This window comes from Salvelinus fontinalis, chromosome 30 (genome assembly GCF_029448725.1).
Source record: "Salvelinus fontinalis isolate EN_2023a chromosome 30, ASM2944872v1, whole genome shotgun sequence".
Lineage (NCBI taxonomy): Eukaryota > Metazoa > Chordata > Actinopteri > Salmoniformes > Salmonidae > Salvelinus > Salvelinus fontinalis.
Window position 1 is genome coordinate 24,637,583 of NC_074694.1, and position 144,179 is coordinate 24,781,761.

Consider the following 144,179-nt stretch of genomic DNA (forward strand, 5'->3'; position numbering starts at 1 on the left):
TAACTCTTCTACTTGGCTGATTACTGTTTCTAATGATTTGTCTGCTGGGCTATGTTCTCAAATAATCATAAGGTATGCTTTCGGCGTAAAAATCTGACACCGTGGTTGGATTCACAAGAAGTTAATCTTTAAACCTATGTAAAATGTGTTTTGTTTTCTGAATTTTTATAATGAGTATTTCTGTATTTGAATTTGGCACCCAGCAGTTTCACTGCCTGTTGAAGAGGTGGGACGCTAACGTCTCATGTACCCAAGAGAGGTTAACTGTACTCCCTATTTTGTTATACTGCTGTTGGGAGACCAGTCTAAATCTCTACGGGTGCTCATTGACTCTGGGACAGATGAGCGTTTTATGGATGCTACTCTCATTTCTGAATTAGGTATTCCCACTCAACTTCTCTCTGTTCCCAGGGACGCTAGAGCACTGAATGGCCGCTCCATTGGTAGTTACCCACAACACTGTCACAGTGAGGCTATACAGCTGCTTCTCATTGAGTCCCCCCAGGTTCCAGTTGTTTTGGTATTTGGTTGGCTTAAAAAAACACAACCCTGTTATTGATTGGACCACAAGTTCAATCGTGGGTTGGAGTCCGTTTTCCATTCCCATTGCCTCAAAGCAGGTTAGCCTTCCCCGAGACAGCCTCCTCAGGGCTTAAGTCAAGTCTCGAATTTCTTCACCGTCCCCATAGAGTACCACGATCTCCTGGAGGTTTTCAGCAAGGCACGGGCTACTTCTCTTCCAATGCATCGTCCTTATGACTCTGCCATTGATATCCTCCCAGGCACCACACCACCTCGTGATAGGTTATATTCTCTACCTGGGCCAGAGACCAAGGCCATGGAGGAGTACATAGAGGAGTCTCTGGCTACTGGGACTGTCAGTCTGTCTGCTTCTCCTGCCGGCGCAGGGTTTTTCTTTCTGGAGAAGAAGGACAAGACCCTGCCTCCATGTATTGACTACCGGGGTCTTAATGATATTACGATTAAGAATCGTTACCCCCTACCACTCCTCTCCTCGGCTTTTGAACCTCTCTAGGGGGCCACTATTTTTCCCAAGCTAGACCTTCGGAATGCCTACCACCTGGTTCGGATAGGCGAAGGAGAAGAGTGGAAGACAGCATTCAACACAGCCAGCAGACATTATGAGTACCAGGTCATGCCGTTTGTACTCACCAACGGGGGCACTGTCTTCTAGGCTCTGGTAAACGATGTGCTCCGGGACATGCTAAACCAGTTTGTGTTCATATACCTTGATGACATCCTGTTTTTTTCGCGGTCTGCCCAAGAATATGCTCTGCATATCAGACAGGTCCTTAAGCGCCTCCTGGAGAACCAATTGTTTATAAAAGCCGAGAAGCGTGAGTTCCACCGCTCTCCCATCTCCTTTCTGGTATATGTCATTGCTGAAGGAAATGTATAGATGGATCCTGGAAAGGTGAAAGCAGTGGTGGATTGGCCTCAACCCACGTCCAGGGTGCAGTTGCAACGTTTCCCAGGTTTTGCTAACTTCTACCGCCATTTCATTCGTGGTTACAGCACCCTGGCGGCCCCCCTCTCTGCACTGACCTCTCCCAAAGTTCCGTTTACATGGTCTCCAGCTGTCAACAAAGCCTTTGTGGACCTCAAGCATCGGTTCACAACAGAACCCATCCTCATCCATCCGGACCCGTCCCGTCAATTTATGGTTGAGGTTGATGCTTCTGATGTTGGAGTGGGGGCCATCCTGTCCCAGCTATCTGCCCAGGAACAAAACTTTCATCCCTGTGCTTTCCTGTCCCATCGACTCAACTCTGCAGAAAGAAACTATGACGTAGGTAACCGAGAACTCCTGGCGGTCGAGATGGCACTGGAGGAGTGGAGACACTGGTTGTAGGGAACTGAACATTCCTTTGTTGGGGGGGGGCTAACCGTCTGTCCGTGCCTGATGAGGTCCGGTCTAAGGTCCTGGAATGGGCTCACTCCTCCAGGCTTACCGGTCATCCTAGTAATCCTAGTCACACCCTGGCTTTCCTCCGTCAACGCTTCTGGTGGCCTACCATGGTTCCTGACATCTCAGCCTTCATCGCCGCATGCATGGTATGCGCGCAAAGCAAGACTCCGCGGCAAGATTCGTCTGACTTCCTACAGCCACATCCTGTCCTTCATTGCCCCTGGTCCCGTATTTCTCTGGATTTTGTCACTGGGCTTTCTCCATCAGATGGCAAGACCACCATTCTGACAGTGGTGAACAGATTCTCCAAGGCCGCCCATTTCATCCATCTTCCTAAGTTACCTTCAGCCAAGGAGACGTCCCAGCTTATGGTGCAGCACGTCATCTGTATCAATGGACTCACGATTTACGTTGTCTCGGACCGGGGTCCACAGTTCTCGTCCTAATTTTGGAAGGCATTCTGCACTCTTATTGGGTCGTCATCCAGCCTGTCCTCTGGGTTTACTGAACTAACCCCATGGAGCATTCGAAAGGGGAATCAGCCCTCGCTCTTCCAAGAGCAAGATGTTAAGGTCAACGTACCTTCAGCCCAGATGTTCGTCCGCCAGGACTCTGGCTCCTCGCTATCATGTTGGGCAGAGGGTATGGCTGTCCACTGGGGACCTATCCCTCCGGGTAGAATTCCATAAACTTTCCCTCCATTTCATTTGCCTTTCCACATTTCTAGAGTCATTAGTCCCACTGCTGTCCGTCTGCTGTTGCTCCGTACCCTCCGTGTTCACCCTACTTTTCATGTTTCCAGGATTTAACCCTTGTGTCACTGTCCTCTGTCTTCTGCTTCTAGGCCCATCCCTCCCCCCTGTGTCATCGATGGCCAGCCAGCGTATACGGTGAGACGACTCCTGAGGGTTCGACCACGGGGCAGGGGTTTCCAGTATCTGTTTGACTGGGAGGGTTATGGCCCGGAGGAGAGGTGCTGGGTTCCGGCTAAAGACACCCTGGACACAGCCCTCATCTCCGATTTTCGCCACCATCACCCCGGTCAGCCAGTTATGTGCCCAGGTAGGACGGTGGCGTCCCTAGGAGGGGGGGGGGGGGGGGGGGGGGGGGGGGTACTGTCACGCCCTGATCTGTTTCACCTGTCCCTGTGATTGTCTCCACCCCCTCCAGGTGTTGCTTATTTTCCCTGGTGTATTTATCCCTGTGTTTCCTGTCTCTCTGTGCCAGTTCGTCTTGTATGTTCAAGTAAACCAGTGTGTTTATCCCGTGCTCCTGCTTTTCTATTCTCTTAAACTACTCCTCCCGGTTTTGACCTTTGCCTGTTTTTCTGGACTCCATTCCCACCTGACAGACCATTCTGCCTGCCCTGACCTCGAGCCTGCCTGCCATTCTGTACCTCTGTACCTCTGAACTGGTTTTGAACTTTTGCCTGTTCACGACCATTCTCTTGCCTTCCCCTTTTGAATTGTTAATAAACATCTTGGCCTCTAACCATCTGCCTCCTGTGTCTGCATATGGGTCTCGCCTTGTGCCCTTATAAATATGGACTTGGTATTTTACCAAATAGGGTTATCTTCTGTATACCAACCCTTCCTTGTCACAACACAACTGATTGCCTCAAACGCATAAAAAAAAAAAATGATGGTTTGATTTATCACAGGGTGCTGCAGAACTCTCAGCACCCCTACTTCCTGCAGATTTGTGTTCTTCTGGGATATAAAGCAGAATTAAGAGACAAGACACACAAGCACACAGGCACACTTTATCGCTGTGTAAAACAACAGAAGCCCTGTTTGGGAGGTTTCAAATACTTCCTTGCCTCAAAATACTTTGGACAAATGTCGTCATGCCTCCATTTTCCCTCCTCCATAAGATGAAACCAAGACAAGAGACAATCCCAGCCTCGGACTAATTTCATGGCTGATCCCGGTATTCCGGAACGGTGCCATCATCTCCAACACAAGGGAAGGGGGGTGGAGGGTGGGATAGCCGTTCCATTTGACACCCTGTAGTTGACGAGCTCCAGCGGCGCCAGCCGGGAGGCTTGTTAGACAAACTCTGACAACAAGACGTTGCCCTTGAAAATCAATTATAAACAGGGGAGCTTCTCTCCCTCCCTGGCCTGATCTCGCTGCATCTGTTTCTGCTTGGGACTTTAGTAGCAGCCAGTCACTGTCTGTCTGTCTCTGTCTTCTAACCCCTTTTTTAAAGATCAGACTCCACATAACAGCAGTTGAAATGGCCATCCCCAAGGGATTAGTGATGGCACTTAAGCCTGTGGGACAGTGCTTGTAAATCAGGCAGGATGAACTGGGGCGATGACAGGTCCAGGAGGCCAATGTTACTTCACTGGGCCATTTATTAGAGGGTTTTACACACACACAGGGGGGGGGGGGGGGGGGGGGGGGGTCCTCCTCATGATCTGTGCTCAGTGCTTTCTCTGCTGCATTGGACGTGTAAAACAAAAAACACCAACTAAGTTGGACTGTTGGGCGTTGTAGAATGCCATATGGGGTGCTGCTCTGGACTGGAGTTAGACTTAGAGAGGCCCCTAAGTATTGAAGTCTATTAATGGCCCTTCAGCACTTTGCTTACACAACCTGGGGCCAAAGTTACCTTCAATTGATTCAACATGTCACCTTTTCACCGCAGAGCGCCAGGGATCTGTGTTTAAATTAACAAGCTGGGTAAATTCCTCTGCCATTTGAAATTCGCTATAGAGACCCCCTTTTCCCGTTGGCCGCTTGGCCACATCGATTTCCCAGCAACCCAGACAACTGAAGAGACCCTAACAAAGTCCTGGCCCATCAATCTTCCTAATGACTGCTTTCCCATGTTTGTTCACCTTTAATCTCAATGGTGCTGCACATTTGGGCAAGGTTGGTCTCCTGCTAGGGAGAAATTAGTCCCCCCCACAAAATAACTCAAACCAAGATATTAGGCTATAGCCGTCTCAGCAATAGCATGCAGAGTATAGGCCTACGCAGCCCTGCCCAGACATATTACTTTGAATAACTTCTAATAATTTATGACAAACAGAGGTTATCCAATGACCGTTAGAGGATTATTATTTTATTATTTTTTAAAGATTTTCCAAATGTGCTTATAGACCTTGTCCAACACACACTATCTTAGTGTTTCCATTTGTTTTCATAAGAGCTGAGCGGGTAAATATTTCTTTATGAATCTTCTCTGAGAGCTGCAATGTTCCGGTCTTGTTTACCCCGAAGACGCCAACCTGGCAAATTCATCTTGCAAAGAAAATATGTACCACCTGCACCAGATGTATTTTCCACTTTCACTGACATAGCCTACAGTACATCCCCTCAGCAAACTGTTAGATTACGGTGGTCTAACACTGATCCGTCACCACTCCGAAATGTCCAAATTTCAAACATGCTATAACGCTTTACGGGCTACTCTTGTTTCATTGTCTCTCAAAGAGGATGTTTACAGTCTTTTTCAAGATGCGAAAGTGGAGTGATAAAAGAGCTGCACATTGAGACCACCGTCAGCTGTGGATGAAATCATTGTATAGGCCTTTGAGAGGCTCCTTGTGTTGAGCAGACCCTTCCAATTCAACCTATTGTTCTTGGGCCTTGTGGGCATTGTTTTTCCACACGGTGCCCATCTGTTCTTGAGGTCCTGGAACTGCCTCGCTGTCGACCCAACAGCTTGAAGAGAAGAGGAGGAGAATAGGAGACCCCACATCACAGAATAGAGAGGAGGAGAGACCCCACATGACCCTACATCACAGAGAGGAGAAGAGGAAAGGGGAGGAGAGAGGAGGAGGCGAGGAGACCCTACATCACGGAGAGGAGGAAAAGGGAGGAGAGAGTAGGAGGTGAGGAGACCCTACATCACAGAGAAGAGGAGGAAAAGGGAGGAGAGAGGAGGAGGTGAGGAGACCCTACATCACAGAGAGGAGAGAAGAGGAGGAAAGGGGAGGAGAGAGGAGGAGGCGAGGAGACCCTACATCACGGAGAGGAGGAAAAGGGAGGAGAGAGGAGGAGGCGAGGAGACCCTACATCACGGAGAGGAGGAAAAGGGAGGAGAGAGGAGGAGGTGAGGAGACCCTACATCACGGAGAGGAGAGGAGGAAAAGGGAGGAGAGAGGAGGAGGTGAGGAGACCCTACATCACGGAGAGGAGAGGAGGAAAAGGGAGAAGAGAGGAGGAGGTGAGGAGACCCTACATCACAGAGAGGAGGAAAGGGGAGGAGAGAGGAGGAGGCGAGGAGATCCTACATCACAGAGAGGAGGAAAGGGGAGGAGAGAGGAGGAGGCGAAGAGACCCTACATCACGTAGAGGAGGAAAGGGTAGGAGAGAGGAGGCAAGGAGACCCTACATCATGGAGAGGAAGAGGAGACCCCACGTCACAGAGGAGAAGATGAGATGAGGTAGAGAGGGTAGGAGAATATGGTACAGGAGGAAGAGAGGAGACCCCACAACACAGAGAGGAGAGGAGGAAGGGGGGAGAGGAGGAAGTGTCTGGGTTTCTGACCTCTACAGAGCTTCTGTCTTCCCTCTGTCGAGCATCTCAAGCAATTATCCAATCTTTGTTAGACAATTGGAGCCATTACTCTTCAACTGTTATCATGTATAGCTATATAAATCGTCCCTGTGCTCCACATAAGTATGCCATGAAGGCTGACATTATAGCCATAATTTGTCACCAAGGGAAGATATTATCCCCTGAATAAATTAGAATGAAATCTCCACAAAGTACCTTAAATCTAAACCATCCAGGTCAACAACATAGATCACAGTACTACCTCTCCTTTTGCCCTCATGGCCAGCCAGGGAAATGGCGAGATCTGAATGCTGGAAATAATTTCCCTATGGCTCCTCTCCTCTATCCAAGCCTTCGTATTGCATTGGACCAGTATGAATTATTCCTAAATGATAGGCGGAACAGCCAGCTCTGCTCCTCATGGTTATGAATGAGTCTGATTGTTAATGTTAATGTGAGAGGCCCTATAACGTTCTACTGGGGCTGTATGTCACTCATCACATCTGGGGGGCGGCTGCTATACTGGAACTCCAGGGTCTGAGGTAAGGTTACAGCTCAACACACATCCACAGCATCAAGATATGGTTTAAACTTTGGACCCTCCACAACTTTATTCCAGACATCATTAGAAAGGCAATATGAAACAAGACAGGAGCCAATATGAATTCCACTGCAAAAAAAGAAGTGGTGTATAACAATGTAATAAAACATTTTATCACACATCAAAATCACACAAAAAAGGTTGACTGGTTCAGAGCCAAATCAAATCTTGTAGTACAGCACATAATCATTATCTCCTGTAATAAAGGTTCTGTGAAGCTGGGTCTGGGATGTGTTGTGTCCCAAATGGCACCCTATTCCCTAGGTAGTACACTACTTTTGACCAGGTCCCATAGAGCTCTGGTCAAAAGTGCCTGGTCAAACGCGGGAATGGGGTGACATTTGGAATGCAACCCTAGTGTGTATTGTTGGCATTCATCAGTCCCCTGCATCTTGATGGAGCAACCAGATTACACGGTGTAATCTTGCCAGGAAAGAGAAGAGGGGGGGAGGGGCCATGCAGCAGGAAGCTGTAATGAATGAGATGAATCAGGGAAATGGTATGGCTGGATTGGGATGGGATGCCCGGATCTGATTGGATTACAGCACAGTGCCTTTTGTGCTCAATGAAACCACCTACGATCATATAAAAGATCCACTGCATGATGGTGTAAGATACAAGATGGTTGATACTGGACATTTCAGCAAAACAATTTGATAATGAAATAAACAAATAGGATCTATCATACCTAGGTACATGTATACAAAAAGTAGCCTATTTACTGTAGGCCTAGCTATACATTGGCTGAAATAAATACATAATTTAGGATAGATTCCAATGGTAACAACTCTGTAGCAACGGTATGCTCAGTTGGAACATATGAATTATTACAACACTTTTCCTTGAAGACAACTTTCACTGAGTCTACTTTCTGTTATCATAATCATGCTGATAACCCAGCCAAATAGGCTATTTCTCATAACAACACATGGAAACATTGCAACGTCAGCAAAGACTAGCATACACTTTTTATACTAGCCTACACTTTATATACTAGCCTACACTTTATATACTAGCCTACACTTTATATACTAGCCTACACTTTATATACTAGCCTACACTTTTTATACTAGCCTACACTTTTTATACTAGCCTACAATTTTTATACTAGCCTACACTTTATATACTAGCCTACACTTTATATACTAGCCTACACTTTATATACTAGCCTACACTTTATATACTAGCCTACACTTTATATACTAGCCTACACTTTATATACAGTGTGTATCATAAGTATTTACCCTCTTTGGATTTCTTCACATTTTATTGTGTTACAAAGTGGGATTAAAATATATGTAATAATTTACTGATATACCTTGATTAGATAAGTATTTACACCCCTGAGTCAATACATGTTAGAAACACCTTTGGAAGCGATTAAAGCTGTCAGTCTTCTTGGGTAAATCTGTAAGAGCTTTGCAAACATTGATTGTGAAATATTGGCCTATTAATATTTTCTAAATTCTTCAAGCTCTGTCAAGGTGTTGGGGATCTACTCTTGCCATAGATTGTCAAGCAGATTTAAGTTAAAAGTGTAATTTAGCAACTCCAGTGTAGATTTGGCCTTGTGTTGTGGGTTAATGTCCTGCTGAAAGGTGAATTTACCACTAGGATTTTGCCTGTGCTTAGATCCATCTTGTTTCTTTTTATCTTGAAAAGCTCCCCAGTCTTTGTTGATGTCAAGTATAACATACCATGATGCAGCCACCACCATGCTTGAAATAAGGATGTAGTTACTCAGTGATGTGTTGTGTTGGATTTGCCACAAACATAAGGCTTTGCATTTAGGCCAAAAGGTGTATTCCTTTGCAAAGATTTTTTGCAGTATTGCTTTAGTAATACTATTTAACTTTAGAATACATGTTTTGGAATATTTTTTATTCTGTATATTTGTATTCTTCTTTTCACTTTCATTTAGGGCATTATTATGGAGTCACTACAATATTGTTGATCCATCCTCAGTTTTCTCCCGTCAAAGCCATTGAACTGTGTAGCTGTTTTAAAATCCCCAATGTCCTCATGATGACATCTCTGAGCAGTTTCCTTCCTATCCTGCAGCTCAGGTCAGAAGGACAACTGTATATTTTATGTGTCTGAGTGGTTTAATACATCGTCTAAAGGATAATTATTAACTTGACCATGCTTAAAGAGATATTCAATGTTTGATTTGTTCTTGTTGCCCATCCACCAATCACTGCCCTTCTTTAAGAGGCTTCATGAGACAAGTTGGTGCCGAATATGGACGCCCTATTGCTAGCTCCCAGTCAACTTTGCAGTCTTTTGTTTCTTTTAGTGTTATTCTGTACTTTATTTGAGTAGACAGTTTCTACACTCTTAGAAAAAAAGGTGATATCTAGAACCTAAAAGGGTTATTCGACTGTCCATATAGGAGAACCCTTTGAAGAACCTATTTTGGTTCCAGGTAAATCCTTTCCACAGAGAGTTCTACATGTAACCCAAAAGAGTTCTACCTGGAACAAAAAACGGTTTTAGCTGAAACCAAAAAGGGTTATCCTGTGGGGACAGCCGGGGGAACCGTGTAGTATTATTTCCTATGACCTACAAGCTTGTTTCTTTTGTATTTTTTGCTTACATTTTGTTTATTTGTGTGCTTTTTTGACATTTAACTGCATTGTTAGGAGCAGGTAACATACAGATGTATGGGGGACAGAGGAAGGGGCAGCCTTTCAGAAATCATGTCAACCCCTATTATTTCACACAGAGTGAGTCCATGTTATTTATTATGTGATTTGTAAAGCCAAATTTTACTCCTGAACTAATTTAGGCTTGCCTAAACAAAGGGGGTGAATACTTATGGAACAACTTTATCTTAGTTAATTCATTTTTATTAATTTGAAAAAATGTATAGCATTCTCTTTTCACTTTGACATTATGAAGTATTTTGTGTAGACTAATGACCAAAAGAAAATCACGATTACATTTTAATCCCATCTGTGAAAAAAATCTAAGGCGTTTTATGATACCCACTGTATTGGATACCCACTGTATGTTGAGGGAGCTCGCAAATAAGCATTTCATTGCACCATTTTCGCTGTCTCCTGTGCATATGGCGAAGAAACTTGATTTGATTTTCACCTACACAGTATATTAGGCTTTATTGTTATGTTTTCTGCCCGAACCCCTGTGTTACTACAGAAGAACTGAGGCTGCAAAGTCAAGGCAGGAAAGGAGAGAGCTGAGGATATTAATCAGGCAGCCACCATTGGCAGGCCATGCCATCAGGATGATCACACACATAAATAACAGGCCAAGCAGTGGGGCTACACAGAGGACACGCAAGGGCAGGGAGGCAAAAGGCCAGCCATTGAATTAGAAGGCAATTTAGAGTTAAACGAATCCCATCTGCAACTCAGATTTATTGGACAGCGACAGGGTTTGTCTGGTTGGTAAGCCACTGGTTCAGTTCCAACAAAATGAAAAACAAACTGATATATCTAAATAAACATGTGAATTTGCTGCAACAAATATGTTGTTTGATCTGGAACAAACAGTGGATGTGTTACCTTTGATCGGTTGAGTAAATCCATCAAACTCATCAGCCCTCAAACTCAACTCTGGACCCCGAAGCCCGTTACACTGCATTTTTGAATTGTTCCCCTCTAATCAGGGACAGATTTAGTCATGGGACACCAGGAGGGTGCAATGAATTATCAGGTAGAACAGAACACCCTTGTAGAGTAATAGTTGAATACCCCTGATGTACAGTAACGGACGGGAGAAGACTGGAAGTTATCATGACTATAGGAATTTATATGATTGGCTTGATGGCTAAACAAGGGATTCAAGCGATCATGTTCAATAATAATATCTGGAATATTTGTCAAATAAATAGACTGAATTAAAAACTACTGGATCTGACTTTTGAGAGTAAAGAGCAGGGTTCCCAAACTGGCGGCACGTGGACCGAATTTGGCCCACAGGTGGTATTATTTGCCTCTGAGCAAAAAAATGATTAAAAAAAAAATTATATACTTTTTTATTGTTGGACATAGAAGACTTTAGAAACACCAGGAAATCAGCTCTAATTGATTTTAATTTAAGAAATCTGTTCCCAAGTATTCCCACGCATTTTTTTATTTTTATTTAACTAGGCAAGTCAGTTAAGTACAAATTCTTATTTACAATGGTGGCCTACAGTACACCGGCCAAACCCAGAAGACGCTGGGTTGGGAGCCCTATGGGACTCCGAATCACAGCCAGTTGTGATACAACCTGGATTCGAACCAGGGTGTCTGTAGTGATGCCTCAAGCACTGAGATGCAGTGCCTTAGACCGTTGTACCACTCATGAGTGAAATAATAGAGAGACACGTGATAGTATACAAATGTAAGCAAGGTTTGAAATTATTATGTTTTAGTCAAATATTATATTTGTTTGGGCTTCTTGCGGTCAATTTGCAGTCAACAAATAATTTGTAATTATGTTCCGTCCCCCCGACCATTCGCTCAAGAAAAATCAGCACGCGGCTGAATCTAGTTGATGATCCCTGGTATAGAGAAGAAAAAATATATAATAATTTTGAAATAGAGTGCATTTGGAAAGTGTTCAGACCCATTGACTTTTTCCACATTTTGTTACGTCACAGCCTAAAATGTATTAAATCATCCCCCCATCAATCTACACACATTACCCCAGAATGACAAAGCAAAAAAATGTTTTTAGAAATGTTTGCAAAGAATAAAATAACCCAAAAAATATATCACATTTACATAAGTATTCAGACCCTTTAATCAGTACTTTGTTGAAACACTTTTGGCAGCGATTACAGACTCGAGTCTTCTTGGGTATGACGCTACAAGCTTGGCACACCTGTGTTTGGGGAGTTTCTCCCATTCTTCTCTGCAGATCCTCTCAAGCTGTGTCATGTTGGATGGGGAGCCTGGCTGCACAGCTATTTTCAGGTCCCTCTAGAAATGTTTGATCGGGTTCAAGTCTGGGCTCTGGCTGGGCCACTCCAGGACATTCAGAGACTTCTCCCGAAAACACTCCTGCGTTGTCTTGGCTGTGTGCTTAGGGTTGTTGTCCTGTTGGAAGGTGAACCTTCACCCCAGTCTGAGGTCCTGATCACTCTAGAGCAGGTTTTCATTAAGGATCTCTCTGTACTTTGCTCTGTTCATCTTTCCCTCGATCCTGACTAGTCTCCCAGTCCCTGCCACTGAAAAAAATCCCCACAACATGATGCTGCCACCACCATGCTTCACTTTAGGGATGGTGCCAGGTTTCCTCCAGATGTGACTATTAGCATTCAGGCCAAAGAGTTCGATCTTGGATTCATCAGACCAGAGAATCTTGTTTCTCAGAATCTGAGAGTATTTCGGTGCCTTTTGGCAAACTCCAAGCGGGCTGTCATGTGCCTTTTACTGAGAAGTGGCTTCCGTCTGGCCACTCTACCATAAAGGCCTGATTGGTGGAGTGCAGCAGAGATGGTTGTCTTTCTGGAACGTTCTCCCATCTCCACAAAGGAACTCCGGAGCTCTGTCAGAGTGACCATTGGGTTCTTGGTCACCTCCCTGACCAAAGCCCTTCTCCCCCAATTGCTCAGTTTGGCCAGGTGGCAAGCTCTAGGAAAAGTCTTGGTGGTTCCAAACTTTCTCCATTTAAGAATGAGGGAGGCCAGCCACTGTGTTCTTGGGGACCTTCAATGCTGCAGAAATTTATTGGTACCCTTCCCCAGATCTGTGCCTTGACACAATCCTGTCTTGGAGCTCTACGGACAATTCCTTCGACCTCATCACTTGGTGTTTGCTCTGACATGCACTGTCAACTGTGGGCCCTTATAAACACAGGATTGTACTTTTCAAATCATGTCTAAACAATTGAGTTTACCACAGGTGGACTTGAATCAAGTTGTTGTAACGGCGGTCCTCCTCCTCTTCGACCGAAAAGGAGGAGTATTGAGGGAACCAAGGCGCAGCGAAGTTTGAACACATATTTATTTAAACGAAAACACGAACTTGATTAAACTAACAAAACAACAAACGGTGTAGACAGACCTAAACGACGAACTTACATAAAACAAGTAGAACGCATGAAAAGGACAATTAGACTACACAAACCGAAAAAAACGTAACAGTCCCGTATGGTGCAAACAATTACACAGACACGGAAAACAGTCACCCACAACGAACACTGTGACAACGCCTACCTAAATATGACTCCCAATTAGAGGAACGCCAAACACCTGCCTCTAATTAAGAGCCATACCAGGCAACCCTAAACCAACACAGAAACAGAAAACATAGAATGCCCACCCAACTTCACGTCCTGACCAACTAACACACATAACAAACTAACATAAATAGGTCAGGAACGTGACAGTTGTAGAAACATCTCAATGGAAACAGGGTGAACCTGAGCTCAAATTAGAGTGTCATAGCAAAGGGTCTGAATACTTATGTAAATAAGGTATTTATGTTTCTGATTTTTTATCAATTTGCAAAAATGTTAAATAAACTGTTTTCGCTTTGTCATTATGGGGTATTGTGTGTAAATTGATGAGAAAAATATATAAACTCAGCAATAAAAGAAACATCCTCTCCCTGTCAACTGCATTTATTTTCAGCAAACCTAACATGTGTAAATATTTGTATGAACATAACAAGATTCAACAACTGAGACATAAACTGAACAAGTTCCACAGACATGTGACTAACATAAATGGGATAATGTGTCCCTAAACAAAGTGGGGTCAAAATCAAAAGTAACAGTCAGTATCTGGTGTGGCCACCAGCTGCATTAAGTACTGCAGTGCATCGCCTCCTCATGGACTGCACCAGATTTGCCAGTTCTTGCTGTGAAATGTTAACCCACTCTTCCACCAAGGCACCTGCAAGTTCCCAGACATTTCTGGGGGGAATGGCCCTAGCCCTCACCCTCCGATCCAACAGGTCCCAATCGTGCTCAATGGGATTGAGACCCGTGCTCTTCGCTGGCCATGGCACAACACTGACATTCCTGTCTTGCAGGAAATCACACACAGAACGAGCAGTATGGCTGGTGGCATTGTCATGCTGGAGGGTCATGTCAGGATGAGCCTGCAGGAAGGGTACCACATGAGGGAGGAGGATGTCTTCCCTGAAACGCACAGCGTTCAGATTGCCTGCAATGACAACAAGCTCAGTCCGATGATGCTGTAACACACCGTCCCAGACCATGATGGACCCTCCACCTCCAAGTCAATCTCACTCCAGAGTACAGGCCTCGGTGTAACGCTCATTCCTTTGACGATAAACGTAAATCCGACCATCACCCCTGGTGAGACAAAACCCCGAATTGTCAGTGTGGAGCACTTTTTGCCAGTCCTGTCTGGTCTAGTGACGTGGGTTTGTGCCCATAGGCGACGTTGTTGCCGGTGATGTCTGGTGACATCACCTAACAACAGGCCAACAAGCCCTCAGTCCAGCATCTCTCAGCCTATTGCGGACAGTCTGAGCACTGATGGAGGGATTGTGCGTTCCTGGTGTAATGTTCGGATGTACCAATCCTGTGCAGGTGTTGTTACACGTGATCTGCCACTGCGAGGACGATCAGTTGTCCGTCCTGTCTCCCTGTAGAGCTGTCTTAGGCGTCATTGCAATTTATTACCCTGGCCACATTTGCAGTCCTCATGCCTCCTTGCAGCATGCCTAAGGCACATTCACACAGATGAGCAGGGACCCTGGGCATCTTTCTTTTGGTGTTTTTCAGAGTCAGTAGATAGGCATCTTTAGTGTCCTAAGTTTTCATAACTGTGACCTTAATTGCCTACCGTCTGTAAGCTGATAGTGTCTTAACAACCGTTCCACAGGTGCATGTTCATTAATTGTTTATGGTTCATTGAACAAGCATGGGAAACAGTGTTTAAACCCTTTACAATGAAGACCTGTGAAGTTATATGGATTACGAATTATCCTTGAAAGAAAGGGTCCTGAAAAAGGGACGTTTCTTTTTTGCTGAGTTTTATATTTAAGCAAGTTTAGAATAAGGCTGTAATTTAACAAAATGTGGAAAAAGTCAAGGGGTCTGAGTACTTTCCGAATGCACTGTATTAAGAAAAGTAAAGTGTATCGTTATTAATTTAGAACCTAAAAATAGAGCAGAAAATAGGCTTATCAATATGTGACAGGTCTGCAATCTGCTTCGTTGAAAGCAAAATCTAAAGTAAAGAAATATTTTTACTATAAGTTTATGGCAGTGTTCTCCAAGTAGATACAGCGAAAGTATTCACCCCCCTTGCCATTTTTTATATTTTGTTGCCTTACAACAGGGGTGTCAAACTCATTCCACGGAGGGCCTAGTGTCTGCAGGTTTTTGGTTTTTCCTTTCAATAAAGCCCTAGACAACCAGGTGTGGGGAGTTCCTAACTAATTAGTGATGTTAATTCATCAATCAAGTACAAGGGAGGAGCGAAAACCCGCAGACACTCGGCCCCCCGTGGAATGAGTTTGACACCTGTGCCTTACAACCTGGATTTAAAATAGATTTTTGTTCGGTTTATATCATTTGATTTACACAACATGCCTACCACTTTGAAGTTGCAAAATATTTTTCATTGTGAAACAGACAAGAAATAAGACAAAAAAACAGAAAACTTGAGCGTGCATAACTATTCACCCCCCCAATGTCAATAATTTGTAGAGCCACCTTTTGCTGCAATTACAGCAGCAAGTCTCTTTTGGACTATGTCTCTATACACTTGGCACATCTAGCCACTGGGATTGTTGCCCATTCTTCAAGGAAAAACTGCTCCAGCTCCTACAACTTGGATGGGTTGTACAGCAATCTTTAAGTCATACCACAGATTATCAATTGGATTGAGGTCTGGGCTTTGACTAGGCCATTCCAAAACATTTAAATGTTTCCCCTTAAACCACTCGAGTGTTGCTTTAGCAGTATGCTTAGGGTCATTGTTCTGCTGGAAGGTGAACCTTTGTCCGAGTTTCAAATCTCTGGATGACTGAAACAGGTTTCCCTCAAGAATTTCCCTGTATTTTTCGCCATCCATCATTCCTTCAATTCTGACAAGTTTCCCAGTCTCTGCTGATGAAAAATGTCCCCACGCCATGATGCTGCCACCACCATGCTTCACTATGGGGATGGTGTTCTCGTGGTGATGAGAGGTGTTGGCTTTGTGCCAGACATAGCGTTTTCCTTGATAGCCAAAAAGCTTAATTTGAGTCTCATCTGACCAGAGTACCTTCTTCCATATGTTTGGGGAGGCTCCCACATGCCTTTTGGGCGAACACCAAACGTGTTTGCTTATTTATTTCTTTAAGCAATGGCTTTTTTTCTGGACACTCTTCTGTAAAGCCCATCTCTGTGGAGTGTACGGCTTAAAGTGGTCCGATGGACAGATACTCAAAACTCCGCTGTGGAGCTTTGCAGCTCCTTCCGGGTTATCTTTGATCTCTTTGTTGCCTCTCTGATTAATGCCCTCCTTGCCTGGTCTGTGAGTTTTGTTGAGTGGCCCTGTCTTGGCAGGTTTGTTGTGGTGCCATATTCTTTCCATTATTTAATAATGGATTTAATGGTGCTCTGTGGGATGTTCAAAGTTTCTGATATTTTTTCATCACCCAACCCTGATTTGTACTTCTCCACAACTTTGTCCCTGACCTGTTTGGAGAACTCCTTGGTCTTCATGGTGCCGCTTGCTTGGTGGTGCCCCTTGCTTAGTGGTGTTGCAGACTCTGGGGCCTTTCAGAACAGGTGTATATATACTGAAATCATGTGACAGATCATGTGACACTTAGATTGCACACAGGTGGACTTTATTTAATTAGTTATGTGACTTCTGAAGGTAATTGGTGGCACCAGATCTTATTTAGGGGCTTCATAGCAAAGTGGGTGAATACATATGCACGCCCCACTTTTCAGTTTTTAATTTTTTCAATTTTTTGAAACAAGTTATTTTTTTCATTTCACTTCACCAATTTGGACAATTTTTTGTATGTCCATTTCATGAAATCCAAATAAAAATCAAGTTAATATACAGGTTGTAATACAACAAAAAGGAAAAACCCTAAGGGGGTGAATATTTTTGCAAGGCACTGTATAAGGAGGAGTTGGCAAAAGAGCAGAAACAAACAACAGTAGACTTCATTGAAATCAGGACCATCAAGTTTCATATGAATTAAAGGGATACCGCAAGATTCTGGCAATTAAGTTGATCTACTTACCCAGAGTCAGATGAACTCGTGGATACCATTTTTATGTTTCTGCATGGAGTATGAAGGAAGTTAGAGGTAGTTTCACAAGCCAATGCTAACTTGGAATTAGCACAATGATTGGAAGTCTACAGGTGCGCTTTTTTGTTTTCTTCTAGGACATCAGGCATGTGATCTACATTGGTGTGTATTCATGGATGCCAAGGCAAGCCAGGCTTCCCCAAAATGTATTGGGAATAAGTTATCTTTCATCTCTCTGTGTTTCATAATTATCCTTCAATTCGTAAGAGGCTGAATGTATCTCACTGGAGAAAGCATCCCAGCGAGCAAAACAGAGCCCATCTGTCTCTGTATGTACAGCCCATCTATCTGATGCTGTCTGGTCAAAAAGAGTATTGCATTGTTCCCGCCGTAGTATTGAATGCAAGGGAAGCCAGCGAGCATTTGGCCTCCCTTGATAAAAAATTATACAATAAAACGTGTCAAGCAAAGCCAGTTTGGATTTGGCTTCACACCAATCACATCACATCAAAAGCCAATATCATTGACAGAAAAAATGTGCATTGTTGCATCTCCTTGTGTTGTTGTCCTCCGGTGGCTAGCTAGCTAAAATTGGCCCTTTCCTGAATTAGCCATGGAGATAGGGATTTAGACTTGTGGTTTTACTTAATAATCTGTACTGGACAATGATTATAATGGTGATTCTAATCCAACCATAAATTCATACATTGTGCCTCTGGCCTGAGAGGATAGAAGTTCAATATGTAGCTAGATGTAGTAGGCTAATGTTAGCTGGCTAATCGTTGGCCATGAATGGAAGTTAGGCAAGCAAGCATTTTAGCCAGGTAGCCTAGAATGACAAAAAGTTAAAGCTTGTACTGTATAATAGAGTCATAGCCCAATTCGGCAACATGAGAGAGATTAGGATGGCATTGGCATTTCTCTACAAGCAAGGTGAGTCAACATGTTTTTGTCTACCTATATGCTGACCACACTGCTAGCGTCATGTGTGCGAGTGTTGCAAAATAAATGTACACATGCATTTTATTCAATCATTGCACCCACACTGCTCGCGAGCGTCTGCGTAGCCATTCGCTAAAATAGACCTTGGTTCTATTTGTGATGCTTGACACAATGCAAGTCCTGCCTCTCCCATCTCCTTATTGGTTTTTAGGATCATATACCCAGGTGCCATCTCCTCATTGGTTTTTAGGAGCATATACCCACGTGGGTGATTGAAAGATGAACTGAGGTCCATGCTCCAGTTGGTAGTGGTAATGCACCTTAAAGTTGGTTGCCAACCACCATATCAAGTCCAAAGAAGAAGAATTATCCTGAAGGAGGAGAGATTACTAGAAACAAACTCGGTTTACCCTTTTATCAGTGGATTAATTGTCGGAGTAGAGGACCTTGTGCATCTCAGGTAAAATAACAACCCGATGTTTATATCCCAGGACAAATTAGCTAGAAACAGCAAGCTAGCTAGCTAAATTGCCATAAATGTTTAATGCATGTGGTCTGTCCCCAAATGTCCCCAAATTAATATAGTTGGTTCAGAGTTGGTTTTGATATTATTCATGCAACCTTTTTTATATCCATCCAACCTTTTTATGCGAGTAAAGTACATGTCAAATTAAAAATGTCATGACAGGCCTGATGGAAACAGAACATTTTTCGTTAAACTCTCCAAAACAAAATCAACTACACAAGGTGGGATATTTTTGTGTTGATAAAATTAATTATGCTAGAAATGTCAGTGGAAACACTTTTGCGGAAATATTGATATAATAATCATCGTATCTATGTAAACTTGGAGTCACACAATGTGAATGTTGTGTGGTCCTCCCACTACAACTTGTCAGGAAAGCATGCAGTGTATTAAGCTACAGATTAAATAAATTATGCTGAACTTCACAGGGCGGTGAAGTGCAAGGTGATGAGGTTGATGCTCCTTTCCAATAAATATAATTTATTCGACATTATATTTGACGCTTGGCTGCCGTTTAACAAATAAAATTAATATCGCTCTAGTGTCCACAATAATAATAGTAATAATAATAATAACAGTAGTAAAGAACAAGAAGGCCGCACACTGTTAAAGCTCCCAATTCACAGCTTTATTGACAACATTACAATAAAGCGGTGAATTGGGTGCTTTAACAGTGTGTGGGCCTTCTCGTTCTTTACTAGTATTCTTTATTATGACCACATACTTTTCATAATAATTATAATAATCTCCTCATGTAGGCTATATATGCACTCTAGCGCTGAGAGATAGCGCTGTTGGCTAGAGCACACGTGACAATACTAAAGTGGGCACACTCATTGTATTACGCATCACTTTTTGTGAGAAAACCATCAGTAGAGTTGAAAATTCAATGGAAACCCATGGGGATTTAAGTGCAAAAGGTATTTTTAGGTGCACTACGTCACGACGCACAGCCTTTTATCAGCAACAGGTCAATTTGATGGAAACATCTCTGGTGGGAAAATGTGCATAATGTTTTCATGCAGATTTTTGAATATTTGCATGAAAATCTGTGGCCAATTGGATGGAAACCTAGCTACTGTGTCTTCTTATTGTCTCGGCCTTAGGCCTATATCCCGGTGGCAAGGCATATGAACTAACAGGATTTGTAGTGCAAACAATGCAATAAGGCTTTTTTTTCTGGCTCGGCTTCCACAGTGATTTTACCCATGCACCGCTACCGGATGCCAGGGCCGGAAGATTTTAAAACTTTAAACAAACTAAACTTTAGGTCTCCCCTTTTACTTGTGTTAGAATTCCTGTTTCTTGTTGTCAATGGTGTGCTCCTTTTTAAAGGCAAGGCCCATGTAACCTAGTGGGCACATAATTTCAACCTGAGATAGGCTACATCATGGGCTGTCACTACTTACTAATAAAAAAGAAAAGGACTAGATGTGCTACATGAGGACCATGTTTGTCTCTGTTGAAGTGTCCCGTCAGTGTCAGTGTCACATACTTGTGCTGTGTGTTTTAAGGTGCACGTATGACTTTAAATGATTATGCATTCAAACGAGGCATCTGAAATGCGCTTGCGCAGGCTCTTTTACCGGAAGTGATTCCCACGCTCAGACGAGGTCAAAATGGCGACTTGCTACATGTGAAGAGGACATAAGGGAGCCGGCTTTATGCTACAAAAACATGTACAAATCGACATGTAGCAGATTCACAGGTGAACACATAGATAATGTGCTTATCGTTCTGATGCACCTGAATAAAATGTTAATTACTGTGCTTTTGCTGGTCGAAAATACCAACGGTTAGGTAAGCTTGCCAACATAACTGTTAGCTATGTACCGGTATGTTATGTATATGTCTGTCAGTTAGCAATGCTGTATGACCTTCGATTTAATCCAGCCAATGTGTGCCAATCTACTCTCGATTCATCTAGTCATTTGACACATCGCTATACATATCGTGTGGTGTTGCAGTTCCAGCAACAAACCCGTCAATTATACTTTGCGTTGAAGAGTTATCTAGCTGCCTAGCTAACTAATGCTAGAACCATAAGTTGCTGATGATAGCTAGGCTGTCTGTAACTCGATACCCCATTAACGATAATATTTGTTAAGCGCCCCGACGCTTGGTCTAAACATTAACACGCATCGTTTGCGGTACGGTTTGGGGAACATAAGGAGCGTATCTTTAATATCAGCGAGAAATAATAATAAAAAGTAACATTACTACACACCTTTTTATAATGTTAGTGTTCCCACACGGCATATTTCCATTTTACAGTGTTTGTTTAGGAAACAAAGACGGTAGACTGAGTGTTCTACACTACCTGTGCTAATTACAGTGCCTTTGGAAAGTTTTCAGACCTCTTGACTTTCTCCACATTTTGTTTAGTTACAGCCTTCTAATATAACTGATTAAATCAAGTACAACTCATCAATCTGCACACAATACCCCATAATGACAAAGCAAAAACAGGTTTTTAGAAATGTTTGCTGATTTTGTTAAATAAAAAACAGATAGATACTGAAACAGATACTGAAGTATTCAGACCCTTTGCTATGAGACTCGAAATGGAGCTCAGGTGCATCCTGTTTTCATTGATCATCCTTGATGTTTCTACAACTTGACTGGATTCCACCTTTGGTAAATTCAATTGATTGGACATGCTTTGGAAAGGCACACACCTGTCTATATAAAGGTCCCACAGTTGACAGTGCATGTCAGAGCAACAACCAAGCCATGAGGTCAGGGAGGTGACCAAAAACCTGAGGTAAACTCTGACAGAGCTCTAGAGTTTTTCTGTGGAGATGGGAGAACCTTCCAGAAGGGCAACCAACTCTGCAGCACTCCACCAATCAGGCCTTTATGGTAGTGTGGGCAGACGGAAGCCACTCCTCAATAAAAGGCACATGACCGCCTGCTTGGAGTTTGCCAAAAAGCACCGAAAGACACTGACCTTGCAAAACAAGATTCTGTGGTCTGATGAAACCAAGATCGATCTCTTTGGCCTGAATGCAAAGCGTTATGTCTGGAGGAAACCTGGCACCATCTCTACGGTGACGCATGGTGGCAGTATCATGCTGTGGGGATGTTTTTCAGCAGCAGGGATTGGGAGACTATTTAGGATCGATGGAAAGATGAACGGAGCAAAGTACAGTGAGATCCTTGATGAAAACCTGCTCAGGACCTCAGACTGGGGTGAAGGTTCAACTTCCAACAGGACAACGACCTATATCCATCCTGCCCTGCCTATCTAAAGTCTTCGAAAACCAAGTTAATAAACAGATCACTGACCATTTTGAATCCCACCGTACCTTCTCCGCTGTGCAATCTGGTTTCCGAGCCGGTCACGGGTGCACCTCAGCCACGCTCAAGGTACTAAACGATATCATAACCGCCATCGATAAAAGACAGTACTGTGCAGCCGTCTTCATCGACCTGGTCAAGGCTTTCGACTCTACCGATAAGAATACAGTGATTGACAGACTCAATATCCTTGGTTTTTCTAATGATTGCCTCGCCTGGTTCAACAACTACTTTGCAGACAGAGTTCAGTGTGTCAAATCGGAGGGCATGTTGTCCGGACCTCTGGCAGTCTCTATGGGGGTGCCACAGGGTTCAATTCTAGGGCCGACTCTTTTCTCTGTATATATCAATGATATCGCTCTTGCTGCATGCGATTCCCTGATCCACCTCTACGCAGACGACACCATTCTGTGTACTTCTGGCCCTTCCTTGGACACTGTGCTAACTAACCTCCAAACGAGCTTCAATGCCATAACACTCCTTCCGTGGCCTCCAACTGCTCTGAAACGCTAGTAAAACCAAATGCATGCTTTTCAACCGTTCGCTGCCCGTACCCGCCCGCCCGACTAGCATCACCACCCGTGACGGTTCTGACCTAGAATATGTGGACAACTATAAATACCTAGGTGTCTGGTTAGACTGTAAACTCTCCTTCCAGACTCATATTAAACATCTCCAATCCAAAGTCAAATCTATAATCGGCTTTCAATTTCACAGTAAAGCCTCCTTCACTCACGCCGCCAAACTTACCCTAGTAAAACTGACTATCCTACCGATCCTCGACTTCGGCGATGTCATCTACAAAATAGCTTCCAATACTCTACTCAGCAAACTGGATGCAGTCTATCACAGTGCCATCCGTTTTGTTACCAAGTCACCTTATACCACCCACCACTGCGACCTGTATGCTCTAATCGGCTGGCCCTCGCTACATATTCGTCGCCAGACCCACTGGCTCCAGGTCATCTATAAGTCTATGCTAGGTAAAGCTCCGCCGTATCTGAGTTCACTGGTCACGATAACAACACCCACCTGTAGCACACGTTCCAGCAGGTATATCTCACTGATCATCCCAAAAGCCAACACCTCATTTGGCCGCCTTTCCTTCCAGTGCTCTGCTGCCAGTGACTGGAACGAATTGCAAAAAATCGCTGTAGTTAGATACTTTTATTTTCCTCACCAACTTTAAACATCAGCTAACCGATCGCTGCAGCTGTACATAGTCCATCTATAAATAGCCCATCCAATCTACCTCATCCCCATACTGTTTTTATTTTATTTACTTTTCTGCTCTCTTGCACATCATCACCTGCTCATTTATCACTCCAGTGTTAATCTGCTAAATTGTAATTATTCGCTCCTATGGCCTATTTATTGCCTACCTCATGCCTTCTGCACACACTGTATATAGACTTTCCTTTTTTTTCTACTGTATAATTTACTTTGTGTTATTGGCTTGTTTATTGTTTACTCCATGTGTAACTCTGTGTTGTTGTCTGTGTCACACTGCTTTGCTTTATCTTGGCCAGGTCGCAGTTGTAAATAAGAACTTGTTCTCAACAAGTCTACCTGGTTAATTAAAGGTGAAAAAAAAACGACCCTAAGCACACAGGCAAGACAACAAGAGACCGAGAGGCACCTTTTCATTATAATGTTGAAGAAAATGCGTTCCTAGCGTGTGAGGAATGTGTTTGCTGGCCTAATAAATCCGAGCCAGCTAGCAAATGTTTCGAATTATAATAATATTTTTTTGGGCTACACTTATGCTAACCCAGTTGCGGTCCTTTTAGGGTTGCTTGCTGGCTAGTTAGCTACAGTATTTGGCTACTGCCGTCAGTGTGTATCATATTTTGCCTATTCCACCATTTGTTGAATGCATACTGGCATTTGAAAATAGTGCGGGAAAAAGGAATCTGGACACGGTAGACACATTTTAAATGTAGGTGTAGAGGCATTACTCGTTAGGAATTCTATGATCAGAACTCTGTGATCAGAATACTCAAGCTGCATGAACTGTTAAGTCTAGACATGGCTTGAGGTGTGGTCCAGGGCAGGGTTCTGGAATTATTTCAGCATCCTGAGTTTGAAGAGGTGCTGTTGCGCCGTCATCACACTATTTGTAAAGGGACCATTTCAGGTGGTCAGTGATGTGCACACCAAGGAACTTTAATCTTCTGACCCACTCCTCTGCGGCCCCATCGATGTGGATGTGTCGTGCTCTGTCTGCAGTCTCCTGTAGTCCATGATCAGCCACTTCGTTTTGGCACTCACATCCTCCCTGTCATCAGCAAACTTGATTGAGTCGGAGACGTGCTTGGTCACGCAGTCGTGGGCGAACATGGAGTGAAGGAGGGGGCAGAGCACGTACCCCAGGAGGCGCCCGTTAGAGAATGACCGAGAATATATTGGGCCGATATTATACTTTTTCTGGTCTATAGTCCCTTTATATAGCAAAACTGCTGCTATGCCAGCCGCCACTCACCGCCTGTGCCACGTGTACCTCAATGCCTAGGAATGTCTAGCTGGGAAAATCAGCGTCAAGCTAACTCATTGTCCAACAGAGATGTGATGTATTGAGAAGTGGATGAATTGGCACAGTGACCACAATCCAACTCCTGTTGCAAATTATTAGTTTAGTTATTTCACTAAAAGTAAAGCTTGTGTCGAACAGGTCCGGATATGCACACAATAAGAAAGCTAGCTAGCTAATGAAATAGCCATGTGACCTGTTAGCAAAGATTACGATAACTATCCCTTTCATCTGTGGCGTTAACTAGCTAGCGTTATTAGCTACTATGCTAGCTAGCTGGTTAGGTGAATGTGGTGCTAAGATATCAGATATGATCTAATAGCTAGCTAATGTTAGCTGGTTATTATTTTGAACATGCACCATTTTCGGCAACGAGCCATCTGACTTGCGGTGTAACTTTAGCTATTTAATGGTGTACTGATCTGACCAGTAGCAATTGTATCCGTAAATTGACAGTTGATAGTCGGATTGGATTGTCGTAATAGGGAAGAAGTGTCTTAAAATGCAGAAATAAATACTGATTTGGTTCCCCCTTTGCTGCTATAACAGCCTCTACTCTTCTGGTAAGGCTTTCCGCTAGGTGTTGGAACATTGCTGCAGGGATTTGCTTCCATTCAGACACGTGCATTAGTGAGGTCGAGCACTGATGTTGTGTGATTAGGCCTAGCTCGCAGTTAGGGTTCCAATTCATCCCAAAGGTGTTCATTCTGTCAGGGTTCTGTGCAGACCCGTCAAGTTCTTCCACACCGATCTCAACAAACCATTTCTGTATGGACCTTGCTTTGTACACAGGGCCATTGTCATACTGAAACAGGAAAGGGCCTTCCCTAAACTGTTGCCACAAAGTTGGAAGCACAGAATCATCTAGAATGTCATTGTATGCTGTAGCGTTAAGATTTCCCTTCACCGGAACTAAGGGGTGTAGGCCGAACCATGGAAAAACAGCCCCAGACTATTATTCATCCACCAAACTTTACAGTTGGCACTGTGCATTGGGGCAGCTAGTGTTCTCCTGGCATTTGCCAAAACCAGATCTATCCGTCAGACTGCCAGATGGTGAAGCAGGATTCATCAACCCAGAGAACGTGTTTCCACTGCTCCGGAGTCCAATGGCGGCGAGTTTTACATCACTCCAGCCAACGCTTGCCATTGTTCTTAGGCTTGTGTGTGGCTGCTCGGCCATGGAATCCCATTTCATGAAGTTCCTGACAAAATAATTATTGTGCTGACGTTGCTTCCAGAGGCAGTTTGGAAGTCTGTAGTGAGTGTTGCGACCATGGACAGACAATTTTTAAACGCTTCAGCACTCGGTAGTCCCGTTTTGTGAGTTTGTGTGGTCGATTTACAAATTCATACACTTTTCAGCAACTGGTTTGGCTCATATAGCCAAATCCAGAAATTAAGCGGTGTCCACATACTTTTGTATGTATAGTACCAGTCAAAAGTTTGGACACCTACTCATTCCAGGGTTTTTCTTTATTTTTATTATTTTCTACATTGTAGAATAATAATGAAGACATCAAAACTATGAAATAACACATGGAATCATGTAAGTAACTAAAAAAGTGTTAAACAAATCAAAACATTTGAGATTTGAGATTCTTCAAAGTAGCCACCCTTTGCCTTGCCAGCTTTGCAAACTCTTGGCATTCTCTCAACCAGCTTCATGAGGTAGTCACCTGGAATGCATTTCAATTAACAGGTGTGCCATAAATTGTGGAATTTATTTTGTTTCTAATGTGTTTTGAGCCAATCAGTTGTGAAGATAGCACTATTTGGTACAAGACCAAGTCCATGTTATGGCAAGAACAGCTCAAATAACCAAAGAGAAACAACAGTCCATCATTACTTTTAGACATGAATGTCAGTCAATCCGGACAATTTCAAGAACTTTCAATTTTTCTTCAAGTGCAGTTGCAAAAACAATCAAGCACTATGATGAAACTGGCTCACATGAGGACCGCCACTGGAAAGGAAGACTCAGAGTTACCTCTGCTGCAGAGAACAAGTTCATGAGTTACCAGCCTCAGCTTACATCCCAAATAAATGCTTCAGCTCAAGTAACAGACACATCTCAACTTCAACTTTTCAGAGGAGACTGCGTGAATCAGGTCTTCGTGGTCAAATTGCTGCCAAGAAACCACTTCTAGGACACCAATAAGAAGAGACTTGGTTGGGCCAAGAAACACAAGCAATGGACATTAGACCGGTGGAAATCTGTCCTTTGGTCTGATGAGTGCAAATTTTAGATTTTTGGTTCCAACTGCCATGTCTTTGTGAGATGCAGAGTAGGTGAACGGATGATCTCCGTATTTGTGGTTCCCACCGTGAAGCATGGAGGAGGTGGTGTGGGGGTGCTTTGCTGATAACACTGTCAGTGATTTATTTAGAATTCAAGGCATGTTACATGTAGCCATGTAACCAGCATGGCTACCACAGCATCTGCAGCTATATACCATCCCATCTGGTTTGGGCTTAGTGGGAATATAATTTGTTTTTCAACAGGACAATGACCCAAAACACACCTCCCCAGGCGGTGTAAGGGATATTTGACCAAGGAGAGTGATGGAGTGCTGCATCAGATGACCTGGCCTCCACAATCCCCCGACCTCAACCCAATTGAGATGGTTTGGAATGAGTTGGACTGCAGAGTGAAGGAAAAGCAGCCAACAACTGCTCAGCATATGTGGGAACTCCTTCAAGACTGTTGGAAAAGCATTCCTCATAAAGCTGGTTGAGAGGATGCCAAGAGTTTGCAAAGCTGTCAAGGCAAAGGGTGGCTACTTTGAAGAATCTCCTATATATCGATTTTGACACTTTCTTTTACTACATTATTTCATAGTTTTGATGTCTTCTCTATTCTACAATGTAAAATAAAGAAAAACCCTTGTATGAGTAGGTGTTTCCAAACTTTTGACACGTGTGTGTGTAGATAGATCTCTCTCACATGTAAAGTTTTGGTTTCATGAGCTGCACAAAAAGCTTATTATGCTCAAATTTTGTGCACAAATTTGTTCACATCCCTATTAGTGAGCATGTCTCCTTTGCCAAGATAATCCATCCACTTGACAGGTGTGGAATATCAAGAAGCTGATTAAGGAGCACGTGCAGTTTTGTCACACAACACAATGCCACAGATGTCTCAAGTTTTGAGGGAGCTTGCATTTGGCATGCTAGCTGCAGAAATGTCCTCCAGCACTGTTACCAGAGAACTGAATGTTCATCTCTACCATAAGCCGCTTCCAATGTCGCTTTAGAGAATTTGGCAGTACGTCCAACCGGCATCTCAACTGCATGCCGTTGGATGGGTGAGCTGTTTGCTGGTTTTCAACATTGTGAACAGAGTGCCCCATCGTGGCGTTGGGGTATGAGATGGAATAAGCTATCAATGGCAAATTTCATTCATAGAAGTACCGTGACGAGATCCCGAGGCCCATTTCTTTTAAGGTGTCTGTGACCAACAGATGCATATCTGTATTCCCAGTCATGTGAAATCCATAGATTAGGGCCTAATGAATTCATTTAAATTGACTGGTTTCCTCATATGAACTGTAAGTCAGTAAAATCTTTATTGTAGCAGGTTGTGTTTTTGTTCAGTTATTCTATTTATTTACTACATCTTTGGGGAAGGTTCACTGTATTCGGTCCATGTGATCCATGTTAAACTATCGGCATATTTGAGTTTGCAAAGCTCCTATACTCCTATTGAATATGCATTCACATGTATTGGGAGTAAGCCTATGCCATCTAAATGTCCCTAGTTTATCAAGAGATTTACGATTCAAACAAAATTATTACCGTTACGTAATTTTGGTAAAAACAAAGTAAAATGTATTGTTTAATTTGAAAATGTATGTAATGCATACATGGCTGTCTGGAAAATGTTTGTCTTCAACATTGTCAAATGTAATATTGAATTTGGTCGTAAAATATTGTCCATCGGTTTCCTAGACCCCCGAGGATCAGCGTGGCGGAGATGTTGTTGCCTACGTTCACCACATGGGCTTGGCCTGTCAGGAAGTCCAGGATCCAGTTGCACAGGGAGGGGTTTGGGCCCTGAGCTTAGTGATGGGCTTGGAGGGCACTATGGTGTTGAAGGTTGAACTGCATTATTACATGGGTATTCCTCTTGTCCAGGTGGGTTAGGACATTGTGTAGTGCACAGTTGCGTTGTACATGGACCTGTTGGGGCAGTATGCAAATTGTAGTGGATCTAGGGTGTCAGGTAAGATGGAGGTGATATGGTCCTTAACTAGCCTTTCAAAGCACTTCATGATTACAGAAGTGAGTCCTACAGGGTTAGTTAATTTACCTTCGCTTTCTTGGGTACAGGAACGATTGTGGACATCTTGAAGTGGGGACAACGGACTGAGAGATTGAAAGTCCCTAAACATTCCAGCCAGCTGGTCTGCACATGCTCTGAGGACAACGCTTGGGATGCCTTCTGGGCCGACAGCCTTGTGAGGGTTAACACTCTTAAATGTCTGACTTACTGTACATCGCCTACGGAGATCGGGAGCACACAATCCTCGTGAGTGGCGTACCACGTCAGCGGCTTAGTGTTTAACTCGAAGCGGGCTAAGGAGTTTTGCTTGTCCGGAAGCGAGGCTTTGGTGTTCCACGTGGCTGGTTTTCCCTTTGTAATCCGTGATTGTCTGGAGTCCCTGCCACATACGTCTCGTGTTTGAGCTGTTGAATTGTGACTCCACTTTGTCTCTATACTGACGTTTTGCCTCTTTGATTGCCTTAGTCATAGGTCATAGTTCTTCCAGAGCCAATTTGCTTTTAAACAAAACCATGTAAGGTCCTTGGACTATAAGGAGTAATGTTAGGCTCCTTTAGTCCATTGTTGGGCTTGCCTCTGTTATAGCAGAGAAGCATAAATGACTTTTCTAGCAAGTCCTCAACAGTCGACATTTTGATGATGCATATGATGCATATTCATGTCATGAACAGGTTTGTTTTGTGTTTTTAGGTCTGGTTGGTGTGAGTGTGAACCAGAAACTATTAGGTAGAAATGCCATTAGAAATCACAAGAGTGCTCGCAGCCTCATCCAGATGTCCAGGAGAGACCCATCACAATGGATCACGTTTCAGCACCTCAACTTCTTGAAGCGCCAGGTAAGTCACATGCCGCCCATTTTAGCAGGCAATAACAACACTGTTTTGTAAGTGATAGGGCACAATCTAAGGACAGAATGTTGTCTATCATACCAATTGACTTCTCAGTCCATGCTCATGTAACCTAGTTGGCATATATGTACCAGGTAATGTCAGGGCATGTACACAGGATTAGCTGTATTATAATTGCAGCTGTATAGGCTATGTCATGGGCAGCCGCCACGTATTGATCATAAAATAAGAGAACGACTAGCTCGATGTGTTCCATGTTTTTGTCAGCTGCGTGTTATGCCAGTGCCACCTAACCATGTTGTGTCCCAATGTACAAGTATGACTTTCACTGCTTGTACTTTCGAAGGAGGAATATCTGCCATAATGTGCGAATGACAGAGCACCTTTATCTTCACACACACTATCTGCTCTACCTCCCTCTTCCCAGTATGTGATGAGGAGTAACAATGCCCTCTATCAGAGAGCTAAACCTAAGCAGACAGCCATCTTGACCGTCCTCGAGGACCATCGGGATGACGGCATGGACAGTCAGATCCAGCAGGTCCCGACCATCGACCATGTGCCTATGGTCACCGATGTCACACCACAGCCAGAGACCACAACCACAAATATGACTGCAACACCTGTCTCAAGTCCTGTCTCGACTGTGGCAGCACAGGAGAAACTTGCTGTGTTGAAACCTCCCTCCAGCAAGACTGTGTCAACACCACAGACAAAGGCTGTGTCCAGTGCACCTGAGTCTGGGACTGAGATGTTAGAGGTGCCCCATGTGCAGGTGGAGTCTGATGAAGCCAGGGATGCTCGGCTGGACAGGCAGTGGAAGGAGCTCAAGGTGGACCTGGCTGAGCTTCCTGATGTGTACGCCAAACTTTCCAAAATCAAACTCACAGGTATGTTAAGGACTAGGCTAAGCACGCCAGACTACTTGGTAACCAAAATCAATTCTTAATTGCTTAGTGATCAAATTTTAGCAAGCATTGACAGTGTTATGATTTGAGGCTTTAAAAAAATTGTCCGTAAAACCGAAGGAACATGTATGAAAGCATTTCTTATTTTTAATCAAGCATATGCACAATTTGGTCTAGGGTATTGCTTCACCTTTCACAAAGACGGGAACTTGTAGCATTCGCATATACTCGGGGATGCAAACTCCTCACTTTCCAGCGATATCCATCATTTTGAATCCAAAATGGGTTGTCCACATGAATCGTGTAGATCCTAAGAAAAACAGTTTGGTGTGGGGGGTATGTTTCTCCTATTGAAACGATTGACTGAGCACAGAATGAATCCTCACGCGTCCTTCAATGAGAATATCAAACAAAGTTCAGAGCGGGATGTCCTATCAGAATGAGTGCTTTATCCAATATCTTCAAATTTAGGATGCAGTTGCCTAATCAATGTAATTATATCTATTTTTCAGGTGTTCCTTAAATTCGGTTTGGTGCATAACTTTTGGGAGCTGTGTGTGAGACGGGGGGGGGGGTGTGTGAATGTGTAAAGTTGTCTGAAGAGTAGGCTAGTAATGGGGGGGGTCGATACAGTTACGTAACAGATATGATTCTTTATTTTTTATTTCAATTTTATCCCATTTTATCCCCAATTTTCGTGGTATCCAATCGCTAGTAATTACTATCTTGTCTCATCGCTACAACTCCCGTACGGGCTCGGGAGAGACGAAGGTCGAAAGCCATGCGTCCTCCGAAGCACAACCCAACCAAGCCGCACTGCTTCTTAACACAGCGCACCTCCAACCCGGAAGCCAGCCGCAATGTGTCGGAGGAAACACCGTGTACCTGGCCCCCTTGGTTAGCGCGCACTGCGCCCGGCCCGCCACAGGAGTCGCTGGAGCGCGATGAGACAAGGATATCCCTACCGGCCAAACCCTCCCTAACCCGGACGACGCTATGCCAATTGTGCGTCGCCCCACGGAACTCCCGGTCGTGGCCGGCTGCGACAGAGCCTTGGCGCGAACCCAGAGACTCTGGTGGCGCAGCTAGCACTGCGATGCAGTGCCCTAGACCACTGCGCCACCCGGGAGGCCTTAACAGATATGATTTTTGACGATGTATCGTTTTGACTATCGCAATATAATTTTCCCGCTAGTTAGCTGTACCTGCACCAAAACTCCATTATTTTTCCTTCATAGATTGTTCTCCATCTTCTTTTTAAATAGGAGCCGATTTTTGTTTTCAGCACTTTTATTTCCGTAACTTTTTTTTCTCATGACTCTTTCTTAAACCTCTGCAGCAGACATATGGTGAGCAATATGTTTGGAACATCGAATCGCAATTCATATCGCATCGGCAGCCAAGTATCGTGATAATATCGTATCGTGAGGTTCCTGGCAATTCCGGGCCCTACTAAATATGGTTTCATATAGTGTTTTCTCCCCCTTACTGCCACAATGAAAATGCAGATCAATATGTGTTTATATTTTTTGATTACATTCTTCCTGCCAAATCACAAGTAGGCCGTTGGATATGAGCAAATCGGCCATTTTCTGCAGTAGCCCATTCAATGTGTTGTATTGAGTAGAGGTGTGAATATCAGGGACCGGTTTTTGTGTAGCACAGGTGCAGAATGTATAGAAAACTCTCTCGTGATACTTGACCTTGTATCACATCGTTAGTAAAATGTTGTTATTGTGACAACCCCACTCCGAAATTAACCAGACTTTCTAGCAGTTTACACAGAATGTTCTTGTGTTTCCGTGTCACCTTTTTCTGGCACTCACCAGTTTGCGTTCCTGATCCTGTTCTGCCAGTAATTTCCCAAAGCTGTAGTCCTATAATTGATATGGAAATGATGGTGGGTATTCAAGTATGATAAGCGTGCATGTTGCTTGTGTGTGTGTAGGTATGATGTTGATATTGTTGTCTGGTTGTTTCAGCATTAGTAGTGTGGACGGCAGCAGCTGGTTTTGCCATGGCTCCAGTGCCCTTTGACCCTGCCACCTTCTTCCTGGCATCCCTCGGGACAGGGCTCGCCTCCTGCACCGCCAACTCCATCAACCAGGTCAGTTGCGTCACAGCTGTGTGCGCGTGTGTCAAAATGATCATGCAGAGTAGCCTGCCTGGGCATTCTTGGTTTGGTTTCAGACATTGTCTTGTTATTGCAGTGAGATATGACCATCGGTAAAGGACTGTGAAGAAAAGCACAATTAGCTGTGTATATAGGCCTGCAGTATTATTAATGCATGTATTATTGCGGACTATATCCCCTCCCCGTGATGAACTTTGTTTTACATGGAGAACAAAAGCCAAATCTTTGGTTTCTGGCACTGTATGGGTGGTTAATAGCTCAAAACTTTAATGATTCTGCATTTAACATCTTCCCCTGGTCAACCCCAGACTTACAAAACATTAAAATCACTGTAATCGGTCCCGAGTGGTCAATTTTTTTATTTTTTTTTCTCCCTCTTAAGTTGTTTCTCTGAAAGATGGATGAGGTCTCATTTCAACGGCTGGCAAGATTACAGTTGGGTTCTGAAACGCGTAATAGATTTTCATTGCACTTTACACAAACATGAACTCACTGGCTGACAGACATGCACACACACAGTACTGTCCCCTCGTCGTGCACTTCTTGTTGTTCTACAAAACATTGCGGGAGCCATTGACAGCACCTTTGAACTTTAGTTAAATTCCTCTCTCGCTGCGTATCTAAAAAATGCATTAACAGGCGACTCAAACTGGAAAACTGTTATTATTTGCCTGCTGAAAGCTTTTTTGTCCCAAAAAATAAAGTGACCGCTGCGCCTGGACACTTAAAATGCCTGAAATAATCAGACCTCGCTGAGTGTTGACGCTGTGCGCTGGAATGCGCTCCATGACTTAAGAATATTAGTTTAATGGACAACCTCTCCCTCAGCCCTGAGTTGAACCCCAATTAGCTGCGGCCTTCTGCCTGTAATTTGTCCAGGGCCCTGATTACACTGCAGGTTCCTGCCCTAGGGGGCAGACAGCAGGGTTACGTTCACTAGGTATGCTCCAAACTGAAGAAAACCGACTAAAACTGGGCGGGACTAACCTGAGCTAGTCCAATGAGAAATGCTTGTTTTTGTTGCAAAATGTGTTTGGTTGTAAAGCCCTCCCTTAGCCTTAACACTAGCCCAGCCTTCAACAGCCAAGTTCCAGGCAGTGTCCTCCTCTCTCTCCTTTAGAGCTGGAATTAGGTTATTTTCTCAACCGGGTCACAATGAACGGAACTTATTTGTCCCAACAATCCAAAGCTCTTGGACTTGACCTTTCCGTGCAGGCATGTAGTATTTCCTCTAGTCTAGCGTGTCATTGTCAGGGTGACATCTGTAGAAATTTGAATAGTGTCAATCCATCAAACAAAAAAAATGTCATTAACTTCTTGTAATCAACTCTGCCTGCCTTTTCCCCTTCAATTTACCTCTTCACCCATCTACCTTACACTGGAGCAGGAGTGTAAAATATCCTATAGGTGTGACAGTTATGTCTCCTTCTCTAAAAGCAGGGGCAGGTTGGTAGTCTCTAATCCCCAGCTGTAGGGCTCCAGGGCCCCAGCCCCGAGGAGTTCAGTGCTGAGAGATGGGAGAGGCGGTAGCCACATCATGTCCATCCCTGTATATCTGTCCCTATCTGTATCAAGTCAGCGGCTGTCATTCTTAATTTTCTCTATAGGAATTTGTTCGGAGCAAGGAAGGACATGATGATTCATCTTTCATTTAGAGTACTAGATCTTTCTCCTTTTATCATCTCCTCTCAGCACAGCAGTCACCAGCCTAGTCAGAACAGAAGCCTCGGGCTTGGGTGAAGGTGAAGTCCAGGGAGCCACCCACTAAGACTGGGTTTAGGTGATGGGTCTGAGGCCCTGCAAAATCAGTTAAATTAGTCTGATTTGGTTTTATTTTCCAGGTTTCTGTTTTTCGCTCTAAAAATCATTAGACCGATGTTAGCAATGTTTCTGTAGTGCTCATCTGATTGCAGTGTTTAATGGCCACTGGATTGATGCAAATAATCATGAGATCATTCTAGTGGTAGACCAACACACACGCATAGACGTGGGCATTCCTGTGCCATTTCAAGGAAAATACAAATCACTGATGCATTTTGTGCATGTCTTATGATAATCTTGGGCAAATTAATGCATCTTCTAATAAGTTCAAAACATTTTAGTTGATTTCCTACTAAGTTCAATCCATTTTTTTATTTTGTTTTAATGTCTAGATTCTTTGATTCCGTCCGCCTTCTCCGCAACTCAGTTTTTATCGGATCCTAGAGGGGAGTGTGTGGCTGTGGGTTGGCTGCTGTTCTGAAGTGGGCAGTGTGGAACATGTGGACTACCTTCAACCGGACATGAAGGGTAGTAGTCTAAGTTGTAGAGTTGGTAGGTAGTATTACAGTAGAGCAGGACAAATGGAATTCATGTTGATTTGTTTTGTTTGATGTGTCTCCGCTTTGAAGTCTTAATGGGCCCGCCAGCCAGGCCAGTGCATTATGGGTGGGTGGTGGCGGCGTGCACTTGGCCAACTGACAGTCATTATTCACGCTGGCAAAGAGACACACAGGAAGAAAATTGTGGGTGAGGTAAAAATGCCATTGTCATTGGATCGCAGTAAATTGTCTTTGAAAGTAAATACAGAGCTCTTGTAGGACTGTCTTACCTCAACATGTTTTCCTCCCTTTTTTTTATGTGGATGGCCTTGTTTTTCTCAGACCTTATGTAAGCAGAGCCCGAGTCTCCTCACGGTTCTGTCTGGAATCTGAGGGCATTAAATCTTTAGGCCAGGGCTTCTCTTTCTTGTGGCCAGCACCAGTTGTCAGACAGACCAGGGCTTCACTCCACACAAGGCAGCCCCTGTCTGCCTCCATGTTTCTTGTCTTTCTCAATGTCCCTCTGTGGTGACAGATCCCTGTGATGTCATCCGTTTTAATTGGCAAGATTGAGGGATTGACTTAAATGTAGTTTAAAGGGAAAAGAGCCACCTGGTTCAAGGAGGCCATTTCCTCCAGTTGGTGTCCCAAATGGGGACTTGTTACCCTACATAATGCTCTACTTTTGACTATATAAGGAATAGGGTGCCATTTGGGATGCAGACCTAACCTTACCTATGCTGGTAGTATGCCTGCTCAATGATACCGGCTGGCCAGCGATACTTTCCTTCAAAAAAGATCCAATGAGCCCATAGAGAGATTAGGGTTTTACAGTATTAGTATTTGTTTCTCTAATAGGGTAACACAATTCTTAGACAAAAGCCAGTTAAGTTGGTAGTTGCTCCCCTTTTTAAAATATTTATACTGTACGTATGTCTATGCACGCGACTGCCAAGTAGTTGTTGTTTTTGCTTTGTTTGGAAAATAATGTAATTTTCTTTTGTGTAATTACACACACACACACACACACACACACACACACAAAGGCCTAGGGGTTGTCGTGTGACACGTAACACTGCGGTGCGTTGCCCCACACACTTTGCTTCCGTGGAGACTCTCTGATCCTCCGCTGTGTCGGCTTGACACACCGGATCATCTGTCAAGGTTTTGTCTCGTAAAAAGAAACACACCCTCACCTGGGCGTAATTGATCTAAACACTTTGGTCGTCCATTTGGTTTTCATAATAATTCCAAAAGAAAGGGAGGGGTACGAAGAAAATATGACACTTCAATTTTTTCATATTTTTAGATGTGGTGCCAAGTGTTTTTTTTCTTGAAGTAGTGCTACAGCCTCAGTGCTGTGGTTGGGCTTGATCAAAGCACACACTTATTTTCTTGATTTGACAAATAAAACTACAGCTTCAAATCAAAGTAAGCAGAGGGTAGATCCCCCACTAAAGATCCACTTCCTATGAATTCCCCCGCCGCCCTTTAATCCTTTAATGTTTTGGGCCCTGAAGACTGAATTGTCGGCAGCGGACGGAGTGTGTGTGTGCTCCTGTGTGTGTGTGTGTGTGAGACCACATAAAACAACTGTGGTTGAATTACCTTCAGGAAAGGGAGAAAAGAAAATGTCTTTGGGGAAGAAGAATGCCTGACTTGGGTTTGTATCCCAAATAGCACCATATTCCCTGTATAGTACTACATTTGACCAGAGTTCTATGTGTCCTGGTCAAAAGTAGTGCACTATATAGGGAATGGGGTGTAATTTGGGATTTAACCTGTCTATGAAGCCAGCAAAGGGAAGCCAGACCTTCAGTAGTGCAGCTATCAAAGCCAAGGCTGCTGTTCCTCCCATGGGGGAAGTGCCCGAAGGCAGGCGCTCTCTCAGACAGAAATGTTGTGCTTTCTTTTCTTAAACATCCCCATTTCGGGAAACTGACGCAAGGGTGTAAGCGCCTGGAGTCACGTAACAATGGCATGGCACCGTCTGGAGTTTCTCACTGCACTAAAAAGACACAATGACAGTCATATGATTTGACCCCGAGTCAGCGAGCCAGAGAATGATAGTGGGCTTTTGCTGTTTTTTTTCTCTTCCGCAAGAGTTCCCAACAAAACTTAAACAGCTGGCTTGGCAGTTGGATCACCAGCTTTGCTAAACTGGGTATCCAAGTTTGTTTGTCTGTGTGCTTTTCTTGCGGACACAATTTGACGTGGTTCACGACAAACTTTCTGACTACCTCACCAGATGAAATGTGCCCAATTGATTTCACAGACAGGGTGGTAGTCAGAGTTGAATAGCGGGAATTTGGTTACCGAGATTTCCCGCCCAAACACACTCCCTTTTCCTAGGATAAAATAACTGCAAGAAACCGGTAAATTATAATAAATTATTTCTACAAGCAGCATTACGTGAAATGGAACTGTTAAATTGTATGCAATGTCTGAATCTGGCTTCTCTACGGCTTTCTCTCTGTATGATCAATCATCAACGCTCAGGGTGGGGACAGACAGCGCATCTCGGTATGGACCGCACTTCACAATGCATGGACCCTCATGGTAGCTTTTTTTCTTGTGACGGGAAGGCCTACATTTGCTGCAGCTTAGCATATACCATAGCAGTATAAGGACTGAATGTGTGTCTAATTTACACATCAGTCTGGCTTTCGGGGGACACTGTTTTTCCATATTTTTATTGTGAAGATGATTTTCTTTTAATTTCAGCTGCAGAGTTCTAAAACAGCCTATCACTCGAATATCGTTGCTTTAAATCAGTGAGCAGTCTTTCCATCCGTTACATTCAAATGTCATCAGTAGATAATCCTGTTCAAGATAATACAGTGTACATATATAGATGTCCTACCCTACCTCTTTCAGGTAATACATTCTATGCAGTATTAGCCTTATATTTAGCTAATGAATGATGGGTTATGCATACGCTTCTAACTTATAGCCTCTGTTTCTTGTGCAATATGCACCTGCACTTCGCTGGTCCCTCTCATTAAAAAACACTTCTTAGCTCTTGGAGTCCCAGGAAAGGCTAGATGAGAATAGCTAGATGGACACATATTTTTTGCATTTCTTATACTAATAAACTATTCAATGATTCGTCATTCATCATTCATTCATCTTGTTTGGTGAATGTTAAATACAGCAGCCTGTAGGAGTTTGAAAGAAGAGGACAGGCTATGGCGGTAGACTATAGCAGTTATTTATTCAGACTCATAACCATTCCATCTGCATCTTATTCTAGTCCAACTATTATTCAAGCATGACATGACATGACAGGAATGAAGCAACACTAGAGAACGTAATAAACACAACATTAGGGTAAATATTATGATATCAAGGTATATATCCGTCAGCTTACTAAATGTAAAATGGGTCCTATTATAGTCAAACTTGCTAGCCCATAATTGTAACTTTGTAGGCCGCATGTCCTGCACCAGAATTGCATGTGTTCTCCTAGCTTCATGGTTGGAACGTGGTGTATAATTCCAGTATATAATACAGTTCACGCTCAAAGATTAGCCTACTGGAGCATGTTTCATTTATTTACCCAGGAGATATAGCTACATCTATTTGTTTCTGTAGTTGAAATGTGCTATCCATGTGCTGGATAACAGCACAATCATTTGGGCTGTCATCAGGCTCATGTAGCATCGGGCTTGAATTTTCATGCCGATCAAAACTCTAATCCAAACATTTATATGCTTTAGAATGATACTTCCGGTTTTTGGTGGGAAATACCGTGAAAAACCGGGTTACCTGGGGAAAGTGTTTTATTTTCGGGGTGAAACATTTTGTGAAAACCGGAGAATATTCAAACCTAGTGGTAGTGTAAGTTGCTCGCTCGCAATTTGTAAGTCGCTCTGGATAAGAGCATCTGCTAAATGACTTAAATGTAAATGTAGTGTTTTGTAGTATTGGAACCTGCTTGTGGGATGAGGTGGTGATGGCCTTGTCTGAGGGCTGAGCTTGTGGTTTTCCCTCAGAGCTCCCTGTGTCCTTGCAAACCTTCCAGATGGTTGAACAGCTCTGTAATGGGTTTGGAGACAGGGCCTTGAGTGTTGGAGTGACCTGGAGGTGGTCTGGCCTTCCAAGCCCCTGGGGGTCACAGCAGGGAAGGACTCCCCGGGTGTTCCAGCCATCAGAAGGCCACTCGGGCCCATCTCCCTCCATCACTGACTCCCCACTCTCCGGCCCTAATTTAAGCTAATTGAGTAATTGGGACTGAAGACTGTTTCAAGCTGGGTCTGGTGGTCCTAAAGACCCTGGTTGTAACCTGAGGTCCTCAGCTAAACAAACAGGACCTGGCCTGTACTGTCAAATCAGGAGGAAAAGTGCAGTCTAGTAGTGAACTGTTCTGTCCCAAATGGAACCCTCTTCCCTGTATAGTGCCCTACTACAGCTGGTGCACAATATCTAATTTTAAGCAAGTCTTGAGGTTTTGCTCGCCTGAGGTAGAGTACCTTTCAAGCTGTAGACCACACTATCTACCAATAGTTTTCATCTATATTTTTCGTAGCTGTCTATTTACTACCACAAACCGATGCTGGCATTAAGGGCGCACTCAACGAGCTGTATGAGGCCATAAGCAAACAGGAAAATGCTCCTCCAGTAGGGGCATCGATGTCGCATCGATGTCGTCCCCACAGTGACCGTGCGTACGTATCCCAACCAGAAGCCATGGATTACAGGCAACATCTGCTCTGAGCTAAAGGCTAAAGCTGCCGCTTTCAAGGAGTGGGACACTAATCCAGACACTTTTATAAGAAATCCCGCTATGCCCTCAGACGAACGATCAAACAAGGCAAAGCATCAATACAGGACTAAGAAGGAACCCTTCAAAACCGGCTCTGACACTTGTCGGATGTGGCAGTGTTTGCAAACTATTACGGATTAGGAAGGGAAACCCATCCTAGTAACGCGAGCCTACCAGAAGGCCTAAATGCCTTTTTTATGCTTGATTCGAGGCAAGCAACACTGAAGCATGCACGAGAGCACCAGCTGTTCCGGACGGCTGTGTGATCATGCTCTCCGTAGCTGATGTGAGCAAGACCTTTTTAAACGGGTCAACATTCTCAACGCCGTGGGTTGTGAATTGATTACCAGGATGTGTACCCAGGATAACAATCTCTCTCTCCACATTAGCAAGACAAAGGAGATGATTGTGGACTACAGGAAAAGGAGGACCGAGCATGCCCTCATTCACATCAATGGGGCTGTAGTGGAGCGGGTCGAGTTTCAAGTTTGTTGGATGTCCACATCACCAACGAACTATCATTGTTCAAACACACCAAGACAGTCGGGAAGAGGGCACGACAACTCCTATTCCCCCTCAGGAGACTGAAAATATTTGGCATAGGTCCCCAGATCCTCAAAGTTCTACAGCTGCACCATTGAGAACATCCTGACAAGTTGCATCACCACCTGGTTTGGCAACTGCTCAGCATCCCACCATAAGGCACTACAGAGGGTAGTGTGTACAGCCCATTACATAACTGGGGCCAGTTTTCTACTATCCAGGACCTCTATACTTGGTGGTGTAATGCCCAAAATATTATCAGACTCCAGCCACCCAAGTCATAGACTGTTCTCTCTGATACTGCACGGCTAGCGGGAACCGGAGCGCTAAGTCTAGGTCCAAAAGGCTCCTTAACAAGCTTCTACCCCGAAACCATTGGACTGCTGAACAATTAATAAAATGGCTACCTGGACTTTTTTTTCCTGCTGCTGCTACTCTGTTTATCTATGCATAGTCCCTTTCCCCCTACCTACATGTACGGTACGCATTACCTCGACTAATCTGTACCCCTGCACATTGACTCGGTACCGGTACCCCCTGTATATAGGGGGGTACCGGTACCGTTCTTTTTTTGGGGGGAGGTGGTAAATATTTTGTAAATGTTTATTTAAACTGCCTTGTTGGTTAAGGGCTTATAAGTAAGCATTTCACTGTAAGGTCTACACCTGTTGTATTCGGCACGTGTCAAACAATTAGATTTTGACCAGGGCCCATAGCTATCTGGTCAAAAGTGGTGCTCTACATAGGGAATGGGGTACCATTTGGGACTCAGCCTTCTAGCGTGTGAGTGAAGTGTCTCAGTCTAGTATGTGTCATTCTTCACACACACACCAAGGGCTTCCGAGTGGCGCAGCAGTCTAAGGCTCTGCATCTCAGTGCAAGAGGCGTCACTGCAGTCCCCGGGGCGAATTTGGGTTTGGCTGGGGTAGGCCGTCATTGTAAATAAGAATTTGTTCTTAACTGACTTGCCTAGTTAAATAAAAGTGTGACTGAGTCTTAAAGATTGTGTGATTTTTGTTTTTTGTTGTGGAAAAACGTTGTCTTTTGTGGCTGTCTGGCATGTAATTTTCCCTGTAGTGTTGAAGGGCGACTGAGTGCTCTTTTATGCCTGCCTGTCTGTCTAGTTTGTGTCTTTGTCTCCTGCAAAGTGCTGTCTAAGGATGGTGGCACGCGAGCGGCGAGCCCCCACTAGCCCCCCGGCCCGTCCGCTATTACCGCCACTGTGAGCGACGCCCTTCGCTCTTGTCTTGTGGAGGCATGTATTATTAACCCTCCTACAGTATCTCTTCTACCTCCTCTTAGTGGGCTCCTTCAAGCTTTATTGTAATGGTGAGAGGTTAGCATGTCTTGGGGGTATGATATTTGTGTGTATGTGACAGTCGGACTATGATGCAATGTATCATTTCAATACCAAAGTGCTGGATTACAGAAACCCTCAAAAAAATATTGTCACTGTCTCAATACTTTTGGAGCTGTGTGTGTGTGTGTGTGTGTATATAGATAGATATATCCTTATATGAGAGCGAGAGAGAATGTGTTTGTGATATACACTACCGTTCAAAAGTTTAGGGTCACTTAGAAATGTCCTTGTTTTTGAAAGAAAACCACATTTGTTTTGTCCATTAAAATAACATCCAATTTATCAGAAATACAGTGTAGACGTTTTAATGACTATTGTAGCTGGAAATAGCTGTTTTAAATTTTTTATGGAATGTCTACATACGCTCGTCAGTCTATTCGTGTTCTGAAGGCTATTCCATGCAAGAAATTGCCAAGAAACTGAAGATCTCGTACGGCGCTGTGTACTACTCCCTTCACAGAACTGTGCAAACGGGCTCTAACCAGAATAGAAAGAGGAGTGGGAGGCCCCGGTGCACAACTGAGCAAGAGAACAAGTACATTAGAGTGTCTAGTTTGAGAAACAGTTGCCTCACAAGATCTCAGCTGGCAGCTCCAATAAATAGTACCCGCAAAACACCAGTCTCGACGTCAACAGTGAAGAGGTGACTCTGGGATGCTGGCCTTCTAGGCAGAGTTGCGAAGAAAAATCCATATCTCAGACTGGCCAATAAAATAAATTAAAAGATTAAGATGGGCAAAATAACAGACACTGGACAGAGGAAGATTGGGAAAATTGTTATTGATCAATGGAAACCGAATGCATTTGACCTCAATTTCAAGTCTCATAGCAAACCAGACTTTGCAGAAATGTAAAAAAACTTGTTTTCACTTTGTCGTTATGGGGTGTTGTGTGTAGATTTGATAAAATACATAATACAGCCTTGTTCTAAAATGTAATGTAAAATGTGGTGGGAAAAGTCAAGGGGTCTGAATACTTTCCGAATGCTGTCTGTCTATTCCGGATTATGACATTGCTCGTTGTGATATTTCTTAATTTCTCTCTTTTGGATTATGTGTTCACTGCACCTGCGATAACATCTGTGTACGCGATGAACAAACTTTGATTTTAGAGCGAGATTACACAAGCAGCCGGAACAACGGGCGTTCACGCAAGACAGTGTTGTGTTCCTCGACGCGAGCATTTAGCTCGTTTGGGAGTTCTGCATCACTGTTTATCTCATGGCTGAGTTTCCTTTGTAATCTGTTATCGTCTGCAAACCCTGCCACATGCAACGAGCGTCGGAGCCGGTGTAATAGGATGCCACCTTCTCCTATGAAGAGGATATGCTTTACATGTAATTGGGGCTGAAAGTGACTGGTTGCAGGAATAGTAAATACTTATGTTAACATACTAATGGTTATACATGCAATCAGGAGTAATAGTGACCAGTAGCAGGATACATACTAATAGTAATCAATGGACAGTAGTGTATAGGAGTAATACATCAAATCTATAGTAATTTTAGCAGCAGCCTAAGTTGTGAGAGTGGGTTGAGACTTGTGGATTGGTATATAATCAATATGGATACTCTGGGAGCGGGAGAGCAGTAGTTATTTGCCATTTAAGTCTTATGGCCAATGGGAAAGAAGCTGTTTTAGGAGTTTGTTTGTCTTAGCCTTGATGCCTGGTACCGCTTGCCGGACGCCATCAATCATCTGTTTTAATTATATTTATCCAAACGCTTGGAGGTCAGATTGAGGTGCTAGCTAGTTGGAATGACTGGGCCCTGAAATGAGTCAGAAAATTCCCCACTGGGATACAATGTCTTGAACCCTCATTTGGGCACCCCACCTCTAACTTGTGAGGCTGGAAGGGCATATAAAGAGCTATAGTGATGCAAATGTTCAATCTTGTCCGAAGGAAAGCCATTTCAAATCACACTTTAGTAATTTGCTTTAACCACAAACCAAAAATAAATCATTATAGGATAAATGATTGTGATAATAATTTTTTATTTGTCTGGTTATGCCCTACTTCAAAATTGCATTTTTGAAGAAATCCCTCTACGTGCAAGAGCCTACATTTTGTCTTTGTTTTTCTGGTTATATTCCCCTCGTTTGAACTGAGCAGATCATTGTTTAATTTAGACTTGACTTGTCTGGCATGGGGGTCCTAATCATGCTATTGAGCTTGAGATGCAATAATGAAGCATGCTAATAAGGCTTGCATTTTTTATGTGTCCCGTTACCTCAATTTCTCTCGTTCCAAAAGCTTGAAAATCAGCATGATGCTGGTTCTAGAACACCTGTGGATCTGATAATGAGCTGATTGGTGATTAGACTACAGTGACTAATTTACTTATGACGTTTCCAATGGTAACATAGACGGGGATAGGCACCCTCTGTCTCCACAGGCGATTTCTCCACACACTTTGTGTTGCCTGTCATTTGTTTGGAGAATGAGTGGCTCATGCATGCATCCCCATAGCTTCTCATGCATTTTTTAAATCCACATTTGCATGCATAGGGAGCATTATCAGAGGCAATGTGCTGTGACTCAGAGATATGGCGTGTGTGAGAGATGGCAGAAACAGTCTAGTTGTGTACTAGAAATTGAGATCTTATAAATAGATGGAGTCATTTATTTTGCTTTATTTTAATTACTACATTACATTTAGGTCTTTTAGCATCATACACTCTTATCCAGAGCAACTTATACAGTCAAATGTTCATACTTTCATTTAAAAATGTGCTTTTTTCTGACGTTTTCTAAATGCATAGCCTAATGCTTTATATAATGGTGGAAATAACATCCACATAGCAGGCGTATTCTATGCATGTTATCATTCATCTTTAAAGGTGGTGGAGCATTAGTTTATTCTCCATTGTAATATCCACCATCAATTTCAAATGACTTCCTGAGTGCTTTTCAATTGTTGCTGCTATTTGCTTTTCCTTAAGGCACTGTATTGACACAGAATGGTAGATAAGGTTAGGTGATTGAAGGTCATATCAGGCACTGAATAGCCTACAGTTTGTGTTCACTGAAGTTGGATACCTTGCTGTCATATCTTCTGAGATACAATCAGTTGGATGTCACCACAGTTCTAAATCTCAACTGTCAATACTAGGTGTCCTCTTCCGGTATTGGTGCCAGCCACATACTGGGCATTCTACCCTCCCTGGGGTAGGCCTACTCAACTTCCCAGTGGGTTCCAACTGTCAAGTCCTCTCCCAGCGTTGCCCAAACCCTCCAAGGTTTTAATGTGTTTTGGGGTACCTGTTGGGACATTCTACCTCCAGAAGAGGAACCATTAGTAGTAACAGAACCTCTCAACCTCTCCAACAAGAACACTCCTCTTCAAAGACCATGAAAATGCTCTGCTCTAAGAGTTTTATCTGTCCCCTGGTGAGCAATAGTGACAGAAGATATGCTTTCAAACAGAGCATGAATACTACTAGCATGACAACATCCCCACACACCAGGGTTTCTGTTAGGGAAAGTTGGTGCCGGACATTTGACTGGCAGCATTTTAATTTAACGGAGATTTTGATACATTTACTGGACCCATATGCATTGGGTGTGTAAGCCAATTAGGGCGTTCACCCACGGTGCTCAGAATGACAGCATTACAGTTAGATTATGGTTATTCTTAAACAGAACATGCAACGACATGCGACTTTGACGATTTCAGATGCACACTTTGAAGATGTTAGAATAACTGCCACATTTATTACTCATCTTGTTGCTGAGGAGTAGCAAACGGCAATCTAATATCCCCATAGCAGAAAAGTGTACCTATTCAATTGGTCAGCTTGTCATTCTGTGCAAGAAAGAAATGGCCTATTCCAAATGGATTCTGGGACAGTTGTTGAATGATGGATCCCAAATTCATATAACCCAGTAGCCCTAGGCTGACAAAAAATATAAGGCTGATGCAACAGATCAGAACGTTTATCTTAAAATGTTAAACTTTTTATTTCTTCACATAAGCAAGGCAGTAGGCTACGTGCACATGTTCGTTCCATAATACAGTTAGCGGGAAAACACCATTGTTTAAAGCCCACCGCTCATGTGAGTGGTTTCATGTGACTAAGATTAAAATATCTATTAGAAATTTAGAGAGATAGGAAATCCTAAAGATGCAACAACTAGCACGGGTTGCTAATATGACTAGGAGTGACTGCTGGCTGCTGAAAAATGAAAGAAATTTGATTTGAAACCCAATAGAACATTAAAGAAAATAGGCTACTGGTTTCAATGATTGCTTCAACGTTTCTATGGTCGGATTTTACTTTGAAGCAAGGTAAGACATGCCTCATAATATGAAGTAAAATGTTCAGGTTTCAAACAATTAAGTGTGTGTGTTCAAAATGTGTCCTGCCTCCAGCTCATAGCAAAGTCAGTGGTGTGTGACTCGCTGAAGCCTGCCTAAAGTTGCCTATATGCACTTGAATGGCAAATGTGAAGCGCTCTTGAATGACCAGTTGAGAAATAAAAATAGTAGCTCTTTTTAATCTTGGCCATCAGAACTGCTTTTAACACACGATTGCATTTAGAATTGCTACGCAATGATTGGCCTTATAAAAACACATTTCACTCCAGCAACGAATGAGCTGTTTGAGAAGCTGTAGCAGCAGCTCTCGTCCTGTCTGGGGGATTTTCCGCTCATAAGCTCTGTATCTGTATGCTGCGCGGGTTGATAAACATAACTATGAAAATACACACGGCAATTTAATTCCCCTAAATTATGCAAATTAACATAGACCGATAAGCATGACCGGTTAAATATATTTCCATCAATGAAGAGACAAAAATAACATTTTGCAAGGGGATTTTTTTCTTATCCTGGACAATTGTCCGGCGGCAATTTTTTATTTATCGGCAAAAGAATAGAGGCCAAAAGCCAGCTATTACCATCTAACAGAAACCATGACACACACACACACACACACTCCCTCTACACTCCCTCTAAACATGAAGCTACTTTGAGATGGACTAAAACATTTAAACACCCCATGCCTCCACTCCACCACTTGGAAGAATTGCAACAGACTGTTTCAAAATAACCTCTATGCTGAGGTCAAATTGTTTATGTTTAACTAATCGTTTGTGTGGTGGGCTTCAAAGAAAGCATGAGAAAGACCGATGGACTGCTAGCTCTAGTAATCAATCCATCATTTGGTCATCATATTAGTTCCGCTCTGACTGTGTAATGACGGAGGATTTTGTCTGCATCACATGTTTTTTTGGGTGGTTATTTTTCTCGGTTTTTGATGGTAAAGGTCAGATACATCAGTAGGCTGCCTAAGGAGAGGTTTAACACCACCCTGATCCCTTTGCACAGACGCTGCTGCTGTGTGTGAGAGCTCTTGTTTTCCACCAGCTTTGTTAAAACAATAGAGCTAACTGACCTTTGCCACTTTTTTAGATTTTTGTATTCTCTCTCCTTTTCCACCAAGCTGTGAAGTGAATTCACCGGGGAGCCTTATTATGAGGATGGAAAGTCCCTTGTTTAATCGCTTGGTCGGATCAGGATGGCACGAGAGCAGCCCCGATGGGTTTCATTCATTCTGCGTTGGATTCAAATGAATATTTAACTAGGTGACACTGTTTAATAGTTAATTTCCTTCAATTCTGCCTGTGTGAGCTGCGGGGTGCCAATCCATGTCAAACTGTACACGACTGGATCTTATGCAGCTTGCGAGAGGCCGGAGGAGACCGACGCTTGCCTTTGATAATGCTGTAAAGGAGACCATAGATCTGTGTCCTCAAGAGAAACGCCTGGGGAAAAGAGGGGCCTTGGCTAGATATTGGGCTAGTTAAATTATTAGCTTTGTAATCACTGGTGTGGAGGGCTGCAATATTATGAGATCCACTGATATTTCCTTTATTTTTGTTTTTATGATGAAAACCCGAAGTAAATGGCCTATATAGGCTAACTGTTTCGACCTCCCCACCTCACAGTTGAAATTAATACACCTACATTCATGACTGTTCTAGAACAAACACAGTAAACCAGCCAATCCAATGACGCAAAATGTTCTAGGAATAACAGATTATTTTTTCAAAACACGCACATTAATAAAATATATGTACAGAAACCGTTGAGTTGCTGGTGGCAGTGAATCACATGCACATTGGAGCAATCATAGGGTAAGTAGGGTAAAACTAACCTGTCTCACGACGGTCTAAATACAGCATGCATCACGTCTGGCCAATCTGAGTGTGAACCACCAGGAAGAAATCTTGAGTTGCAATGCAAGTGTGCTCACTGATTTTCAAATCATTACAAAGTAGTTTAGGAGGCAGGTGGTTAGGAAAATGACCCTAAACAAATGTGTGGTCGGACCACGGTCGTTTCTGGTATCCATTGACTTGCTCCTTTTAATGTAAGTCCATAGTCCAGGCCTTCTTTGGGAGAAGCTGAACTGATGAAGCTTCATATCCTCACAAGTGGCGCAGCTGTCTAAGGCACCATCTCCGTGCTAGAGGTGTCACTACAGACACCCTGGTTCAAATCCAGGCTGTATCACCACCGGCCGTGATTGGGAGTCCCATAGGGCAACGCACAATTGGCCCAGTGTCGTCCGGGTTTGGCCGGTATAGGCCGTCATTGTAAATAAGAAATTGTTCTTAACTGACTTGCCTAGTTAAATAAAGGTTAAATATATATCTTTTAAACCCTGAACTACCCCTGATATTTTCACTCATGCCACTTGACTTCCTCCTTTGCCCTATTCACCTCAGTCCAGCCTATTGGTCTTTTTTCAGCTCTATGTTGCAAGCCACACTACAGCGCCAGAGTGGTGTTTTTGACAACTGTTTAAACGTTTTTGATGTCAAAATTGGCTTGTTTTGTTGTGAAGACAAGGGGATGATTAGTGGTTTCAAGTAAATCAGCTTTTCAGGCAGCCTGAAGCACTGTAACCTTAACATGGGTCAAGGGTTTGTGGTTTTCCCTCAATTGACCAATTGGACCATTTCAAGAGGTCTTGTTGCATTAGTTTGCCCTTTAACCTCATGAGCTCTTGTAGTCATACAGTAGCATAATCTAACCTATATTACAGTAGCCTAGCCTATACGATTACAGTAGCCTAGCCTATACGATATGACCAAAAGTATATGGACACCTGCTCGTTGAACATCTCATACCAAAATCATGGACATTAATATGGAGGTGGGTGTCACCCCTTTGCTGCTATGACAGCATCTACTCTTCCATTTAGCCATAAAAGCATTAGTGAGGTCAGGCACTGATGTTGGGCGATTAGGTCTGGCTTTTACAGTCGGCGTTCCAATTCATCCCAAAGGTGTTTGGTGGGGTTGTGGTCAGGGCTCTGTGCAGGCCGGTGAAGTTCTTCCATGAAACAGGAGATGGTCTCCCCAAAACTTTTGCCACAAAGTTGGAAGCACAGAATTGTCTAGAATGTCATTGTACGCTGTAACGTTTAAGATTTCCCTTCACTGGGCCTAAGGGGCCTAGCCCAAACCATGAAAAAAGTCCCCATACCATTATTCCTCCTCCACCAAACTTTACAGTTTGGTAGAAGTGACCTGCAGTATTAAAGTATGGGCATCTTTGTGTTGCAAGTGCCAGAAAAAAATTGGCTATCCAGGTACATTTTACAACTGTGAGTCAGACCGCTGAGAATCCTTTCATGGGAATTGCCCCAGGAGGATCCACGACGAGTCATCAGCTTCTTTGATCAAAGGCGTGTGTTTGCAGCGACACACACTTCTCCCTCGCACGCAAGGTGTCTCTCTGCTCTCTCATCGCCCTGGTCTGTTTATTGTACACACACTTGTCTACAATAGAACCAGCCGTCACCCAGAGAGGAAGACTTCATGACTTACTCGCTGAATGACTGGGCAGGCAGCTCTCTGTCTCAACTCAGCCTTACAGGTTCTGACAAAGTGCTGTGATTATGGGCTTCAGTGACCAGCGAGACATGCAGCAGGCCACCAGCTACGGACCTGAGTCAGAGATGAAACGAACCACCACCCTGTACCGGTCTGTCACCAGAGCGAGTTATTTTCTTCCCCTCAGCGATTTCGACCAAGAAATGGCACGCGAGGCAATGCAAACGCAGTTACAGCTTTGAGTGCAATCATTTCTCTTTTTCCTCTTTTTCATTTCTTACATATTCCCTTCTTCCACAGCGGTTTTATTTTGAGCAGATTGAAACAGCTGTCAATATAATTACAAATGGTCGAATAGAGAAGGACAGCAAACAATTCTTTCTTCCTAATTTAAGTCTATAATGACGAGACCGACCCCATAATGTCAAATACCATACCTCATGTCTGAGTTCTCTTACACATGGAAATGGATATGACTGGTCAGCACCTTGGTGGTCCTCTCTAGAGGTGCCTGCTTGTGCAGCCAGTGTGGTGAAGTGGCCCCTTTCTAGTCTGAAGGACACACTGGCCCTACCGTCACTCAGCACCTGAGTGTGTGGATAATGGGCTACTGCTGAGTATGCACTCCTTTTAGAAGTGTTCCTCTGACTCTCCTCATTGCACTAAGATGCACTCTCAGTCCGCAGCACTAACACGCTGAGGCCATAAGTTCACATCATGCATGTTTTAATGGGCAGCCCCTTCGCGGACCCCTTTGTGCGTTATCGGAGGAGGTTCCTTTACTGCCCTTTGTTACATTTGAGTCATTTAGCAGACGCTCTTATCCGGAGCGACTTACAGGAGCAATTAGGGTTAAGTGCCTTGCTCAGGTAGACTTGTACAAACCATCCTGATCTCTCAAGCTCACATTCTGTTGCCCAGGGGCACATAGACAGATTTTTCACCTAATAGGCTCGGGGATTCGAAGCGGCGACCTTTCGGTTACTGACCCAATACTCTTAACCGCTAGGCTACCTGCTGCCTCGTGGAAGGTTGTGTTACTGAAGTACTGCTGTTAAACCTTTCCACTCTGATGGAAAGAAGGTTTTTACCATTGTATTTCCCACAAACTACAGCACAGAAAACTACAGTAATTTCATCCATGAGGGAGCCGTTTCCTGAACAACACATGTGTTGCATATTTGATCTAGCAAGTCTGCATCCAAGGACGGCTCTTTGTTATTATTGAGTAGTCAGAAATTGCCGAGTTTTTACAATGAAATTACAAAATAATAACTTAAGCACTGGTGCAGAACTTTCAATTACCATGCTAGGATGGCCAATCTGAGAACATGCGTATCTTCTGTGTGATACTATGTTACAAGGATCAGTGAAAGTAAAATAGGATAGGACATTAATGATATCACTTGCTAGTTCTGTCATCGTTGAAAGATTACAATTAAGCCATTTTCCCCTTTGGTCTGCTTCTAAGGTTGGTTTACCTTATTGGATCAGATTAGATGAATATCTAGCCTTGTCAGGCGCATCAGGGTAGTTGTTGCTTGTCTGTTCTAATTAACAACATTTGTGCATAGTTAAATGTGCACCAGAGTGGAAATTCAGACTAGGTGAGTGCTCACAAACAAAGCTTACGTGGGCCAAAATTTGAATCTCAAGACTCAAGCATTGTTATATGCCTAGGGATTTCTATCTAGGCCTAAATCTTGATTTTTTTTCACCTTTTATTTAACCCGGTAGGCAAATTGAGAACACGTTCTCATTTACAATTGCGACCTGGCCAAGATAAAGCAAAGCAGTTCGACACATACAACAACACATAGTTACACATGGAGTAAAACAAACATACAGTCAATAATACAGTGAAAAATAAGTCTGTATACAATGTGAGCAAATGAGGTGAGATAAGGGAGGTGAAGGCAAACAAAATTTATATATATAAATAAATAAAAATATAAAAAAGGCCATGGTGGCGAAGTAAATACAATATAGCAAGTAAAAAAACACTGGAATGGTTGGTTTGCAGTGGAAGAAAGTGCAAAGTAGAGAGAAATAATGGAGTGCAAAGGAGCAAAATAAATAAATACAGTAGGTAAAGAGGTAGTTGTTTGGGCTAAATTATAGATCGGCTATGTACAGGTGCAGTAATCTATGAGCTGCTCTGACAGGTGGTGCTTAAAGCTAGTGAGGGAGATAAGTGTTTCCAGTTTCAGAGATTTTTGTAGTTCGTTCCAGTCATTGGCAGCAGAGAACTGGAAGGAGAGGCGGCCAAAGGAAGAATTGGTTTTGGGGGTGACCAGAGAGATATACCTGCTGGAGCGCGTGCTACAGGTAGGTGCTGCTATGGTGACCAGCGAGCTGAGATAAGGGGGGACTTTACCTAGCAGGGTTTTGTAGATGACCTGGAGCCAGTGGGTTTGGCGACGAGTATGAAGCGAGGGCCAGCCAACGACAGTGTACAGGTTGCAGTGGTGGGTAGTATATGGGGCTTTGGTGACAAAACGGATGGCACTGTGATAGACTGCATCCAATTTATTGAGTAGGGTTTTGGAGGCTATTTTGTAAATGACATCACCGAAGTCGAGGATTGGTAGGATGGTCAGTTTTACAAGGGTATGTTTGGCAGCATGAGTGAAGGATGCTTTGTTGCGGAATAGGAAGCCAATTCTAGATTTAACTTTGGATTGGAGATGTTTGATGTGAGTCTGGAAGGAGAGTTTACAGTCTAACCAGACACCTAGGTATTTGTAGTTGTCCACATATTCTAAGTCAGAGCCGTCCAGAGTAGTGTTGTTGGACAGGCGGGCAGGAGCAGGCGGCGATCGGTTGAAGAGCATGCATTTAGTTTTACTTGTATTTAAGAGCAATTGGAGGCCACGGAAGGAGAGTTGTATAGCATTGAAGCTCGCCTGGAGGGTTGTTAACACAGTGTCAAAAGAAGGCCCAGAAGTATACAGAATAGTGTCGTCTGCGTTGAGGTGGATCAGAGACTCACCAGCAGCAAAAGCGACATCATTGATGTATACAGAGAAGAGAGTCGGTCCAAAAATTGAACCCTGTGGCACCCCCATGGAGACTGCCAGAGGTCCGGACAACAGACCTTCCGATTTGACACACTGAACTCGATCAGAGAAGTAGTTGGTGAACCAGGCGAGGCAATCATTAGAGAAACCAAGGCTGTCGAGTCTGCCGATGAGGATGTGGTGATTGACAGAGTCAAAAGTCTTGGCTAGGTCAATGAATACGGCTGCACAGTATTGTTTCCTATCGATGGCGGTTAAGATATCGTTTATGACCTTGAGCGTGGCTGAGGTGCACCCATGACCAGCTCTGAAACCAGATTGCATAGCGGAGAAGGTATGGTGGGATTCGAAATGGTCGGTAATCTGTTTGTTGACTTGGCTTTCGAAGACCTTAGAAAGGCAGGGTAGGATAGATATAGGTCTGTAGCTGTTTGGGTCAAGAGTGTCCCCCCCCTTTGAAGAGGGGGATAACCGCAGCTGCTTTCCAATCTTTGGGAATCTCAGACGACACGAAAGAGAGGTTGAAAAGGCTAGTAATAGGGGTGGCAACAATTTCAGCAGATAGTTTTAGAAAGAAAGGGTCCAGATTATCTAGCCCGGCTGATTTGTAAGGGTCCAGATTTTGCAGCTCTTTCAGAACATCAGCTGACTGTATTTGGCAGAAAGAGAGATGGGGAAGGTGTGGGCGAGTAGCCTAGGGGAGGGCAGTGCTGTTGTCCGGGGTGGGGGTAGCCAGGTGGAAAGCATGGCCAGCCGTAGAAAAATGCTTATTAAAATTCTCAATTATAGTGGATTTGTCGGTGGTGACAGTGTTTCCTATCTTCAGTGCAGTTGGAAGCTGGGAGGAGGTGTTCTTATTCTCCATGGACTTTACAGTGTCCCAGAACTTTTTTGAGTTTGTGTTGCAGGAAGCAAATTTCTCCTTGTATATTGGTTTCTAGCTTCCCTGAAAAGTTGCATATCAAGGGGGCTGTTCGATGCTAATGCAGAACGCCATAGGATGTTTTTCTGTTGGTTAAGGGCAGTCAGGTCAGGAGAGAACCAAGAGCTATATCTGTTCCTGGTTCTAAATTTCTTGAATGGGGCATGCTTATTCAAGATGGTGAGGAAGGCATTTAAAAAAAATATCCAGGCATCCTCTACTGACAGGATGAGATCAATATCCTTCCAGGATACCTCGGCCAGGTCGATTAGAAAGGCCTGCTCGCTGAAGTGTTTCAGGGGGCGTTTGACAGTGATGAGTGGAGGTTGTTTGACCGCTGACCCATTACGGATGCAGGCAATGAGGCAGTGATCGCTGAGATCTTGGTTGAAAACACCAGAGGTATATTTGGAGGGCAAGTTGGTTAGGATGATATCTATGAGGGTACCCGTGTTTACGGAATTGGGGTGGTACCTGGTAGGTTCCTTGATAATTTGTGTGAGATTGAGGGCATCAAGCTTAGATTGTAGGATGGCTGGGGTGTTAAGCATGTTCCAATTTAGGTCGCCTAGCAGCACGAGCTCTGAAGATAGATGGGGGGAAATCAGCTCACATATGGTGTCCAGAGCACAGCTGGGGGCAGAGGGTGGTCTATAGCAGGCGGCGACGGTGAGAGACTTGTTTTTAGAGGTGGATTTTTAAAAGTAGAAGTTCAAATTGTTTGGGAACAGACCTGGATAGTAAAACAGAACTCTGCAGGCAATCTTTGCAGTAGATTGCAACACCGCCCCCTTTGGCCGTTCTATCTTGTCTGAAAATCTTGTAGTTAGGGATGAAAATGTCAGAATTTTTGGTGGTCTTCCTAAGCCAGGATTCAGACACGGCTAAAACATCTGGGTTGGCAGAGTGTGCTAAAGCAGTGAACAAAACAAACTTGGGGAGGAGGCTTCTAATGTTAACATGCATGAAACCAAGGCTATTACGGTTACAGAAGTCATCAAAAGAGAGCGCCTGGGGAATAGGAGTGGAGCTAGGTACTGCAGGGCCTGGATTCACCTCTACATCACCAGAGGAACAGAGGAGGAGTAGGATAAGGGTACGGCTAAAAGCTATGAGAATTGGTCGTCTAGAACAGAGAGTAAAAGGAAGTTTCTGGGGGCGATAAAATAGCTTCAAGGAATAATGTACAGACAAAGCTATGGTAGGATGTGAATACAGTGGAGGTAAACCTAGGTATTGAGTGATGATGAGAGTGATATTGTCTCTAGAAACATCATTGAAACCAGGTGATGTCATCGCATATGTGGGTGGTGGAACTGAAAGGTTGGATATGGTATAGTGAGCAGGGCTAGAGGTTCTACAGTGAAATAAGCCAATAAACACTAACCAGAACAGCAATGGACAAGGCATATTTACATTAAGGAGAGGCATGCTTAATCGAGTGATCATAAGGGTCCAGTGAGTAGAGGTTGGTTGGGGTCACGGCGATCCAGACAGCTGGCCGGGTAGCTGGCTATCGGTAGCAAGATAGCATAGGATGGAGGTCTACTTTTAGTCACCTTGTGCGTTTCCGTCGGTAGATTAGTGGGGTTCCGTGTGGTAGAGGGGATCAATCCAATTGGCAAAATAGATATAGTGACCCAAGAAAAATTGTCCGATATACTTATTCAGATAGCAGCCGATAAGACAGCTAACGATTAGCGGGTCCCAGATGAGCGTTCAGGTAACGTCGCGACGGAGGTGCCAGTTGGATAACTCCCTCGGGCAGATAACGTCGGTAGTCAGTCGTGAAGGCCCGGTGGGGCTCCGCATTTGTAGTAAAAAAAAATGGGTCCGGATAGGTGATTGTAGCCCAGGAATGGCTGATGGAACTCTTCAGCTGGCTAGCTCCGGAATAATTTAAGTTTGCTCCAGGATCGACGTAAGCCAATAGTCACACGGTTTGCAGCTAGCTAGCTGCGAAATCAAGGTGTAAATGTCCAGAGCTTGTGGTTGAAATCCGGGGATATTGAGAAAAATAGGTCCGGTATGTTCTGGTCTGAGTAGCGTTGTACATTATCGAGCTAAAGGAATAGCTGATGACCACAAAACGTGGGTAGCTGAAATACTAACGTTAGCCAGTAAACCGGCTAACTTCTGGGTAGTTTCAGGTTAGCTTCTGGGTAGTTTCAGGTTAGCTTCTGGCTAGCTTCTGGCTAGCTTCTGGTTAGCTTCTGGCTAGCTTCTGGCTAGCTTCTGGTTAGCTTCTGGCTAGCTTCTGGTTAGCTTCTGGCTGGCTTCTGGCTAGCTTCTGGCTAGCTTCTGGCTGGCTTCTGGCTGGCTTCTGGCTAGCTTCTGGCTAGCTTCTGGTTAGCTTCTGGCTTGCTTCAATTGTGAATTTTCAGATTTCAGGTAAATAATACTTTTTTTTCTGTAATTGGTGAGGCGGGTTGCAGGAAAGCTTTTTGTAGTTGAGTTCTTGGATAATAAAATATATAAAAGATATGCGAAGAAAGGTGTAAATATATATATATATATATATACAGGACACGACAATACGAGGGCAAAATGATGTCTGAACTGCTATGCCATCTTGGAAGAACGATTGCAGTAGCATCCTCTGTGCTTCTGTATTGATGAATCTCAAACCTTCCATTCAGCTCCGCCCTCTTGTTTTCCGCTTGAGAAATATTTTATAAAGCATAGGCGTAATTGTTTACATGCTCTTATGTTTGGAAAGGATGAGGATTGGTTCCATTGAAACTTCTCATGTACCTTAGCCAAGGCATTGATGGTGAACTAGGCTACTAGTGACACAGTTTTAAGGAATGACCAGGTAGTGGTTGCCATAAAAACACAGAGACCCAATGTTCCCAAATCTAGGTCATTTATTAAGCATCTACCACTTTAAGATCTGTTTTGCTACTTCCTTAGTCGTCGTCTTCTACCCATGGTTGATTTTTACCCCCATAGGGTCTAATGTAGTGCACTATACAGGGAATAGGGTACCATTTGGGGGTTACCACTTGTTTGTTCTCAAACTCCCCTCTCCCCTCTCGAAGGTAGCTAACACAGCCAACGGCAAACAGGACCCCTCCATTTAATGTTGAGATGCGTGGATAATTAACAAAAGCAGCACTGTTTTATGGTGTTGCCCGCCAGCCAACAGTTCATGCTAATTTTACCTCAGTCAAGCAGCTTATGGGGCAAGGGCATCGCTGCTGCCTGGAAAACCAAGATGGCTGCCTGGCAGCATTGACCAAGAACTGTCCTCATGCCTTGGGCCTTGTCTGGGACTGTCCTCGAGCTTTGGTTGCACCTGATGCCATATGAACCTTGGCTTCGTTTAGTCAGATGTGGCATAGTCAGGATTGTTTTGGCGGGAGGCTTAATGTATTAATGACCAAGTTGTTCTGATGTGCTAATGATGGAGCTGTAACACTTCTAGATAGCACAAAGGAGATTTAAAGTGATTTTGCGGTACAGCAGATGGTGAGAGTGGTTTAGCAACAACAAAAAATAATCTAGGGTATTTTAGCATAAAGATGTGCCTTGTCAAACCGTCCCAATGCTTCAAGGCATCTACTGACCTGTGAGGTATTAGGGCTTTGTGGTTTGGAAATATCATTGTCTGGGTGTTGCTAGATATATTTCTGGACAGATTTGGACATGTCACTTTTTGGAACACCCTCTACCTCTAAGAATTTCCTACAAAGCACAGTCTGCGCAGTAATGCAAGGTCCTGTTCTAGACAGGCCAGCATTATGTTGCGCTTAATCTGAACCAGTGTTAATTTAGTCAACAATAACTATCATGAAAAATACTCGGCAGCTACCTATTTTTCCCGACTAAAACTATGGGGGAAAAAATATTATTACAGATAACTTTCCATTTTAGTCTACAAAAATGTGACGAGTGGGCATTTGACTTAAAGCTCCTTTTCATCTGTTTTGTCCAATCATATGCATGCATGCAGAATCTTTCAGTTGGCTGTCTCATTGAGCAGATCTGCCCAGCTATCCCACGCAGCTATCAGGCGGTCACTTCAATCACTCATCAATCTTTTGAACTGATGCGAAGCCAGGACACTTGACTTGTAAATAACTCAAAATCTCTCTTACTTTCATGTAGGCTATTTTGCTTTGATCACATCAGAAGCTCTATTTTCCCATGCGTGCTGTTATTCATTCATTTGTGTTGACGCGGTCCGCAAAATTCGAGTTGCAGTTGCTTTTTTCCTATGGGGAAAAACAAATGCTATTTGGTGACTATTAGGAGTACAGTAATACTTCTTGCATTTTTGTATAGCTCAAATTCCCCCCTCTTCAAGGAAAGCAGTAGTGATGGGGGTGAAATCGATAGTTAAATATCGGCATATTATTTGTGACGATTATATTGTATAGTGTTGACAATATTGCAATATTTGTTATTTTGAGCTAGTTGGCTGTACCTGCACAAACTCAAATTTTTCCTTCATAATTTGTTCTCAATCTTCTTTTTGAAATAAGGAGCCAATTTTGTTTTCAGCGCTTTTATTTCCATGACTGAGCAAAACTTGTTTTCTCATGGCTCTCTCTTGTCTCTCTGCAGCAGACACATGGTGAGCAATATGTTTGGAACATCGAATTGCAATAAAATCATAGGATCGAGTTGCAGTACATACAGTGCCTTCAGAAAGTAGTCATACCTCTTTTTCCCAATTTTGTTATGTTACAGCCTGAATTTAAAATAGTTTAAATTGCTATTTTTGGGTCACTGGGCAAGGCACAATACCCCCATAATTTCAAAGTGGAATTACATATTTAGAAATGTTTATAAATTACTAAATTTAAAGCTGTAATGTCTTTAGTTATTTAGTATTCAACCCTGTTTGTTGAGCCTAGATACATTCAGGAGTAAAAATGTGCTTAAGTCACATAATAACTTGCATGGACTCACTCTGTGTGCAATAATATTGTTTAACCTGGTTCAGTCTTTCCACCAGACACTGGGAGATGAATTCACCTTTCAGCAGGACAATAACTTAAAATACAAGGCCAAATCTACCCTGGAGTTGCTTACCAAGAAGACGGTGAATGTTCCTGAATGGCTGAGTTAGTTTTGACTTAACCATTTTCAGGTTTTGCAAAAGATGTGTCTATCAACAATAAATTTGACAGAGCTTGAAGAATTTTGAAAATAATAATGGGCAAATGTTGCACGATCTTGTGGAAAGCTCTTAGATACTTTCCCAGAAAAACACATAGCTGTCATCGCTGCTAAAGGTTCTTCTACAAAGTATTGACTTTGGGGTGTAAATACATATAATACATATTTTTCTGGATTTCATTTTCAATCAATTTGCAAACATTTCTCAAAACATGTTTTCACTGTCATTATGGGATGTTGTGTGTGTAGATGGCTGATGAAAACATCTATTCAATCAGTTATGAATTCAGGCTGTTACACAACTAAATGTGGAATAAGTCCAGGGGTATGAATACTTTCTGAAGGCACTGTATAGAATCATGACAATCACAATATATCGTATCGGCACCGAAATATCATGATAATATGATATTGTGATTTCCCTGGCAATTCCCAGCCCTAGAAACCACTGTTATTTACCCCCTTAACTGTTATGATGGGGAGAAAATCCGAGCCGGAAATTGTTTACCAAGGCTTTATAGTCTGTATATTATAGCCACAATACCAATGTTGCCGGCTAAGGTATATGAGATGATAGTAGGCCTAGTTGGAGAAGGCTTTCTGAATGTGCACATGATGGAAGGTAGACTAAATATGAATTATTTAATAGAAAATAAATAGGCAGACTGTGAATAACACTAGACATACATTTTCAAGAGTGTTTTATTTGACTGACAACTAAAAGCAGGAAATGATACAGTCTGAATTGCTACCTTAAATACATAGATTGCAATAACTAACGTGCTGTGTCTGACATTTTTGAAGACATATGATCTGTGTGTGCAATGCAGACCAAAAAATGTAGTGAAACGACTGGGATGGTGTCACACAAACTAGCTCCCATCTGCTTTCTAAACAAATGTGAGATGCTTGCATACATGTGACAATACATGAGATGCTACCACAGTCTACCATTAATCTGTCTAGTCTTCTTGTTCTCTGATCCCAGCTGCGCTCCTCTCCCAGTCAGCTGGCTCTCACCTGGGGCAGACTTGCCTGCCAGGCTGGGGCCCTGGGTGCGGCGATGTAGGGCTGGGAGGTGTGGCGGCGAGAGAGGCCCTGTCTTTCTGGCTGGCCCATGTGGGGTGTCTCTGTGTAGACTGCAGGTGGTCTGGAGGAATGTCCACATGACAGGTAGTAGTGTGTGTAGAAGTTCCCTCTTTAATCCTTCTACTCATTACAGTTCTCCCCATCTCGGGCACACAGCGTCTGTAATACCACACTTTTGTTTTTGAAATGCAACTTTGTTTTTGCGTTACTTAATCTTTCCCCCTTCCAACAGCGTGAAATGACATTAGTTCTCCCTACACTGACGCTTAATAACCGTTTTCCGGATTCTCCATGGCTCACCTGCTAGCTCGCCTCCTCTTAAATCTCCCTGTCTCTGTCAACCAAGAACAAAAGAAACCTGAAAGCCTTTGGAGTGTGGCAGGCAGGCACCACTATTTTCTGTTTCTTTATCTAAAGGAGCTGCTGCCATTATGTCTGTGGTGTTTTCTCTAGCTTCACTAAACCAATAGCTAAACACAGTTAGTTGGTGTCATCTTTTTCATGATCCTTTGTTTTGTTGGCACGCGATGAAAGGGTAGGTTTATAATCAAACAGGGCCTGATCCAGTAGCGCCTTTCGTTGGATCCTCTTGTCTTCGAACTCGATCTGCCTACCTGTTCCTCGTCGCTCAATACAGAAACGTGATACTCCCACAAAGAAAAATACGACTCCTGAACTTAAACACACACCACCACCACATTTAGCTAGAGATGAAAGGTTCTGTAGCCAGTCATTCAGGTAGGGCAGAGTCTTTTTGCCCATTCATTTCTTACCCTCATGTTGGTAGTTGCAGGGACTCTGTGATCAGCTGTATTTTCCCCTCCTAGTAGGTGTCTGTGTATGAGAGAGAGACACGTTTTGTAATGGAGAGGATAGAACTTGAAACTGCCTTTGTTTCTCCTATCCAAATCCTGGGGATTAACTGTTTCCGCTATGTCTGTCTGAAAGTGTCTAATAAAGTGGGTCTCTATCTTCTTACTCTGGCTTTTTGATGCCTAGAGGCCTTTTATCTGATAGCCTACTTCCTCTTTCTAGTAAATGCTTCCTGACTGATAGAGGGTAGGTAGTAGAAAAGCAGCTCCAGTTTCATCAGCCAACACTATCCTCAGTACATTATAGCTGTAAAATCACACATGTCAGCAAGCCTGTCCTCAGCCATTTAGATGTCCCAGTCCTGAAGTCATGGACCCTGGCTACAGTCCTCTGGGGTCTTCTCTGACTGACTGCTCTCTCTCACTGTCCACACACACACACACACACACACACACACACACACACACACACACACACACACACACACACACACACACACACACACACACACACACACACACACACACACACACACCACAGAGACCCAGACAGACACACACCACAGAGACCCAGACAGACAGAGAGAGCCCACTCAACCTCCCCAAGGCTCTCTCTCTTGCACCATGTCTGTCAAAAACCATGTTGTGGCTTTACAGGGACAGACTGTTGACAACTCCGTCTCAGGAGCCATCCAAGGAGCTAACTGGAGTAGATGATGGACAGAGAGAGAGCCTAGGTCTCTGGGGTGTCGCTCATGAAGTGGACACGGGGAGGCTATGACAGGGACTCACCATTCAGTTTGTCTATTCATGGAGGGACTTCCCATCTGCTTTTGCAAATATCATTGTACAATATTATTTATCCTCACTAGTTTTACCCCCTCAGTTCAAACTCCTGTTTCCTGTTTTACCAGTTAATATGCTGCCACCCCCATTGCCAGCATTAAATTAACCTTTAACTCATTCCATTTCCTGTCAAGCAAATGCATGTTGAACTAATAGCGGGTTAGTAGGGGGCATCGGATCAATGCAATCTTTCAACCCCCTCATATAGAGAGTGGGGGGGAACCACAAATACATCCTGGTTCATAATTAGAGATTATAAAGATGGTGGGAGGACGTTTATTTTCTTCAACTCTCCAGCCCCAGTCTCCATGTGATGGTTGAAGGAATCTCTCTCTCCCTCCCACTCCCTCCCTATGTTGGCCATGTTCAGACACAGCCCTGATATTAACCATGTGCTCTCTGGCAGGCTGGCTCTGTGCTTTACAACACTATATCCTCTTGTTTTCTCTCCCATCAGCATCAAAGCTGCTCTGCTATACTGGAGGATGTGACCTATAGTATGTTGAGGAGGACACATCCAAAATCCAGGGATGCATCACAAAAAGACTTGGGGCTTCTGTACTGTTCTGTACCGTGTTGGACTTGGGGCTTCTGTTTCGTGTGTTATCAGCTGTTTAGTTTACAGAACATGCAGGCAGAGGGAAAGGGAGGGAGAAAGAGGACAAATAAAGGAAGAGCGGGAGGCAGAAGAAAGGCAGACCTGATTGAGGAATGTGATGGAAGGCAGCGTTAGCTGGGTCTCATTGTGTGAGCGGCAGGGCTGTATGGCTGTTTTCAGAAAGAGCCCTGAGACAAGGCAGAACACTGGAGGCCTGTGACCCATGTCTCAGCATGCCAGAGCGCTTACCACAATACCCTGATGAAGAAAAAAAATGGAAAAAATAAACCCAGAAGAATTGAATAGGTTTTTCTATGAGGGATGTAGGATGTGTGCATGTGTGCCGATGTGTTTGTGTGTCAGAGACTAAGCCTAAGACTATAGGCTGTGTATTTCTATTGTAGATCACTCAAAAAGATCCAATTAACTAAATAGCCTAATATGTCTGTAAGCCTGTCAGTTTGACATTTTTACCACAAACTCACCAACTTGTCCTGACAGGCACCTAAGAATGATAGATTTTGTTTGTTTTCTCCATTGCCTCATTGGATTTGTATGAATTTGTCCTTTTTCTTAGCCCTGTATCCAACCAAACCAAATATCATTTCCAAAGTCTGATGTCTAAAACCTTAAATGGACAGGCATTTGTGCTGCCCCCCCCCCCAGGTTAGCTGTGTTATAATAGAAATTGGGTAGTGCATCATCAGTTTTCCTTTGCTGGGAGGGGGCCCTGAGTGACAAAGATTAGGGAACACTGTTAGTTCTCCCTGTGTTCTTCGCTGAGAGTTCCATGATGTTCCATCAGCTTGATGAATGACCCTGTCCAGGTGAATGACTGGAAATAACTGTGGGTCGCTGGTGTCCATGGCTTCAACACAAACCTGCCAGAGGTGCTGATGGGCCCCGTCATGTTTAGAGAGATCAGGCCAGGGAGGCCCTCGTTCAGATGTTTGACACGTGTCGCCTCAGACTGAATTGGTAGAACTCCCAAGAGGAGCGCCCCACCTCCCTAGACCACCAAGGGCCCACCATATCTGGGTTGTATTCATTAGGGCACACCGTAGCAAAATGTTTTGTAACAGAAAACGAAATAGTTTTTCTAATTGGGCAAGTTCAATTGGTTCCTAGTTTTTTTTCTCCATCTGGTTCCGAATGAATACGACCGAGTGCAGGATTCAGGCTGAACCCTTCCTAGGAACCTCTTACTGTTCCACACAGCTGGAGGAGAAGGAGGTACTCTAAACACTCTCATTCTCTCCCCCTATACACAGTCATGCACATGCCTGTTCTCTAACCAAACTGTTGAGACGTACTATTACAAAATTGCGAAACATGTCATCTCACTCACACACCTTCACAGTTATTGTCAAGTGATAGTAAAATCCTAGAAAGTAGTATATATTTCCCTTCAAAACATGTGAAGTGTTTGGAACATTGGAACGTGCGAGTGTGCACGCATACAACACACACACACCAAGTCTGGGTAAAGACTAATCTAGTGTGGAGAGTTAATGATTAACAGGAGCCTCAGTGGAATGCTCTTGTTATTAAGTATGTGTGTGTGTTATCAGTCTGAGACAGAGATGGATATGGCCGGCCAGCCAGTGCTCCAGAGAAAGGGGTTTGTCCTATTAGCACAATTGATGTTTACAGTGGAGTGAGAATAATGGCAGGCCTATCACCTAGCTAATCTGGTTCTATACTGTGTTGTTAACTTTGCCATGGTGTTTGGCTGCAGTGAGTCTGATTGGGAGGGAACTGGGAAGGGATTCATTGTTTTCCATGTAGGGACATCGTACCAAATCAGGTCAGGAGGACCAAGGCACTAGCCAAGACAGAGGTTTACACCTGTGACAATGCTTGAAATTGGAACTCGTATTGTGATCATGGATTTGCTCATACAGTGCATTCGGAAAGTATTCAGACCCCTTGACTTTTACCACATTTTGTTACGTTACAGCCTTATTCTAAAATTGATTAAATCGTTTTAGCCCCTCATCAATTTACACACAATACCCCATTATGACAAAGCAAAAACAGTTTTTTTGAAATTTTTGTAAATGTATTTAAAAAATAATAAATCAAATTGACATAAGTATTCACACCCTTTACTCAGTACTTTAATGAAGCACCTTTTGCCGCTATTACAGCCTCGAGTCTTCTTGGGTATGACACTGCAAGCTTAGCAACCTGTATTTGGGGAGTTTCTCCCGTTCTTCTCTGCAGATCCTCTCAAGCTCTGTCAGGTTGGATGGGGAGCATTGCATCCAGCGTCGCTGCACAGCTATTTTCAGGTCTCCAGACATGTTCGATCGGGTTCCTGGCTCTAGCTGGGTCACTCAAGGACATTCAGAGACTTGTCCTAAAGCCACTCCTGCATTGTCCTGGATGTGTGCTTAGGGTTGTTGTCTTGTTGGAAGGTGAACCTTTGCCCCAGTTTGAGGTCCTGAGTGCTCTGGAGCAGGTTTTCATTAAGGATCTCTCGGTACTTTGCTCTGTTCATCTTTTCCTCAATCCTGACTAGTCTCCCAGTCCCTGCCTCTGGAAAAACATCCCCACAGCATGATGCTGCCACCACGTGCTTCACTTTATGGATGGTGCCAGGTTTCCTCCAGATGTGACGCTTGGCATTCAGGCCAAAGAGTTCAATCTTGGTTTCATCAGACCAGAGAATCTTCTTTCTCATGGTCTGAGAGTCCTTTAGGTGCCTTTTTGGCAAACTCCAAGTGGGCTGTCATGTGCCTTTTACTGAGGAGTGGCTTCTGTCTGGCCACTCTACCATAAAGGCCTGATTGGTGGAGTGTTGCAAAGATGGTTGTCTTTCTGGAAGGTCCGCCCATCTCCACAGAGGAACGCTGGAGCTCTGTCAGAGTGACCATCCATTTCTTGGTCACCTCCCTGACCAAGGCCCTTCTCCCCCAATTGCTCATTTTGTCCCGGGCGGCCAGCTCTAGATAGAGTCTTGGTGGTTTCAAACTTCTTCCATTTAAGAATGAGGGCACTGTTCTCGGAGACCTTCAATGCTGCAGAAATGTTTTGGTACCCCTCCACAGATCTGTGCCTCGATACAATGCTTATGTAGACAGGTGTGTGCCTTTCCAAATCATGTCCAATTAATTGAATTTACCACAGGTGCACTCCAAATCATGTTGTAGAAACATCTCAACGATGATCAATGGAAACAGGATGCACCTGAGCTCAATTTCGAGACTCATAGCAAAGGGTCTGAATTCTAATGTAAATGCTTTGTCATTATGGGGTATTGTGTGTAGATTGAAAATGTTTTATTAATCCATTTTAGAATAAGTTTTTAACGTAACAATGTTTAAAAAGGGAAGGGGTCTGAATATGCACTGTACATTCAGACCTGTTCTCTCTGATGCCACTCAGAGCCATGAACTGCCTCCCAAATCGCACCCTATTCCAGATTAGCCCTGGTCAAAAGTAGTGCACTTTATAGCACCCATAACTTCATGGTGGGAAGCACATTTGACTGTTTTGGGTAGTTTATTTACAGATGGCTTGAAATATGCAGTGAGGTCAAAACAGGAAGGTATGTCTACCTGCTGCGTGAGACCCTATAAACATGACCTGTAATAGAATACCTCCCTGTGGGTGTTCTATAGCCATAGCTAACCTAATCACCATCTCATCATCCCCACTGCTATCCACTGAGAGCTCAGTGGGTGAGACATGACACACACACACACACACACACTACCCTCTCACACTTACGCTCTCACACAATAGACATGATACACACACTCACACTGTAGACTGTAACCGGAGCCCTTCCTCTCAGTAGGAGGCGCTGTAGCCGGGTCGTGGTGTTTCCCTAAACGCTGAGCGTAGTGATGCGATATGACATCCTGTTGCTTGTATGGTGAACTAGGTCTCCACCTCAACACGGGACCCTTTTCTCCCCATCCTGCCCCAGGACCCCTGCCACAGAGGTTAAAGACCCTCTTCTCCCCATCCTACCCCAGGACCCTTGCCACAGAGGTTAAAGACCCTCTTCTCCCCATCCTGCCCCAGGACCCCTGCCACAGAGGTTAAAGACCCTCTTCTCCCCATCCTGCCCCAGGACCCCTGCCAGAGAGGTTAAAGACCCTCTTCTCCCCATCCTACCCCAGGACCCCTGCCAGAGAGGTTAAAGACCCTTTTCTCCCCATCCTACCCCAGGACCCCTGCCAGAGAGGTTAAAGACCCTTTTCTCCCCATCCTACCCCAGGACCCCTGCCACAGAGGTTAAAGACCCTTTTCTCCTCATCCTACCCCAGGACCCCTGCCAGAGAGGTTAAAGACCCTTTTCTCCCCATCCTACCCCAGGACCCCTGCCAGAGAGGTTAAAGACCCTTTTCTCCCCATCCTACCCCAGGACCCCTGCCACAGAGGTTAAAGACCCTTTTCTCCTCATCCTACCCCAGGACCCCTGCCGTCTCCAACTGCCTCCAACATCCAACCAGAATAGGCAACACTCGTCCATCGTGAGACACCAGTGATGGAGTAGAGGACTTAGGAAATGTCCTTTTATGTTTTCTTAACAACGGGAGCGACAGCCGTAAAAACAGTCTGTGATCGGGTCAGTGAGGCTGGATGAAAAACAGCAGTATGCCAGGGGAAAAAAAGAATTGCAATTGTAGTAGGAATTTGGGGACTTGTCCTGACCTCCGTTTTCCACATCCCAATGTTACCCCCCTCCTCCTCGTCCTCCTCCTCCTCCTAGCCTGTATCTCTTCCTCCTCATCCCTGTCCCCTCCACATATTTATCCTCATTAATCAACCAATTAATTGAGATGGGCTGTGCCAACTCACAGCCAACTGAACCTCTGCCAACACAGTGTTACACTACGGAGAGGGAGAGAGAGGGGGAGGAAGGGATAGAGAGAGAGAGCGTGCGCACAAGTGACATGATGTAGCCTAGCACTAGGAACCCCAAAATATGATTCGTACAGCTAATCTATACCTCCATGGTTGAGGGATTTAGTAGGCGGAGAGGTGTAACCCTTACCAGCTCCATATGTCTGGTTTTAGTCCGTCTCTACAGTGGCCTATGTCATGCACATGGTGCCATGCGGACCTCAGAGAGAGAGAGATCTGTTTCAAATGTTTCAGTGTGTGTCTGAACTCTGCGCCTTTTGTTAATGTCCCCCATAACCTCCACACACATGGGCCAGAGTGCGATACACACACCCCCCCCCCCTTAGATTCCACTCTGATCCCAGTCATGTCAGCACGCCTCAGGATCAGAGGACTATGGAAATGGCTGGCTGTAGAACCTCAGGAACATCTGCCAGCCGTCCGGTCTGTCTGCCGTTTTATCCCTGACCCCACGGCCGCCGCTAACGGCATTGCCATCAGCCGTTGAGGAAATGCTTTCTTTGAAATCAATGACAGCTGCTTCATTGCCGCGTTGCGTCACGTCCAATGAGAAATAAAGTTGATTTTGATTGCATATGACCTCGACTAGTAACAATTTAAAGAGTAGGCTACTTGCGGAAAACTGTACCAAAGCTATTGTGTTTACGCATAATCAATGAATATGCTACAGTACATGAGGCAAAAATCCTCTCTGATCTCTCAACAACGTGCTCTGTGTAGCAGGTAAATCATCACATTGACGCCACGCTGATGGCAAGGCAACTTGACGAGTATAGTGGAGCTGAATAAATATTGTCCTTTGCACAGCCTCTCTCTCTCTCGTTCTCTCGCTCAATGCCAGACAGTCCTCTTGTTAACCCCCTGCTGCGTGTTCACAGTTTAATAAGCACTCTGGAAGACTGTAATCTGGTAAACAGGTTATTCAGGCCCTAGTGAGAAACCACAGCATTGCTCACATAGCTCCAACACTATACTGAGTATACAAAACATTATGTACACCTGCTCTTTCCATGACATAAACTGACAAGGTGAAAGCTATGATCCCTTATTTTCTCTTGGTACATCTACTTCAATCTATGTAGATGAAGGGGAGACAGAAGACAAAGCATTTAAGTGCCTTTGAACGGGGTATGGTAAAAGGTGACAGGCGCACCAGTTTAAGTGTGTCAAGAACTGCAACGCTACTGGATTTTTCACACTCAACAGTATGTATCAAGAATGGTCCACGACCCAAAGGGGATATCCAGCCAACTTGACACAACTGTGGGAAGTGTTGGAGTCGACATGGGCCAAGCATCCCTGTGGATTTTGCAGGCGAAAACCTAAGGAAATCCAACCCGGAAGTGACTCTTATTTTGAAAAATCACTGTTCCATTGCCTGCCTTTCGTCCATTTTTAAAGGGATATCAACCAGATTCATTTTCCAAAGGCTTCCTCATTGTTCATTTTTATCAAAACTCGTCAGTGGATAGACTGATGTCCTTCCATTAGTTCATGCGCGCGACACTGGTTGCTCGACATTTTATTTCTCTCCTGTATTGAATAGTTTACAGTCCGGTTGAAATATTATTGATGTAAAAAACAACCTGAGGATTGATTATTAAAAACGTTTGACATGTTTCTACGAACTTTACGGATACTATTTGGAATTTTCATCAAGCCTTGATGACCTGCCGAAGGCTGTGGAATACTGAACATAACGCACCAAACAAATGAAGTTTTTTTTATATAAAAATAATCTTTATCGACAAAAGAAACATTTATTGTCTAACTGGGAGTCTCGTGAGTGCAAACATCCGAAGATCATCAAAGGTAAGCGATTAACTTTATTGCTTTTCTGGCTTTCGTGACCAATCTACATTGCTGCTAGGTGTTCTTAATGTTTTGTCTAGTGAGCGATAAACTCACACAAACGCTTGGATTGCTTTCGCTGTAAAGCATATTTTCAAAATCTGACACAACCGGTTAGACAACAGCTAAGCTGTGTTTTGCTATATTGCACTTGTGATTTAATGAATATAATTTTTTAAAGCAATTTTCTTTGAATTTGGCACTGCAATTCAGCGGTTGTTGATGAAAATGATCCCGCTAAAGGGATCCGTGCGTCAAGAAGTTAAGCAACTTGGGATGTGTCCGAAATGGCACCCTGTTCCCTGTGTAGTGCACTAGTTTTGACTAGGGCCCATAGGTGTATATATATGTTAGCAAGTGTTGGCTCGTGCTAGGTATTCTAAATCATTGGGTGATTGGGTTTGTCCAAACAGTATATTGGAGAGAGTTCACCCTACAGGTTTAGAGGGGTTTGTGGAGAGCTATCAGGTGCTGTTTTAAAGAGGGCTGGCGTATACAAGAAGCTAGAAACCCCCTCCCCCCACGGATGTTTGTAGTTGGAACAGTCTCCATTTCCATTGAGCTCCAGTGTACACTACAGTACAAACAGGTGACAGCCCCAACACGTGATGACTTGGTGTTTTTGTTGAGTTTACCGTATGTACACAGTGCACCTGGGTTTCCCTCAGTACAAAGATTTTTTTTTAAAGAGAGAGGGGTTGATATTGTACAGCTGCGTGTGTGTGTGTAATGTTAGCAGATCTCTTCTCTTTCCCCAACCTCTGTCGCACTCCTGTTTTGTGTGGCCTGGCTGGTGGGGTGTTTGTCATGTGGGAGGTTGGTAGGGCAACCCCTCTCGCTGCGGGAGTGAGCGGTGCACAATGGGTGCGGGCCTCAGACACAGGTATGCGGTTAATGTTTAAACACTGTAGCACCGTGGTTATGATTGACGCCTGAGGGAGGCAGCTGCTTTGAGGTGTGTGTTGTAATAGTGTCCATTCTGACAAGACTGAATGGGTAGAGTGGGGCCCACACAGTTCACATTCACAAACAGCTTCGCGCTCGTTGCCCTTGAGGGTGTATGTGTGTGGGACTGATAGCTTTGGCATCCACATGGTTTATCTCCTAAGTGACAGGTATGTTCCATCTAGCCTTTTATTAAGCCATTATATACTCCGGCCAAGCGGCATCCTCCAGACTCACCCACTTAGACACAATGGCACTGCAAAGTCTCTGTTCATCTCGCCAGACATGAAAGTTCTAGAAGACCCGCTGTGTTTTTACCATCACTATAAATCAGTGTGAAAAAAAAGCATATCTTTTTTCCTCTAAGTCGACCACAGGAAGAGGAATTGCCACACACGCACACATACTTCACAAGGCCTGTTGTCAATTGAGACTTGGTGGTGGTTGGAGGATCACGTTTTGTCTTTGATTCCCCCAGGATCTGGCAGCTATAGTGTCTGTATGCTACCCCATTCCCCCGCACCCTCCATCTCTCCCGCTCTCCATGGTCTCGCCTCTGTTTTCCGCCCTCGTCATCTGGTGGATAATTGTCCCTGCAGCAGTGGTAGGGTGTGTGTGTGTGTGTAATCAAAAGCAGCACAACCCCTCCCTAGCTTCCGGTGCAGCTCCCCTCTGGACCCCCTTTCAGTTTTACACCATGTCCATCAATCAAACCACGCCGAGCGTTGTCTTCTTTCTGTGAAACCTCGGAGGATGTGAATACTACAGTCTAGAGACTGACTCTGTATCATATCACAATGACAGGCTAGACATAAAACTTACAGCTTTAGCTGGGAGCCTCTTAATGACTGCGTCCCAAATGGAACCCTATTCCCTTTTACACTACAGTACTTTTGACACACACTCTATGGTAACTGATCAAAATTAGTGCACTATAAATGGAATGGTGTCATTTGGGATGCAGACTTTTTACAGAGCACTTTATGGAGTGGTCAAAAGCCACCCACGGACTCCCCCACCTTACGCCAATCCCACCCCAACAACCAGCATACAGTATCCGTTCTCTATGTTGACAAGTAGTATGAAGCTGTGGCTTGGAGTATTGCTTCTTCAGCATTTGTAATATAATCTCTGTGAATCTGTTGCTGTTTTTTTCCCCATTTAGAGAAATTTTCCATTTGAAGTTGTTTGCCATATTTACTGTAAATTAGTGTGACTGCACCAGGTTTTGCCCACTAGATGCCACTGTTCCTGCAACTGCAACCTTACACTTTTATTCAATTTGTCCTAGTTTATTAAATTAATCACAAGATTTTCTTAGCAACTTTGGGTAGAAAACCAATAGCTTTTTCTCATTATCAAAATAAATAAATTGTGTGGTCAAGCCAGTCCTCCATGAGAGCAATTCAGTTTGTCATTCTCTTAGCAACATAATGCTTCAACCCAACTCTTTGAATAGTCCAACAAATGGCAGCTCTCTGAGGGCTACCTACATGGTGCAATTCTCATATGAAGACTTTTCCTACAAGCCCAAAACTTTGATGGAGAAATGGTCTCGTGAATAAAATGTGACAACCCTAATAAAATTAAAAACCATTGCATGGCAGTCAGGTTTTTCAATAAAATAATTAGAGAACATCTCTATATGTAGTGTGATTTTGTGAAATTTACCATTAAACCCAATACCATTACCATTGCAAAACACTATGCAGTGTGTGTGTGTTTTGGGACTTTTACCATTAAAGACTATAAGCAGAGATGGGACCAAGTCGAAACTTTTTTTTAGTCTTGAGTCAAGTCCCACATTTCACAGCTCAGGTGGAGTCAAGTCACGAGTCCATCATTTTGGGTTTTGAGTACTCAAGTCAATGGTAAAGTGTTTATTGCTAATTTCATTGCAATGCATCAGTGATTTTGGACCCACAAGTTTTACAAACTGCATCCCTTTTTCACCCACATAGTCTTTGAATGCATTGATTTTTGGGACCAATGCAAAGGTGGCACCATAGGTCCCAGATTGGTGGGGCAAATTGTTTTCCCTGGGACCCAGAACTTTTCCTAATCTGGTAACAGACACAATGACTGCAATTGGACAATAGAACTCACAGGGCTGAGCCTGCTTTATGCAGGCTTGCATCATATAGGCCTATGCAACTGCATTTAAAAAGTACACAGTCGATTTGTGTAATTGAGTTTTGTTTGATTAATTTCAGTTAATAATTTTGGATTGTAAAGGTGGCCTAGCCAGCCAGCCCAAGTTTGAATGTAGCCCAAACCAAATTTGATCACATTCACATTTTCTCCAAACACAAATAAATGGGCTATAAATAGGGCACATAACATTACCACTTTGTTTACTCTGTCCTCTGGCCGAGAGGGGACATGGCGCATTGGCTGTAGCTGTGGGCTGCGGTTATAAGTAGCCTAGTTGATCAGACTGAGAAATCGTCTCCTTTTCTTCCCATACAGTTTAGGTGTTGTCTGCTACAACATATCTGTTAAGAGTTTTTGTTTGTGAATGTCGGTAGTGATGTGTTATCAAGTTTGCTAAATAATACCGAAGGACCGTGTAGCGGCGACCACTTTGCTAGATGACGTGCTTTGTGCCCGGCCTGCGCAACCTGGGATTACTGTGAATCTGATTGGAAAAGACACAACCGAATGTGCAGAACCTGCAGCACTCTGAAATAAAGGACAGATAGGCTTACATACTGTAGTGCTTACATACTGTAGTGCGCGAGATGACAAGTCTCAAGTCATACTGCTCAAGTCCAAGTTAAGTCACGAGTCATAGATGCTCAAGTTGAAGTCAAGTGGAAAGTGTTTTTTCTCTTTGTCAAGTCTCAAGTCACAAAATTTGCAACTCGAGTGATACTCGAGTCCAAGTCACGTGACTCGAGTCCACATCTCTGACCAATAGAGACCATGGCTGCATTCAAAACACTTAAAAGACACACCCTATTCCCTCAGCCCTCAAATTCAGTGGACACGACTGATGTCGTCTGATGAGTATACACTTGCAGGGCAAGGGGAGAGGGAGGAAGGAATTATTTTTAAATGGAACGCCCTTACCCGGAAAGTTGTTACTCGTTCATCGCGCAATGATCGTGTTTTCAGCCACCGGTAGCTTGTGGGTTCTTTATATCCGCTACTATATAATTATTAATATACACCTACTGTATGATAGCTAGCAAATTAATTAGTTAACTAACATTAGCCTGCCTAGCTACTTCTGAAGAAGGAAAATGTGTTTGTGCATTAGTAGCACAATTTCTAACTTATTTACATTTGTTCTTACTTACACTTGTATGTTGACTCCATATTGAGGTTTTAAGTTTTGGCTGACTTTTCTTAGGGGATGTACAATCATCGCAAATTGAATTATGGGGTGTTTCAGGCCCTGAAGTGAACATAACTGTACACTCGCAAACTCCATTAAAAACAAAGGCTGAGGGGCTTACGTTGCAAACTTCCCTTGCTTGGCTAATCATTTGGACCGATGACAAATATGGCCGCAGGGATTCCGCCAAGGGCTGAGGGTTTAGGGCCGAGGGCTGTCTGCTTTGAGTTTGAAACGCAGCCCATAACATTGAAACCATTAGAACTGCTGTTGCCATGTGGTTTGCTTGTTCACCAGGAATGGTATAACTAATTGTAAAAAAATAAAAAAATAAAATTGTAGGGGATAAATCATACACAGAGGACCGTTTCCTGGACACAAATTAAGCCTAAGAGAATGACAAACTAAATTGCTTTCATGGAGGGCTGGATGGAATTGTGAGGATGACCATACAATCTGTTTTCATCATGAGCAAAAGGTATTGGTTTTCTACCCAAAGTTGCAAAGAAAATGATGTGATCCATTTTTTATGAACACAAGAAACTGCAATATTGATGAAAGTAACAGGAAGAGCGACATCTAGTGGGCACATTACACACAAATTTATGGTAAATATTGCAAGCGGCTAATTTCTCTGAATAGGGAGAGAAAAAAAACATCACCAGATCCACAGGGAATACGTTAAAAAGATGAAGAAACAATACTCCAAGCAGCAGCTTCATAGTACTTGTCAACATGGAGAACCGATACTATATACTGGTTGCTGGGTTGGGATTGGCGTGGGGGTCCATGGGTGGCTTTTGATAATTTTTTTGGGATTCCTTGTGTCTTATTGTTAGGAAGAATGAAGGTCCAAATCGAATGTTATGTACTATTATTTATTGTAGATTATATGAATCCTATAAATTAAAAGGGCCAATTTGGGTGCAATCAATGGGACTTAATTTCTCAGAAATCAAATTATATTTCACGAAATGTTTTCAGGAATGCTAATCTTATTTTTTTTATGTACAAACATTTATTTGGAATAATCTGAGATGGTGGGTGTCAATTCTCTTGTACTTTTTGAGTTGGAATGACTTGTTCATTATGATATCAGTTTGACATTTATGTCACTGGTGATGTGATTGGTTGTGATTTATCCCTCTGAGCATTCTGTTTTACAGGAAGAGACTAGGAGAACAGGAAGTGATTAAGTTGTCATGTTTTTGTGCCAATCAGATTTAAAGAGCTGATTTGATACTCCATTACTTTAAACAGATTTGAACCGCTCCGGCCCTCTTTACCTGCACCTACACAAACGCGTGTGATCGCACACACAGTAGAATGGATTGGCATAATTGTTTAAAGCCGTGGACCCATGTTTGTAGCATATGGGACTGTGTGGTTGTAGGGAAGTAATGACAAGGGGCTGAGAGGAGAGGGCTGGTAGTGATGTGATCCAGATGAGCCAACTTAAAAGGCAGAGAGGAGGAAGGCTAATAGAGGGGGGACACTGTGAAATGATGACACACACTGTCAGCACACAGGCTCACTGAGTAGCTAGAATATGACACCCACATCAAACCAGGGCTCCACGGAGGACTAGCACACAGTCAAACCAGTCAGCTCATTCAGAAATCAATTGAGAATACCTCATCTATTTCAATTTTAGAATTTGAATTTAAATAGTAAACAGGATATAGAATTGCAATTAGTTTTAATGAAAGGAAATATAGTTGCATTCAATGAAATTCAAATGCCTCTTCTAATCTATATTAGGTGTAGTCATACTATTGGTCATGTAGTGTACAGTTGAAGTCGGAGGTTTACATACAACTTAGCCAAATACATTTAAAATCAGTTTTTCACAATTCCTGACATTTAAACCTAGTAAAAATTACCTGTCTTAGGTCAGTTAGGATCACCACTTTATTTTAAGAATGTGAAAATAATAGTAGAGATTTATTTTAGCTTTATTTCTTTCATCACATTCCCACTGGGTCAGAAGTTTACATACACTCAATTGGTATTTGGTAGCATTACCTTTAAATTGTTTAACTTGGGTCAAATGTTTCGAGTAGCCTTCCACAAGCTTCCCACAATAAGTTGGGTGAATTTTGGCCCATTCCTCCTGACAGAGCTGATGTAACTGAGTCAGTTTTGTAGGCCTCCTCACTTGCACACACTTTTTCAGTTCTTACCACACATTTTCTATAGGATTGAGGTCAGGGCTTTGTGATAGCCACTCCAATACCTTGACTTTGTTGTCCTTAACTTCTTATAGGCAGGTGGGATGGTAGCGTCCCACCTGGCCAACATCCAGTGAAGTTGCAGAGCGCGGAATTCAAACGACAGTATTATAAATATTTAACTTTCATATAATCACACGTGTAATACTTCAAAATAAAGCTTAACTTCCTGTTAATCCAGCCGCTGTGTCAGATTTCAAAAAGGCTTTACGGTGAAAGCAACCCATGCGATTATCTGAGGACAGCGCACCACATACAAACACATGAAAAACATATTTCAACCAGGCAGGTGCGACACGAAAGTCAGAAATAGCGATATAAAAAATGTCTTACCTTTGATCTTCTTCTTCTGTTGGCACTCCAAAGGGTCTGTTACATCACAAATGGTCCTTTTGTTCGGTAATGTCCTTCTTTATATCCATAAAAACTGTTTAGCTGGTGCGCTTCAGTCAATAATCCATCCCGTTTCCATCCATCAAAATGCATACAAAATGAATCCCAAATGTGACTAAACTTTTCCAAACAAGTCAAACAACGTTTATAATCAAACCTTAGGTACCCTAATACGTAAATAAACTATAACATTTAAGACGGAGAATCGTTACTGTCTTTACCGGGGAAAAATACCAAAGAACGCACTCTCTTTCACGCACTTGGAAACACTACAGACAAAATGGTAGCCACCTAGAAAGACTACAGTTTCTGGCTCATTTTTTCAAAAACCAGCCTGAAACTCTTTCTAAAGACACATCTAGTGGAAGCCCTAGGAACTGCAATCTGGGAGGACTCGGCCTTATAATAAAAGTGGTAGCCATTGAAATTTTTGGTAGGCTGAATTTACATTTTTTTTTTTATATATATATTTGTCCTCGGGGTTTTGCCTGCCATATCAGTTCTGTTATACTCACAGACATAATTTTAACAGTTCTAGAAACTTTTGTGTGTTCTATCCAAATCTACCAATTATATGCATATCCTAGCTTCTGGGCCTGAGTAACAGGCAGTTTACTTTGGGTATGCTTTTCATACGGACGTCAAAATACTGCCTCCTACCCCAGAGAGGTTAAGCCATTTTGCCACAACTTTGGAAGTATGCTTGGGGTCATTGTCCATTTGGAAGAGCCATTTGCGACCAAGCTTTAACTGTCTGAATGATGTCTTGAGATGTTGCTTCAATATATCAACATACATTTTCTTTGCTCATGATGCCATCTATTTTGTGAAGTACACCAGTCCCTCCTGCAGTAAAGCATCCCCACAACATGATGCTGCCACCCTTGAGCTTCACGGTTGGGATGGTGTTCTTCGGGTTGCAAGCTTCCCCCTTTTTCCTCCAAACATAACGATGGTCGTTATGGCCAAACGGTTCTATTTTTGTTTCATCAATTCAGAGGATATTTCTCCAAAACGTACGATCTTTCTCCCCATGTGCAGTTGCAAACCGTAGTCTGAATTTTTTATGGCGGTGTTGGACCAGTGGCTTCTTCCTTGCTGAGCGGCCTTTCAGGTTGTCAGTATAGGACTTGTTTTACTGTGGATATAGATACTTTTGGCCATGTTTCTTCCAGCATCTTCAAAGTCTTTTGCTGTTCTGGGATTGATTTGCATTTTTCGCACCAATGTACATTCATCTCTAGGAGACAGAATGCGTTACCTTCCTGAGCGGTATGACGGCTGCATGGTCCCATGGTGTTTATACTTGCGTACTATTGTTTGTACAGATGAACGTGGTACCTTACATTTACATTTTTACATTTAAGTCATTTAGCAGACGCTCTTATCCAGAGCGACTTACAAATTGGGCGTTTGGAAATTTCTCCCAAGGATGAACCAGACTTGTGGAGGTCTACCATTTTTTTTCTGAGGTCTTGGCTGATTTCTTTTGATTTTCCCATGATGTCAAGCAAAGAGGCACTGAGTTTGAAGGTAGGCCTTGAAATATATCCACAGGTACACCGCCAATAGGCCAATTGACATCATTCGGGTCCATCAGAAGCTTCTAAAGCCATGACATCATTTTCTGGAATTTTCCAAGCTGTTTAAAGGCACAGTCAACTTAGTGTATGTGAACTTCTGACCCACTGGAATTGTGATTATGTGAAATAATCTCTGTAAACAATTGCTGGAAAAATGACTTGTCATGCACAAAGTAGATGTCCTAACCGACTTGCCAAAACTATAATTTGTTAACAAGAAATTTGTGGAGTGGTTGAAAAACTAGTTTTAATGACTCCAACCTAAGTGAATGTAAACTTCTGACTTCAACTGTATATGTGGACACTTGCTCGTCGAACGTCTAATTCCAATATCATGGACGTTACTATAGTTTTTCCCCCCCATTTGCTGCTATTACTGCCTACATTTTTCTGGGAAGGCTTTCCACTAGATGTTGGAACATTGCTGCTGGGACTTGCTTCCATTCAGCCACGAGCATTAGTGAGGTCTGGCACTGATGTTGGGAGATGAGGCCCGGGCTCGCAGTCGACGTTCCAATTCATCCCAAAGGTGTTTGATGGGGTTGAGGTCAGGGCTCTGTGCAGGCCAGTCAAGTTCTTCAACACCAATCTCGACAAACCATTTCTGTATGGACCTCGCTTTGTGCACGGGGGCATTGTCATGCTGAAACAGGAAAGGGCATTCCCCAAACTGTTGCCACAAATTTGGAAGCACAGAATCATCTAGAATGTCATTGTATGCTGTAGCGTTAAGATTTCCCTTCACTGGAACTAAGGGGTCTAGCCCTAGCCATAGAAAAACAGCCCCAGGCCATTATTCCTCCTCCACCAAACGTTACAGTTGGCACTATGCATTTGGGCAGGTAGCGTTCTCCTGCTATGCGCCAAATTCAGATTCGTCCATCGGACTGCCAGATGGTGAAGCATGATTCATCATTCCACACAACGCCTTTCCACTGCTCCAGAGTCCAATGGCGGCGAGCTTTACACCACTCCAGCTGACGCTTGGCATTGCGTATGATGATCTTAGGCTTGTGTGTGGCTGCCCAGCCATGGAAACCCTTTTCATGAAGCTCCCGACTGACTGTTCTTGTGCTGACGTTGCTTCCAGAGGCAGTTTAGAACACTGTAGTGAGTGTTGCAACCGAGGACAGACGATTTTTACACCATACACGCTTCAGCACTCTGTTCCCGTTTTGTCCGCTTTTATGGCCTACCACTTCGTGACTGAGCTGTTGTTGATCCTAGACGTTTCCACTTCACAGTAACAGCACTTACAGTTGACGGGGCTGCTCTAGCAGGGCATAAATTTGACAAACTGACTTGATGGAAAGGTGGCATCCTATGAAGGTGCCATGTTGAAAGTCACTGACCTCTTCAGTAAGGCCATTCTACTGCCAATGTTTGTGTATGGAGATTGCATGGCTGTGTGCTTGATTTTATACACCTGTTTGCATCGGGTGTGGCTGAAATATAAACTTTTTAATATATAGTGTATATCTTGTATATAATACATCAAACATGTCGCTATATATAAACTCAGCAAAAAAAAGAAATGTCCTCTCACTGTCAACTGTTTGTTTTCAGCAAAAGTAACGTGTAAATATTTGTATGAACATAAGATTCAACAACTGAGACATAAACTGAACAAGTTCAGTTTGTCTAACGTGACTAACAGAAATGGAATAACGTGTCCCTGAACAAAGGGGGGGTCAAAATTAACAGTTTGTTTCTGGTGTGGCCGCCAGCTGCATTAAGTACGGCAGTGTGTCTCCTCCTCATGGACTGCACCAGATTTGGCAGTTCTTGCTGTGAGATGTTACCCCACTATTCCACCAAGGCAACTGCAAGTTCCCGGACATTTCTGGGGGGAATGGCCCTAGCCCTCACCCTCCGATCCAACAGGTCCCAGACGTGCTCAATGGGATTGAGAGCCGGGCTCTTTGCTGGCCATGGCAGAACACTGACATTCCTGTCTTGCAGGAAATCACGCACAGAAAGAGCAGTATGGCTGGTGGTATTGTCATGCTGGAGGGTCATGTCAGGATGAGCCTGCAGGAAGGGTACCACATGAGGGAGGAGAATGTCTTCCCTGTAACGCACAGTATTGAGATTGCTTGCAATGACAAGCTCAGTCTCATGATGCTGTGACACATCACCCCTGGTGAGACAAAACCTCGACTCATCAGTGAAGAGCACTTTTTGCCAGTCCTGTCTGGTCCAGCGATGGTGGGTTTGTGCCCGTAGGCGACGTTGTTGCCGTTGATGTCTGGTGAGTACCTGCCTTACAACAGGCCTACAAGCCCTCAGTCCAGCCTCTCTCAGCATATTGCGCACAGTTTGAGCACAGTTTGAGCACTGATGGAAGGATTGTGCGTTCCTGGTGTGATTCGGGCAGTTGTTGTTGCCATCCTGTACCTGTCCCGCAGGTATGATGTTCGGATGTACCGATCCTGTGCAGGTGTTACACGTGATCTGCCGCTGCGGGAATGATCAGCTGTCCGTCCTGTCTCCGTGTTGCGCTGTCTTAGGTGTCTCACATTACGACGGTGCAATTTTTTGCCCTGGCCACATCTGCGGTCTTCATGTCTCCTTGCAGCATGCCTAAGGCACGTTCACGCAGATGAGCAGGGACCCTGGGCATCTTTCTTTTGGTGTTTTTCAGAGTCAGTAGAAAGGCCTCTTTAGTGTCCTAAGTGTTCATATCTGTGACCTTAATTGCCTACCGTCTGTAAGCTGTTCGTGTCTTAACGACCGTTCCACAGGTGCATGTTCATTAATTGTTTATGGTTCATTGAACAAGCATGGAAAACAGTGTTTAAACCCTTTACAATGAAGATCTGTGAAGTTATTTGGATTTTTACGAATTATCTTTGAAAGACAGTGTCCTGAAAAAAGATTGTTTCTTTTTTTGCTGAGTTCATGTAGAGGTCCTGGGCTGGTGTGGGTACACGTGGTTTGCGTTTCTGAGGCCGATTGGACATGCTGCTAAAATATCTAAAACGAAGTTGGAGGCGGCTTATTGTAGAGAAATAAACATTAAATTATCTGGCAACAGCTCTGGTGGACATTCATGCAGTCAGCATGCCAATTGCACGCTCCCTCAACACTTGAAGCATCTGTGGCATTGTGTTGTGACAAAACTGCACATTTTAGTCGCCTTTTTATTGTCCTCAGCACAAGGTGCACCTTTGTAATGATCAAGCTGTTTAATCAGCTTCTTGATATGCCACACCTGTAAGGTGGATGGATTAAAGGAGAAATGCAGAATTTGAGAGAGATAAGCTTTTTGGGCGTATGGAAAATTTATGGAATCTTTTCTTTCAGCTCATGAAACATGGGACCAACACTTTACGTGTTGCGTTTATATTTTTGTTCAGTGTATATCCTCTATAAATACGACAGTCAATACAAAACTTGTTTAGTTTGCCTTAGACACATATTTAAGTTGTACCTGTCTTTGGCAGTGGATAAGCAGTATGTAGAAGTGTTTGTGCTAAACCACCACAAGGGGTGGCTGGTTGAAGGAATTTAACAAGTTCACAAATTAGCATTGAAATGCAATAACATGCTTTTCATAATGTCACTAGATGTCGGTATCAGCATTTGTCTTGAGTAGATTTACAACAGTGTTTACAACAAAGGACATGTAAACAAACACTTTATGGCAACCATTCAATGAGAGTAAGTTATAACAGAGTGGAGGAGAGGCCCAACTCAGCGGAAAATCTGTGTCCCCCTCCAGCAGGTGACGTTTTTTTGTTTCACCCACCACGCAAGGAGTTTTTGTATGGAGGTCAATGAGAGAGTGTTGAATTTGATCAAAAAATGAATGGCTTATTTGCTACGTAAGGTTGATTTGATCAAATAGAAGTTTTGTTACGCTTAAGTTGTTACGAGTGTACTGATATAACTAGGGTACGTGACATCCCGGCAAAATAAATTATATTGTTGTCTCGATGGCTATGCATGTTATTGGCATGAGGCTAGTAGCATACCATCTCTCTCTCCATTGAATACAGGCGTTTGACGTCCACAACCTTCATCAAATATTCAAAAAATGATAACAATAATGAGATGTATCCACCAATCCAAAGAAAAGATAGGTGGGAGCTAGACAGCCCACCGTACTGCTTTGTGGACAGCAACACCCATTGTTAGGGCAGAGAGACAAATATCTTGTCAGTCTATCCATAATCTTTGGTTATAACAAGCAAAAGCTAGCTGGTCTTTACAACATTTTTTTTTTTTACAGAAACCATATCTATTTTACACTGTTATTCAATACAAAAGGTATTGGCTATACATTTCAATTGCAAATGGAATGTGTTGATGACAGAACTTTTATGCAGGCAAATACTTGCCGCACTGGTTTGTCACACATTCTGATTAAGCTAGCTAGCCTACGTTAGCTACTTATCTCATCATGAATGCAAGCGCATGGCCTGAAGGATAGATCTGCGCCAACTGTCTTGCTTTTTGATTATTTCGTATTTCGGAAAACTAACAAAATAAGGCCCACTAGCTTACATATTAGGCCCAGACACTGACAGTTTTCACTTTGGCGCCTGTCCAGTTTTGGCACATAAGTAGCACAGATTGCTAACTAGCTAAGCTAACTACCTTGCTAGCTAGCTAGCCAGCTAATGTTAACTAAGTGAGAATGTGATAAGGACAGGGCTGCTTGCTTCGTGATGTGTACTTTTGATTATTTACTTATTTTAATGTGTTGGCTGTGGCAAGCTACTCACCATCAAATCACCATGCCTACGCTCTCTCACGTTGTGACCTAGGGCTGAATGATGTTCAATGAACAGCTCGTAGCTCGTGCCTTCTTCAGGCTACCATTTGAAAATGTCAAAAATTGACCGTAATTTGTTTATTCTATGTGTATAATATAGGCGCTTTATCTGTGGAATAAAGGCCGATACAAGTGTGTCTGTAAAAGGATCAACCGATTTTTATCGGTCGGGCTCTAAACGTGATTTATTCTTTGGTAACTAGAAGTCATAGAAACTCATGTTCTATGACTGAGTGGAATGTCTTTGAATTGCACTGAATTAAATTCTACTTCCTGTCAAACACAAATTACAATTCTACATCCTGTGGGGTGTGGCCAATTTTGAATTTCAATGAATGAGTTGAATGGGAGTGAATAAAAAAAAAAAATCTGGATTGAGCCCAACCCTGCTCCAAACACTGTATTCCGGGGCTGTATTCCGTGATACACCCCTCTCTTCTGCACCCCTGGTATTTTTGCACACAGGCCTGTAGGGAATGAGGGAGCAAAGCAGAGGTACAGTTATGTGGGTGTCAGAGTTTTATGTGCAGGTCAGAATGATGTCGTTATTGGAAACTGAAACAATTGTGATTTTATGTGACCAACGAGCAGTCCTGCATGTGAGCTCTTGGTCTGCCTGAGGGACAGTTCTGCTCTCGCCCTGGCTGCTGCTCCAACTGCAGTACAGAGCTCTCTTCTCCCTCTCTCTCGCGGCCCCTGACCCCCTGACGCGTTTCCTGACCCAGGAAATAGAATTAACACCTCAGCCTGAGTCCTGGGTCCCATAGCCGCAGCCACAGCTGTTCCCAACCCAGGCCAGCCCGTCATCAGCCCCAGCACAGCAGACTTCAGCTCAAGAGGGAAGGGGAAGACTGACTTTATATGGAGCTTAGCTTATCCCACCACTAACTTTATCCCTTTGGGTGGCTGTGAGCTTATGTTACACAACCTGCCACTGAAACAAAATGAAATGCATCAATTATCAACCCCACACTCTGTATGAAGCCTAGGCCTGACCAGTTGCTCACCTGTTTCAAGCGTATATCGTAGTCCAGACACAGAGACGTGATAGTCCAGCGTCCCATTGTGACATAGCTACGCGGCTCTGAGAACACCATCCACGGGGGCTGAGGACACGAAGTCTGACCGTGCACCTCGCCACAATTCCCAACCAACGCTGCTCCGGTACGCGTCTATTTATTTGAATGTGTTAACAGTTGGAGAAATTGCTATAGCTGCATGGAGAATTCAAAAAGTATGAAAGCCAACGGTCCAGTATTCTAGAACACTGCTATGCGTACGCTACGTGTTGAGGGCCTCGTTAGTCCTACCTGCTAGACTGGTCATGAAGTAGTCAGGAAGGTTTTAGTCATCTCTGTAGTACTAGTGATTCTTTTGAGGAACAATTCAGTGTGCCTTCCCCTTTTATAACGCATTTCGTAGGCAGACACAGAACACGGGTGAATCCTGCAAGTTGCTATGGAACCCCTCATCTATCCAAAAAGGTTTTCCTTTCCTGAGAAAGCAGCATATCAGGTCAAGGCGATCCATTCCTTTAGGTCTCCAGAGGGGACACACCGACAGGCCAAGCTGACAGACGTCCCTGTCATAGTTAATGCAAAGAAGTCCCCCCGCTGTGCAACTAAAGTGGTATGACCCAACTCTCCAAAGGCCTCTAGCGAAATATAAATGTACTCTATATGAAATGTATTACCCACCACGGGTGTTTTTAAATATAGAGGCTTTTCTATGTCAAAAGGACCGTAAATTAAGGAAGGGGGAGATGGAGGAGAGAAGTGTATTATCTGTTTATTATATATTTTATTCCAGCCATATTTCAGAAGTAATGGATCTTAATATTCTCTGGTTGTCTGGACTCTAGTCTGAGTGCTCTGTCTGTTTTCATCATTAGGGTGCTGGCTCAGAGATTTAGCTACACACACACGTAGGCCTACACACACGTACACATACTAGCTGGTTCCTGCATTTAAGCGCCCCATGTGTTTGCGTTTTAGTCACACATAGCTGATCTCTTGGGGCCACTTTGAAGCAGGCTCTCCCAGAGTAGATCATAAAACAGAAAAATATGTTGTTTTTCACATAATCCTCCCCCTATGTACCCTAGACCCCAGCAACCTCCTCCTAACCACATCCCACCTCAGTCCTCATTCTGCGACGTGAAGGGCCGCTGTTCTGCTCAGAGATTTGTCTTGAGCTGCTTCCCTCACTTTCTCTCACTGCAGATGTTCGACGAAGGCCTGCATTGCTGTGTATTTTCCCCTGTATGTTTACCACAATTTCGCCTAATTTTGGTCATGAAAAATATCAGAAAAGCTTTTCCCTAAGTTTTGTAGCAAAGCTTCTCATGCTCCCATAGAAGATGATATTGGTTAAGACCACAACTATGCCAGAGAGATTGTGTTATGAAAGTGCCACTGATCAGGTGTATGTGGTGATGGGTGACATAGCCAGGCAGTTTAGGGAATGGTGGGTTGACAGGATGAATGGTTACAAAGAAGAACTTGAAAGGCCTCTGAATATGAGTTGTATGTTTGTCCTTCCTTCCTTCCTTCCTTCCTTCCTTCCTTCCTTCCTTCCTTGACTCCTCCATTAACCCATACTCTGTTCTCTCTCTCTCTTTCTCTCTCCACAGTACTTTGAGGTGCCCTTTGACTCCAACATGAACCGCACAAAGAACCGGCCCCTTGTCAGGGGACAGATAAGGTAAACTAACAATTGTAATCTCTATCCCAAATGGCACCTTATTCCCTATATAGTGTCCTTCTTTTGGCCAGAGTTCAATGGGCCATTGTCAAAAGGTAGTGCATTACATATGGAATAGGGTGCTATTTGGGAGATCCCCTCTGTTTTTGTGTGTCTAGTTCTGTTTCTGTCTCACAACAATTTTGCATAAAATATATTTTTCACAATCATTCATCTGTTATTTCACACGGATAAAATCCCTTGGCTTTGAAAACCTTCTCTTTTGAGTGAGACCTTGATACCATCACCAAATACATTGCCACTTCCCTTATCATGCCGTCTCCGTATTGAGTAGGTCATCTGATCTAGTGAAGTGTATTACCAGTGGAGAAACTGGATCCTGCCACTTGGCGTAATAACAGCTCTGTGTTATTGCGTGTCTCGTGATAACGAGGGGAGGCATGGAGCACTGTGGGTACACCTTCAATTAAACAATAGTGCTGCAGAGCACAGCAACACCACCCACATCACAGATCCTTTTACACTCTTTTCCCAATCAGTTATGCTGCCATGCCTGGGACAGGCTACAGGCTGTCTATACAGAGTTGCAGAGTACAGCCAGGAGCCAGGAAGGTTGCTGCCAATATCAGATCAGAAATAGTATGCCTGCAGCACCAACCAGTCCTCCCCTTCCACACCTGCCAGGTGGAACCTGATACTATTTATTGGCAGGCTGGGAGGATGGTGTAGGCTACCTGTACCTGCTCTCTCTTTCTTTCTCTTTCTCGCTCACTCTTGCTCTAGCCAGCAAAATAAATACAACCATTTTTTCTTTGTTGTGGACATAAGACTGTAAAAACACCAGCAAATCATCTCCCGTTGATTTTAATTTTGAAAATCTGTTTTGAAATATTCCCACTCATAATAGAGATATGTGATCGTATACAAATCGAAGCAAGTTTTGAAATGACTATGTTTTAGTCAAATATATATGTTTGGGCTTCTTGCAGTCAATGTGTGGTATAAAATTATTTCTAATTATGTTCCGGCCCCCTGACCATCCACTCACGACAAAAAGGTCCCGGGGCTGAATCTAGTTGATGATCCCTGGCATAGGGAACTCCAGGGTAAATGAGAAGACTCCTACCATAACAACTGTGAGATGCTGAAGCGCTGGTGTTGAACCCTGACCTGGCCCCATCTCCTCATGTCCACCGTGGAATCCTCATGGGATGTGTTGTTTAAAGGGACACTCCTCTTGTTGAGTTGGAGATTTAGGATGTAAACTGTTCTCCAAACAGACCCAGGGTGCTGCCGCTGCCTGGCTTTGTCCGTATATCCTGGTGTTGACGTGACTGAGGACTGTGTGTGACACACACACAACCTGTGGCCCGATGTGGACCAGCTGGATGGCTACAGCAGCATCCCAAATGGCACCCCATTTCCTACATAGGGAATATGACCATAGCCTATGTAGTGCACTATATAGGGAATGAGGTCCCATTTGTGACGCAGACAACGCTTACAGTCCCTGTCAAGCAAGCCCTCAGCATCTCACATTCTCACCCTCCATCCTCTCTCTCCATCCTCTCTCTCTCGCTCCATCCTCGCTCCACCCTCTCCATGAGGCTCCCTGAACCCAGCTCAAGTCTAGTTTAGGTCACAAAGTATGTCCAATGAAGAAATGTTGATTGAAAGGGATTTTTAGTCTAGCTTAATCTGGGTCTTCTAGAAGACCGTCCCTAGACAGCTACCGTCTCCTCTAGCACATCACACTCTTGTGTGGATCTTATTTCAATTGAACACTGAGCCATTCCTTCGTGTAGCCCGCTTCATTGGTCTAATTGGAGAAACCATGACACTCTCTTCCAGACCCTTTCTTCTTGCCTGCCTGCCACCAACCACCCTCTCATCACGCTGAAGACACCCCTTCAACCCCCCAACTTATGCTCTTGTCTAAGTCCTCATTCTCTCACTCGAGCTTGAAGAACTTTTAGAGCACATGTCAAACTCATTCCACGGAGGGCCGAGTGTCTGTGGGTTTTCACTCCTTCCACGGAGGGCCGAGTGTCTGTGGGTTTTCACTCCTTCCACGGAGGGCCGAGTGTCTGTGGGTTTTCACTCCTTCCACGGAGGGCCCAGTGTCTGTGGGTTTTCACTCCTTCCACGGAGGGCCCAGTGTCTGTGGGTTTTCACTCCTTCCACGGAGGGCCCAGTGTCTGTGGGTTTTCACTCCTTCCACGGAGGGCCCAGTGTCTGGGTTTTCACTCCTTTCACGGAGGGCCCAGTGTCTGTGGGTTTTCACTCCTTCCACGGAGGGCCCAGTGTCTGTGGGTTTTCACTCCTTCCACGGAGGGCCCAGTGTCTGTGGGTTTTCACTCCTTCCACGGAGGGCCCAGTGTCTGTGGGTTTTCACTCCTTCCACGGAGGGCCCAGTGTCTGTGGGTTTTCACTCCTTCCACGGAGGGCCCAGTGTCTGTGGGTTTTCACTCCTTCCACGGAGGGCCCAGTGTCTGTGGGTTTTCACTCCTTCCACGGAGGGCCGTGTGTCTGTGGGTTTTCACTCCTTCCACGGAGGGCCGTGTGTCTGTGGGTTTTCACTCCTTCCACGGAGGGCCCAGTGTCTGTGGGTTTTCACTCCTTCCACGGAGGGCCCAGTGTCTGTGGGTTTTCACTCCTTCCACGGAGGGCCCAGTGTCTGTGGGTTTTCACTCCTTCCACGGAGGGCCGAGTGTCTGTGGGTTTTCACTCCTTCCACGGAGGGCCGAGTGTCTGTGGGTTTTCACTCCTTCCACGGAGGGCCGTGTGTCTGTGGGTTTTCACTCCTTCCACGGAGGGCCGTGTGTCTGTGGGTTTTCACTCCTTCCACGGAGGGCCGAGTGTCTGTGGGTTTTCACTCCTTCCTTGTACTTGATTGATGAATTAAGGTCACTAATTAAAGAATTTCCCTCACCTGGTTGTTTTAGGTCTTAATTGAAAGGAAAACCAAAAATGTCCTAGACACTAAGCCTTCCATGAAATGAGTTCAATACCCCTGTTTTAGATCTGGGTGAAGAACTTGTAAACCTGGGTGAAGAACTTGTAAACCTGGGTGAAGAACTTGTAAACCTGGGTGAAGAACTTGTAAACCTGGGTGAAGAACTTGTAAACCTGGGTGAAGAACTTGTAAACCTGGGTGAAGAACTTGTAAACCTGGGTGAAGAACTTGTAAACCTGGGTGAAGAACTTGTAAACCTGGGTGAAGAACTTGTAAACCTGGGTGAAGAACTTGTAAACCTGGGTGAAGAACTTGTAAACCTGGGTGAAGAACTTGTAAACCTGGGTGAAGAACTTGTAAACCTGGGTGAAGAACTTGTAAACCTGGGTGAAGAACTTGTAAACCTGGGTGAAGAACTTGTAAACCTGGGTGAAGAACTTGTAAACCTGGGTGAAGAACTTGTAAACCTGGGTGAAGAACTTGTAAACCTGGGTGAAGAACTTGTAAACCTGGGTGAAGAACTTGTAAACCTGGGTGAAGAACTTGTAAACCTGGGTGAAGAACTTGTAAACCTGGGTGAAGAACTTGTAAACCTGGGTGAAGAACTTGTAAACCTGGGTGAAGAACTTGTAAACCTGGGTGAAGAACTTTTTGAACTGGGTGAAGAACTTGTCTTACTTTCCACAACTGGGGGCTAAGTTCCCTCTTATAGCCAGCCAGCCAGCTACATGGGCTTAGTGCTGACTTTATTTATCCCCCCCCCCACCCCGGCTGACAGCGATATGACTGGGACAGTGTCGAACTGTAAACTAAGGCCAGATAACCCCCCCCCCCCCCCCCCCCCCCACAGGCCGGGTGACGCAGTCCTCACTTCGACCCCCACAGAGATTACCCAAACTCAGCGAGCACACACACACACACACACTTACACACACCACTGCCACATAAAACAGACATAACACACTAATCACATTAATACCCTATCTCCCAAAATAAAAGCCCCTTTTCGCTTCAGAAGGCCTGCTGCGTTTGTTCAAGATTTTAATCTCCAAATCTCCTCCTTCTAATTTACAGCATATTTACTTGAACCAGCCCTGGAGTCAGTCGCTAGCTAGCTGCTTTTAATAAAAGACAGGGGGAGGAGGTCTTCATCCGGTTAAAAGCGGGAGCCTCTGTGGTTAGGGCTGAGGATGGTTTGATCTCTGGGCGTGCGTAATGCGTACAGCCTCATAGCCACACGCTCATTGTCTTGCAGGGCCACTTTTATCCCTGACAAACGCTGATCACATGAGCTCTCCTCTAAGCCCATGTTTTCAGACTGAGTGCCGGACCGCCACTAACTGTCTCCAAATGTGTGGCCCGGCCGTGTGGCACATGCTGTGTGTGTGTTTACATGGGGCTATTGTCATCTTCTCCTATAATCTCCACAAGTCCACATATCTCAATCAGAGCATGAGAGCAATTGTTGTTCTCTTCTGTCTTTCTGTGTCTTTAAGCCAGGTGTTCATTATTCTGTGTCTTTAAGCCAGGTGTTCAGTATTCTGTGTCTTTAAGCCAGGTGTTCAGTATTTTGAAGGAAGCTTAGCTCTCTATTGTATGCTGAATTTGTTGTTGGTGAAATACAGTGTGGGGAAGTTGTATTAAGAGATTTCTCTATCTCCCTCCTGATCTCTCCCTCCTTATCCTCTCTCCCTCTCCTTCCCTCCCTTTCTTCCTCCGTCGCACAGTCCTCTCCATGCGGTGGGCTTTGCCCTAGCCTGTGGTGTCCCTGGTATCACTGTGTTGACCCTGGCTGTGAACCCTCTAACAGGGGCCTTGGGGGCCCTCAACATCTTCCTCTACACCTGCTGTTACACACCCCTGAAGAGGCTCAGCATCATCAACACCTGGGTGGGGGCGGTGGTGGGGGCCATTCCCCCCATCATGGGCTGGACGGCCGCTACAGGTGCCCTGGACCCAGGTACTGAACTGGAGGACACACACTCACTGTACGCCTCTCTCTGCTGGGTCCTAGTGTCCTCTCCCACACACACACAGTCATGATACTTGGTCCTATGGGTCTCCCTCACACACACACACACACACACACACACACACACACACACACACACAGTAATGATACACCCCATCTTATGTTTCACGATGAAGCAGCCGGTGTATGACGAGCTGTTCAAACTGAATATGTTGGTAAATGGGAGATTGAGGAGAGAAAAGGATACACCCATACTTGTTCTTCCAACATTGGGTCAAAGAGCAGCTGTGGTGTGTTAAAGTTCATATGTACATATTAGACTCTGTGTAGACTCATGATAATACATTGGTGTTCGTTCCTACAGTTACGTATGTTAAACTCTGATAAAGTGGTTCAAATTTGACACTTCAGAGCGATTTTATTATTTTCCAAACTAGATATCCAGCTAGTGGGAAATACACGGTTTATCACAGCCTGTGTGGTCACTCCCAGGAGAGTTAGGAGCTAGGCTGTAGTGTAGACTAGACGGCCTTTCTGCATGTTGTATATCCATGTCTCCACTGAATTGCAGCTATTCTATAGGTTCAATTCTATTTCTACAGTTTGTCTTGTCATTCCAACACAGTTAGTCTCTGCTTGACTCCGTGAGGCCTCTTTCACAACTGACATTCAACACAACAGAGTTTGTGTGTATTTCACTGGGTTGACGAGGACCTCTGTGACCAGGCCTGACCCCCCCCATTACGGCCAGCCTTTTATTTACATACTCCTCAACCCAGAGTCCCACGTTGCTAACACACACAGTATTGTGTGTTTATGTTCGGCTAGCTGTGTGTGTGCGCGCGTGCGTGCACTTCTCTAGTGGATGAGGAAGGCAGAGCAGAGGGGGGTCTCCTCTCTCCTCTCCAGATTGTTTGGCAGACATGTTAAGTGTTCTGTTATGGCAACTGTCAACTGTGTTGCAGCTTGTCACCGGGGTCTCTCCGTAGGGTACACACACTAGTTTACACTCACCAAGCCAAGATCTTGGGACTTGCTCTCAACAAAATGTTAATCATGAATCTATGGGGCTTTTCACGTGGGAGTGAATGTGTTTTATTCCCATTGAACTTCCGCTGGGGGTTTTCTCTTCCCTTGGTGGCCCTCTTGATTCAATGACTGCTCTCATGCTATACAATGACATTCATGCCCTTTATGTAAGAAGGACCCCCTCAGTTTGGGCTATAAGTATGACTTGGACATTGGCATTTTAACCAGGTCAATTGGGGGTCATTTAAACGTTAATAAAATAAAGTAATAAAATAATAGAACAGAAGTAAGTCTAAAGTGACCATAGTTACCATCATCTGTCCTGTTAGTTGCTACTATAGGCTGCACTATAGTCCTGTTTGATCACTGTGTTTGGTGAGACCGGAGAGGTTTGCAGTAGAGATGCCTTAAGGCCCTGTTTTCCTTGGGGATTTAGGCTTCTTTTGTGTTTACAAAACGCAAGAACAGCGGAGTGAAACAAAAGGAAACCCTGTATGTAACGCTCGGGTGCTTCTGCAGCGCTGCCGAGTGAGTCTTTGTACCTCGGCGGCCGGGGCGGGTCTCCTGTTTCTCTCTCTGCTGCTACTTGCTCTCTGGTGGAACGTTTACAACGCCACACCGTACACGTGGCCCCGGGCTGTTTGTTGCCCCCACACACACACAGGATGTGCAAGGCGAGCTGATGAATGGGTCTCTTTCTCTCTGTTCAACCACAGGTCTGAGAGGAACAGAACAGACAGAATGACTAGGGGATTCCTCCTCTCTGACTAGTGTCTACAACATCCATGTTCTCGTATTCAGTTACCCATTCACTCTCTCACCTCACAACGTCTCCTGTATAGTGTACGGAGGCTGTATGATAAGGGTCAGGGCAGTGAAATGTCCAAGTTGATTGAAAAAAGACGTAGATTCAGTCAAAGGGGCAATCAGTCCCTCCAGGATTCTGCGTTGGGAAAAAAACAAATGTGCAAAGTCAACAATTTCCTGCATATTATGCAACGCACTATTTTACGTCAAATCATCCCTATTTTATCGCATACAACTGACCCATCACCGCTGCACAAAAAGAGGGTAATATGGTTCAATTAAGCCACATGTCAACAAACTTTTTCCCCCATCGCATTTTTGTGACAAATTGGACAGAATCATTGCATATTGCTGTCCAAAATATCAGAATTGCAGTAGCAAAATCAAGCAATTTTGCCCACAAATCACCATAAATCCCTGCGAGAGGGACTGGGAAATGCAACACCAAGAGATTTGTGAATTCTCTATCTAGTCATTGTCAATATCTTCTCTTCTCCCTCCCCCTCTCTAGGTGCTCTGCTGCTGGGTGGCTTCCTGTACTGCTGGCAGTTCCCCCACTTCAACGCTTTGAGCTGGAACCTGCGTGAGGACTACTCCCGGGGAGGCTACCGTATGATGTCCGTCACCCACCCGGGCATGTGTAAGAGGGTGGCCCTGCGCCACAGCCTGGGTCTGATCGGTCTCTCGGCCCTGGGCCCTGTGCTGGACGTCACCACTTGGACCTTTCCTCTAGTTTCCCTGCCCATTAACCTCTACATCAGTTATCTGGCCTTCCGCTTCTACCAGAAGGGAGACCGCAGCTCCGCCCGCAAGCTCTTCTTCTGCAGTCTGTGGCACCTGCCTATGTTGTTGCTGCTGGCGCTCACCTGTAAGAAGTCCCGGACCGACAAAGAGGGCGTGGCGAAGACCTCGAGCCTAGCCCCAGCAACCCTGCCCCTCGCCATGCAGAACTAGGATAGCCCGTTAGACCCCACCACATCCAACCTCCAACACACTGGCCATTACTTCTCCACCCACCCTTCGTACAAATGGAGGTATTACCTTATGATGTCTTTCTGCCTCTGTATCCTGAGAGAGGGGAGTACTAGGGACACACTCCATTTGATCTGTGTATGTATGTCTGTGGACTTGTGGTGCTCACCGACTGCACTCTCCATGCCCTCAAGGCAAAGGGACGGGGTGGAAGCAACATGGCTGAAATGGTTGATCAACGAAAACCACACATTGTGAATTCCTGAAATAACTTCAGGGTGTAATGAATCATTTCAGTGTGTGTGTATATATGTATTTATAAAGGAAGGCTGCCCTCTAGTCCCTGTCCATGTTGTATATGACTGTTGTTAATGAGAACGTTGTACAGTGTAAATTGCTCCTATGGATTCGCAATTGGGCCCCGATCTTGAAAGAAACCATGCATTGTATCAACACAAGATGACGTCAAGAAAGAATCAAGAGTCAACTGTGATGGTCATGAAGCCTTGTAAGATAAGTGAGACAACAGTACATTGAGTTACGTAAATATTTCTGCATCAATTTTTTTAATAATCGATTAAGGAAATAGGTTTTAAATCAACCTAGCCACTGCACTGAAATGCAGTGATAAGTTATTACTTGCCTATATGTTACTTGACTGTAACGATTGCCTATGCCTCTTGGTTTTAGCTGTTCAGCAATCTCAGTGGAGGGTATTCTTCTGTCTGCAACACACTGCTTTAACTCTACACGGTTCACCTGCACCAAAAGAGAAGTTAACTTGTAAGCCATTTTTGTAAGACACAAAAATCATTACAAATATTCTCTTACAATAAACGTCTTATGATTTAATCAATTTATTTGATTTACTTTTGAGTCAGTTGATTGTCTAATTATTTCATTATACTGTGTCAAGTGTTGTTTCCCATTCAAGCATAGAAATCTTTGTTATCCATATTAAAGCAAATTTAGAGGGTTTCATTAGTGACACCAAGTCCTTCCCACAGGGGGCGTATTCCTATCAGTGCAGATGACGTCATCGTGCTATCTGACATAAAAGGGATGAGTCTTACACATTTGTGTAGATATTCATCACCCACACGTACACTACCACTACATGCCAGCTAGATAATTGTGTTGGCATGGGCATAAACTTTTGTAATGTCAAGATTCAGGTTAATTGTAGCCTCAGTAGACACATGTCCTGTTAGTCACATGAATATCAATATCACCAACACCTATTTAGCCAAAATCAACCCACTGCTGTACCTGTCACTTAGTCCATCACATGCTCCCCTTCCACTCTTTACTCTTAGATTGTTTACGTTAAACATCACCCACCTCCATTAAACAATGCTGGTGTCCCAAATGGCACCCTTTTCCCTACACAGGGCCCTAGGGCTTTGGCCAAAAGTAGTGCACTATTTAGGGAATGGTGTGCAATTTGGGACACCCATTCCTTTACCTCCCCTTCCTTAGTTAAAGGGGGCTGTGGGATTTGTCCCAAGCATGCTGCAGAGGAACAGAACTGTTTAATATCCTCCGAAAGGGCTCAGAATGGATACAGTGTTCTATATCAGCACAGCTGTTACTGTATAGGCTGAAAAAACACCACCGCAACCTATGTGTGTCTGTGTGTTTCTCTGTGTCTCACTCTCTGTGTGTAGATGAAATGTCAGTTGCCAACCTTCTGAGGGCTCAGTCAGTGTGATTGCCTGCCTGTCACATTTACAACATCCGCTCAGAGGAGGTTGTGAAAGCAGTGTGATAGACTGGACCTCACTCGATTCCATCCACGGGGAGGCAAGGGGGTCTGCCTTGCCCCTGCGGCTCCCTCTCTTCTTTCCCCTGCTGGGGTTTCCTCTCGCCACTCGGTTCCTTCCGAATGGCACCCTATTCCTTAAATAGTGGACAACTGTTGACCAGAACCCTATGGGCCCTGGTCAAAAGTAGTGCACCATGTAGGGAATATGGTGCCATTTAGGACGTAGCCACAGACCTCTACTTTGCTCTCCCTTCCTATCTCAGATGCTGTACAAACTTCATAGGCATTTAATACAGCTCTCACCTGTTGCCTCTATGACAAGTGTATAGCGACTATGACTCGTATTACCAGGCCTCCACTCTGAGATTTCTACAGTCCTGGAGCTCCCTTCGCTGATGGACCTGGTCAACCAGAAGCCTTGATTCTTCACCTGCTGTCTTGTTGACAGGTAAATGATATCCTCCTATGAAGATGGCAGTTGTTCCATCTTTAATAAAGTAGCCTTGTTTTATATTTCAGTAATAGTCTTAAACATTAAAGTTCTTATTTTCCTCGTGCGTGTTTTATTTCATATAAATATTTCAGCGCTATTCCCTTTATTTGAAATAAGGCGGGGGAATGTTTCAAAATGTGGTTTTGGTATGATTTCATGAATTAGAAGTATTTAATCGTAAGAATAATTCCTATATTTTATCCCAAAGTTATGCATTTATAATCATTAATTTAAAGGAAGTATCTTCTAAGGGCGTCCCAAATGCACCCTATTTAATGCACTGCATAGGGAGTTGTCTGCCATTTGGAACTTAAAACCTCTATTCAGCGCAGTGACATGCACCCTTTAAATCGCCGTCAACTGAAGGCACCAGAGTGTCAGGCAGCAGGGCCTTTGCCAGAGTCAACAACAAAGAGTGAAATATTGATAAACACGCGGAAGGAACTTTCCATCCAGACATCCACTGTGAACGCATGCTGGCTTTTATGTCCATAGTGACCCGACATCTGGGCTCTGATCTCAGAATTAAACGAGAAAATGGCTCACATTCCACGACAACCTAGTTGATGGATCGTATAAAGACTTTGCCTAATAGTAAAGTGGAAAACAAAAGGCTACTATCAGAGGAGCTCGAGGCTCTTCGTGTTCTGTACATTTCTAACTTGGATGGGGTCGATCCCTCAATGTTATTTGGTCGATCAAGTTCACTAGCCTACCGTCGGTTGTTAGGCCTGTAGTAGCGTAGTCTAAACAGGATGTAGTGGTTCCGCATGATTTAGGGGCTCTGGAATTATTCGACTTTTTAGAATTGTACAGCCTAAATAAAAATGTGCACGTTCAAAAATATTTAAAAGATTTCTTGATTTGAATATTGTCTAGTAGTGCTAGTCTATATGGCCCAATGTTAAACACATAAGAAAGAATGAACCCGAGTCAATTTGGCGTCTATAGGCTACCATTAACAGAAGATACAGCCCGACAGAGATGCACTCCCGACTCCCGAAGGAGGACCGACTTGATTCTTGACCGTAACATCTGGCCGACTCCCCCCGCGCTGCCTTAGTGTGACTGGTCAGTCGTGTAAAGTGGCCTAACCCTGGTGTCGTGGATTTACCTCCAATGCCTCGGTAATGTAGCATAGTTTTGAAGTAACTTGGGGCCTTTTAACAGATCCTGAGCACATTACTTGATCTTCTACGAAATGTTTTTGGGCTTGTGAGATAGTCTCAAGACACAAAAACACTAAGTGTTGCAAAGATTTCAGTGACTCGAATGTATGGAATTGTATAGCTAGGCCTATGCCTATGTATGTTTATAGTGGCCTGTAAATTATCTAGCATACTCATCTCTGAAACCTTTGCAATGTGATGTGTCTTTGACAAAATTGTTCAGGCTAATGTAGGCTAGGTTTATCAGTTATTTTTCAGACTAAGAAATATAACTTATACAATAAGGTTTCCAGTACCTTCGGTGCTCGGACCTCTAATTAATGTGATTTTGGATCGAATGTAGATGTCCTTTGAAGTTAAACTGATCAATTTTAGGGTTGTCATTGACTTGATATCTGACGTGCAAAGTTGTTAAAATATTGCTGTAATTTAGACCTGTTAAGCTCTTTTTCAAGTTTATCCTTTTTGATAGTTTTAAAATATATTTTTTTACAAAGAACATGAAAAAAGCCTGATATAGAATAGCCTAAAGTAGTTTATTGTCCTCGGAGAATGGGTTTAGTTTTCATGTACCATGCATCACAGAATGTGTAGGCTGTTGGGCGGTGGCGGCAGTCTGTGGGTTACTAGGCTACACTAGTTGCCCTTGCAATTAACGAAAAAAGACTTGATTGATTGACCAAATATTTGTCTAATTGACTTATTTATGAAGAAAATGTTCTCAAGTTCATGAGGTAGCCATATGAGTTCATATTCATTAAGAAATAACACATTATACACATAACATTCATATCCATGTGAGAGTGAAAACGTTCTGAACTATACACATGCGTTTATTTCCTCATGAATAGTCAGCCACCTTCAGCGCGAACACACCGTTTGGGGACTTGTTGTCAAACTGGTTCGAAAGTTCCAGCACACACTGTTTTCGTTTGAAGTCGACATTTTTCTGCATTTTTACATTGCATTTAGGACAACGTGGTCATTTCCGATGGCATACAATTAGTTTAATATTAACAAATAATAATATTAACAAATAATAAACTGATAGGCCAAAGTCCTCTTCAATTGAATGAAGACATGTTTTTTCTTGCAAGAATTGCATAACTCAAAATTCTAATTAGCATCATTTTGTTGTTTTCGATGATAATAATAATAATGATAGGCTAGTAATAATAATAATAATCATCTTGTCGTTTTTGTAATACAACTGCTAATAATTAATGTGTTATTATCAATAATAAAGGTATGAATCATTATTATTATTTAATGACTACTTACGTTCACTGTAAAAAAATGAAGTGGCGAAGTCTACTATTCCTTTGATAACAACCGCTCATTTCTCCATCTAAAATTGACTTGAAGTTGATTTCACCAACGGTTCAACTTCATTATTGTCAAGTATATAGCTAATATCTTCTCCAAGTTCTCTGCCAAAACAATTGGGAAACGACATTGTTATAACTGTTTTTTGTTATGAATACTAATTTGTAGCCTATATCTCCATGTAGCTTTCTTGAAAAAGCAAAATCATCGAAAATATTTTTCTCCTTGAAAATATGGAATAAAATGTTTAACTTCTAATGCAGCCTATATACCGTGCTTGGCACAATCGATGGCCCCTTATGTTTGGCAACGCAGAAGATCTCTAACAGCAAAAATTCTATTTGGTCATAAAGAGTTTGAGATGACCAGAAAGGTTATACATAGGCCTATAACTTCAGAGATATGCGCTTCAGTGATATGCATAATAAATCATTTATTCTCGTAGGCCTATAGGCTATATGACACAGAAGCAGAAAATAGTCCTCTACCCAATCCATTGTGTTAGTATACACATTAAATAATGCTCAAAGATAAAAAGGGAATAGCACAGCAGGTGGACTTCGCAGCTGCCTCACCAAAAATACAGTTTTAACTATAGAATTTCCCTAGTGATTATATAGAATACCGTTCGTCTCTTCATCCAATAAGAGCGTTTCATCTCTATGGCGAGAATCCCAACGCGAGCGCCCTCCCACACTCTCCTGTGATAGGTCCGTTTCTACCAACAAACAACTGATTATTTAGCTTGCGTGAGTCAATTGGCCATGGTGATTGTCAATCAGATGTATCGGTACGCCCCCTCGTGCTGTAAAAGGTCTAGTCCTCGAGAGAAGGCTTAAAACTAGCAGTTGTTCGAAGGTTTGGCAACGGCGATGCGAGTGAAGAGAGACGGCTAGGGTGTGGAGTAGCACCACTGAAGTGCACCAGTCGTTCGTATCATTTTCCGAATTCTTTACTGTGGCTCTGGTGAATGACGATTATAGCATGCAATGACTTTGCACCAGTGGATACATCATCCGCTTTAGTTTATTTGCTTGCTTTATTATTTTTTTCCGTTTGAAATGAATGGCATGTGCATTTTGCGAGGTTACTTGATGTGCCATCGGGAGTGAGTGGTTTTGGCAATATGTGTCGCTGGAATATGGTATGCACTCGCAAGGCTTATGGAATATAGCCTGGTTTGTCACAATCTGTATGCGCTCTCATTCAGCCCGGTGAAAAATAAAGTATTTCTGCTCGGCATTATGTTTTTACTCTGGGTATACATGCTCTACTCCTGCGTGGGCTACTGTGCCACCATGCCAAGTTTGGTCGTGGACAATTACCGGGGAAAGGAGACAGGGTCTGTGGTCGGTAAAAGGATAGAGAATAACGGCAGAGTGGACCTCATGTCCAGACTGCTCCCTAGACCCCAACCCTGGGTGGATATAGAATCCGATTACGACGAACCCTCTGTCCGGACCTCCTCCAGAGACTTGCTCAATAACGATATAGACGCGTACAGAGGAGCAGACGACTGGGACGAGATGAGGGGCGAGGGGCAGAGAGCTCCTGAGCCTGGTGCGATGTCAAGTTTCTCCAACGGATCAGGGAGCAAGAAGCTTCCCCAGGCGATCATCATCGGTGTAAAGAAAGGAGGGACGCGCGCGCTGCTCGAGTTCCTCCGCGTGCATCCAGACATCCGAGCTGTGGGAGCCGAACCGCACTTCTTCGACCGAAACTACGAGAATGGACTGGAGTGGTACAGGTAAATTAATCTATATTATATGCTCTCACATTCAATGTGCATTAAATATGATAGGTTCTCAGACATACATCAATGATTCCCATAGATGAACCAGCACTATACAAGAAACGGTGAGAGAATATGCATGACAGTCAAAGCTTCTCATCCAGTTACTAGAGCTGACGTTCCAATAGTTGTCCATAGCAGCCTATTCCTGTCGTTTCGTTGCCTATATCTTCCACAAACATTATATTGGATTGCAAACGGTGGAGGGTTTCTTTGCATTATAACAGTCTAAAATGCACTTAGACTAGCATAGTTGATAATATTAAAATGACAGGAAAAGTTGTATAATCTAATATATCATAAAGCTATAACCAGTATATAATTAAACAATGCAGTGTTTGTAAAATGATTCGATAGTATAATTCAGGATAATTATATATGTACGTTTTTACAATACGATTTGTATGAATAATTTATCAAATGAAACGAAATATGTTCAGAAGGTTATTTTAGTTAGCTCCATAATGCATAATAATAGGCCTAGATCATATCCTATTCGCTATTTGCAACATAAGTTTATTCTGCATAAATGTTGAGAGATAACGTCAGTGACCATATTTAGGGTAAGGTCAATAGAAAATATAATATCTATAATCTACAGTACAGACTATTATTCCAATAGACTTTTAGTTTTGTATATTGGTATGGTGCTTTTCCAAACTCCAAGCAGTTTTGGCGTCAACGTGGACATATAATCGAGTATTCCAACATGAGTAAAACTGTAGGGTCATTGGATAGCATTAAGAGATAACAAATGCATACGTTTGTATTTTTATTTCTTCAGTTTATGATCCGGTAGTAGGCTAGACTATGCCTGAATGAACATGTCCTGTCTCAGTATCGCTTGGGCTGAGCCGTTTCCACGTCGTACAGTGGTCTCTGTTGGACACAGTGTAATACTGCAAGTTAACGGGTTACTTTTCAGCGCTGTTAAACTGAGTTTAACTTTTAAATATAAATAAATAATTAGTTGATTATAAACTGAATATAAGTTACTAATAGGTCTATTATACTACAGTCTGAAAAGGTCAGGCAATGTGCAAGTTGTGAATTCGAGATCGATTCATTATTATTAGGCTATTATTGGATGCTATATAGGCCTAATATATTAGAAATAAGATGTGCTTGATTACTTTAATTATCAATTACATTTTTTGTATATTTCAAACTTTCAATGGAAATAAATATGCAACGTAAGGCCATACTTACTATTATAGTTCGGCCTATTTGAGTTGGAAAAAATTATGTTAAGCTTAAATAAATTCTAAGCTAAGCGGATTTGTCCTAGCACTCTCCTTCAAAATGTATACATAATACATGCACTCGAAAGTAACAGTAATCTACAACACAATAGCGCTGGGCTACTCGGAGAACAACAGTAAAAGAAAAAAACGATTCAAACGTTTCTTAAGAGGGTATACAACCAACTAACCTTTATACCAGTCATTTACATTTTGAACGGATAATGAGTGGAAGGAGGACTAATATACTAGGCTAAGTAGGCTACTGTAGGATAATGAAAGAAAAACGTACCCCAGAATTAATTAAGTAAGAAATCAAACCAAATCCCACCAACAGTATATGACCTATTCCTTGGTCAATATTTGTAAATACATGACAAACCCCCTCCTATATTAGTCATACATCATTAAACGTTATAAACAACGTGCTCTACCTCACGCTGGATTATTTTAACTTAGCCTATAAAAGTAGTAGGGCCTATTAACGTAATTTAGATGTCATATTCAGTATCATATTCAGCAGGCCACTAGTCAACGACGACTGAGCAATGGCAACTCATATCGAATTAATACGAGTGGAACATTATGTAGCCTAATCCGTTTACCTGAACGAATTAGTCAAATTAAAACTTTAAAATAATGAAGTCGGTGCATTAAATGCAGACAGCCTATGTGCGTTTTTAATTTCAGTGTAATATCGCAGTAAAATGCCGAATATAGCGTAGCTGTTGAAGGTCTTTGCAGGAAAACCAGGGACCATGCATAGTGGTTGGTTTCCTCCTTGCTTAAACCCCGGGGACATTGCTTTAGTTTAAGGAGAGTTTCTCCATCTCTTGTCCATGGACGGCGAGCAGAACTAATAGCTCATCTGACAAGTTGATAAAAACAATTGCATGCCCCTCTGAATAATCGGATTTGGTGCTGTGTGTAAAGAGCCGGGCTGTTAAATATGCGAGGCAGTTGAGGGCCCCCAACTAAAGTAGAGCAGTGAAATGAAAGAAAAGCGGAATGAGAAACGTGTGTGTATGGAGGGGGTGTCCGGCTATATGGATTTGATTCAAAATAAAGACACTGTCTTTATGCCGAATTTATTATTCAGAGATCCAAATTGAGGTTTTGAATTGGCTTTGATAGCCTACAATTATTTATTAAACTTTGCACACTTTGAAATAAGTTATCCAAATGGTAAGCGCTAATTCTAGCTAATTTTATTTAGATTTCCCATTAACCCAATTTCCTCTAAATCATTTTATACTTTTAGAAAGAACAAACACGAGCAAAACGGAACATTGAGCAGTTAATGATAATGGCAATGAGGAGAATAGCTGCGGTGGATTCCTTTGGGTCGATGTTTCAACCCTCTCTCTGGCCGCTGTTTACAGAGAAAACATGACGCGACGGTTGCCTGCTGGCGGGCACCGTGTGAGGAACGGATAGAATAAACACACATGCACCAGCGTTTTATCTGCGGTTCTGGCTGTGTGGCCCATAAACCCGTATCTGTACCTAGAATGGGGCTGGGTCTTTATTTAGTATTCTCCAGGCTTTTCTTAGGCCTCCGGTTATCCCTCAAATCTGCTCAAGAAATCATACCCTCCAGCCAAGCCTCTCTTTTGGCTTATCATTTGATGGGACAAGAGTAACAATATTGGAACACAGTGTAGTTTGATCTGTTGACAAATGTATGTTTAAAATATAGGCCAACACACACACACACACACACACACACACACACACACACACACACACACACACACACACACACACACACACACACACACACACACACACACACAGTTCAACTGACTGAAAAGTTAAGCTGAGCTTTTCCATCTAACCCAGTTTGTCAGAAAGCATCTCATGTTTTAGTAAGCTGTACTGACTTCCCCTCTCATGCAATTACACATGTTGTGTGTCAGACACACCATGCCACGCTGAAATTCTATAACTGGGCACTGGTGTTTTTGCCCGAGACACAAACGCCACACAAACAAAGTGAAGCGTTGTTTTCTTGCATTCCCTCTGTCTGTCCTGCTCTTACATAACTTGATGGTGTGAAACTCACAGTCTGGATGCTTTAACAGTAAGATAAGCAGGGTCAATAAAACGGACCCAACCCCTACTGAAGTAAAGGAGAGTGTGTGTCAGAGCGAACCAGCTGGCTGTAGTTCTGAATGTAGTTCTCCCTGCATGCTGCTCATGGAACGTTTTGATAAGCTTTCTTTTTTGTCTTCAAGGAGAAGATAAACTAAATAGATGAAATCATACTTCATGATTAATACTCCTAACTTTCCCAATAGTGTCACATACTGGACTTTCCGTACGAGAGAGAGATCATACCGGATCTATTTTGAAAGTTATATATCTTGAAAACCTGATTGCTGACATATATCAACAATGGACTAATGAAACAAATACCAAAAAAATGTTTTTGGGTGGAGTTTTCCGTTAAATCATAGTTTATTGTTGCATTATGTGTGGGCCATTTATGAAGTCTTTTGCAATAGTGTAAAGCGATCTTCTGATGCCATGATGTTTATTTGCACAATACTACTGTGCCTTCCACTCTTCTTCTCTGGCTAGTTTGCACCATCTTTGTCTCCGCGGCCCAATGGTCACACAAACCTAGCCTTGGAATTCACTAACTAAATGCAGCCCGAGAGAGAATAGAAAAGAAAAGAGAGAGGGAAGGAGAGGCCGCTGCAAAAGTGAAAGAGAATAGAGCAGTGATAACAGGATTATTGTGATTCTCTGATGTACTTTGACAGTTTTTATTTGGTGTCAAAGACAAACACAAGACTTGTGCACGGGGGCGCTTTGTATCAGGAGGTACACATTTCCACTGTGAGGTCATGCATGAACAGCCCCTAAGGAGTGAGAGAGGGAGAGCGAGTCAGGGCAGTCTGTGCTGTGTGGACCAACCAGTTCAATTGAGAAGGAAGTTACTGTATGCCCTGTCAGTTGAAAGTATCAATGTTGTACTTTCTGGAATAGAACATGGATCAGTCATTGTTGTTCTACCCATAGATATCCTTCATTCCTAATTCTATGGTTCTGCCTTATTAGTTCCAAAGGTACTGTTAGCACCTGCCACAGTGTGATCGGAATGCCGATGAGTTGGCTGGTCCTTTCAGTTGGACTGTTTTCATTAGCTGCTCAATGAATTCTTCACACTTTTTCAGTCTCTATTTCTTGCCATTTTACTGCACTGAACTCCCTGTTGCTTCTGTCATGTCAACGCTTTTACATCCTTTGTTATTTACAACTTAGCCTTTTTGTCGAGTTGATTTTAAATCTCCGTCATTCTGACAGTTTACGGTGGTGTTACCTCTCTTTCTGTGTTCATATTCCATATAGATGTATTGGTCATGAAGGGGCTCTGATATATAATTTATGGTTCTGTGGTTTGCTGATGGGTCATGGGCTCTCGTCTCAGCTGCCAGTCAGATCCATGCAGTGCTGTACTGTGCTCGTTCACTGCTCCTCCCTAAGAGTGTTTTTATGGTTTAAGAAGTAGTTCTGAACACTTATGGTCGCAAGGCTCCTAACTTTCATGCTCTATATTAGGAGTCTGTCACTCTTGTGTGAATAACTGAGGAATGATCGATCTGTGCTTGTTCACTACATAATCATCATTCTCCCCAGAATCTCCCTATGAGAAAGATAATTGTTGAGCTTTGTTTGAACAAGATTTTCTCTTGAGTTTCTGGCAGTCCAACTTTTTGCCATGAAAAAATATTGAGTCTTGCCTTGAACTGAAGTGCTTGGGGAAAGTTCAACACTCCTTTGTTGACATGTACTATATTTGGTTAATGATTGTGCTTATGATACACTACATGGTCAAAAGTATGTGAACGCCCCTTCAAATTAGTGGATTCGGCTATTTCAGCCACACCCATTGCTGACAGGTGTATACATTTGAGCACACGCCCATGCAATCTCCATGGACAAACATTGGTAGTAGAATGGCCTGCAATGAAGAGCTCAGTGACTTTCAACATGGCACCTTCATAGGATGCCACCTTTCCATCAAGTCAGTTTGTCAAATTTATGCCCTGCTCGAGCTGCCCCGGTCAACTGTAGGTGCTGTTATTGTGAAGTGGGAATGACTAGGAGCAACAACCGTTCAGCCGCGAAGTGGTGGGCCATAAAAGCGGACAAAACGGGAACAGAGTGCTGAAGCGTGTATGGTGTAAAAATCGTCTGTCCTCGGTTGCAACACTCACTACAGTGTTCCAAACTGCCTCTGGAAGCAATGTCAGCACAAGAAAAGTCAGTCGGGAGCTTCATGAAAAGGGTTTTCATGGCTGAGCAGCCACACACAAGCCTAAGATCATCATACGCAATGCCAAGCGTCAGCTGGAGTGGTGTAAAGCTCGCCGCCATTGGACTCTGGAGCAGTGGAAATGCACTGGAGTGATGAATCAAGCTTCACCATCTGGCAGTCCGACGGACAAATCTGGGTTTGGCGGATGCCAGGAGAACGCTACCTGCCCCAATGCATAGTGCCCACTGTAAAGTTTGGTGGAGGAGGAATAATGGTCTGGGGCTGTTTTTCATGGTTCGGGCTAGGCCCCTTAGTTCCAGTGAAGGGAAATCTTACTGCTACAGCATACAATGACATTCTACATGATTATGTGCTTCCATCTTTGTGGCAACAGTTTGGGGAAGGACCTGTCCTGTTTCAGTGTTACAATGATGCCGTGCACAAAGCGAGGTCTATACAGAAATAGTTTGTCAAGATCAGTGTGGAAGAACTTGACTGGCTTGAACAGAGCCTTGACCTCAACATCATTGAACACCTTTGGGATGAATTGGAATGCCGACTGCGAGCCAGGCCTAATATCCTAACATCAGTGCCCGACCTCACTAAGGCTCTTGTGGCTGAATGGAAGCAAGTCCCTGCACCAATGTTCCAACTAGTGGAATGCCTTCCCAGAAGAGTGGAGGCTGTTATCGCAGCAAAGGGGGGACCAACTCCATATTAATGCCCATGGTTTTGGAAAAAGATGTTCGACGAACAGGTGTCCACATACTTTTGGCTATGTAGTGTGCTTGTAAATTGTCACTTTTATTATTCCACATTAGGGAATTAGGGATGTTTAATGTGATATATAAGCTGAAATAGTTGATCCTTGAGACCGCAAAAGATCCCCAACATGGATGGGCTTTCTCAGCCATGCCAAGTTAATCTGGCTGCTGTTTAGTTTGCAGTGGTTGATCAAAGGTTATGCTTCAGTCTTCTGTTAAAGGAGTAGTTGGACTGAAATGGCGCCATCCCTGAGTGGGGTGTCTTTGTGGGCCGGTGAACCTTTGTATCCCTCCACCCCGTGATAAAGAACCAAAGAAAAAAACGCACTTAATGGCAGCTAGTGTCGGTTAGCTAGCTAGGGCCTGCTTAGAAGCTCCACCACAACAAAGGGACAAGTGGAGCATTGTTCAAAAGGGGAGTTTCAGAGTGGGTAAAAAAATCCTGTTGCGCTATCAAACTGGAGATGGTTGCGAAAGGAAGCCAGTCAGTGTAAAGTTGTTATCTATGGGCCTGCCGGTCCACCCCCCAGCTCCCTGCTTCCAGAGACCAGACAGGGGCTTCTGTCCGTGTCAAGGACAGTTCTGGTTGGATGCCTCTTCTTTTTAACTCCTCACCCCAGGAGCACTCCTGTTTCCATATAGGTGACGTGACCCTACACATCTGCTCTCCACTGACCTCTCCCTCCTTCCTCTCACTGGCAGGCAGAATGTCAGAAACGCCACCTGGTTGTAGTGCCACACTGGCAAAGTTCAAACTAACATCATCATCAACAACAAAATGTCAATTGAATGTGTGCTGTCCAAAAAATAGAGACTAAATGGAGAATGAAGGAGTCAGTGAACCAGTTTCACAAAGTCTTCTCCTGTAATGACTTACAGTAGGGCTTTTATATTCAGCTGTGAAACACAATAATTTTCTTCTCAAGTCAAAAGAATGCTCAACACGCACAGAGATGGACACCATACACACACAGAGGACACAGAGCCTTGTCCCTGGGTCCTTAGGGAGTGGTGTGTATTGATTAGTCAGGCCTGATTGGAGGTAAAGCGTGTGGAAGGGTTAGATGGGTTAAGGGCCTTTGACTGGGGGTCAGTGTGGCTGTGTGCTGACTGAAAGGGTCTGTGTGCTGACCATCTGCAGAGCAGGAAAATGCTTCTGGACCCTACAGGGCTGCTGGACCCTACAGGGCTACTGGAACCTACAGGGCTGCTGGAACCTACAGGGCTGCTGAACCCTACAGGGCTACTGGAAGCTACAGGGCTTCTGGACCCTACATGGCTGCTGGACCCTACAGGGCTTCTGGACCCTACAGGGCTTCTGGACCCTACAGGGCTGCTGGACCCTACAGGGCTGCTGGACCCTACAGGGCTTCTGGACCCTACAGGGCTACTGGAAGCTACAGGGCTACTGGACCCTACAGGACTGCTGGACCCTACAGGGCTTCTGGACCCTACAGGGCTTCTGGACCCTACATGGCTGCTGGACCCTACAGGGCTGCTGGACCCTACAGGGCTTCTGGACCCTATAGGGCTTCTGGACCCTACATGGCTGCTGGACCCTACAGGGCTTCTGGACCCTACAGGGCTGCTGGACCCTACATGGCTGCTGGACACCAAGGTCCCATTGGGTATTCTTGTTTCACTCCCCCAGTCCAAACATGGAAATACAGTAAGTTATGTTGATTTAGAGACTAACCTGCTGAGAGCATCCCCTGTCAACACAGGAAAACATGATTTGTTATGTCGATATATAAACCAACATGCTGAATTAAGGAGCCCGACTTTTAAACTGTCCAACTGTAAGATAGGAAATATATTCACTATAAGAGTTTTGTCTGATAAAGTCATTGACAGGCTGTACAATATCTGAAATCTTCTGTGAAACTCCTCAACTTGAGATGGATGCTATTATGTTGTAGTTATAGCTAGAGAGGAATGTTGACTCTTCGGCGATCTGATACTTTGACGCTGTGATAGCTTCCTGTATCCTTGCCCTGGCCTTCCCTCCCTCCACAGCTCCCCTCTTCAGGGGCCAACATGGCCGACCAGCCAACCGTACCGCTGACAGCAGGTTGACATCCCCTCCTCAAAGAGCGGGAGCCGCAAACATAAAAACAAGTCGCTCGAAACCATTCCTCTGTGTTGGGTAAGCTTCCCCAGCGGTCCCAAATGAGAGCGGATTATTTTCTTTGGTCAGGCTTCAACCCTTAGCCCTGGCTTCCCCCCCCCCCCCCGTTCTTCCCCCCACCACCCCAAAACAACCTCTTTTATGAACCTCCTTTCTCCATTCTTCAGCTGTGCGCTCCGCCTATTGGCAAATAAGAATAGTGTCACATGTCGTGCTCTGTTCGCCCGATCCTGGGCGGGTCTCCCTGCAGGCCTCAGTGACCACGAGTGGTCAGCACGGAAGGGGAGAAGAGGCCCTCGCTCCCCGCTGCCTAAGCTGGCATGGCCCTACCGAATGGAGGGGAGAATAGGGAGAGACTGGGGGTGGATGAGGTGAAGGTGGGGGCTGGATGCTGGAGAAAGGCAGCTTTGAGCATTCATCCCCAAATTACCACCAGCTAATTGTGAAAGGGGTGACCTGTGGAAAGGGGAGTGGCAGCTAGCTAGCGCAGCACTGTGGTGGCCTGGTGGCCCATGTGAGTGGCCCATTCAGCACTACCCACAACAGTGGGGGGAAGATGGCCGCCACAGCAGGAACCTACTGCTAAAACTATGGATACAGGAACTCAGTTTCACACACACACACACACACACACACACACACACACACACACACACACACACACACACACACACACACACACACACACACACACACACACACACACACACACACAAAATTAAGTTTGAAAAACTCTGACTATTCATTCACTGGCGGAGGAGAGGATACACTTGTGTGTCTGTCTGTTGTTGCCATTTTTGTTCTCCCTTTTGAGAAATAATTTATGTATTCCCCCCAGAGCTGGAGTCAAAGCAAGACAAGGAAGGCAATGATGAAAAGAGTTGGGAGAAGAAGAAATAATCGAAAAAGAAGAAGAAAAGAAGCTATGTTCTTCTGAGATAGTGATGTTTTCCCCCCCTCTCTTTCTCTCTCCTATAGGCCCTTGTGTACTGACCCTCCTTCTGTGCCACTAGTGAATTGGGTCCTATTTAACGAGGTGATAATTTGGATGTGGGAACACATGTCAGAGCAATACCAGACCTCCCTCCTGAGTTAACGCTCATTCATTGCTGCTAAATAAACACTGTTTGGCACATTAAAAGAGCCCAGGGGCTTGGAATTAGAGAAAAAACACACACAAGCGTTCCTATGCGTTGTTAATCATTAGCCTCCTTCTTACTCAATTTTCCTTCCAACACCATGGTCAGTCAGGGTTCTGTTGGCATCGCTCCCCCAGATATTGAGAGATGAGAGAGCGGTAGGTGAGAAAGAGGTGGGCGGAAAAGTGGAGGAGGGTGAGGAGGAGGAGAAAGCGATGACATTAGACCTGGACATGTCCCAGGTATTAAGTCTCGGAGGTCCCCATTAGGGTGTGGGTAGGTGTGGCAGTGGATGGGGCTGTGCCTGGTGCTCGAACCAGGGCTGGGGCTGTGAGAGGGAAAGTAAGAGTTAGGTAGTGGAGACTAGGAGGCCCCCTGAGGTGTTCTATTAACCCTTGGCCATAAAAGAGCACAGCTCATTAGGAGCCCTGAGTGGTCTCTCTCTCTCTCACTCTCTCACACTCTCACTCTCTCTGTGTGTGAATGGGCCTCAGAGGAGAACAGTGAGAACAGCTCAGCTCCAAGGCAACCCAGCAAGCCCAACCCAGGGGACAAACTCCCTCTGGCTCTCTCTCATTCTTTTTCACTCTGTCTATTTTGTCTCTATCTTGTCTTTCCTACTGATCAAAAGTACTGGGTGTTTGGATCTTGTACTCTTCACTTGTGAAATTCTAAAGCTATACAATAGCAGTTGTCCAAACTGAACATTTAACGTAAAAAGTTCAGAGAAATCATTTTACGCTGCAGCAAGGTGTGCACCTTTTCCTCCGCAAATCTCCACCAGAACAATTTGATTATGTCAGGTATGCGTAAATGGTTGTAAAGGAGTCAGGTGCAGGAGAACAGATATGGTGTAGCCAACGGAGCCTTTTATTTTGGCGAAACAAAAACACACGGCAAAGTGAACACGAAATAACAATACGGGTTAACATATCCCAGCGCAACAGAGTAATGTGCACAATACATGAAACAGAATAAACAATACCACACAAAGACATGGGGGAAACAGAGGGTTAAATACACAACACATAATGAGGGAAATGAGAACCAGGTGTGTGGGAAAACAAGACAAGACAAATGGAAAATGAAAAATGGATCGGCGATGGCTAGAAGACCGGCGACGTCGACCGCCGAGCACCGCCCGAACAAGGAGAGGCATCGACTTCGGTAGAAGTCGTGACAGATTATGTGTTAAAGAAATACACAAATAAGATACAGCAGGGGTATAAAACCGGGGGTCTGCTTAGATATTGCAGGGGGTCCGCAATTTATATATATATACAGTACCGGTTAAATGTTTGGACACACCTACTTATTCCAGGGTTTTTCTTTATTTTTACTTTTTTTTTACGAAAGAACACAAATGGAATCATGTTGTAACCAAAAAAGTGTTAAATAAAAATATATTTTATATCTGAGATTCTTCAAAGTAGCCACCCTTTGCCTTGATGACAGCTTTGCACACTCTTGGCATTTTCTCAACCAGCTTCATGAGGTAGTCACCTGGAATGCATTTCAATTAACAGGGGTGCCTTCTTAAAAGTTCATTTGTGGAATTTCTTTCCTTCTTGACGCGTTTGAGACAATCAGTTTGGTTGTGACAAGGTAGGGTTGGTATACATAAGATAGCCCTATTTGGTAAAAGACCAAGTCCGTATTATGGCAAGAACAGCTCAAATAAGCAAAGAGAAACGACAATCCATCATTACTTTAGGACATGAAGGTCAGTCAATCTGAGAAATTTCAAGAACTTTGAACATTTCTTCAAGTGCAGTCAAGCGCTATGATAAAACTGTCTCTCATGAGGACTGCCACAGGAAAGGAAGACCTAGAGTTACCTCTGCTGCAGAGGATAAGTTCATTAGAGTTAACTGCACCTCAGATTGCAGCCCATATAAATGCTTCACAGAGTTCAAGTAACAGACACGCCTTAACATCAACTGTTCAGAGGAGACTGTGTGAATTAGGCCTTCATGGTCGAATTGCTGCAAAGAAACCACTACTAAAGGACACCATAAGAAGAAGAGACATGCTTGGGCCAAGAAACAGGAGCAATGGACATTAGGCCGATGGAACTGTCTGTCGTTTGGTCTGATGAGTCCAAATTTAACCTGTTAAAGCTGGGGGCGCTGTTGTCACTATTTATGGTAATCGTGTAATTTTTGAAACGGCTTCCTACAAAATTCTTGATCGTACAATATGCATATTAATATTATTATCGGATAGAAAACAGTCTATAGTTTCTATAGGAGTTGAAATTTTGTCTCTAAGTGGAACAGAACCCATTCTACAGCAATTTCCCTGACATGGAGTCAGATTTCAGAAATTTTGGCCACTGTTCTGGAGTCAGTTTTAAAGCCAATGTTATTCCTATGAGTATACGGACACTGCTTACGTCTTCCCCTGGATGCCTTTACGTGATGACGATTTGAATGGGGTCGATTGCGCAATCACAGGCACTATAAATTAAAAAACCCTGTAGCTAGTCACTCTTTTGCAGCTGCGTCATGCGCGTGGAGGACACCGACCCGCACCTGATCCAAGCATTAGTGTTGGGAGTAATCTTTCTCCGGTCATGTTAAGACTCGTTATAGGAGTTAAAAACATCATAAGGTAGTTAATTTAAAGCGTTTTATAGCAATTTATATCCGTTTAGTGCGATTTTGGGACATTTATTTCTGAGACGATGTGAATCTCTGGGCACGCTTCCAGTTCATCCCAAACGCAGTTGGCATTTCCACATGGCAAGAGGACAGCTTTCCACCAAAAGACGATTAGACCCAAGAAAGGATCCTTTGCCCAAGATACTGATGGAAGAACAGCTCAAAGTAGGACATTTTTATTATGATAAATCGTGTTTCTGTCGAAAAATGTTAGTGGCTTAGGACGCCATGTTTTTTGACGTAGCTTCGCTTGGCGCAAACTGTATTGAAAAGTAAGGATAATTTAAAAAATGTAATTCCGCGATTGTATTAAGAATTAAATTGTCTATCAATCGCTGTCCACCCTATATTTTTTAGTCACGTTTATGAGTATTTATGTATACGAGTAGATCACTGTCTAATATGGCGCACGGACATTTTCTCACCAGCTGGGCTACATTTCTCATTGTCTAACCATGATTTTGGTGGCTAAATATGCACATTTTCGAACAAACTGTATATGTATGTTGTATTGTGATGTTACAGGGGTGTCCTCTGAAGAATTCTGAGAAGGTTAGTGAAAAAAATAATATATTTTGGCGATGTTTACGTTATCGCTCTCTTTGGCTAGAATCAATGCTGGGGTAATGTTTGCACATGTGCTATGCTAATATAACGATTTATTGTGTTTTCGCTGTAAGACACTTAGAAAATCTGAAATATTGTCTGTATTCACAGGATCTGTGTCTTTCGATTAGTGTATGCTGTGTATTTTTACGAAATGTTTGATGATTAGTAGTTAGGTAAACACGTTGCTCATTGTAATTATTCTAGTCCATTTGTGACGGTGGGTGCAATTGTAAACTATGCCAGCTACCTGAAATATGCACATTTTTCTAACAAAACCTATCCCATACCATAAATATGTTATCAGACTGTCATCTGATGAGTTTTTTTCTTGGTTAGGGGCTATAAATATCTTAGTTTAGCCGAATTGGTGATAGCTACTGGTGTTGGTGGACAAATAAAAGATGGTGGATTATGCTAATGTGTTTTTAGGTAATAGATTTACATCTTTACATATTGTGTCTTCCCTGTAAAACATTTTAAAAATCGGACATATTGGCTGGATTCACAAGATCTGTGTCTTTCATTAGCTGTATTGGACTTTAATGTGTGAAAGTTAAATATTTAAAAAAAAATTTTTTTTTGAATTTCGCGCTCTGCCTTTTCAGTGGAATGTGGGGGGGGTGTGCCCACCCTCATCCTAGACAGGTTAATTTGAGATTTTTGGTTCCAACCGCCGTGTCTTTGGGAGACGCAGAGTAAGTGAACGGATGATCTCCACATGTGTGGTTCCCACCGTGAAGCATGGAGGAGGAGGTGTGATGGTGTGGAGGTGCTTTGCTGATGACACTGTCAGTGATTTATATTAGAATTCAAGGCGCACTTAACCAGCATAGCTACCACAGCATTAGGCAGTGATACGCCATCCCATCTGGTTTGCGCTTAGTGGAACTATCATCGTTTTTCAACAGGACAATGACCCAAAACACACCTCCAGGCTGTGAAATGGCTATTTGACCAAGGAGAGTGATGGAGTGCTGCATCAGATGACCTAGCCTCCACAATCACCCGACCTCAACCAAATTGAGATAGTTTGGGATGAGCTGGACTGCAGAGTGAAGGAAAGCAGCCAACAAGTATATGTGGGAAGTCCTTGAAGAATGTTGGAAAAGCATTACAGGTGAAGCTGGTTGAGAGAATGCAAAGATTGTGCAATGCTGTCATCAATGCAACTTTGAAGAATCAAAAATCAAAAATAGATTTTATTTTTAATTTTTACCCCCTTTTTCATGGTATCCAAATGTGTTAGTAATTACTATCTTGTCTCTTCGCTACAACTCCCGTACGGGCTCGGGAGAGACGAAGGTCGAAAGCCATGCGTCCTCCGAAACACAACCCAACCAAGTCGCACTGCTTCTTAACACAGCGCGCATCCAACCCGGAAGCCAGCCGCACCAATGTGTCGGAGGAAACACCATGCACCTGGCAACCTTGGCTAGCGCGCACTGCCCGCCCCAGGAGTCGCTGGTGCGCGATGAGACAAGGATATCCCTACCGGCCAAACCCTCCCTAACCCGGACGACGCTAGGCCAATTGTGCGTCGCCCCACGGACCTCCTGGTCGCGGCCGGCTGCGACAGAGCCTGGGCGCGAACCCAGAATCTCTGGTGGCACAGCTAGCGCTGCGATGCAGTGCCCTAGACCACTGCGCCACCCGGGAGGCCTCAAAAATTGTTTTTGATTTGTTCAACACTTTTTTGGTTACTACATGATTCCATATGTGTTATTTCATAGTTTTGATGTCATCAATTTTATTCTACAGTGTAGAAAATGAAAAAAATAAAGAAAATCCTTTGAATGAGTAGGTGTCTCCAAACGTTTGACTGGTACTTTATATGTGTTTATTTCAATGTTTTAATGAATATAGCTAGCAACAACAGAATAAATACATTTGGATTTTCATATCTACAGTAGCAAAGAGGAGAATAACGAAGAAGTGTTCTGGCTAAGGCTGACATATTTCCCTGGCAGGGTCCATTTCTCAAATGTCTTTTTAAAATCTGCTTCTTTCTCTTTTTTTCCTCTCAAACGACTTGTCTTTCTGGTATGGAGAGCGAGTGGATAGAGTTTCGTTGCAAACCATGAGGCCCTCGCTAGAGACAGCGGAGGGCCAAAAGAGAAAACATTTGTCATCTGGCTCCCAACATTTCTCCGACATCCAAATGAAATAATGAAACCTTGAAATTGCACTCCACCTTGGACATCAACGCTGGGTGGTAACTTGAACTAGCAGCAGTAGAAAGGGTTAACAACGTGGGTCCCGGCTCGCTCACTGTACTTTCAGCAATTATCTTGTCTTCGAGATGCACTGAGATATCAAAGCAGACAATATCTAGGCTATCATCCAAGACGGAGCTTGAGAATTGCCCGAGGATGCAGGAGCACAACAACACTGCTGTCATTCTTCTCCTCACAAATGAACAGTTTCATTTCACTACTGGAACTATTGCTACACAATTTGGCTAATTATACGTTAGCCAGAAAGACGGCTTGCCTTAAGGATTTTGTAAACCATTAACCTACACCACAGCTGTACTGTCTGGGAATAAGGGAGGAGAGACATGTAATGGTACACACACACACAAACACACACAAACATAAACACGAATATAGATCCTTGTACACTGACTGACGGGGAGGAAATCCCCTCTTTGTAGCTCACCTGCCTTCAAAAAGTGCTCAGGCAGTTACGGATGACAGGCAATTCAAACAAGATGCAAAGTAGCTTTGTATATATATATATATATACACATATATACTGTATATATATATATACACATATATACATATATATATATATATATATATATATATATATATACACATATATACACATACATACTGTATATATATATATATATATATATATATATGTATATATATATATATATATATATATGTATATATATATATATATATGTATATGTATATATATATATATATATGTATACAAAGCTACTTTGCATCTTGTTTGAATTGCCTGTCATCCGTAACTGCCTGAGCACTTTATATAGTAGCAGTCAAAAGTTTGGACACACCTTCTCATTCAAGGGTTTTTCTTTATTTTTACAATTTTCTACATTGTACAATAATAGTGAAGACATTAAAACTATGAAATAGCACACATGGAATCATGTTGTAACCAAAAAAGTGTTAAATCAAAATATATTTTATATCTGAAATTCTTCAAAGTAGCCACCCTTTGCCTTGATGACAGCTTTGCACACTCTTGGCATTTTCTCAACCAGCTTCATGAGGTAGTCACCTGGAATGCATTTCAATGAACAGGGGTGCCTTGTTAAAAGTTAATTTTTTGGAATTTCTTTCCTTCTTGATGCATTTGAGCCAATCAGTTTTGTTGTGACACGGTAGAGGTGGTATACATAAGATAGACTTATTTGGTAAAAGACCAAGTCCATATTATGGCAAGAACAGCTCAAATAAGCAAAGCGAAACGACAATCCATCATTACTTTAAGACATGAAGGTCAGTCAATGCGAAACATTTCTTCAAGTGCAGTCACAAAAGCCATCAAGCGCTATGATGAAACTGGCTCTCATAAAGACCCCCACAGGATTGGAAGACCCATAGTCACTTCTGCCTGCAAAGGATAAGTTCATTAGAGTTACCAGCCGCAGAAATTGCGGACCAATAATTGTTTCACAAAGTTCAAGTAACAGACACATCTCACCATCAACTGTTCAGAGAATACTGCATGAATTAGGCCATGGTCGAATTCCTGCAAAGAAACCACTACTAAAGGACACCAATAATAAGAAGAGACTTGCTTGGGCCAAGAAACACGAGCAATGTTCATTAGACCGGTCTGATGATCTGAAAATTTTGGTTCCAGCCACAGTGTCTTTGTGAGACACAGAGTAAGTTAACAGATGATCTCTGCATGTGTTGTTCCCACCGTGAAGCATGGAGGAGGGGGTGTGATGGTGTGGGGGTGCTTTGCTGGTGACACGGTCAGTGATTTATTTAGAATTCAAGGCACACAACCAGAATGGCTACCACAGCATTCTGCAGCAATACGCCACCCCATCTGGTTTGTGCATAGTTGGACTATCATTTGTTTTTCAACAGGACAATGACCCAAAACACATCTACAGGCTGTGTAAGGGCTATTGTACCAAGAAAAAGAGTGATGAAGTGCTGCATCAGTTGACCTGGCCTTCACAATCACCTGACCTCAACCCAATTGAGATGGTTTGGGATGAGTTGGACCACAGAGTGAAGGAAAAGCAGCCAACAAGTGCTCAACATATATGGTAACTCCTTTAAGACTGTTGGAAAAGCATTCCGGGTGAAACTGGTTGAGAGAATGCCAAGAGTGGGCAAAGCTGTCATCAAGGCAAAGGGTGGCTACTTTGAAGAATCAAAAATCTAAAATAGATTTTGATTTGTTCAACACCTTTTTGGTTACTACATGATTCAATATGCGTTATTTCATAGTTTTGATGTCTTCACTATTATTCTACAGGGTAGAACCCTTGAATCATTAGGTGTGTCCAAACCTTTGACTGGAACTGTTTATATGTGTACTGTATATGTGTGTGTGTGTGTCTGTAGGGGATGGTGGTGGTTACATGTATGTTCTTCTATAGTCCGTTTCATCTTTTGTTCATCCTAGCTGTATCTAGATTAGAGAGTCATATCTGTATCTAGATCAGAGAGTCATATCTGTATCTAGATCAGAGAGTCATATCTGTATCTAGATCAGAGAGTCATATCTGTATCTAGATCAGAGAGTCATATCTTTATCTAGATCAGTGAGTCATATCTGTATCTAGATCAGAGAGTTATATCTGTATCTAGATCAGAGAGTCATATCTGTATCTAGATCAGTGAGTCATATCTGTATCTAGATCAGAGAGTTATATCTGTATCTAGATCAGAGAGTTATATCTGTATCTAGATCAGAGAGTCATATCTGTATCTAGATCAGTGAGTCATATCTGTATCTAGATCAGAGAGTTATATCTGTATCTAGATCAGAGAGTCATATCTGTATCTAGATCAGTGAGTCATATCTGTATCTAGATCAGAGAGTTATATCTGTATCTAGATCAGAGAGTCATATCTGTATCTAGATCAGAGAGTTATATCTGTATCTAGATCAGAGAGTCATATCTGTATCTAGATCAGTGAGTCATATCTGTATCTAGATCAGAGAGTCATATCTGTATCTAGATCAGTGAGTTATATGTTCTTTGGAGCATGTCAAATACCTTTAAATCACAATGTGTGTGACTACTGCTTCTGGTGCGGCACGCAAACACACATCTGAATGAGCTGTATCTGAACGACACCATGATACTGATGAGGCCTGAGTCTACAAAGTGACTGGTGTGATGGCGATGCTGGAGTTTGTGGCTGCCTCAGGGGTCACCAGCGGTCTGCTAACACCTTTAACAAACACCCACAGCAAACACAACATAACACACTGATCACAGACGATTACCAGCACTAAGCAAACTCGGGGTTGGTCTCCTGAGTGGCCGCAGCAGTCTAAGGCACTGCATCTCAGTGCAAGAGACATCACTACAGTCCCTGGTTCGAATCCAGGCTGTATCACATCTGGCCGTGATTGGGAGTCCATTAGGGTGGCGCACAATTGGCCCAGCGTCTTCCGGGATAACCCGTCATTGTAAATTAGAATTTGTTCTTAAACTGATTTGCCTACATAAATAAAGTTTCAACTAAAAAAATATATAATACAGACCCAGCACTCGATTACAGCTAGTGTTTGTGTGTGTGTACCTGCAGTAGAACCCTGTGTGCCCAGAGTAGATTTACTTGTTGGCATGGCTCACTCCCGAAGTGTATACCTTATGTTATATCTCGTCAATCCAAGTGTTGAGGTGTCGCGTTGTCATTCTAAAAGGAATTGTGAAATACAATGGCCCTTTTGGCATAGCTAGTCTTCATTCCTCCCTCGTCAGTGGAAAGTACTACTGAAAATGGCAGCAGCTCAGGGTAGGGACTAGGGTTGCATCCCAAGTGGCATCCTATTCCCTATGTAGTTCACTACTTTTGACCAGGGTCTATAATATTCCCAATTCCCAATTCCCTATTTGACTAGAGCCCTATGGGCCCTGGTCAAAAGAAGTGCCCTACATAGGGAATAGAATGCCATTTGGTACATAACCTCGGTGGGCAGAATGTGTAAAGCATGAGAGGAGGAAGTGAAGTTAGCACTTTCTACTCCCCACCCCCCCACCCCCCGCCACCCTGTTCCCCCACCATCTTAACTGTTTTATTTATACCACATGGAGAGCTGCCTCTCCTTGCACCATGGTCTTGTTATTAACACTCAGTAATTCTGCTCAGCCTGCATGGCCACAGGCATGTACCTCGATGCGGGCCCTCCGAGCAGAAATATGTCACATTCTCACTGTTATTTGTCCTTTCAGAGGTACTGAATAGCAACAAATAAACCCAAAACAGACCGTGTAGCAAATGGTGAGTTATAGAATTGAGTGATTTGTGTGTGTCATGCTGCAGGGATGGTAACCCATCACAAAGGAACCACTGTGGTTGTGAGAGAGGTTTCTGGAGCACTCTAACCTCATTTAAGTGTTTTCAGTTCAAAAACAGAGATTCCAAATGGCACCCTATTCCCTTTATAGTGCACTGCTTCTGAGCAGTCCATGATCAAAAGAGGTGCATTATAAAGGGAATAGGGTGCCATTTGGAACGCAACCAAGTATCTGAAGCTGGCGGTTACAGTAGCACAGTGTTGGCGTGTCTTTTTGACACTTTGCCTGACATACAATCCCTAACTCTGTATGGGTCGTTTACTTTCTGTTTATTTACTCTTCTCTGCTGGTGTCCGATGTTCCCTCCAAGAACCAGGCTGGTCCTTAGCCTAAACTAAAACCATGGAGTTGGACCAAACCAAACCGCAGGGCCCGGGCCAAACTCACACAGACACTAGCAGTAAAACATTTTTTATAAGATTGCAACTTTGTTGACATATTTCTCCCAGTGAGTTCAGTGATGTATGGGGCCATTTAGGTTAACTGTTTGTTAACGTTGGAGCCCAAATTATATTATTTAAATAGGATGCTCTGAGAGTCTGACTCCTGAAAGACGATAGAGGATTGAGAGAGGCTGGGCTCAGCCAGCCAGGTCAGTGTGTCTGGGACGATTCGCCTATCTACATTATTCATCTCCCTCTTCAGTAGACAGCTCTCTTCCAGGGGCTTCCACCCTCCAACAGTGTATGTGTGTGTGTATGTGTGTATCCAACCCAACATCTTACAGGGATCCAGTGGCACCATTTATTCAGTGAGGTCTATTCATGTGTAACTCCAGGCCTGGATCGAAAGCACCCTGACAATCTGAAAAGGAGCTTCTTCTCTAAGCTTAATGGTCCTTTAGTATCAAATAGAATTTATCACACAGTCAGCATGAGTTATTTACTAACAAACACACACACACACACACACACGCACACAATCAAGAGAATGCACACATGCACATTCACTCCTGGCCCTTAGGTTAAGAGGAGATCCCTGGATCTTTTCATACAGGAAATGAGCTGTCAGGAAACTCTAAGTGGCCACATACCAGAACCTACCATCCACCCCTCTCCCCTACTCTCCTCTCCTCTCACTCTCTCAGTATGGATCTAGTGCCTCTGCCATAAACCGTCACTTTATTATTTTGAATTTATAGCTAAAGCCTTGCTCTGCGGTTAAATACTCTGGGCTCAGTGGGGTATATTTCATAACGTCTGGCTTCTGTGTGTGTGTCTCAACACTGCTTTGGGAATATGCATGTAGTGGGCCAGGAGTGTTGTGCATGCCCGTCTGTCTGCTCAGTCTGTGGCATCCACAGTGTGTTTATATTTCAATCCCATTTCATAGACAGACTAGGTTCTCCTGCTGGACAATTACAAACAGACTGTAGTACATTACTTTCAGAACCCTATAGAGGCTTCATAATGTGCTTATTTACCAGTCAGAGATTCACAAGCTGTTGAATTTGTTCAAATGAGACTTTAAAAAACCTGTGGAATCAAAGATACTTTCCATTGTTGAATGGATCCTTCATCATCCATGCTTTGATAAATGGTGTTTATGAAAACAACCAGTCTAACTATGCAGAAGGAGTATCTCGCATGCATTCAGAACAGAGAGAGGGGCTCCAATAGAGTACTCAATTGACCACTTTGAGCCCAGACTTAATTGTTAGTCAGCCAGTTGTCTAGAACAGGGGTTAAACCTCCAAACGTTGTGGCCAGTCAAGGAACAAGTGGGCCTCAAGATGTCTATCTTACACCGCAGAAGAGTCTTTCTTTTTTTCGACGACGACTTTGTAGCCACATCTCTCTACTCCTGTTCATCTGAAGACCTTGGGTGAGAGGTTGGAAGAAACGAAAGAGAGTCTTTCAGTGCTTCTTTCCTTCATTTCCTCCATCTCTCCCTGTCTCCTCCTGTGAAGTGTCACTTAGCTTCTCTCAGATCTCCAGGCTGGTCTCTGAGGGGTTTGGGGACTGCTCCTGATCAATAGCCTATAGAGTATTCGGAGAGGAGGTAAGTGTTTGTAGTGACTATCCAGGAAGTCTTTAATAAGTTCAGAAAGCATTACGAAGAAGTATTACCAAGTGGGACGACTCAGTGCTCTAAATGGGCAGAAGTTTTTCACCTGACAAGCTACAACAGTAGAATTCTGAGAATAATTATAATTATTTGATTATATATATATATATATATATTTTAAATTTATTTTATTTTATTTTATTTTACTTAACTAGGCAAGTCAGTTAAGAACAAATTCTTATTTACAATGACGGCCTACCCCGACCAAACCCGGACGACACTGGGCCAATTGTGTACCACCCTATGGGACTCCCAATCATGGCCGGATGTGATACAGCCTGGATAGGTGACTCAGCGTTGGTGAGCCATCTTGAGGTGAATTACATGGAGAGAAGACTGTCTTTGGTTTTAGCTATGCCCTAGCTTTAGTACTCAAAGTCTGGAAATGATTGGGCGATTAGCTTGATTTGTTTTGACTTCGGGTCTTCGGGTTAATTTGAACAGCTCTACAGCTACTTAGAGCCTAAGCTGTTTGTGTGTGTCTTGTGTTGGTGTTATCTCTATGGGGAGTAGGTCTAATCAACAACTTAAGGTGTGCATCAGTCTCTCCTGTCCCTAGTGGACGAGAACTATCTCTCTTGATTTGCCTTCACACAAATGATCCTACAAGGGATAGACACCTTGAGTAACAATGACTTTACATGCAGTGACATACAACCAATGCCACCTGAATCATATAGACACCAAATAGGAAACACCATAACAAGGCAACTTTTCTCTCTTCTGTCTTTGAACAAACCGGTGGTCATTTTGTTACGGCTGTTACAGATGCACTCGTTCAATGGAAACAGAGGCAGCCTCTTATCGTCCAATCAAATGTGACAGAAGATAGAGAGACAGAAATAACCCCTGTCTTGTCTGCGTTTATCTGTGTGTGTGAGTGTGTGTGTGTGTGTGTGTGTGTGTGTGTGTGTGTGTGTGTGTGTGTGTGTGTGTGTGTGTGTGTGTGTGTGTGTTTGAGTGTATTTACTGTATCTATGATGGGATGTGGGCCGTTAAACGCAGGCCACAGGGCCACTCCAGTCCCCCGTTTGAAGTTGGCATGCAGAGGGCTTCTGCTTTGTGTCTTATCGCTGTTTTTGGCGTCCCTTTCAACTTGGAAAGAAAACCCTTCGACAGAGGAGAGAGAGAGAGAGAAAGGGGAGCGATAGAGAGAGGGGAGAAAAAGAGAGGGGAGAGAGAAAGGGGAGAGATAGAGAGAGGGGAGTAAAGAAGAGGGGGAGAGAGAGAGGGGAGAGATAGAGAGAGGGGAGAAAAAGAGAGGAGGAGAGAGAAAGAAAGAGAGAAAGAAGTAGAACCAACAGCTGAAACACTTAGTAAAGTCCTGCTTTTAAACATCCTCAGTTCGAGAAAAGAAAACCCATACAAACCTGGCGTTTTGTTGTGTGTTCCGATGTGAAGAGCAAGGGCAGTTCACCCTAATGGTAAATGTCTGTCATGCAATTTTAAGATATCTAATATTTTTGGAATATTGTAATGTACTCACAAACTTTTGCATAATTTCAGCCAGTAGTTTTGAAAGTGGTGCTCACGAGCCAAAAGTGGTCCCTGTTTTTTTGTGTACTATGTCATCAAATTGGGTACTACGTTATTCATTTCGTATGATATGTTTATTTTTATTTGTATGGTATGTGACGAATCAAATTTGTACTGTATGTTACGAATGTGTTGTGCTTAAGATCCTGGAGTGCATCTTTAAGTTGTTATGTATTGTAAGGAACCAACGACGTAGATGGATGTTGGTTGCTTAGAGTGAAGACATTTGTCCCATGTGTCATTGAGCAGAGAGAAGCGGAGGCAGTGGAAGGCCCCTAGAGCTTGTGGAACCTCTGGAGTCTTTAGGGGGGCAGCTGAGTGTTCCAGGGGACAATCTCTAGGCACACGTTCCACTCTAGAGCTCTCCAAAAGCTCCTCTCACTCAAAGCTGAGAGTGATCGAGAAGTGCTTCCAATCAGTCCTCAATAGGCACCCAGCCCCCCACCTCACCCCTCCACCCTTACCCCAGTCCTTACCCCCGCCCCGATGGCCCGGCCACTGCCTCGTTCACCCCGCCGCCAAAGGACAATGCACTCGATTTGAAAGGAAAGCAGGGAAAAAGAGGGTCTCGTTGTCACAGAATTGCCTGTTTGCTGACAGAACCTTTAAAAGCACTACCTCATAAATCAAAACAGAGCATAATAGGCATTGTTCCTCCCAAGACCTACTCTTCCCACTGAACTGAGCCCCCTCCTTCTCTTCTCTTTTATTCTACTCCCCCCTTTTCTGCTTCTTTGGCACTCTTCTCAGAGAGAAGTGGGTAAAGTCAGAGGGGGAGGTTTTTATTGAAGGCCTTCTCTTCTTCTCTTGTGGTGGATTTGGCAGGTCTGTTTAGAGGGTCTCGTCTTCCCCGCTCCCTCTCTCTGTCCAGCTCTACCCTCCTTTTACCCTCTCCCTCCCTCCATCCCAACCCCCTACACTTGATTCACAAGAGGGATTCCCTGAGCTAGGATCACCATAATCTATCAGCATGCACATTCTACCTCAATCTCCCTCCCTATCCCTCCCTATCGCCAGGCCCCATTGTCACTTAGAAATCGGATTAGAACGAGAGCTGTGTGCTGGTTCTGTGTTGGTTTGCTTCTAGGCACTTTATGCAGCATGTTAGCACTACATAATACAAAAAGGTTGCCTGCAGTATCACCATTATTTCTAGAGAGAATTAGTGACTAATGCTTTGTATTTTAAGGCTGACATGTTTGGTTTATATTCCTTGAAGACATTCGAGAAGCCTGTATAAACACTTTAAGTGGGATCAACGCTCTTGAAGAAACAGTAGTATGTGTGTGAGCAAAGAAAGGAGTGCAATCCAAATACACACACACACAGGCACACACACACACACATACACACACAAGATTGCACACACACAAGCACAAGCAAACACACGCAAGTACACGTGCATACACACACAGTCACGTACGCGCACATGCATGCCTGCGTGTGTTAGCATGCATGCGTGTGTTTGTGTGCAAATGTTTGTGCATGTGTGTGTGTGCATGTGTTTGCTTGCACTGCTTTCTTCATGCATGCGTGCCTCCGTGTGTATGCGTGTGTGCTTCCGTGTGTGTGTGTATAATCAGTCTGTTTGGCTTACACTCCTTTCTTCTCTATCTAATAATGGTTTTGCTTAAGGAGAGATCTGTCATGCTCTCGCAGAGAGATTCAGTGCATCCCCCTGTTTTGATTTCAATAGGCAGTTAATGAGCTTTTGGAAGAAGCCTTGGTTCTCTTTCCCCTGCTCCCTTCTCCTCTTCTGTGTCAGCAATCAAGCTGATATGATCCTAATTAGATCACTGGCTGGCTCTTGAAAGACTCTGTTGATACTACACATACATATCTGTCAAGAAATGTCCATGAACCATTTCATTAGTTACCTCACATCACCCTGGGCTTTCTCTCCTCCATTTAATCTCTCTGTCTCTCTCTGTCTCTCTCTGTCTCTCTCTGTCTTTCTGTCTCTCTCTCTCTCTCTCTCTCTCTCTCTCTCTCTCTCTCTCTCTCTCTCTCTCTCACTCACTCACTCACTCACTCACTCACTCACTCACTCACTCACTCACTCACTCACTCACTCACTCACTCACTCACTCACTCACTCACTCACTCACTCACTCACTCACTCACTCACTCACTCACTCACTCACTCACTCACTCACTCACTCACTCACTCACTCACTCACTCTCTGTCTGTCTGTATTCCTCTCTCTCCCTCCCTCCCTCTCCCAGAAAGCGATTTTTTACTCACAATTTCCACTATAAAACGTGACCACTAGTGCATTAAAGGAGAGCCAGCCAGTAGTACATGTCAATGAATTAACCATGAGGTGCAGTAGTTTTACATGAACTAGATTCTAGAGCAGAACTGAGGAGGACATAGAACTGAAGGAACTGTAGGACAAAGAATGGTAAGCTTAGGTCTATATGGCAGCCCCAATGCCTCTTACAGCAGACATGGTGTGTAAACACTCACGGTGGGATTACACAGTGCAGGGACAGGGTCTTTTACAATGGCTGTGTAACTCTGGCCCTGCACAACAACACAGCCTGCTACATAGGGGACAATAGGCTAACGGGAACCCTTATCTCTGTGTGCACCCTGATAGCCTGCCTGCATGGGTTATCTCTCTCTCTCTCTCTCTCTCTCTCTCTCTCTCTCTCTCTCTCTCTCTCTCTCTCTCTCTCTCTCTCTCTCTCTCTCTCTCTCTCTCTCTCTCTCTCTCTCTCTCCTTCCTCTTTCTTTCTTTCTTTCTTTCTTTCTTTCTTTCTTTCTTTCTCTCTCTCTCTCTCTCTCTCTCTCTCTCTCTCTCGCTCTCGCTCTCGCTCTCGCTCTCGCTCTCGCTCTCGCTCTCGCTCTCGCTCTCGCTCTCGCTCTCGCTCTCGCTCTCGCTCTCGCTCTCGCTCTCGCTCTCTCTCTCTCTCGCTCTTACTATCTTCCTCCTCCTTGCTTTCTCACTAACTGTCTGCCTTGCTTGCACTGGGGTTCAAGCAAGATAGTATCAGTATTCTAGTGTGTATTTATACATATGTGTCCTGCAGGGTTGTACAGTATGTATCAAGACTGTGTGTGCATGTGTGTGTTAAGGAGCGTGCCTAAGCACATACGAGTGTAGGTTCCTGTAATCTCCGGTTTATAATAGCACCCCTCACCTCCAGCTAGCAAGTATCAGAACCAGAATCACATGAAGACATCAGAGACGTACGGGGTTTCCTGCCAGAGGCTCCAGGGGCTCTCCGCCAGGGAGGGAAAGGGGATCCGTGTCCGTCAAAGCCCCTCTTATTGCCTCGCCATAATCCACTCTCTATGATTGTCCACCATTTCTGAAACCCGAAACCATCTTGGCAGCGGAGAACATGTTCACTTTTCATTCAAATGCCTCTTGATCATAGGTTCTGTATGTAACTTATACGTTTCACTCCCTCTACCACAGCCGTACTGGCTGGCCCTGGTCCTGTTAGAAACATTGGGTAAAGTGAAACATGTTGAGTCTCCTTTCAGACAGCTCGAGGGCTTATTGTTGAAGCATGGGCACGCCACAGAGAGCTGTAGCTAAATCAGTGAAAGGCAAATTAGGCTGTGCTTTGCTGCCTAAGCGGTTAATGGTGTAAAGAGGCAGGGTGGATTAAGATTTAAGCCCAGCCTCACTGGACCATTAGGGTGGTTGGCAGAGCCAGACAGACAGACAGGAGGGATGAGACAGTGCACTTCTCTGTGTGTTGTTGATCAGATTGTGAAATAGCCCAGGTTTAATAGAAAAAATGGTTCTTCATAGAATTTGATTGTAAATTCTACACTACACAGAATTTTCTTGTAGGTGGATATTTACTGAGGAATATAGGTGTATGACTACAAGCGATGTGAGGGCCTCTAGCCTGTGTGTATGTTTTTAGTGAGTGGTGTTTATGTTGGAAGGCTGCCTATAGTAGTAGGTTGGGTGCCCTGTAATAAGGCCACGCGGCCTACACTAACTGACTGACTGACTCATTGATTGTAGAACACAATGCTCTCCATCTGGTTGATTACATTATGCAAGATATATTACATTATGCAAGATTCTCCTCCTAACCACCCCCCCTCTCTCCCTCCCCTCTCTCTTTCTCTCTCTCTCTCTCTCTCTCCTACCTCCCTCTCTCCCTCCCACTCTCTCTTTTTCTTTCTCTCTCCTACCCCCCTCTCTCTCCCTACCCCCCCTCTCTCTTTCTCTCTCTCTCCTAGCCCCCCCCCTCTCTCTCAAGCATAGTTTATTTCTGTCTGCTTTAAAAATGTAATAGTTCCTAGTTCTAAGAGTCATGAGTGATAGATTTTCTTCTAACACTGTCCTCTTTTCTCCTCAGGGAGCTGATGCCCAAGACCCTAGAGGGCCAGATCACCATGGAGAAGACCCCCAGCTACTTTGTGACCAGAGAGGCCCCGGCCCGGATCTCCGCCATGTCCCGGGACACCAAGCTTATCGTGGTGGTGCGGGACCCCGTCACCAGGGCCATCTCTGACTACACGCAGACGCTGTCTAAGAACCCCGATATTCCCACCTTTGAGAGCCTGACCTTCAAAAACAGGACTACGGGGCTCATCGACACGTCCTGGAGCGCCATTCAGATCGGCATCTATGCCAAGCACCTGGACAACTGGCTGCAGTACTTCCCCATGGGTCAGATCCTGTTTGTGAGCGGGGAGCGCCTGATCAGCGACCCGGCCGGAGAGCTGGGCCGGGTGCAGGACTTCCTGGGGCTCAAGAGGATCATCACTGACAAACACTTCTACTTCAACCAGACCAAGGGCTTCCCCTGCCTCAAGAAGGCTGAGGGCAGCAGCAAGCCCCACTGCCTGGGCAAAACCAAAGGGCGGACCCACCCCAACATCCACCCAGAGGTGGTGCAGAGGCTACGGGACTTCTACAGGCCTTTCAACATGAAGTTCTACCAGATGACAGGACATAACTTTGGTTGGGATTGATGGATGTGAATTTGGGAAGAAACATTGTTTTTTTTCTCTCTGTAATTCAATGAATGGCAAAAAAAAGACATGGGAGATATTGCTATATATATGTAAAATGTACAGAAATCTATTTTATAATAATTTATTTTTATTTCTAAGCAATTAATTCACTAAGCTGCCTAACCATATTGTACATACGTAGCATCTGGCCCACATTTATTTCCTTTTTTTTTTTTTTTTACATTCCACATTTTATTTTGTTTCTTTATTCTTTCCTTAATGGTCCCTCATGTCAACTCAGCAGAGTTAAAGTGGTCCCTCATGTCAACTCAGCAGAGTTAAAGTGGTCCCTCAGAGTTAAAATGCAGATAAGTAATAATTTTTTACTGAAATAAGAATATAAGGATATTGATAAAGGCACTGTTTTACAGGTATAGTGTTCACAGAACAGTGATGAAAAACCCATTCATGTGCATTCTGATTTAAACATTCATAATCCCTTTCACGTTCAATAGCCATAATTAACGTTCCCCCACACATTGTTACTTGTCTAGTTACTCCTATGAGTTTCTGTTCCATCCATTCAAAATGTTGTGCTTCATATTGTGAGTTACCCCCATCCACATCCCATTATCCTACCGTACCATTGGTCAAACCAGCTGATCTCCAGCCCTGTCATTGGCCTAACCAGCTGATCTGATGTCCCTTTCATTCAATAACAGGTGGATCAATTGGCCTAATTGCTCCTCATTGTGTCAGACATGGTTAAAGGGTACGTCTGGCCTCCCTCTTGTAGGGCTCCTACAGCCTGTTCTAATGAATCCACCAAAGGCCTAAATCCTATTTCTGACAGCATCACTTTGATAGGGCTCCATGTTGACATGATGCTAATGGAATAACGTTACTGAGGCCCATCGATTCAGGTCTCCTCTCCACTATACTCTTGCTCTCATTACAAGACACTGTTGGCTCAGAGCCAAAGGTCATACAAAGTCCCAATTAAATTAGCTCTGAGAGACGTTTGATTTGTCGAAGAGACAAAGAGGGGAGGACACTCTGGGTCAGGGCAGGACTGTAGTATAGTCCTTGAATGCATCCCAATTGGCACACTCATTCCCTATATAGTGCACTGCTTTTGACCAGGGCCCAGTGACCCTTGCTAAAAAGTAACACAATATACAGGAAATAGGGTGCAATATACAGGAAATAGGGTGCAATATACAGGAAATAGGGTGCCATTTGGGACACAGTGCAAGCGCTTGGCCTGAGTTGAGGTAGGAGCTAGCAGTGGCCTATACATCTGTCTGATACAGAGCATTACGATAGAGATGATAGAAAAACCACAGAGCACTCTGCTTCACTGGAACACATCATCCTCATCCTCGTCAGGCCTCAGATCAGATCTTGATGTCCGTCCCAAATGGCACCCTATTCCCTATATGGTGCACTGCTTTTTACCAGATGTCAAATGACAATCCTTTTGGGCCTTGGTCTAAAGTAAAGGACTATGTAGGGAGTAGGGTGCCATTTGGGGCGAATACACAGATCAAAGGGAGGAGGAGAGTTTCTGAAGTACTCTCTGCAGGAACGGCCTCGGGCGAAGATACAGAACATCATTGTTGTCATGATAAGACTTCATTATGGTATGTCTATGGTCTATATAGTTTGCCTTATTCAACCCGTCATCCTAACATTGTTTCTTCCATAGTTTCATATTGGATCTCAATTCGCTCCTACTTGTTGCCAAAAAAAGACTTTTTCAGAGTGTGGAGCTCAGACAACAAGTTAGCTTGAGTCACTATCTTTTCTTTTGAGCTTTTCTTTTTTTTGTTCTTTGTTTTTCTCAATGCTTCTTTGTTATTGTTTGTCTTTCTGTCTGAATTCTTGATATGCAAGAGACAGTCTGGCGTTATCATTCAGCAATGTACATGCTGGCCCATACCCTCGCAGGTAGTGTCTACTTCAAAGTCATACTATGCTCTTTAGAGGATAAGAGGGCTGATTCTGCTTCTCAAATGGTACCCTACTCCCCATAGTGTATTACTTGTGACCAGGGCCCATGGTTTTTACCTCAAACTAGTGGATGGTAGCACACTATGGTAGGTGGATGGTAGGGCTTGTCCTAATATTGTACTGTCCCTTATTCACATATAGTGGCTTTTTTCCACCAAGGAATTGACACTTATTTTCGATTATCATGCCTATATGGATAACGCCTCAATCTCTCCTTCTCTCCTTATAGTGCAATGGTTGTTGAAAGCATTTAAAATGGTCTTTATATAGAGCAGGAAAACCATGTGAATACAAGCTATCACATTCTGAATTGGAATAATGTTGATCTTTCTCCCTGTAATGGCTGGATTAGGGGAGGCTGGGGCAGTTACATTTGCCTTCGGTCTCCCCTAATGCACTGGAATTCTGATCTTGGTCATGTTACTAAGAGAAAAGGGTTACGTCCCAAATGGCACTCTATTCCCTATTTACTGCAGTACTTTTGACCAGGGCCTTTAGGGATCTGGTCAAAAGTAGTGCACTTTTATAAGGAATAGGGTTCCATTTGGGATGCACTCTATCTTAAAAATGTGCACTCATGGTCATGGTCCAGGCTGCTGCATCCATTCTGGTTGAGTTTTGTTCAACCCTTTTAGAGCTCTACAAATGTTAGTGATGTTTGTCTTATTCCCATCCGCATATAATATGGTTAATACTTAGACGTTTAGCAGATTGTGTATGTATAAAAATGAAAAAGAACATGTAAATCAAGTATTTTGTGGTATCATGTACATCAAATGAATTAATTTTACACAGTGAAAGAGCAAAATGGAACAGATGTTTCTAGATAATTAAATACTGAACATTCATACTATTTCTTTGTATGAAGAAATAAATAAAAAATTATATATTTTACCACTTTCTAAGTTCATCTTTTGAATTTCGATGTGAAAACATGAAAATAATATGGAATTGTCAATGACAGAGTATGAAAATGTAAAATGTAAAACATTTAGAATGTTGAATCTTTGCACATCAAAAGAACACACAAGAAAGTAATGATCTGTATTTCTCGCCACATGAAATGCAAAAAGTGCTCGTCTAGCTGTCTAGCAATTAGAGTAAATATGCTAGTAAATACTTGTTAGTAGTGCACTCAGACAGTAAATAGTTGTTCCTAGAGCACTCAGACATTGCACAATTGGATCAATGGTACTTTTCCTGTGGTGTACCTTTTCTCTAAAATGGAGGCTTTCTGGGAAATGTCTCATTACTGGTAGTCAGAGGAGGTCTGAAGCAGACCAAGGGCATGCTGTGTCATCCACAATGGTTGGGAGGTGTGTTTGTGTATGTGTACGTGCATGAGTGTGTGGGGTGTGTGTACATGAGAATGTGTGTTTTTGTGTGGGTGTGAATTTGTGTGTATGTTATTCTGTTTTGTGGTTGTGGGTTGACACAGAGCAGCGTGGGAGGTTTGGGTATAGTGGTGGGTCTTATTCCTGATGTCGGAAATGCCCCCCTCTTCTACACCCCCACCCCCTGTGAAAGAGACACATTGTGTCCTAGTTCCTAGTGTGGACTAATGAGATACACCTCTACCTCCCTGACTGTTTATTTACGCGTGTGTGTGCGTGTGCACACGTGGATGTGTGTATATGGAACACCTCCATGTTTTAACAGGGCCCTATTTACCCTTTCAGAGGTGCTGTGTTTACCTGGCTGTGTTCTGACGGGGATGCTGACATGCTGGAACTATGTTCCAAACCAGGAGAGTTCTTTACGCTCCATCACACTTTCCCATGAAATCCCACATAAAAAATACTGCAGTTTACTATAGAATACTACTGTACTTACTATAGAATTATGCAGTAAACTGTAGTATACTGTACAATACTGTACTACACATTGTAGTATCACTCTAAGATGTGTAGAACTTATTATTCAATGGTGTAATATACTGTAGAATACTATGGTAAATACTACAGTATTGTCTGCAAAAAAATACTAAATAATCTGGGGAAGCTACTCTGAAAATATAGTTATTCCAAGCTACTAATTACTTCACACTGAAAGAAGTTAAGCTACACTAAAACTACCCTTAAGAAAAATATAGTTCACTCAGTGGTGGAAAAAGTACTCAATTGTCATACTTGAGTAAAAGTAAAGATACCTTCATAGAAAATGACTCAAGTAAAAGTGAAAGTCACCCAATAAAATACTACTTGAGTATAAGTCTAAACGTATTTGGTTTTAAATATACTTATGTATCAAAAGTAAATATTATAAATCATTTCAAATTCCTTATATTAAACAAACCAGACGGCATGATTTTCTTGTTTTTAAAATTATGGATAGCCAACATTCAGACATAATAACAAAGCATTTGTGTCTAGTGAATCCACCAGATCAGAGGCAGTAGGGATGACCACGTGTTAAGTGTGTCAGTTGGACCATTTTCCTGTCCTGCTAAGCATTCGAAATATAACAAGTACTTTTGGGTGTCAGGGAAAATGTATGAGAGTAAAAAGTACATGTTTTATTTAGGAATGTAGTGGAGTAAAAGTAAAAGTTGTCAAAAATGTAAATAGTAAAGTACAGATACCCCAAAATAGTAGTACTTCTATCAGGTTTGAGGTATGACTCAGATGCAGACAGTGTCAAAGAAGCAAAAGTGTATTTCTAGTACAGGAGCAGGCAAACGACAGGTCAAAGGCAGGCAGAGGTCAGTAATCCAGAGAGGGTGCAAAAGGTCCAGAACGGCAGGCAGTCTCAGGGTCAGGGCGGACAGGTCTATCATCCAGTGAGGTGGGGCAAGATATAGAATGGCAGGCAGGGAAGGACCGGGAAGGACTAGAAAACAGGAGCAAGACACAGACAGGAGCAGGGGAACAAATGCTGGAAGGTTTCACGAAACAAAACTAATTGGCAACAAATAGACAACACAGGTATAAATACACTGGGAATAATGGGGAAGGTGGGCGACACCTGGAAGGGGGTGAAGACAAGCACAAAGACAGGTGAAACAGATCAGGGTGTTACAACTGCAAAATTATTTTTATTAGTTACTTTGCAGCACTGAGTTTACTTATCTAAAGTTACATTGAAAAATGAGTTCACTACATACATCCAAACTACTTCATGAAAGTGTTATATGTAAATCTGAAATGTCAAGGACTACAAATTGCAAGACAGATCACTTTGGGGTCATCTGTTAACAGAATGTGTAATTTAGCCCATTAAACACAAAAACAATGTTTCAAGTGAAAATTAGGTAGGTCTGATGTCGAAAAAGAAAGAAAATGATTGCCTACTTCACCAAAATTTTATTTTAGCAAAAAAAGTAGTTAGTAGTTCCAGTAGTTAGCTACACTGGTACATAGCAAAAAAAGTAATTCACTACTGAAACACAACCTCCCCAACACTGTAAATAATACAGTAATGTCTGCAGAAACACTAGAATCACACTAAATTCACAACACTTTTTTAGCTATTACAGTATTTAATTTGCATAGACACTGCCCATTACCCTACCCCCATATCCCAATTTGTGACACCCATAAGTGAGAAACTACATGCCAAGTATAGACCATACATATATTGTGTACCCTACAGGATATAGAAATGAGCAGAAGTTCTAAACTATCTGTTCAGATCCCAGTCCTACCTACCAACAGGTTATGGAAAATTGGCTCATTTATATTTCTCCAGTAAGTTTCCTCAAGGAGAAAGCCACCACTTCTATATCACATTTAATAAAACTACGGTAAATACTACAGTATACTGCAATCTGCAAAAACACTACAATAATTTCTATCGTATATACTACAGTTTTCTTTTACTACAGTATTTACAGTATTCACTGTAGTGTTTTTCTGACTTTATTCTGCAAAAACACTACAGTGAATACTACACTTAAGTATACTATAGTATACTATACTATTTTTTCTTGTGGGCACCTAGAATATGTGCTGTACAGGTCTAGCCCAGGGATGTGTGGATGAGTCAACCTTGCCCAAGACCTTACAGGTAGACAATGATGGTGTTCTTGTTTGGGTGAGGTGGAATATGGATGCTGTGGTAAGGAGGCCAAATCTGCATCCCAAATGGCTCCATATTCCATATTTAGTGCACTTCTGTTGACCACTGCCCATAAGGAATAAGGTGCCATTTGGGACACAGACCAACACTGAAGAGCAGGTGGCAACAATCACAGCTCCTCTTTGCTCCGGAGAGTTGCATCGCTTCAGGCTATTGTTCCACATGGAAAGCTAAACCCAAATTACCCACCATGGTGGAACAAAACTGTACTTTCCTCTGCACTGTTCCACTGAAGCACTTAGTCTCACTGGAAAATGTATTCAGATGAGTAGCATATAAACCAACAGTAGGTGACACAATGTAAACCAATCTAGGAGCAAAGCAGCAGCACTGCTTTCCCAACCCCTTATCCTCCTCCCCTCCTCATCTCCTCCTCCCCTCCTCATCTCCTCCTCCCCTCCTCATCTCCTCCTCCTTTCCTCCACCCCTCCTCCTCCTCATCTCCTCCTCCCCTCCTCCTCCTTCTCCTCCTCCTTTCCTCCTCCCCTCCTCCTCCTCCTTTCCTCCTCCCCCATCCTCCTCCACTCCTCCCCTCCTCTCCTCTCCTCCTCTCCTCCTCCCCTCCTCATCTCCTCCTCCTTCTCCTTCTCCTTCTCCTCCTCCTTCTCCTCCTCATCTCTTCCTCTCTTCCCCTCCTCCCCTCCTCTCCTCCTCTCCTCCTCTCCTCCTCTCATCCTCTCCTCTCCTCTCCTCTCTTCCTCTTCTCCTCCCCTCTTCTCCCCCAGTCCCCAAGTAGTGACATGTCACAAGCAGAGCTAGACCTCTCATCAACACCATCATAAACACTAACAAGTCTGGATCTGGATAATTGCTCGGGCTGACAAGGGGAGCAGTGAAAGACGTGAGAGAGAGAGGTGAGAAAGAGAAACAGGATGTGGGGGGTGTTGGAGTGTCTGTTTGTTGGCATGCAACCAGTATCCTCCAGCTGAATCACAGCCGTCACTGTGATTAAACTAATGGTTACTAACCTGATTAACCTGTTGTTCACAGGTGACAGAGAGAGCAAGAACTTTGGACAGGGACTTATTCCTTATAGAGTCCCATCTTGGACAAAAGTAGTCAACATTATACAGGGAATAATATATCAAAAGTAGTGGACTATATAGGGAATAGAATAACAAAAGTAGTGGACTATAAAAGCAATAGAATACCAAAAGTAGTGTACTATAAAGTAGATATTTCAGACTTGGCCTGGGACTGTCAGACATCATCAGGGCAGGGCAGGCTGCCAGGTCATCATCTTTGTAGAGGAAACGGTTTGACTGGTGTAATTAACGTTGGCGCTGGAGCAACAGAAAGGCAGTGTGTGTAATTGCTGTGTTCCCCTGGCGGCTGATGGCTGATTCTAGCTTGCTGTTGTCACCGCTGCCCTCTGGGCTGTATCCCTCCAGGGTTCTGCTGATAGGCTGCTGCTGCTGCTGTTGTTGTGAGGTTTGGAGGTTTGGATCTTGAGCGCTCAGCTAGACAAGCCAAGCCCCTATTGTCTCTCTACCTCTCTTCACTGTCTTTTTTTGTCCTTTTTTCTCACTTCTCTCTCAAACCCGTCCTCCCCCTTTCCAAATCCCCTCACTCCCCTCATCCCCCCTCCCTGTCCCCATCCCTCAATCTCTCATCCCTTCCACACCACCCCATCTCGTCTCCAGAGCGGGTTACTATATGCTCTGTGTTTGATCTTATTAACTTCAAGCTGCAAAGCAATTGCACAATATCCAAACAGTCTTGTCACAATGGATGGAACACGGCCATGGGGCTACAGGGGGGCCATCAATAATTTAGCCCACTGGCCCCGCTATCCTTTTAGAGCTCAACATGGAGCCACTATCCATATGAAGGGAAATGGGGGCTGGAAGGGGGATGGTTTTCCTCACACACATGCAAGGCAAGCCCACATCAACTGCTTGCTTGGAAGCATTTGCGCCTCCTTTGGCAAAGAAAGAGTGGATTGGTGGTGTCTACCATTACATTTTAAATTGTTTTTCAGATATGTTATGCACGTTATGATTATAAATGAATGCATTTCCATTTCAATTGCGGGAGAGTGAATGAGAGAGAGACCAGTAATAGAGAGGCTGTTAAAGAGTGAATGAGAGAGAGACCAGTAATAGAGAGGCTGTTAAAGAGTGAATGAGAGAGAGACCAGTAATAGAGAGGCTGTTAAAGAGTGAATGAGAGAGAGACCAGTAATAGAGAGGCTGTTAAAGAGTGAATGAGAGAGAGACCAGTAATAGAGAGGCTGTTAAAGAGTGAATGAGAGAGAGACCAGTAATAGAGAGGCTGTTAAAGAGTGAATGAGAGAGAGACCAGTAATAGAGATGCTGTTAAAGAGTGAATGGGTGAAGAGAAAGAAAGGGAGAGCCATGTCCAATGAGACAGATACAGTACGATGTTCGGTTCAGCCTCTTCCTGGAAGAACTAGCTTCTTGCTCTCTAGGAACAAACAGGCTGAATGATACCTGCTCACTGCTAATCTACCCACCAACCACGCAGGCACCCATACAGACAGTGTCCTCACCATTTACTAAAACCCCCTTTATATCTGGAGACCTCATTGGCACACTGAGCCCCCTCCACTCCTCCACCCTTCCAGTGGCCCCTTTTCAGGCTGACAGATGTCAAACATTGTGGGACAGGCTGGTCCACAGCTGTTACAGAAACAGGTAGACGAATAGGAAAAGAGGACACGGAGGGAGCAGGAGGAGAGGAAGTCTATTTTATCATCTTATCACCGCAGGTATTGGTGGAGATTAGCTGGCACACCTGAGGGGAGGAGGGGTAAAGCTACACAAGGTATTTTACACAAGGTAATGACTGATTAAGCCATGCAGGGTTAATGAACAACACTGTATCCAGTTTGGCATCTACAATATAATTCAATTACACTTTGCCTCCGCTGGCCTCACCCCAGCTCACGCCTGGTCTTGTCCCTCTTCCAGTTATTCTCCTTCCCCCTCTGTCTGTCTGTTTGTCAGTCAGTCAGTCAGTTTGTCTGACACGTGTACTGACAGATGTAGTGTACTATACTGTTACTGTACCCACTGGTGCAGCCTGCTGATATGAAAGGATGTGTCTCTGTTACACTCAGACTCCGGAAGTGGCAAGCCCCACCATGCAGCTGCTTTCACATGGTGGCAAAGTGAAGCCGTCCCATCATCCTTCAGAGGGGGACATTAGAGGAAACATAAATATATGTTTGTGGCAGGTGGGCACTGCTGAACAAAGAGAAGGCTTTAGGAGAAAAAAGGGTTTGAAGAAAAGATAGGTCGAAGTGGACACTTACAGTAACATGACAGGATGTCAAACCTAGCTGTTGATACACCTGCCAGTCCTGTCTTCAGCTGCTAGTGTGATCAGAACATGACTGTTTCTTTTCATGTGTGTCTGTGTTAGTGTGTGTTTGTGTGTGTATAAGTAAGTGTGTACTGCATGTGCATGCATGTGCGTGTCTATATAATACTTTTCCATGTTTCCTCCAGTGAACCGTAAGTGTACGTCTCAGTGGTGAGGTTGGGCTGAATAGCTGAATAGATGAAGATACTTGGTCAATGTTGAGCACAGGAGCTGTAAGATCCACAAGGCTTTGAGCCATCACAGGTTACTGAGATAGAAGACAGAACAAGGCTTTGAGCCATCACAGGTTACTGAGATAGAAGACAGAACAAGGCTTTGAGCCATCACAGGTTACTGAGATAGAAGACAGAACAAGGCTTTGAGCCATCACAGGTTACTGAGATAGAAGACAGAACAAGGCTTTGAGCCATCACAGGTTACTGAGATAGAAGACAGAACAAGCCTTTGAGCCATCACAGGTTACTGAGATAGAAGACAGAACAAAGCTTTGAGCCATCACAGGTTACTGAGATAGAAGACAGAACAAAGCTTTGAGCCATCACAGGTTACTGAGATAGAAGACAGAACAAGGCTTTGAGCCATCACAGGTTGCTGAGATAGAAGACAGAACAAAGCTTTGAGCCATCACAGGTTACTGAGATAGAAGACAGAACAAAGCTTTGAGCCATCACAGGTTACTGAGATAGAAGACAGAACAAGGCTTTGAGCCATTACATTTTTACATTTAAGTCATTTAGCAGACGCTCTTATCCAGAGCGACTTACAAATTGGTGCATTCACCTTATGACATCCAGTGGAACAGCCACTTTACAATAGTGCATCTAGATCATTTTAAGGGGGGGGGGGGGGGGGGGGGCAGAAGGATTGCTTTATCCTAGGTATTCCTTGAAGAGGTGGGGTTTCAGGTGTCTCCGGAAGGTGGTGATTGACTCCGCTGTCCTGGCGTCGTGAGGGAGTTTGTTCCACCATTGGGGTGCCAGAGCAGCGAACAGTTTTGACTGGGCTGAGCGGGAACTGTACTTCCTCAGTGGTAGGGAGGCGAGCAGGCCAGAGGTGGATGAACGCAGTGCCCTTGTTTGGGTGTAGGGCCTGATCAGAGCCTGAAGGTACTGAGGTGCCGTTCCCCTCACAGCTCCGTAGGCAAGCACCATGGTCTTGTAGCGGATGCGAGCTTCAACTGGAAGCCAGTGGAGAGAGCGGAGGAGCGGGGTGACGTGAGAGAACTTGGGAAGGTTGAACACCAGACGGGCTGCGGCGTTCTGGATGAGTTGTAGGGGTTTAATGGCACAGGCAGGGAGCCCAGCCAACAGCGAGTTGCAGTAATCCAGACGGGAGATGACAAGTGCCTGGATTAGGACCTGCGCCGCTTCCTGTGTGAGGCAGGGTCGTACTCTGCGGATGTTGTAGAGCATGAACCTACAGGAACGGGCCACCGCCTTGATGTTGGTGGAGAACGACAGGGTGTTGTCCAGGATCACGCCAAGGTTCTTAGCGCTCTGGGAGGAGGACACAATGGAGTTGTCAACCGTGATGGCGAGATCATGGAACGGACAGTCCTTCCCCGGGAGGAAGAGCAGCTCCGTCTTGCCGAGGTTCAGCTTGAGGTGGTGATCCGTCATCCACACTGATATGTCTGCCAGACATGCAGAGATGCGATTCGCCACCTGGTCATCAGAAGGGGGAAAGGAGAAGATTAATTGTGTGTCGTCTGCATAGCAATGATAGGAGAGACCATGTGAGGTTATGACAGAGCCAAGTGACTTGGTGTATAGCGAGAATAGGAGAGGGCCTAGAACAGAGCCCTGGGGGACACCAGTGGTGAGAGCGCGTGGTGAGGAGACAGATTCTCGCCACGCCACCTGGTAGGAGCGACCTGTCAGGTAGGACGCAATCCAAGCGTGGGCCGCGCCGGAGATGCCCAACTCGGAGAGGGTGGAGAGGAGGATCTGATGGTTCACAGTATCGAAGGCAGCCGATAGGTCTAGAAGGATGAGAGCAGAGGAGAGAGAGTTAGCTTTAGCAGTGCGGAGCGCCTCCGTGATACAGAGAAGAGCAGTCTCAGTTGAGTGACTAGTCTTGAAACCTGACTGATTTGGATCAAGAAGGTCATTCTGAGAGAGATAGCAGGAGAGCTGGCCAAGGACGGCACGTTCAAGAGTTTTGGAGAGAAAAGAAAGAAGGGATACTGGTCTGTAGTTGTTGACATCGGAGGGATCGAGTGTAGGTTTTTTCAGAAGGGGTGCAACTCTCGCTCTCTTGAAGACGGAAGGGACGTAGCCAGCGGTCAGGGATGAGTTGATGAGCGAGGTGAGGTAAGGTAGAAGGTCTCCGGAAATGGTCTGGAGAAGAGAGGAGGGGATAGGGTCAAGCGGGCAGGTTGTTGGGCGGCCGGCCGTCACAAGACGCGAGATTTCATCTGGAGAGAGAGGGGAGAAAGAGGTCAAAGCACAGGGTTGGGCAGTGTGAGCAGAACCAGCGGTGTCGTTTGACTTAGCAAACGAGGATCGGATGTCGTCGACCTTCTTTTCAAAATGGTTGACGAAGTCGTCTGCAGAGAGGGAGGAGGGGGGGGGGAGGGGGAGGAGGATTCAGGAGGGAGGAGAAGGTGGCAAAGAGCTTCCTAGGGTTAGAGGCAGATGCTTGGAATTTAGAGTGGTAGAAAGTGGCTTTAGCAGCAGAGACAGAAGAGGAAAATGTAGAGAGGAGGGAGTGAAAGGATGCCAGGTCCGCAGGGAGGCGAGTTTTCCTCCATTTCCGCTCGGCTGCCCGGAGCCCTGTTCTGTGAGCTCGCAATGAGTCGTCGAGCCACGGAGCGGGAGGGGAGGACCGAGCCGGCCTGGAGGATAGGGGACATAGAGAGTCAAAGGATGCAGAAAGGGAGGAGAGGAGGGTTGAGGAGGCAGAATCAGGAGATAGGTTGGAGAAGGTTTGGGCAGAGGGAAGAGATGATAGGATGGAAGAGGAGAGAGTAGCGGGGGAGAGAGAGCGGAGGTTGGGACGGCGCGATACCATCCGAGTAGGGGCAGTGTGGGAAGTGTTGGATGAGAGCGAGAGGGAAAAGGATACAAGGTAGTGGTCGGAGACTTGGAGGGGAGTTGCAATGAGGTTAGTGGAAGAACAGCATCTAGTAAAGATGAGGTCAAGCGTATTGCCTGCCTTGTGAGTAGGGGGGGAAGGTGAGAGGGTGAGGTCAAAAGAGGAGAGGAGTGGAAAGAAGGAGGCAGAGAGGAATGAGTCAAAGGTAGACATGGGGAGGTTAAAGTCACCCAGAACTGTGAGAGGTGAGCCGTCCTCAGGAAAGGAGCTTATCAAGGCATCAAGCTCATTGATGAACTCTCCAAGGGAACCTGGAGGGCGATAAATGATAAGGATGTTAAGCTTGAAAGGGCTGGTAACTGTGACAGCATGGAATTCAAAGGAGGCGATAGACAGATGGGTAAGGGGAGAAAGAGAGAATGACCACTTGGGAGAGATGAGGATCCCGGTGCCACCACCCCGCTGACCAGAAGGTCTCGGGGTGTGCGAGAACACGTGGGCAGACGAAGAGAGAGCAGTAGGAGTAGCAGTGTTATCTGTGGTGAGCCATGTTTCCGTCAGTGCCAGGAAGTCGAGGGACTGGAGGGACGCATAGGCTGAGATGAGCTCTGCCTTGTTGGCCGCAGATCGGCAGTTCCAGAGGCTACCGGAGACCTGGAACTGCCATCACAGGTTACTGAGATAGAAGACAGAACAAAGCTTTGAGCCATCACAGGTTACTGAGATAGAAGACAGAACAAGGCTTTGAGCCATCACAGGTTACTGAGATAGAAGACAGAACAAGGCTTTGAGCCATCACAGGTTACTGAGATAGAAGACAGAACAAGGCTTTGAGCCATCACAGGTTACTGAGATAGAAGACAGAACAAGGCTTTGAGCCATCACAGGTTACTGAGATAGAAGACAGAACAAGGCTTTGAGCCATCACAGGTTACTGAGATAGAAGACAGAACAAGGCTTTGAGCCATCACAGGTTACTGAGATAGAAGACAGAACAAAGCTTTGAGCCATCACAGGTTACTGAGATAGAAGACAGAACAAAGCTTTGAGCCATCACAGGTTACTGAGATAGAAGACAGAACAAACCCAGACAATAAACACGTAGTATATACTGGAAAGAAGATAAACAGTAGGAGTCGTTGAGCCACCACCTGCCTGTGGTGTGTGTGTGTATTTGATGAGAGCCAGCGTGGGTGAAGTGTGGATAAGTATGTGTATGTGGATGTGTTGTGATTCCTGTGAGACCCCCCGTGGAGACACTTAAATGTGGTCAGAGACACACTGACTGACGTCCATCAATAATGTAGAATGCACAAGGATCTAGCCACGCACATACACGCACGAGCACACACACACACACACGCACGAGCACACACACACACACACACACGCACGAGCACACACACACACACACACACACACACACACACACACACACACACACACACACACACACACACACACACACACACACACACACACACACACACACACACACACACACACACACGCACGCACACACAGTATCACCAGGGATAGACAATCTACTGTCTCTCCCTGTTGGATGCCACATCTTCCACAGATGGATGGATGGCTTCAATCTGATGAGAAACCCTCCCTGAGAACAGTTGATTGTAGCCTAGTCTGGCACATGAGCGAGTATCATCTAATATAATGTGTGATTATTAGCATTAGACCCCTGCATGAGTCTGTATGTGTATGTGAGGGAGAAACAGAGGGTATCTAGGCTAATGGTTAAAACATTCACATACAGATGAGGCAATATCTCATGCTTCGTCAATGGGGGTTCAGTCCAGCTGTTATGAGTATGTGTGTGAGAGGCAGTCAGAGGCAAAAAACATCTCTCTCCCTCTATTTCAATTTCATCAGTTCATTTCAGCTTCAACAGTGCTTTTTGTCCAATGGTTATTATTCTGTCACCAGGCATTAGAGTATCATCAAATTTCGAAGAAGATAGACAAAATAATATTTGGAAGTAAGGTTTCCCGAAGTCTCTGGGAGTGTTTAGGCCGTACCTTCTTTCTCAATGAATGTATCTTCTCAAGCTCTCTACTCCTCTCCTGTGTGTCTGTCTGTGTGTGTCTGTGTGTGTTTGTGTGTCTCTGTGTGTCCATGTGGGTGTCTATGTATGTCTATGTGTGTATGTGAGTGCGTGTTCCATGATAATATTCTGTATCGAATCCCTGGGGGAAATAGACCATCTTTCCTTGCATGTTTGGGTGATGTCAGAGTGAGATGACCCTCCAGTCCTCTTCTACTGCAGACCTCTTCACTGAACAGTGAACAGACACTTTCCTCTCCTCAAGTCTGGAAATCATCACCCTGCCTTCCCACTTCCTCTAGCCCATCCAGGACCCACACTGAGTCCAATCAAGCCTAATGAGAGCAGCCCTGCCTGGCAGCTTATATGGCCTGCCTCCCTCTGCCCTTTCCCCTGTCCCTGGGGCGAAGCTTGGGTCTGGGTCTTTGAGGTGGTTTAGTGGTATAAACTCCCAAGCCCTCCTTCTACCGGCCCTGGCATGGACATCAGGCCTGTTCTGGGGTTTTCTCTGAGGCAGGATGAAGATGGAGACAGACATGGCTTAGGTCCCAAATGGTACCCTATTCCCTACATAGTGCACTGCTTTTGATAAGAGCCTCATGGCCCCAGTAGTGCACAATTACGGTGCATTCGGAAAGTAGTCAGACCCCTTGATTTTTTCCAAATGTTGTTACGCTACAGCCTTATTCTAAAATTGATAAAATTATAATCTACACACAATATCCCATAATGACAAAGCAAAAACAGGTTTTTAGAAATGTTTGCAAATGTATTAAAAATAAAATTCTGAAATATCACATTTATTACATAAATATTCAGACCTTTTATTCAGTACTTTGTTGAAGCAACTTTGGCAGCGATTACAACCTCGAATCTTCTTAGGTATGATAATACAAACTTGGCAAAACTGTATTTTGGGAGATTCTCACATTCTTCTCTGCAGATCCTCTCAAGCTCTGTCAGGTTGGATGGGGAGCGTAGATGCAAAGCTATTTTCAGGCCTCTCCAGAGATGTTCGATCGGGTTCAAGGCCACTCAAGGTCATTCAGAGACATGTCCCGAAGCTACTCCTGCATTGTCTTGGCTGTGTGCTTAGGCTCGTTGTCCTTTTGGAAGGTGAACCTTCACCCCAGTCTGAGGTCCTGAGCTTGTCCTCATCAAGTATCTCTCTGTACCTTGCTCTGTTCATCTTTCCCTCGATCCTGACTAGTCTCCCAGTCCCTTCCCCTTAAAATAATCCCCACAGCATGACGCTGCTACCACCGTGCTTCACCGTAGGGATGGTACCAGGTTTCCAGACGTGATCCTTGACATTCAGGCCAAAGAGTTCAATCTTGGTTTCATCAGACCAGAGAATCTTGTTTCTCATGGTCGGAGAGTCTTTAGGTGCCTTTTGGCAAACTCCAAGCGGGTTGTCATGTGCCTTTTACTGAGGAGTGACTTCCATCTGGCCTGATTGGTGGAGTGCTGCAGATATGATTGTCCTTCTGGAAGGCTCTATCATCTCCACAGAGGAACTCTGGAGCTCTGTCAGACTGACCATCGGGTTCTTGGTCACCTCCCCCGATTACTAAGTTTGGCCAGGTGGCCAGATCTAGGAAGAGTCTTGGTGGTTCCAAACTTATTCCAATTAAGAATGATGGAGGCCATTGTGTTCTTGGGGACCATCAATGCTGCAGACATTTTTTGGTACCCTTCCCCAGATCTGTGCCTCGACACAATCCTGTCTCGGAGCTCTACGGACAATTCCTTTAACAACATGGCTTGGATTTTTCTCTGACATACACTGTCAACCGTGGGACCTTATATAGACAGGTGTGTGCCTTTGCAAATCATTAAATTTACCACATGTGGATTCTAATTAAGTTGTAGAAACATCTCAAGGATCATCAGAGGAAAAAGGATGCACCTGAGCTCAATTTCGAGTCTCATAGCAAATGGTCTGAATAGTTATTTAAATAATTGATTTCTGTTTTTTAATTTTATAAATTGGCAAAAATTTGACAATTTCTTTTTTCACTTTTTCATTATGGGTTATTGTGTGTGGATTGATGAGGAGAAAAGTGATTTAATACATTTTAGAATAAGGCTGTAACGTAACAAAATGTGGAAAAAGTCAAGGGGTCTGAATACTTTCCGAATACACTGTATGTAGGGGATAGAGTGTCATTTGAGACACAACTACGTCCGTGGTGGTAGCTAGTGGCTGGGTGGGTGATTCTGAATGGGGGGAGGGATGGATTTTTAACACGGAGGCAAGTTTTCCAGTATTTTTTTTAATGTATTTTTTTAAATCCATTGCCTGCTTCAGTGCAATGTTTGAACTGTTCAGCATCACTTACAGTTGTAAGGTCAGTGCATTAGTGTAATAATTTTATTCATAGCCTTTCCATAGCCCTGGGGGTTGCTGGCTGTCATCAGTAATAAGCTGCTGACATCTGTCTAGCGTATATTGCCCATCGAGACTCATCTCCCACAAATGGTGTGCAGAGACCCTGTGTGTGTGTGTGTGTCCCACACGTCACACACTGCATATGTGTGTGTGTTTGCATGTGAGTGACATGCTATGAACACAACGTAAACATGGGAGTGAAATGAGAACTTTAGCTCGAGTCATTGAGCAGCCTCATGCCCATTCCTAGTCCTACCTGTCTGAAGCCATAACAATAATGTGACTGCCAATTCAGTACAATGTGCTAAAATGTGCCTTATATGATTATCGTGGAGTGTCAATAATGCTTCATGAGTCAAAATTAGTCCAGTGTTTCCAAACCTGGTTCAAACGTTCATCTCAATCTTTAGGCTTGTTCTGGCTTTGTCATGCTTGTTGGAAGAAC

General features: G+C 43.9%; 2 protein-coding genes across 3 annotated transcripts; both read left to right on the top strand.

Annotated features, from left to right (window-relative positions):
• Positions 1-20,285: 20,285 nt before the first annotated feature.
• On the top strand, positions 20,286-93,229 carry LOC129828872 (protoheme IX farnesyltransferase, mitochondrial). 2 transcript variants are annotated; one of them, XM_055890134.1, is made up of 7 exons: positions 20,286-20,406; positions 29,504-29,649; positions 30,089-30,551; positions 32,552-32,676; positions 84,567-84,637; positions 89,321-89,553; positions 91,913-93,229. In XM_055890134.1, the coding sequence occupies exons 1-7, from the start codon at positions 20,376-20,378 to the stop codon at positions 92,353-92,355; spliced, it is 1,512 nt and encodes a 503-aa protein (XP_055746109.1). In that variant the 5' UTR covers positions 20,286-20,375; the 3' UTR covers positions 92,356-93,229. The 2 variants fall into 2 exon arrangements, with proteins under 2 accessions (XP_055746109.1, XP_055746110.1); XM_055890135.1 differs by lacking the exon at positions 20,286-20,406 and adding an exon at positions 20,414-20,498.
• A 4,731-nt stretch (positions 93,230-97,960) lies between these two features.
• On the top strand, positions 97,961-129,713 carry hs3st3b1b (heparan sulfate (glucosamine) 3-O-sulfotransferase 3B1b). The gene is made up of 2 exons (XM_055890136.1): positions 97,961-98,873; positions 126,206-129,713. The coding sequence occupies exons 1-2, from the start codon at positions 98,290-98,292 to the stop codon at positions 126,822-126,824; spliced, it is 1,203 nt and encodes a 400-aa protein (XP_055746111.1). The 5' UTR covers positions 97,961-98,289; the 3' UTR covers positions 126,825-129,713.
• Positions 129,714-144,179: the final 14,466 nt, after the last annotated feature.

Coding starts and splice junctions, on each gene's coding strand:
- LOC129828872 (XM_055890134.1), top strand. CDS start 20,376: ATGTACAAATCGACATGTAGCAGATTCACAG. Junction 20,407..29,503: donor GACATGTAGCAGATTCACAG/GTGAACACATAG, acceptor TTGTGTTTTTAG/GTCTGGTTGGTGTGAGTGTG. Junction 30,552..32,551: donor TTCCAAAATCAAACTCACAG/GTATGTTAAGGA, acceptor TGGTTGTTTCAG/CATTAGTAGTGTGGACGGCA.
- hs3st3b1b (XM_055890136.1), top strand. CDS start 98,290: ATGGAATATAGCCTGGTTTGTCACAATCTGTATGCGCTCTCATTCAGC. Junction 98,874..126,205: donor AATGGACTGGAGTGGTACAG/GTAAATTAATCT, acceptor TTTTCTCCTCAG/GGAGCTGATGCCCAAGACCC.